Below are 144,179 nucleotides of genomic sequence, written 5' to 3' on the forward strand. Positions count from 1 at the left end.
GAGATCATATGAGGGGAGATGTACCAAAGTAAAGGGAAACAAAAAAGCAATAGAGCTGGGCAGCAATTTGGATAATGAATGCCAGAGTGTGACAGGAAGGGACAGAACTGCACCAGCACACAAAGCTGGAGATTGCAAAAATGGTTAAAAAAAAAGAGTTTAAGGCCAAAAAATCTGAATGCATGCACTATTTATAACAAAAGGATTGAATTGTCAGCACAGGTAAAGAGAAATATGTATGACCTGATAGACATTACAGCGATGCAATTAAAAAGTGACAAAGGCTGGGACCTGAATGATGAAGTGTATTTGACATATCAGAATGACATGAAGCTAGGAAAAGGTGGTGGGGTAGCTCTGTTAATTAAGGATGACATTAGTTCAGAACTGAGAGATGACCTTAGCTTGAAAGAATAAGATGTAGAATCAATTTGGGTCTGGAAGTAGTTTATAAACCCCTCACAGTAGTGTAGTGGTTCTAATGGCGACTCAGTGGAGACTTTGATTGCTTTATTCAGATGTACACAGGGAGAGCACCAACAGTCACAAAGTGGAGAAAGGGGCTCTGTCAAATGCATTCCACACAATAATAGTTATATGTGTGAACCACAGGAGGATATGGCCCCAGGCATGTACATAGGAGATCATGCTCTTAGTCATGTACACAAATTCACAGGCTTCCTGAATAACAGTGTGCATCCTATTAATTCCTCCCTCAGAATATCCTACATATCCATCAATGTTTCCACAATCAACTAACATTCATTCTAAGAACATTTTTCCTCTATTCCCAAGTTCTGCTTTGTTCTGCTTTATCTAACTCTATTAAAGCTATCTAGTATCAACAATATATCTATATACAAAATTACAGCTACACGAAGCTGTCCTTTACTAAACCCAGCATCATTCCAAGTAACAATCCACCCTTTTGGCCCGAGGCAAACCATTTGGCCTAAGGCTGCCAAACCTTGAATCTTCTGGCTGTGGATATGTCCCAGGAATCCACTGGAGTCCACAGATGTCAGATTCTCTAGCTCTATGCCTCTAATGACCCTGCATTGATCCTATTAGTCACAGCTAGGCCTGAGCAAATGCTAACAAACACCATCCTTCCTTTCTGTCCTATTATGCTGAGCTGTTCACATATACTATAGTGAGATTTCACACTGGCTACTTCCATTCTGCACCTCTGCTCTCCGCCAGTGCTGCTTCTTTCTTTGGATGGTGCAAGTGAGGCAAACCTTGGATAACGAAGGATATTGTGAGATTAGTCAAAAAGAAAAGGGAAGCATTCATAAGGGCTAGAAGGCTGGGAACGGATGAAGCCTGTGGAGAATATAAAGAAAGTAGGAAGAAACTTAAGCAAGGAATCAGTAGGGCTAAAAGGGGTCATGAAAAGTCATTGGCAACCAGGATTAAGGAAAATCCTAAGGCCTTTTATACATATGTAAAAAGCAAGAGGGTAGCCAGGGAAAGGGTAGGCCCACTCAGGGACAGAGATGGGAATCTGTGTGTGGAGCCAGAAGAAATGGGAGAGATACTAAAGGATTACTTCTCATCAGTATTCACCAAAGAGGACTTAGCAGTCGATTTGTCTAGGGAAGAGTGTGTGGATAGCCTGGATCATGTTGAGATCAAAAAAGAGGTGTTAGGCATCTTGAAGAATATTAATGTGGATTTGTCCCCAGGGCCAAATGGGATCTACCCCAGAGTACTGAGGGAGGCAAGGCAGGAGATTGCTGGGGACTTGACAGAAATCTTTGTATCCTCACTGGCTATGGGTGAGGTCCCAGAGGACTGGACAATGGCCAATGTTGTTCCATTGTTTAAGAAGGGTAGTAGGGATAATCCATGAAATTACGGGCCGGTGAGCCTTACGTCAGTGGTAGGGAAATTATTGGAGAAGATTCTTCGTGGCAGGATTTACTACCATTTGGAAGCAAATGGGCATATTAGTGAGAGGCAGCATGGTTTTGTGAAGGGGAGATTGTGTCGCACTAACTTGATCGAGTTTTTCGAGGAAGTGACAAAGATGATCGATGATGGAAAGGCAGTGGATGTTATCTACATGGATTTCAGTAAGGCCTTTGACAAGGTCCCTCATGGCAGACTGGTACAGAAGGTAAAGTCACACTGGATCAGAGGTGAGCTGCTAAGATGAATACAGAATTGGCTTAGTCATAGAAGACAGAGGGTAGCAGTGGAAGGGTGTTTTTCTGAATGGAGAGCTGTGACTAGTGGTGTTCCATAGGGATCAGTGCTGGGACCTTTGCTGTTTAAAGTATACGTAAATGATTTGGAGGAAAATATAACTGGGCTAATTAGTAAGTTTGCAGACGAAACTAAGGTTGGAGGAGTTGCAGAGAGTGAAGAGGATTGTCAAAGGATACAACGGGATATAGATCAGTTGGAGACTTGGGTGGAGAAATGGCAGATGGAGTTTAATCCAGACAAATGCGAGGTAAAGCATTTTGGAAGGTCTAATACAGGTAGGAATTATACAGTAAATGGCAGAACCCTTAAGTGCATCAACGGGCAGAGGGATCTGGGTGTACTGGTCCAAAGGTCACTGAAAGTGGCAACGCAAGTGGATAAGGTAGTCAGGAAGGCATAAGGCATGCTTGCCTTCATCGGCAGGGCTATTGAGTATAAAAGCTGGGCAGTCATGCTGCAGCTGCATAGAATCTTGGTTAGGCTACACTTGGAATATTGTGTGCAATTCTGGTCACCACATTACCAGAAGGATATGGAGGCATTGGAGAGGGTGCAGAGGAGGTTTACCAGGATGCTGCCTGGTCTGGAGGTTATTAGCTATGAGGAGAGGTTGGAGAAACTCGGATTGTTCTCACTAGAGCAACGGAAATTGAGGGGCAACTTGATAGAAGTTTACAAAATTATGAGTGGCATGGACAGAGTAACTAGTCAGAAGCTTTTTCCCAGGGTGGAAGAGTCAATTACTAGGGAACATAGATTTAAGGTGAGAGGAGAAAACTTTAGAGGAGATGTGCGGGGCAAGTTTTTTACGTAGAGGGTGGTGAGTGTCTGGAATTAGCTGCCAGAGGAGGTGGTGGAAGCAGGTACAATAGTGGTGTTTAAGAGGCAGCTTGACAAATACATGAATAGGATAGGAATAGAGGGATACGGACCCCGGAAGTGCAAAATGTTTTAGTTGACGAGCAATATGATCGGCGCAGGCTTGGAGGGCTGAAGGGCCTGTTCCTGTGCTGTACTTTTCTTTGTTCTTTGTTCACACCATATCTGGTCTTTTCCCTTAACTGCTCTTCTCTGTTCCCTTCCTTGACTTCCTCCTCTGCGGTATCTTTAAGTAATTCAACTATGTTGACTTCCTCTGGTCCTATGGTGGCCACTGCCACCTGACATATGGGTGACTCTGGCACCACTCATCCTGCTGCTTCATTGGCCATTCTATTACCAATTTGAAGGGGATCCCTTCCCTTCTGATGGGTTTTCACCTTAATTAGCACTGCTGGTTGAGGTAGTTTTGCTGCTTCCACCAGCACCTGCACTATTGCTTCATGCTGTACCGCTCCTCCGCTTGAGGTGATGTAGTTTCTTTTACTCCAGACTGTCATATAGTCCTGTTCCACTCCCAAGGCATATCTACTGTCCGTATTGACTATCTTCCCCATGGCTAGTTTCAGCACTTCTGAGAGGGCTACCAATTCGCTACTTAAGCTGACATGTCTCCTGGGAGTTTTCCTTGCAATATGGTTTCTCCTACTGCATTCACAATTGCCCATCTGGTATGCAGACTCCCATCCAATTATTGTCTAGACCGATCAACAAACAATGTCATTTCTTCTCCTTCCGATTCCTCCCCCTTTAATACACTAGCGAAATCTGTTTCTAATTCTGTTGCACAGCTGTATTCTTCTCTTTCCATTAACATACCTTCTGCTGAACTATCTCTTCTGTCTTTTATTACCAAGATGGATTTATCCCCAGATAACAAGATGGTCACTCGTCTGCTATCCAATACAGTTTTCAATTTTCCTGTATTGAGCAATTCCACTATGGTGTGCCTGTTAAGCTATATGATTTCCCTGTCACAACTATTGTTTCGCTAACCTTAACTGCCTTTGTGGCACACTCCATGGCTACAATACATGTGGGTATTCCACTTGTCATTGCGGATTCCTTGGTAGAAAAGAATGCTACAGGTCTCATCCTATCCCCATGTTCCTGGGCTAAGACTATTCTATAGTAACCACGTTCATTATTTACAAACAGATGGAATAGCCCCAATGCCAGGGCCTGCACCAAGGCTTGCTTCAGATCCCTGTAAGGTATCTCCTGCTCCTCTCCCATTCTACTGGGGCACCTGGTGGATGTTCCCCTTTAACCAGCCTCTGGACAGGTTCTGCCTTCTCAGCAAATCTCTCCATGAAGTTCCTACAAAAATTAAACAATCCCATTATTTTCCTCACTCCCCTAACAACCATGGGTCTTGGCATTTCTTCAATGGCCCTTTAACGGTCATTGGGTATACTATGTTGTCCCTGGATGATATTATACCCCTGGTACTGTACTTGTCTTTTCCCTACTTGGACTTCCTTGGGACTAGCTTTCAGTCCTGCCTCACTTAGGGCTTGTAGTATAGTTAGTAGAGCTCGTACATGACCATCGTTAGTTTTGGAGGTTATTAACAGGTCATCCACATATTGGACTCCTCCTATCACCTGGTTCATATCTCGGTGGAATGTGGCCGGTTGATTGTGGAATTTCTGTGGTAGCCAACTCCATGTATATAGTTTCTGCTCTACTGTAAAGAAAATTTGTTCTGTGACTCCGATGTCAGTGGTATGGACCAAAAGTCATTGGCTATATCTAATACCATAAAGATACTATGTTCTGGTGATAACTCATTAAAGATGGTCACTGGGCTAGCTACTATGGGATACTCCCTAGGTGTTACTTCATGCAGGGCTATGTAGTCTATTCTCAAACAGTATGACCCATTTGGCTTCCTAACCAGCGATAGTGGTGAGTTCATGGTGGGCTGGGTCTCCCTCGCCATCTGTCATTCTTCTAGCTCTTTCACTATTTTTACCACCATTTTTTGTGCTTGCCTTTTTATGGGCCATTGTTTACATGGGTGTGCTCTGGTCCAGGAATGTGGAGAGGTTCCATTGCCATCTCCCTGCAATCCTGTTTATGCTTGGCCCAGATGCCACTAGCCTATTGGCACAATAGTTTCCATGGTCTGTGCTGTTCCCATGGATCTTTTCTAGTTACCCCTGGTGCAACTACAGCTGCACTTTTCATCTCCTTAGGTTTGGGGGTTTGCAAGATTATCCTGCCCACCCACCGCTCCCCCCCGCCCCCCCCACCACCACCCCCTTTGGGCCTGTGATAGTTCCTAATTGCCTTCATAAATCCATCCCTAAGATAGTGCCTTCATGTTGTTACATACCCAAATGTGAGTCAGGATCATTACTCCAGCCCCTTCAAGTAATACTGGCTCACACCTTTTAAAATCTAAACCCATTATTGAGACCTACAGTTAGTGTAACCTTTTTCTTTGTTTCCTTTGTGTTTCCATTGGTGCCAGTTTAACTGGTCACGGGGAAGCAGAGGGGGAGAGTTGAGCTGTCCACGTTATATGGTGGAGAGTCTTCTCCTCCATACTGTGCTGCCTCCTCTGCTAAACCATCCAGCCTATGTCTTCATTCCCCATCTCCATCCATCCTGTCCCTTTGTGCTGAAAGGGCTGCTACCTAATCTTTTTCCTGGACTTATCGACCCAGTCTTTTATTTGTCTACATAATTCCACATGTAAGTTTCTAAGTATCACTACTCCCTTGCTCTCTTTACCTTTCCTCTATGCTACCCACCATGTTTCCTGGGCTTGCGGAGACGCGTTCAGGTCCCAACCATCTCTCCACATCCTTTCTATTTGATTTTTATATTTATCTGCTATGTATCTCGTTATGAAGCCCCCCAAGCCCCAAATCCGGGTCTAAAGTCATTTTCTCTGATATGAGTTTCTCTGTCATGGTGTCCTCTGAATCAAAGCCCAGTGCTTGTAATTCTATCACTGTCCTCAAACTTCTCTTAAGCCTGGCGCGGCCGCGGCCACCTGCATGGCATTCTCTCCCAGTGCCTGTAATGCTATCGGCATGATCCTCATGCCCGTTTCAAGCCTGGAACAGCATCTGCTGCCTACACGGTGTTTACCATCCGACGTTACTGGCAACCCACCACTTCTGAGTTCTTTGGACAGTTGCTTGCTTTCTCATTGGCATGCAAGCAAGATACATAGTATACTTACTTGGGCGTCCAATGTCGGATCTAATACAGGTATCTTGACACCTACGCCGGTACAATAGTGGTTCTAACAGAGACTCAGTGGAGACTTCCGATGGTTCGATGATCACTTTATTCAAGTGTACGCAGGGAGAGCATCCACAGTCACAAAATGGAGGAAGGGACTCTGCCGAATGCATTCCAAACTATAACAGTTATACATGCGAACCACAGGAGGTCATGCTCCCAGTCATGTACACAGAAGATCAGGCTCTGATTCATGTACATGCATAACAGTGTGCATCCTATTAATTCCTCCTTCCCAACATCCTGTGTAACCATAAATATTTCCCTCTCTCAACTGACATTCATTGTAAGAACATCTTTTACTTCACTTCCCAGTTTCTGCTTTGTTCTGCTTTATCTAACTCTATTAAAGCTATCGAGTATCAACACTGTATATATTAAATTACTGCTGTACTAAGCTGTCCTTTACCAAACCAACAATAGTTACACTGAAAGTCAGAGCTTACAGGAAGAAAGGTACAACAATCATCATGGGTGACTTTAGCCTACATATAGGTTGGCCAAATCACATTGGCAAAGATAGCCTGGAAAATGAATTCACAGAGTGTTTTGGGGACAATTTCTTAGAGTAGAATGTTCTAGAGCCAACCAGGGAGCAGATATCCTAGACCTGGTAATGTGCAATGATTAATCAATAACCTCATAGTAAAGGAACATCTAGATGATGGCAATCACAACATGATAGAATTTCACGTTCAATTTGAAAGGGAGAAGTGTGGATACATGATTAATATTTTAAAACTAAATAAAAGTAAATTTTGACGGTATGAAGACACAACTGGCTAAGGTGAACTGGAAAACTAAGGTAACAGGTAGGTCAGTAGGGTTGCAGTGTCTGACTTTTAAAGAGATATGTAATAACTTTCAGCAAAGATTTATCCCAGTGAGAAAAAAGGCTCTTTGAGAAAGATGCATCATCCATGGCTAAATAAGGAAGTAAAGGATAGTATCAAATTGAAAGAAACAATGTACAAATCTGAAAATATTAGTGGTAGGTCAGAGGATTGGACAGATTTTAAGAACAAGCAAAGAATGACTAAAAATATAATTAAAAGGCCAAAAGCAGAATATAATATATAACTAAAGCTGGTGTTGGTCTCTAGAGAGTGAGTCTGGGAAATTGATAATGGAAAACAAAAAAATGGTAGACGTGTTGAACAGGTATTTGTCTTCACAGTGGAAGACTTAGAAAACTTCCCAAAGATACTTGATAATCAAGAGTTGGGAGGGATAAACTTAAAACAGTCACAATCACCAGGGAAATTGCGCTGGGAAAGCTATTAGCACTAAAGGCTGACAAGTCCCCAGGTCCAGATGGCCTGAATCCTTAGATCTTAAAAGAAGTCGTGGCACAAATAGTAAACATATTGGTTATATTCTTCCAAAACTGTTAGATTCTGGAATGGTTCCAGTGGATTTGAAAATAGCTAATGCAACACCTTTATTCAAGAAAGGAGGGAGGCAGAAAGCAGGAAACTATAGGCCAGTTAGCCTAACACCTAAACAGGGGAAGTGCTAGAATCCAATCCATTATTAAGGAGGTTGTAGCAGGATACTTGGAAATTCACAACATGCTCAGACAGAGCTAACATGGCTTTCTGAAATGGAAATTGTGTTTAACGAATCTATTAGACTTTTGTGACAAAGTAACATTCAAGGTGGACAAAGGGGAACCAGTAGATCTGGAATACATGATTTTCCAAAATGCATTTGATAAGATGCCACATCAAAGGTTACTACTACACAAGATAAGATCACATGGTGTAGTGGGTAGCATATTAGAATGGATAAAAGATTGGTTAGCTAACAGGAAGCAGAGAGTAGGGGTAAATGGGTCTTTTTTTCAGATTGGCAAGATGTAACTAGCGGAGTGCTACAGGGATCTGTGTTGGTTCTCAACTTTTTACAATCTATATTATTGACTTGGACAAAGGGACCAAATATGATAGCTAAATTTGCCAATGACACTAAGATAGGTAGGAAATTAAGTTATCAAGAGGAGGTAGAGTGTCTGCAAATATTGTCTGTCTTCACAGCAGAAGACACAAAATATATACCAGAAATAGAGGGTAATCAAGGGGCTAATAAGAGTGAGGAAATTAAGGTAATTAATACCAGCAGAGAAAAAGTATTGGAGAAAGTTAAAGGATTCAAATCTGACAAATCCCCAGGACCTGATGGCCTACATCCAAGAATTCTAAAAGAGAAAGTTGCAGAGATAGTGGATGTGCTGGCTATGATATTCCAAAATTCCTTAGATTCAGAAATGGTCCCAGCAGATGTGAAGTTAGCAATTGTAACACCATTAATCAAAAAAGTAGGCAGAGAGAACTACAAGCCAGTTAGCCTGACATCAGTCATTGGAAAAGTGTTGGAATCTATTGTAAAGGAAGTCTTAACAATGCACTTAGAAGAGCATGGTATGATTATAACAAGTCAACATGGTTTAATGAAAGGGAAATACTGTTTGAAAAATTTATTAGGGTTTTTTGAGGATATAATTAGTAGAGTAAATAAAGGGACAGTAGGTGTAGTATACTGGGATTTCCAAATGTCAATCAAGAAGGTGCCACACAAAAAGTTAATGCACATGATAAAAGCTCATGGAGTTAGAGGTGAAATATTCGCATGGATAGAGGATTGGTTAATGGAACAGGAACCAGAAAGTAAAGATAAATGGGGCTTTTTCAAGTTGGCAGGCTGTGACTAATGGAGTGCCAGAAGGATCAGTGCTGGGTCCACAGTTATTTACAATCTAGACTTAGATGAAGAGACAGAGAATAATGTATTTGAGTTTACAGGTGATACAAAGCTAGATGGGAATACAATCTGTGAGGAGGAAACAAAGAGGCTGCAAAGAGAAATGACAGGTTAAGTGAGTGGGCAACAAGGGGGCTGACACAGTATAATGTGGGGAAATGAGGATTTAATCACTTTGGCCATAAGAATATAAAATAATTTAGTTTTAAAGGCATAAATCTAGTTGATGTTCAGAGAGACTTGGTTGTACTTGTACAAGGAACACAAAAGGTTAGCATGCAGGTACAGCAAGCAATTAGGAAGACAAATGGCATTTTGGCCTTATTGGAAGTAGTTTAGGGTACACAAATTAAGAAGTCTTGCTACAATTGTACTGGGCTTTGGTGAGGGCCCATCTGGAATACTGTGTGCAATTTTGGTCTCCAGATTTAGGAAAGGATATATTTGCACTGGAGGCAGTACAGTGAAGCTTCACTAGATTGCTTCCTTGGATGAGGGGGTTGCCCTTTGATGTGAGGCTGAGTAAATTAGGCTCATGTTCTCTGGAATTTGGAAGAATGAAAGGTGATCTCATTGAAACATTCAAGATTATGAAGGGACTTGACAGTGTGGACACTGAAATGTTGTTTCCCCTGACTAGGGAATCTAGAACAAGGAGGCACAGTTTCAGGATAAGGGGCTGATCATGTAGAACTGAGATGAGAAATTCCTTCGCTCAATGGATGTGAATTTTTGGAATTCTCTACCCCAGAGTGTTGTGGATAAACTATCATTGAATATATTTAAGGTTAGGATAGATAGATTCTTGGTCTGGCAGGGAATCGAGGGATATGGTGGGAATGTGGAGTTGAAGCCCAAGATCAGCAATGATCGTATTGAATGACAGAGCAGGCTCAATGGGTGATATGGTCTACCACTCCTCCTATTTCGTATGTTCTTATGTAATGTGCCTTGGTATATTTTCCTTTATGCAAGTCACTGTATGTATACAAAACTTATAGGAAAAAATATGAAATTTACAACCTCAAAGACAACATCTACAACACACACAAGAGATGAAACATGGATACAATCAAACTGAGCACAACTGTTTTAATTTTGGGGGCTACCTAAGTGCAAGAAATGCATTCAACTGCTGAAAATATACATTTTGGCTTCACGTGAAAGTGATAGATACACAAATGTAATTATCCATGCTGTTTAGTAACAAGATAACAAGTGCCTGCTGTGCCTAGTTATGTTGTTAGTCTCGTGCTGTTTTATGATGTACAGTTTAAGGAGGAAGTGAACCACAACATTCTTAATTTGCTATGTGAACAATTTACTGATGTTCTCTGCATGATCCAACTGTGACCCCTACAGGTCTTTGACAGCAATGTGTTAACTGGAACTGGAGATGCACTGCCCATTTTATTGAGTTTCCGTTGCAGTTAGTATATAATATATCTATGTTAGTTGTGTACAATGAGATTCAATCGATGCTGTTTGCGGTTCATTACTTGACTGTCAAGTACACAATGGTGGACCGCGTCCCTTCTTTGCGTTACCCTGCCTTGAAATAAATAAGTAGATGTTTTCAACATGGGCTGTTAAATTGGGTTTTCAAAGAAAGTTGAAATGAATGCCATTAGTAACAAATGTACGGTGACAGAATAATAGTGATGTATACTGGCAGAAACAGTCTATTATTCACTGTCATTACTGTCGCACTGAACTCCTTATTAATATTCCCTTCACAGTTTGGAAAGGATGCAAGAAATCACTCAAGAAATGGTCTTAAATTGTCATTCAGGATGCTTATTCGGTTCATTTTATTTTGTTACAGGGAGCCTAATGATGTTGCTGGCATTCGTGCCAGAAAAATGTGGAGCCATTGCCTTTTAAAGACAGTGAATTCACTGCACATGGATGAAGATCTCAGACATTTTGCTGCCAATAAAGTTGTATAACTGACCTTGTTGGGTTATGGTTGGCAAAGAGGAGGAGAGTTGGCACATATTCTGCATAGGGAAATTGTTGAAGAAATTGACTGTTTATACTCCCACTTACCCCTCTCTTCTCCTTGAAACATAAGTAGCATACAAATCTAGTGGCCTAATAAAAGCTGTCTTTAAATTTCTCTCCATGAGCAAATTTATTTATTTTTTTCATTGTCTTTGGCTTCCTGCTGGCTGCCATTTTCCTCCCACGCAACCAATTCTCACGATGGTACTTTAAAATAATGTACACCACATGCTACCATAGAGTGCATCCCCCCTATGTTCTACCTACTGTCACTCTGAGCGCCATAGCATCTGCTACACTTGAATCCAGGCATCCATTTACAATGTAATGAATCTGATTAGACAGACAAACATGTATCAAACAGTTCCCGTTCTTAAAAAATATATTTATCAAAGTCCTTTCTCGGTGCAGGAGTGCCTCAGTCTTTTTGTCTTTATGACTGCTTAACAGTGTCTCGTGGACCAACTAAAAAAAACATTAGAGCTGTGTTGCCATTAATGTTCATGTGTCTCAAGCTGCTGATGCGAGGTGTTGAGAATTTATCCACCCATGAGACAACTGTATTAAGAATAGACTTTAACAAACATGTTGGCCCACTGATTTGCAGAAATTAGTGAGTACGAAGCTGTGGAATACAAATCTTCCTTGGATCGTGCTAGTGCATTTTGCCTAGCGTATCTCATGCTTCTGCTGCACAGATGGAGCTTTCCTGAGTTTTCAGCTGCCCCCTTATTTACATAGTGCTGGTATGATTCCAGTGCATCCTGTACTGGGAGCACAGAGATTCAAGATTTCTTAGGCATGACCCAGAAACATGCCATTACAGCATTTTAAAGTCTTACCTGTGCTTCCCATTAGCAGAAAATATTTAAATTAGGCTTTCTCTGGTAAGTATTATACTAATATGAAACTGGGGTTGCGAAGCCCAAGGGGCATGGAAGACAGCCTACGCCAGACCATTTATTTCAAATGCTGGGGTCCAACAGTGAAGGTTGTCAAAAAAAAGCGAAGAAGTAAACATTCAACCCAGAATAAGAAGCAATGATGCAATACCAGGAAACCAAAAACAGTAAAAGAAAAAGGACGAATCACATAAAAACTCAGTCCAAGTAGTTTTGACACTATCCCTAGTTACTGTGAACATTCCACAACACATTTGATTTCCTGAGGAAGCAAGGATGTACCCTCAAATGCATGTGTTGTCTAGCAGCGTAAAGACTCCTGCACATTCCTTGCACTCCCTCCCCCCACCCCTCCTGCCACCATTTGACAAGAAAAACTGTGACGGGCACAAATTGATTTCACTGATTCAGTGACCGACTTTCCCTTCCCTCTGTATCTGGTATGCACCTGGTCTTCTTGGCCCTGAAGAACAAGTGGGACTGACTTCCCTCAGCAAAATGGGCAGGGCTTGCATGGAAGGTATGATCTTTGGGCAGAAGTCCTGTTCTACAGATGCACACTTCTATTTGCGAAGTGAAAAAGCTGCTCTTAAAATTTAAACTGGGGAAAAGATAAAAAAAAACAAAAAGGATCAAAATCCTTTTTGATGCAAGAAGTTGATTTTATAGAGGGGAATGGAATTTCTGTTTCGCACTCTGGTGCTTTTTGGGTAAATCGTTGGCAGGCAAAATTGGCCCCAAAAACCTGCCACTCCCAGAGGCTTGAGAGTGGCTAGCGGGACAGCAGAGGGTGTTTCAATTAGTTCGGGGGAGAGTAGAGGAACACTTATTCATCAACTATATTTGAGTTGGAAGTATTCATGGCTGACATTGGATAGTTTTTTTTTTAGCTGAGATTCTGAACCTCAACACTTCAAATTGAATTTAATGGGCACGAAGAATTCCCCCAATGTTTTAAAAATGTGTGTTAAATAAATACAAATATATAAAAAGGGAATGTTCCAAACTATTGCAGTTAAACCTCTTCATTCAGTATTCTCATGAACTCTTCCCTCTGGTAATGGAATAAAGGTGTTATTAGTGTCATTGTGGGGTAGCTGAGTGATAGCCCAAAAGTTATGCCAGTGAGTACTTTGTGCCTATGATTGCCTACATAGTGGATTGCTGTGGGCTAAATGAAGTCCTGGGTCTTGAATGCATTTATAGTTCCCTGTGAGTATGGTGTTTAACACGGGTATGCTATGAATTTCATAGTCATAATCTGGGGTTCGTCTGAATTCTGCTGGGTTTCAGTCTATAATAACAGCACTGTAGTTTGAAATGTAGCCTGAGACCTTCTCAAAAGGTGTACATTATTGAGGGGAACCTTAAACCTGATCTTATTCCAGGGAGCACTGTCTTTTCATCTGTTTCCACCATTGGCAATGAGGAACAAATTTTTAACTGCTGCATTTCCCCCTTAATTTTTTTATTCTTTCACTGGATGTGGATGTCGCTGGCTAGGCCAGCATTTTTATTGCCCATCTCTAATTGTCGTTGGGAAGGTGGTGGTGAGCTGTTGCCTTGATCCACTGCAGTTCAATGGTGTATGTACACCCACAGTGCTGTTAGGAAGGGAGTTCTAGGATTTTGACCCAACAACATTGAAGGAATGGCGATATAGTTCCAAGTCAGGATGGTGTGTGGCTTGGAGGAGAATTTGCAGGTAGTGGTGTTTCTATGCATCAATTGCCCTTGTCCTTCTAGGTGGTAGAGGTTGCAGGTTTGGAAGGTGCTGCCTAAGGAGTCTTGGTGAGTTTCTGCAGTGCATCTTGTAAATGGTAAACACTGCTGCTACTGTGCATTGATGGTGGAGGGAGTGGATTTTGGAGGTGGTGGATGGGATGCCAATCAAGCGGGCTGCTTTGTCCTGGATGATGTTGAGCTTCTTGAGTATTGTTGGAGCTGCACTCATCCAGGCAATTGGAGAGTATTCCATCACACTCCTGACTTGTGCCATGTAGATGGTATACAGGCTTTGGGAGTCAGGTGGTGAGTTATTCTCCACAGAATTACCAGCCTTTGACCTGCTCTTGCAGCTACAGTGTTTATATGGTTAGTCCAGTTCAGTTTCTGGTCAATGGCAACCACCAGTATGTTGATAGTAGGGGATTCAGCGATGGAAGTGCCATTGAATGTCAAGGGGAGACAGTTGGATTCTCTCTCGTTGAAGATGATCATTGCCTGTCAATTGTGTGACATGAATGTCACTTGCCACTTAAAGCACAAGCCTGAATGTTGTCCAGGCCTTGCTGCATACGGGCACAGATTGCTTCAGTATCTGAGAAGTCATGAATGATGCTGAACATTGGGCAACCATCAGTCAACATCCCTACTTCTGACCTTATGATGAAGGGAAGGTCATTGATGAAGCAGCTGAAGATGGTTGGGCCTAGGACACTATCCTGAGGAACTCCTGCAGTGATGACATGGGACTGAGATGATTGACCTCCAACAACCACAATCATCCTCCTTCATGCTAAGTGCATCTCTAACCATTGGAGAGTCTTCCCCCTGATTCCCATTGACTCCAGTTTTGCTTGGGGTCCTTAATGCCACACTCAGTCAAATGCTGCCTTGATGTCAAAGCCAATCACTCTCACATCATCTCTGGAATTCAGCACTTTGTCCATGTTTGGACTAAGGCTATAATGAGGTCAAGAGCTGAATTGCCTTGGTGGAACCAAAACTGAGCGTCAGTTGAGTAAGTGCCTCTTGATAGTACTGTCAATGACCCCTTCCATCACTTTTCTGATGCTATTATTACCTTGTTTCCCTTCATCATCCTCTGACCCCTGTTGTTGTGCTAGATCTTCAAGAAGTAAAGACATAGAATAAATAAGCAGAACTTCCTTGAGATATGGAAGTTTTAGATTGTGTACTACTTTACAGGGGTGCCATAATGACTGACTGTCCAGTTGTCCACTTACCAACCTGCAGCCTGTACTGTCCAAACAATTTTAGTGTCATCCACTCAATCAGAGTGCCTTCTCAACAGCCCTATTGTCTTCTCTTCGCAGAAGGTGTTCCCAGATGTCAGGACCCCTGCTTTTCACAGCATTGTGCATAAATTTATCCTGTAACAAGATTTACTACTTCAAATGAAATAAAACTTTTGAGGGATGTTGTCAAGATGATATCAGAGGACTGATATTGTAGATCAGTCAATACTGCCCTGTTAGAGTGAGCAAAATATTTTTAGGGTTGTGTGTGCAAATAATTGCTGTTAGAGTAACTGGTAACACATGTTGTAAGGTATCGCCAGTGAACCTCTGAGCCATATTGCCGTGTGAAGGGTGACTTGTGCAGTTTAGAGGATGACCAATGTGCCAGTAGACATGGTGCCCAAAAAGGAGAAAGGAAAATGGCTGGCTGGTTTGTTAACTTGCCTGCTCTTATTAGGTCATTGAACTTCATCCAGCACTGGCCCACATAATATGGGGTGATTGTAGTGGCACTCAGTGCCGCTGTTGTCTCTCCCCCAAATGGCATGGGAAATACATGTCTGAAATTTCCACCTATGGGCACCCAGCATTCATTACCTCAGTTGCTGTTTCTCCCAGGAGTGTATGAAGGTCAGCTTCGTTAACATTGTGGTAGCTTCTTTTCTGCTTTCTTCAAATGCCACGGTCCCGTCTTTGGACACCTCTTTCTATTCCTTCATTTGACAATATGGCCACAGGAGAGGTGCCGGTGGAGTGGAGGACAGCCAATGTGGTACCGTTATTCAAGAAGGGAGGAAGGGATAAACCAGGGAATTACAGGCCAGTCAGTCGAACCTCAGTGTTGGGGAAACTATTGGAAGCAATTCTGAGGGACAGAACTAATCTATACTTGGAGAGACAGGGATTAATCAAGGATAGTCAGCATGGTTTTGTTAAGGGGAGGTCATGTCTGACCAATTTGATTGAATTTTTCAAAGAGGTGATCAGGTGTGTAGATGAGGGCAATGCATTTGATGTAGTCTACATGGACTTCAGCAAGGCTTTTTTAAGGTCCCGCATGGGAGACTGATATCGAAGGTAAGAGCCCATGGGATCCAAAGCAATTAGGCAAATTGGATCCAGAATTGACTGAGTGGCAGGGAGCAGAGGGTGATAGTCGAGGGGTGTTTTTGCAACTGGATGCCTGTGTCCAGTGGGATTCCACAGGGATTGATGTTGGGCCCCTTGCTGTTTGTGGTATATATAAACAATTTAGACTTGAATGTAGGAGGGTTGTTCAGTAAGTTCGCGGATGACACGAAAATTGTTGGGGTGGTAAATTGTGAGGAGGGTAGCCTTAGATCACAGGAGGATGTAGATGGGCTGGTCAGATGGGCTGATCAGTGGCAAATGGAATTTAATCCGGATAAGTGTGAGGTGATGAACTTGGGCAGGACAAACAAGGCATGGGAATACACAATGAATAGTAGGACACTGTGAAGTACCGAGGAGCAGCAGGACGTTGGTGTTCATGTCCACCAGTCCCTTAAGGTAGCAGGACAGGTAGATAAGATGGTTAAGAAGGCATAAGGGATACTTGCCATTTTTAGCCAGGGCATAGAATATAAGAGCAGGGAAGTTATGCTGGAACTGTATAAAACTCCAGTTAGGCCACAGCTAGAGTATTGCATGCAGTTCTGGAATCTGCATTATAGGAAGGATGTGATTGCACTAGGGAGAGCACAGAGGAGATTTACCAGGATGTTGCCTGGGCTGGAGAGTTTTAGTTATGAGGAGAGATTGGATAGACTGGGGTTATTTTCCCTGGAGTAGAGGAGATTGAGGGGGGACATGATTGAGGTTTGTAAAATTATGAGGGGCCTAGATAGAGTAGACAGGAAGGAACTTTTCCCCTTGGTGGAGGGATCAATAACCAGGGGAAATAGATTTAAGATAAGGGGCAGGAGGTTTAGAGGGGATGTGAGGAAGAATTTTCTCACCCAGAGGGTGGTGGGAATCTGGAACTCACTGCCTGAAAGGGTGGTAGAGGCAGAAACCCTCATAACATTAAAGAAGTATTTGGATGTGCACTTGTGATGCCATGGCATACAAGGCTATGGGCCTAGTGTTGGAAAATGGGATTAGAATAGTTAGGTACTTGTTTGACCGGTGCAGACTCGATGGGCCAAAGGGCCTTTTTCAGTGCTCTAGACCTCTATGACTATGACTAACATGCTTTTAAGACATTCTTCGAAAGTGTCCAAGAATATTAATAAGTCAGCTATTGTAACTACCTGACAGTTTATTCAGGCTTTTGAACCATTTAATACATATGCTCTGCTCCCACTGCCTGCTGCTGCACATTTTTATTCTATTCTATTTAAAAGCTACAACTTACAATTTCCACACCCCAGCCACAGTACCAGCCCACGACTTTCATGTCACATCGAAGTTATGCTCAGCCAATGTCAACAGATATTTAAATGAGTTGCCCGTTTGATTAAAGGCAGGGTCAGTGATGGAGTGGATTGGTGGATGAAGTCTTGCTTCAGAAGCATGACATCTTGTTTCGCAGGGAGGGAAATCTGCATGAGTGATGCTTGGATGGCTCCATTTGAGCAGTCCAGAATCAGTGTTGTGGAAATGATTCATAGCACAGTGTGACTGAAATAAGAGAGAATAATTAAATGATAATAGAATAGGGAGAAACGAGCTATAACATAACTTTTTGAAAACAGAATCAATATGTGCTTCCATAGAAAGTTCCAGATGTGCTGCACTGCCCGTCATGCAGGCTGGCCCCCTGCACCAGATAACTCATTGTGCTTGGACTGGGGAGCTTGTGTGTGCCTGTTTCGGGGGGAATTCTGCAAATTGATGCTCTGCTGCCCTGAGCAGTTGAAAACTAATTTTTAGCAAGTAAAATGAGGAGAAATGTGGGAAATCAGCATCAGTGTTTCAAAGGAGGTTACATCAAAATGAATCATATTATCAGTTGTGCTTGCCTTCATCATGATTAAACTGATGAGTGCTTCTTCTAGAGTACCTCCCTCCCTTGGCTGAAGTAGGTTTGGCAAACACTTGATTGGAGACATTATTCCTTTAACTCATTTTTGTTTCAATAGCTTGAAATTCAATTCTTTTGAACATGAGAAAAGTATTTGAGAGTCAAAGTCCAAAAAGGTAATAAAATAGTGACAGAGAAATATCTCATGAATTGCATTTTTGAAATTAATTTCACACAAAATAATTGCCAGGCTTTTATGCTTTGGGTTTGGGAGGGGCTGGAGGAAAATTAGCCAAGGCTCCTGCTCTTGATCATCATCCAGTGATATAAATGTGTGCACAATTTGGCGCCTTAGCACTAAGTTCGATTGTGGTGCCCTTCTAGTCAAATAGCCTACTGATGCACATATTTCAGTCTCAAATGTGATTAAAGCCTTGGTGAATTTCAGGAGGTGACCAGCATCTTTAAAACCATAACCCAGCACAACAGCAATGTTAAAGATTGCTGGAGTGTTCAATTTCAGTAGCCCATTACCTCTTTCATATCTCTTCAGAAAACACTCCATTGAAACTGTGCAGATAACTGATTACAACATCAATCCAAAATTGTTCCTTGCATGAAATCTATTCATTGTGAATTTGAATCAGATTGATGTAAACAGTATTATGTGAATCCTGCCTGCTGTTTATCTGCCGGATGTGCTAACACATACGTCAGATTTGTCACTGTGAATGCAGAATGCCAACAGAGCTGGGTATAAATCTCCAGAAGCCTACTGAACATTTGACACCAAGGTTACTGACAATGGCGTGTGCTGCTTCACAGCAAGTGCACCTCCCATTAAAAGGAGCATATTATATTATAATCCTGATGAATAGGGAAGCAACTGAGTTTAGTTACAATGAGCAGGATTGGGCATGTAATCAGCTATGAAAGGAGATATGCAAAGTCCTGGAAGCACAAAGCAGATCTGGATGATTTCAGGGACATGGATAGTCATGGTTTTGTGTTAGTTTTAAGTCAGCAAATAGCAGGGACCATTCAATGTGATGGTTTTATAACTCTAGCCTTCATAATGTATGATTTTCATGGTTATTGATCTTAAACTGTAAAGCTATTGTAAAGGATTAGTTCCACTGAGGGAGGGGAAATTGCCCAGTATATGTTGAGGCTTGTTCTAATAGCTCATCAAAGCATAATGAACATTAAGGACATAATTTTCTGTTTCCCTTTGTGATAATTCATTGATGGTAACTTTCAACACACCACCCTGCTCTCATGCCCACATGTCCATCCTTAGCCTGCTGCAATGTTCCAGTGAAGCTCAACGCAAACTGGAGGAACAGCACCTCATCTTCTGACTATGCACTTTACAGTCCTCTGGACTGAATATTGAGTTCAACAACTTTAGATCATGAACTCTCTCCTCCATCCCCACCCCATTTCCGATCCCCCTTTTTCCAATAATTTATATATATTTTTCTTTTCCCACCTATTTCCATTATTTTTAAATGTATTTCCATCCATTGTTTTATCTCTACCTTTTAGCCTGTTTTGATCCCTTCCACCGACCCCACCCCCACTAGGGCTCTCTGTACCTTGCTTATCCTGCTTTCTACCCTTAATGTCACCATTAGCACATTTCTTAGCTAATATCATCACCGTCAACACCTCCTTGTCCTTTTGTCTATGACATCTTTTGGCAATCTCCACCTATAACTGGCCCTCTATCCAGCTCTACCTGTACCACCCACCACCCCCTCCCCCCTCCACTTAAACCAGCTTATATTTCACCTCTTTTCTATTTTTCCTTAGTTCTGTTGAAGACTGATACAGACTCGAAACATTAACTGTATTCCTCTCCGCAGATGCTGAGTTTTTCCAGGTGTTTTTGTTTTGCATTTCCAGCATCCGCAGTTCTTTTCTTTTATTAACTGATGGTAACTTGGTTGAGATCAAAGTTACCTCCTGACTGAAGGAGTAAAAGTGGACTACCTAAGTTATTGCAAGGATTTGTTTCTACAGACTGAAAATTATTCAAAAAATATTTATCAAGTTGATAAGAAAAGCCCATTTCAAAGAAAAAACTTAACAAATACAAGTCAGACTTCCGAGAGTTCACTTTCAAGATCCCTTGTGGGCAAAATTGAACAGCAGCTGAAAATGGGCCTGTAATGTGTGATTACCCGACATTACCATTCATTGCGATGCAGGTACTGCGCCAATCTTGTTCTGCCTGCTTAATGAGATGATTGCAGCATGCAGCCAGTGCTAACTGCACTGAGGAATGGCTGCAGGCTTCAACAGGGAGACCAAACTCATTAGAAGCTAGCATCAATGCAAGCCTGCATTACCTAAAACTAGCTTGCATCTTTAAAATGGGAGGTGTAATGTGGCTGGAGCAAATGCTGGAAGTCCTTGAACAAATCACTCTGCTGTGGAAAAAGACTGAATATTGGCACAGCATGAGAGAAAGAGTGCTTCAAAGTTGTTGGATACTGCACTGAAGACCTTGGGGGAGAAAATGCAATGAAGGAGGGAAGTGTTGTACCCAAGAGGACCAGGAGGCTCTCCAAACAAATGCACAGATATCAGTGGGATCAGTTAGCTTGTGGTGGTCAATGATTGGAGTCAAACCCCAAGAACCTGGATACAGTGCCATAAAAAAATTAAAAGCCTCACACAAGGGTCCAAGGTCAGTGAATTCATCTTCAAATGCCATACCCCAGCAACTATAGCACTGGACTCAGACACTGATCAATGCACCACATCTCACTTACAATCTCTATCAATCAGGACTCTTACACTAACCTAATATTAATTTGCTGCACCCCACCCTATACACCAAGCACAGCTACTAGCCTCAAACCCACAGCTTACAGTTTGCACATACACTGCCAGTCATTCAACCATGAAAACCACGCCATCCAAAAATGTTGCAACATACCCACGGACATACTTCCCTCTTTCTTGCAGGACAAGATGTTGCAGAACTGGAGGCAGCAGGAGCTAACTGGCAGGAAGCAGAGGCTCCTGGATGTCCTTACCCCCATGGAGAAGATGGCATTTGCCCTCATTGATGTGGACATTGCTGAGGCGGTGGACAGCAGTGGGGCTGGAACCATAGAAGATCATGTAATCTTCATACCCAATCCTCATGTCTTGCATTCTCTTTAATCCTTGTATTTAAAAGCTGGAGATGGTGTAAGTATACATCTCTTTTTCCTCCTCCCCTCAACAGAACTACATGAAAAATGTCACTTGGCCAGGCAGTGGTGGAAGAGCAAGAAGGCAGTGAAGATGAAGAAATGCCATCACTCGATTTAAAATTCATAGACACCAGCTCAGATACTGACACTGCATGTAATATAAAGGATTGCATAGCATCTGGCATCTGAACATGGTAAGACGCTGAGCATTAATGTCCTGAAGACAGGCCCGGGGTCAAGAGTTACACAGATGTCAACTTACCAGAGGGTGAGGTTGCACATGAGTTCTGTTGCAGAGGACATTGATGAACACTTCAATGGGGCAGCCTCCAGAGGAAGGTTAATGGGTATGTACAATTAAATGCTATGGTACTTTAGTAGGCCTGCCAGAGTGCTTGTGTGCAATATCAAGGGGAGTCAGCACCAACTTGGCACATGGCTTTGTGCAGAGCTTGGAACCCATCCTACCCAACATGGAAGTGGTGGTCAACACCAGAAGCACGCTTGTGGACCAAAGCATGGTGCAGTGGCATATGGCCAAAGCCCCAACCTTCACTGCAGCACAAGCAGAAGCCAATATCTGGGTGCTACAGTGAAAGTTCAGACATCTCTTATTCAAGGTTAGTTTTGGGCAGCAGCAGCAGTCTGGGCTATGGGCTGGCAGCCAACAGCCCTGCAAGCTCAGACTGTGACCATCACAGCTGTGGATAGTAGTGTTTAAAGGGCTTTGCAGGGTTTCACAGCAGCATCCCAACAGATTACTAGGATTGCTGGGGTGTCAAACCACAGAAGTGCCAGTGGCTCCATGGAGCATGAACTTGCTGTCCTCTTTCACGATAACACCATTCATCCTCCCACTGTGCCAGTGCACTTGCCATTGGCTGTCAGCCCATAGCCCAGACTGCTGCTGCCCATACCAAAATGGTGCAGTCCTTCTCGGCCCAGAGCTGCTCAAGGTTGTTCTGCACTGAAAGTCAGCAGCCTTTCACCAGTCATGTTTGCAGCCATTAGGGTAACACTGTGCAGAAGCACTGAAATAGGCAAAGGTACATGGAAGACAGGCAATAGGTGAATGCAAAAGTGTGATTAAATTTCTGTCTGTATGCAATAGGCATGTTTTCATTTATAACTTTGGTTTGGAATATTTATTTTGTGTTGAATTTTATTGTCGCATTGCGGTCAATTGAACCCAGTGATAGTTATTAACAGCGAGAAGATAAAATATGCAACTCTTGATGAATGGGAAATGAGGATTGCATTTACTTTCTTCACAGGCAAATGAGTTGTTCATGAACAGCCTAGCAATGCGGTCTTCTCTCTGCTCTAGGTTTGCTGTTCTAGTTACAGCAGGTGGCAAATGTCAGTGATGATATCCTTAATGAAGCATAGACATCACACACTCTGTTCCTTACTGAAGTTCAGCTAAGTGGGTTGCTCCTTGAACACCTTGGATGGTTATGATCTCCTGTTGGGAGCCTTTTTCCCCTCCTCCTCCTCACTCTTACAGCAGCTTGTCCTTATCTTATTGGCCTTGGTTCAATCACCAAGGCATGCTGTATTCTAAGAGGAGTGCCTACTGCTGCACACAACTCTTGGGGCAACTGGTTTGGGCAGAAGCCTTGAAGTCAGGGCAAACCCTTTCAGGACCTCTCACACCACTTCATGTAAATGTTAGTAACATTAAAGAACATTTTAGAAACCACCAAACATTTGTACAAGGAAATCAATATCCAATGGAAATCAATCAGCAACTAAGCTGTAAATAGTTGATGATCCCTTTAGTTAGCACTGGTGGGAGTCTTTCCTACTGCTGAACATGTGTTCATCTGTGCAAGGTTAAGATGGGGCATTAACTCAAGCATTGATCTCCAAAATGGCAGTGCTGACATCAAATCACATTGCACACTGATTTACGCCATGACCTGCCTGTTCTGTGTAATTCCAGTGGATGTTCACTGCACATACACTAACACTCTCACCCATGTGGCTTTCGGTATTACTCACATAGCAGATGGCATTTTGACTGCTAAGGGCATTTGTGGTACGCAAAACGTGGGCTCTACAGGTCCATATTTTACATTGCATGTCATTTTGGGTGTCTTAATGCTTTGATTATGATATCCCAAAAGTGAACGGAACATACCATATCACCAAGCCTGCAGAAGAAATATAAGGGGCAGAATTTATTGCTCGCCGGGCAGGGGCATGTCTGACCCGAATGAATGTAAAATGACACGCGATGACACCACGCGAGCATCCCGATGTCATTGCATACTCACGCAATATTTCACTCAGCGGGCATGTGCAGGAGTCAGAGCCACGCCCGCCATTAATTAAGAGGCCAGTTAAGACCCTTGACAACCCAACTGACGGCAATTTAATGTTGTCCATGCAATTTTTCGCTCATCGCACGGGCAAAACAGATGGATAGGCAATCCACAATTTTCAAAACCTCATCCACGAACAGGATAGAAAGGGTCAGCAGCATTGCCAATGTGAGTAGTGAGGAGCTTTGGTGTTATCTTGCTGCTGGTGACTTACCGGTACTGAGCAGCTTAATCTTTAATGGTGGTTTCATTCTTAACATTTCCACACGTCATTTCAGGACTCATTGGTGTCTTCCAAGCCCCCTGAGGGTTTGAACCGTGTGGACCCTTCCAGGTATCAGACAGCCTTCCCTTACCCTGATAATGGGGATTATGGTCTCCGCTGGAGGTACCTCCTCTGAGGAGGAACCGAAGGGCAGAGGGAGAGGAGGCCAGATGTCCCAATGCAGCTTCCAGGGGCGGGACCTGTGGGAGGAGAGGCACAGCACAAGGGGTGCAGGAGCAGCAGGAGGTCCAAGGAAGGAGCAGCAAAAAACGGCACTATCCTGCTGCCAGGGTTAACAGGCAGCGATGCAGCTATCTCAATATGTTCGATGTGCAATTCTGAAGGAGGCTCCACCTCTCAATGGAGAGCATGATCTCTATCTGTCAGATGATCAGGCCTGAGATCAGCTCTGACAGTGTGGGTGAACACCCCATGCCAGTGGCTCTGAAGGTCACAGTGGCCCTCAACTTCTATGCATCCAACTCTTTCCAGGGCTCAGTGGGGGATCTGTGTGGAGTCTCCCATTCAGCTGTCCACAGATGTGTTAAGTTAGTGACAGAAGTTCAGTTCAGGTGAGTATTGACTTTCATTCATTTCCGTATGGACAAGGCCAGCCAGGCTGAGCAAGCCAGGGACTTTGCAGTGATTGCTGGGTTCCCTCACATCCAGAGTGCCATCAACTGTACACATGTGGCCAAGGTGCCAGCGGGTCAGCTGGGTGCCCTCGCTAACAGGAAGGGATTCCACTTCATGAACATGCAGATAGCGTGTGATCACAGGATGCAGATTCTGCAAGTCTGTGCAAGGTACTCGGGCAGCTCTCACAATGCGTACATCCTGAGACACTCCCAGGCTCTTCAGTGCTCCAGCCTGACTGGATGGATGGCTGCTGCGTGACAAGGCTCCCATTGAAAAGGTGGCTCATGATGCCTCTTCGTCACCCAAGAACCGAGGCCGAGCAGCGTTACAACAGGAGATATGCCTCCACAAAGGCAGTGGGAGAGAGAACCATAGGTCTTCTCAAGATGCTCCCTGATATCTTGACCATTCAGTGGGTGCACTGCAATACACAGAGTGAGTGTCACTGATCATGGTTGCATGCTGCGCTCTCCACAATATGGTACTGGCAAGGGGGAACCCTCTGGAAGAGGAGGATGTTGATGCAGCTGCACAAGCCCCAGATGATGGGTCCAGTAGTGAGTCAGAAGAGGAGCACGGTGAGGAGAATGCTGAGGGCATGAAGCCAGACCTCGGTAATCTTCAGGGATGTTTTGATCCAATGCTGCTTCAACTATGCTGACAAATAAAGACTACCACCTCATGCCAGGGCTGCTGCTTCCATCCTGGATTGCAGAAATGACCCTTTCTGTGGCCCCCAAGATACACTCAGTGCCTGTGCAATAAAGTTTAGAGACACCCATGTCCAGCATTACATAATGGCCTACCCTGCACCTACAAAAAAATGAAGTATACTCTGGCCAATAACACAAAAGCTAATGTAATTTAACGTTGGAACTCACATTGTATTGAACAGAACAATATCTGGTTTTGGTGATCACGCCATTAAAGAAAAGAAAAACAAAATGAGGGAGCAAAGGACCATCTGTGATCAGTCCCTCTTGTGCTTTAGGTGCTTTGAACTCGTGTTTACGGGTGCTATGTCTAGATGCTCCCCCCTCACTGACACTGGCTTTGGAGACAGCCTGCTGACCCTGCTGTCTTGTTGGCCTTGATGACCATGGCAGTCGTCCTCTGGCCAGTAGAATCTGTGATGGCCCCACCTGGAGCGAATGGCCAGTGCCTCGGCTGGCACTCCCCAGTCGCCACAGCCTCATCAGATACAATGGTCACAGGCGGAGGGGCAGAGGAGCTGCTGCCATCACCCAGAGCACCCTCAAAGGAGCCCGCAGAGACAACAAGCAGCTCGAGCACCAATGTAAGGTCGCTGTGGAACTCCCTGTTTGCTATTGATGGATGGGCACTTAGCTGGGATACTGGGTGCCCCATCCATCTCACACACAGACACTGGCCATCTGAGGTCCATGCCTGTGTGAGGGCTTACAGGTCCAAGCACAACCCCTCTCTATGAGAGTGGCCATTCTCTCCTCCTCATGTAGGAGGCATTGCACTTGGCCATGAGGGTCAATGCAGTGCTCATGCTTCACAGGGACTCCTTCACAACGGAGACCATGGCATGCATACCCTCTTGGATCTCCGCCAGATCCTCCAGCAAAACCCACTGGACATCCAGCATCTGCTGCCTAATGGACGACACCAGAGGCTCAACAGCCTTTGACTGGGCATCAGTCCAGCAATCCTCAGACTGCCGGTGCCCTGGGCACTCTCTGCCTCCACCTGCACCTCAAGCAAGTGTGAAGTACCCTTACCAATGTGCGCCGAGATACTAGCCACTGAACTAATGCCCAACAAGGTGCTGGTATCTGCACTGGTGCCTGTTTCAGAGAGTGGGTGCAACGCAGGTGCTTGGGGAGCATGGTGGGCTTCCGGTGTCAGCAGTAGCTCCTGGAGGTGCTGCGCTTTCTTGCTTGATGGCAGACCTAAGGAAGAAGAAGGACATGCCATTAGTTGCATTGTCACTGTCCATGCCAGTCGCCCTGTTGAGACAATGGAAATGTGCATCATGGTGCCATCGTCTTTCAATGACCAATGAGGAATCTAGTCTGGAGGCTCCCATCAATAACGAGACTGCACAAGAATGTTTGAACAATCCGAAACTCTCACCTCAGTGCACTGTACTCTTACTTTTGTTTGACACTCCAGCCTCACCGCGGCTGGTTGACCGAGGTGCATGGTGCCTTACGAGCTCCAAGGCCTCCTGCTTGTGCCAGAAGTGAACAAGGAGGTGTGGGGGTCCTCCGCCAGTCCGCGACTTCTCAATATTGTTACGGGATGTCTTCTCCTGAAAGGACAGAGGAGCATTGATTAGTCCACTCTCTACCTGCAGCACCACTGCAGCCTGACCAACCCCAGCTGAGGAGCATCTTGCAGGGGACATCCGAGTTGTGGCCCTCGAGGTGCAAGGCACTCAGTCAAACAAGCCAGGGCTCAGCCCCTTGGCCAGCCCCAGTGTGATTGACAGTTGGCACTCAAACTCTAACACCCCTGATCTCCACAGGGGGACGACCAGCCCAAAGCAGTTCAACACAATGCCCAAGCCAACACGATACTCACCCTTCCTGAGCACAGGAGGTCATTGAAGCGCTTCCGGCACTGAGCCCAGGTGCACCACACCACGTCATGGCTGTTCACACAGGCTGCCACCTCCTCGCATGCCCTCTTTGTGAGGTGTGGTGGCCTCCTCCTCCCATCTCTGGGGAGAAGGGTGTCCTTTCTGGCAGCCACCTACTTCAGGAGGATGGCGAGGCACTGGGAAAAACTTGGGTGGGGGGGGAGAAAGAGTGCCCAGCCAACCTCATCTCCCAGCCTGTTCTCTGCATTCTCGTTTGCAGCCATGTCGCAGCTGCAACTCTGATGCCAGCAGCCGCCCTGGGGCTGCCTGTGCCATTTTTGAACTGGCCGCCGGATTGCCATAGGACCCAGCAGACAAGTGGCCCCCGCCCCTTCTTGGAGGTTCTCCAGCTGGTGTTAACACTGGGCGGGCCTTATATGGCCGGCCAGCGCAAAATCGCGGTCTGGCCCCGATTGTGGGCGGCAGTCAGCTTCCCAACCACTCCCACCCACCCCTGTCAAGCCCGTCTGATGAGGGCAAAATTCTGCCCAGGGAAAAAAGTCAAATTAACTAGTTGTGTTGAAATAGCTCTGGACAGGTGTTAAAATTAAAGTAAGCCAAGTGTGAGGATGTGACCTCAAAACAAATCTCAACAAGCGAAAAATAAATGGTGCTCTCCTCTCTTTAAATGTGCCCCACCCCTTTATCAGCACCTCCCTCAGAATATGCCAATGTCAGACGGTTCCACAGATTCTAGTGAATCATATTTTAATAATTAAGTTCCTGTCATTCACTATACACAGATATCAAATGCACGTTAACTAGGTTAACTTGATAATATCTGGGCATAAAAGTTATCACTGCATATTTTAACAGTGTTGTAACGTCTGCCACCTTTCTTTTACAACATTCCATAAATTTCAGAAGAAATAGAAAGGTATTGGAGTCACCCTAATGAAAGAGTCCTTAGGTAAAACTTGGTACTAAGTTGTAAGTTTCAACTTATTTGGTACATACTTTCAAATGTGATTCATCTATTTTCAAGAAATGATTGACTCCTTGAAAGGAAAACAATCAAAAAGAAGTTAAAGAAAGAGGATAATTCCTATTATCCATCTTGCTAATAATCAACAGATTTGAATCCAGATAACTGATTCAGCCAGACACAGCAAGTTGAATATAGCTTATCAATCGTCACTCTTTTGGTTCTGCTGATCTGCAACTAACTACCAACCTTCTGCTAGCTGAAGATCTTTGAAACATCTTGAGAGCAGTCTAGTAAGCTTGAGGAGTCAGCCACAAGTTCCACTGTCATGTACCTGTCAGTTTTATTCAGAGACTGACCAGGCAAGGTTCCTCTCCACAGTCCCCATTCACATGGTGATATACCTCCATCCAGTTTAACATACTGAAAGAAAACAAAAATTAATGTGGAAGTTAACTCAAATTATTGTATATCGCATAAAGAACAAGATTTTTTTTAACGAATACCTTGGAAATATTTTTAAGGTTGTTATATACTTTTTTAAAGAATTCTTGCTGTGAGCCACTATAGCTTTTAATTGCATTCAGTTGCACAACAAATGAGTAAACATAGTATAAATAGTGCAAAACTGCTCACTTTTTATGGATTTTCAAAAGATTCTCTGGTGCAAGCATAAAATTTATTGGCAGAAGTTTACCTGTAACACCACCAATGTTTAGAAAATAAGGTTCCTGGAAACTACCCTGCTCCCCTCAGGACACAGGCTAACAGGTGTTAATCCATCTGAAGCACAGGCTGTAATTATTAACCCACATGCCACTGGTTTAATTTCATTGCCAAAGCAGAAGGTACAACTATTAATCAAGCAATTCACTTCAGGAGGGAAGGCAACATTGTTGAAACAGACGGTGTTAAAGGTCATGGCATAAGACCGAGTGATGTGTTACTTCAGTAAAAGGAAAACAACATCCAATAGCTACAGCAAAATGATATCTAATGGTCTATTGATTGGCTTCCTGCAATATATTTTAACCAATATTGTCAACTCATCACCAACTTCCATTAGATTTAAACATCGTTTCTTAAACCAAATGTTTGACTTGAAAATTATTAAACATGAAAATTTAATTCTGCTCTCAGCATTGAATTCATTTATCAGATAGTTTCTGAGAAAAGAATTTGTGCTGGTGTGGCAGTAAACCACTTCAATGCTTTCCCATCGCGTGATGTGTACTCCAGCAACCCAAGTTCAACAGGGAAGAATTGGGTGGAGATGGGGTAAGTGTGCAGTATGCATAGAATGGGCAGCCGCTCAGTTTGTTGGAACTGAAGGCAAAGTAGAGATGGAGCATGTCATTAGGGAAAAAATGAGTTTGTTATGGAGGTGTCTTGAGAATGGGCAAGTTAATTTGGACCTTGAGTTTCCTCTAATTTATTTCACAATTTTCTTTCTCCTTTTAAGTTTTTTGAACCCTGCCTCTTGTGTCCAGCTGTGTTCACTGAAAGGAAAGAGTGCCTTCAATGACTTAATTTCACAACCAATGAAGTAATTATTAGTTACTGTTGTAAAGTAAGGGAAAGCATCCCATTATCACATCACATGCTCCCACAAACTTTGATAAAATAAATGGTCAGATAATCTATATAAGTGGTGTTGGTTGAAGAATGAGTATTGCCCAGGACACTAGGAGAGCTCCCCTTCTTTTCTTCAAATAGTGCCATGGGATCTTTTAGGTCCACCTGAAAGAGCAGATGGGATTGAGTATCTGATCAGATAAAAAAAATGCCTTCAACAGTGCAGGCATTCCATAATATTGCACTGAAGTATCAGCCCAGACTTTGTGCTCAAGTGCCTAGAATGTATCTTGGATCCATGACCTTCTGGCTTGAGGCAAGAGTGCTAGTGAGTCAAAACTGCCACTTTGATAGTGTATTTTGGTTACAGACTGCAACTATCTGAAGCAGATAAGCTGTAAACTCAGATCCAATTAGAACATTTTCTATCACCATGATGAAATTGAATGATAAACTGATAAACCTGTAATTAGGGATGGGTGTGTTAAATAATTTTAAAACCTAAATGTAAATTTTAATTTGGATCAGTTTCAAGAACAGCTGTTGTGCCTTTGAGAATTTAGTGTTGTACTGCCATATTTGACTTCTGCATTAGGATTACTTCTTTTTCATTCATTTCTTTATTTTCCCTCCATTCTCAGAATAGCAATCAATAGCAGAAGCCAAGTTGTTGTGTAAGGGTGGTCACATTAACTAGACTGTGCCTTTAATTTTCCAGTTCAATTCTGAAGTCTGGAAATTTGAGGCTTATGTGTGGGGTCGGTCCTATTCCCTGAGGGCCTGTGTTGCCTAATATGAAGTGCTTATCCTATTTCTTGAGAGTATTTGGCTTCTCAATGGCATTATGTAGGTTTATTGATCCCTTTGAATTACCCTTGTACAAAGTGATGAGATTAAATGTGTTGACATTTTTGGCGCAGTGCGTGCATTACTGGTATAAAAATAAGTTTGCTTTGCATTGTCTCAGCAATTGAGTGAGCCTGTCAATCCCACATAAACAACAGAGTTTTGCTAGAGGTCATTCCCAACTCTTAAGTGAAAAAGGAGTAAAGTTCAGCTATCTTTAGGATGGCTTTCTTCACAGTTTTGTTAGAACTGGGGTACAAATTGTCAGCATCATTTTGGCTGTAGCATCGGTATTAACTTGTGTGGCATTACCTTGCTGTATTGTCATTAATAGTTGCCCTAGTTTTACAGCATCCAAGACCTACTTTAAGAATTGGTTCTCAGCAGCATCAGCCCAGTGTACAAGCCAGCAGTTCAGATTTTGGCTGAAAGGATAGGAAAGGCCAGATGGAAATGCACAAATCTGTGAAGTAGTTCTTTTGTACAGCTGGTACTTTGGAATTCATTCCACATTATAAAATGCTATCACCTTGCTGCTCCACTTTCAGGCGGCTGACACCATGTCAACCACCTACTTCAGGTCTCACCCCCACCTCTTCATTTTGTCGCCATAAGGTGGCAATTGGGAACTGGGTTGCCTATTTGCTGTGCATCATTGCCACGCATTTACCTTGGGTGCCAATCATGCTGCACACATAGGTGTGAATGCCTTAACATCAAATGCAATACACCAGATTCATTTGTTTTAAGGAGCCAGCAGCAATGTCTCAAAAACCCCACAAGTTGTCCCTGCAACAAAGTAGTTCAGGTAACATCTATTGCCAAGTACAGCCAGCAACAGGAGAACAGATGCTGGCCATTGACTATGCTGAAGCAATGGAAAAAAACCCCAAAACAGTAGATGCCACAGCACAGGGAACCTTCAGGAAATAGTACAGAATGACCTGTTAGAACAGTTCTGCAATTTTAAAGTGCCACAACTAGGCAGATTCAGGCATCCATTACATGTAAACCCAAGGACAGCTCCGCAGGGGTGAGACAATGAATGCCATAAGACCATCAGATATGTCGTTGAATAAGTGACCAACTTGCTGAAGATGATTCCAGCACCTGGAGAGATTTGGAGGTTCCCTTCATTATGTATCAGCTAGGATCTCCAAAATGGTCAGGGTGTGCTGCACTCTGTACAACATTTCAGCGTAGCAGTGAGGTTTGGGCCTGTAGGGAGAACAAGGCACTGAGTCTTTTGGGATAATTCTGAGATGAAGAAGGAAAATTGGAAGGAGGAGGGGAAGGGGGCAGGAGGTAATGTGGGTAATGCATAAGCAGCACACAATTTCTGCTCAGGTTGCACTCATTATTTTGAAGTTCACCTATTCCATCAGGCACCATCAACCTCATACAAACCGACATTCAGACCTTCCCTTCCCCCTGCCTGCACCCCATGCCACTAACATAATACAGTCCTACAAACAACCAAGTATCCTTTTCACAGCCCTCCTATTGCTCATTATCAATTCATGTCTTGCCATTCATCATCACGCAACTGAAAAAGCTAACTTGCCAGCCAGCAATCAAAAATGAGTGTTACTTGAAAGTGGGAAAAAAAATCATATTTGTGTGACTCACATATAAAACAGAAACTTAACAATCTAACTAAGTGTAACTCATTAATGTGCATGCCCTTGTGTGACTACAATTTTTCCTCTTTCTTTTCTTAACACTTCTTTCAGATGCAATGTTATGGCACAGCCAATGGTAAATGCTGAGTTGCTCATACCCCAAAGGGAAACTTAAAATAATTGCCACAACTGTTTTGCAATTTGTATAAATTTTGAGATGTGTGCCTTGAATTCAGTAGTAAGGAGAAAGACTAGTAAGAAGAAAACCATATTATAGGTTTCTTACAAAACAAAATTAAACTTTTATTAATGGAAGAAATGATTGTAAACATATACATAGATCTACAAATTACTACTACGATAACTTCTAAATCCCCTAGCTAATCTAACTCCCAGTTACACTTTTGTTAAGACACACAGATTTTAAAAGACCCAGGCAAAGAAACATGATACCCTGAACAGTCCAATTCAAAGCGAGTTTTCTTAACTTCAGTACTTTGTAGATAGCAGCTTGACGCATAGGTGCTGAAAGCTTTTCATACTTGTTAGTTCTTAGAATGCTTACCATTACACACAGCCTTCACTCCTTTATACATATTATCCCCTTTGAATGAAAATTCCCATTGTTTCACTATGTCTTTGGACTTTACATTTCTAATAATAAAAATATCTCATAGTACCAAGTTTACCAGTAATCTTTGGGGAAAGTAAACACAATTTTTCTTAACTTCTCCTGGCTAGGTGTAATATTTCATTCCCTCTCTTTGAATCCAAGCTGGTCTGCTTTATTTAAAATGTAAATGTTCCCTTTACCTCTTATATTCTACAACTTCCCCCATGTTTACCTACTTAACATTTCAAACTTAGCATATCTTCTGACACATCAAAGCCTTCAGACGAGCTACCTTTAATTCAATTAAGTCACACACAGACACACACAGACATAGACCCATAGACACAAACCCCACTTTTACCCTATTTTACAATAAATTCCAATCACATTATGAGAATTATTACATCTTCCTGATATGCAACCCTCTGGCTTTAGTGGAAGTGGAGTCAGGCAGCTCAAATTCCTGCTCTGACTGCTGAGATGCTCTTTGCTGATGTCCTCTGGGTGTTGGAGCCAATAAAGACAGAGTCACAATCACAGAATTGTTACAGCACAAAAGGAGGCCATTCGGGGCATTGTGTCTGCATCAGGTCTCTGAATGAACAATTCGCCTAGTGCCATTCCCCTACCTTCTCCCTGTAACAATGTGCATTCTTCCTTTTCAGATAATAACCTTAATCCCCTTTTGAATGTTCAATTGCCTCCAGAACACCCATAGGCTGTGCATTCCAGGCCCTAACCACAGGCTGCATGAAAAATTTTTCCTCATGTCACTTTTGCTTCTCTTACTTTGAATCTGTGCCTTCTCCTTCTCAATCCTTTCATGATTGGGAACAGTTTTTCCCTATGTACTCTGTCTAGACCCCTCATGATTTTGAATACTTCATTCAGACCTCCTCTCACCCTTCTTTTCTCCAAGGAAAACGGTCCTAATTTCTCAAATCTATCTTCATAATTGATAGTCCTCCTCGCTGGAACTATTCATGTGAATCTTTTCTGCATTCTCTCCATTGCCTTCATATCCTTCCTGAAGTGCAGTACCCAGAACTGGATGCAATACTCCAGATGAGGCTGAACTAATGTCTTATACAAGTTCAACATAACCTGCTTGCTTTTGTATCCTGTACCTCTATTCATAAAACTTAGGATACTGCATGCTTTATTAACCATTCTCTCAACCTGTCCTGCCATAATCAATGACTTATGTACATATATACCCAGATCCCTCTGCTCCTGGACTCCTCTTATATTTGTACCCTTTATTTTATATTGTGTTGCCATGTTCTTCCTGCCAAAATGAATCACTTCACATTTCTCTGCATTGAACTTCATCTGCTATGTCTGCCCATTCCACCAACTTGTCTATGTTCTTTTGAAGTTCTCCGCTACCCTCCTCACAGTGCACAATGCTTCCAAGTTTTGTATCATCTGCAGCATTTGAAATTGTGTCCTGTACACATCGGCCTAGGTCATTAATATATATCAGGAAAAGCAAGGGTCCCAACACTGACCCCTAGAGAACTCCACGACAAACCTTCCCCCCAGCCAGAAAAACATCCATTAACTACTGCTGTCTGGTTCCTGTTTTTCAGCCAATCTCCCGTCCATGTTGCTACTGTCCCTTTTATTCCATGAGCCCTAACTTTGCTCAGAAGTTTGTGGTATAGCATTGTATCAAATGCCTTTTGGAAGTCCAAGTACACCACATCAACAGCATTCCCCTCATCAGCCCTCTCTGTTCCCCCTTCAAAAAACTCCAACAAGCCAGTTAAACATTTTTTTTCCTTAAGAAATCAATGCTGACTTTCCTTAATTAACCCACATATGCCCATATGAGAATGAAATTTTGTTTCTAGAAGTTTCCCCAACATTGAAGTTAAGACGGATCTATGGTTGCTGGGCTTATCTTTACACCCTTTTTTGAACAAGGGTGTAACATCTGCAATTCTCCAGTCCTCTGGCTCCACTCCTGAGTCTAAGAAAGACCATTAAATTATGGCCAGTGCCTACACAATTTCCACTTTCGCTTCCCTCATATCCTTGCCTTATCAAACTTAAGTATAGACAGCCTATCCAATACCTTCTCCTGATCAATTTTAAACACTTCCATGGTCTGAATGAGGTGAGTATCAATAGTGGGTAGACAGATGGAGATGTGAGTAAAAACATACACAGAGGGAAGGGTGTACCTGCAAGGTAAGTTGATGTGAGAGGTGGTCTGCTGCAGTAGTCCTGAGAAGGCAGTTGGGGTGATATGTACATCAGAATGTAGGTGAGTATACCATTGTGTTTCCTTGCCTTACTTAGGTCATTGAACCGTTTCCTACATTGTGCACAGGCATCTGCACCACATTCCTTCTGTTGGCCTCCTCTGCTAACTCCAACCATGCCTTCTTGGTTTCTCCAGCCAGGTTCTCCCTCCCCTCACTAGGGAATAGTGCATTGCTTCAGGTCCTCACAGTCCCCAACAGTGCCTCCAGGAAGGTGTCACTGAACTGAGACATAACCTTTGACCTTCTTAGTTCCATTCTCCCACTTCCTTTCCTTTGGATCCCAACTCCTTCAAATTTCATGTTTGAATGTTTCCTATAAATACTGGGGTTAAATTCACACTTGCTGTCACTAGTTGGTTGGGAAATCCAGAAGTGACATGATAATAATTCAGTTGCTGGGCTATAAAGACACTGTCAGACGTGCTATACCAACTTCAGAGTTTTCCGTATTTTGCTGGACCCCACTCTGCTCCCAACGCACCCTGAATTTATAATCCAGTCCACACTTATAAGTTTAGTCAGTTGAGGGGTAAATGCTGGTCAAAACACCAGGAGAACTCTCCTGCTCTTCTTCAAATAGTGCCATGGGATTTAATGCATCACCTGAGAGGCCTTGGTGTAAAATCTACTCTGAAAGACAGCATTTCCTCCATTGCTGCACTCCCTCATTACCGCACTAAAGTGGCAGCCTAGATTATGTGTTCATGTCTGTTGTGGGAATCCACAGACTTTTGACCAGAGGCAAGAGTGCAACAACTGCTATTTCAGTGCAGCTTTCTGTGTTTTACTACTTTCCAGAACATATTGGATTGGGCTGTTCCCTTTCACAGTTTGCAACATAATCTATTTTACCATTCTGAGTGTGTAACACCAGTTTCCTCTCATGTTCATACTCAATATCACCTATAAACCAAAAGCCTTTGAGCAGCAGCACAAACAGGGGTGGATTTTTGTGTTACCACTTTCATCGGATGGGAAGCAGATGGGGCAAGCCTGCCACGCACCCGCTAAAAGGAAGCGCTCTGAGGCCTAACCGAGTCTCGTGGTCAAGCCTCATGACCATCCCATTGGCAAGCTGTAAATGAGAGTCCACCTGTGATTGACAAGCTGCTTCAAAAATCCAGGAGCTTCATTGTGTGGCACAACTGGTGGAACAATTCTCAAAAATGTTAGACTGATAAATTCCAAGGACAAAGGGATAGAATTACACCCATCGGTACTTCAAAACGCATTGGGATTCCTATACTATTCATGGTACGCCAATTTGCATGGGTTAATGAGGTGCCTTTTCCCTACCGTGGCTCAGTTAGAACATGGTAGATCTGTACAGGCTGAATGCCCTCCTTCTGTTGTAACAATTCTACAGCTCTATTCTACAATCTCTGGTATGCCATGTCGACTTGAGTTACCTTGGGCCCCAATAGTCAGATCCAGGCCAGAAAAATGTCCTGCACCCAGATGAAACAGTTGATTATTTATTAAAATTAAAAAAAGACAAGTCAGCCTACTTGGCTGAAGAAGTTGTGGTCAGGGTTGGAGAAAGGCCTGGGCAAGCTGGCAGGTGCCACATTCTCCAGGTGCATAGGGGAGGCAAGTGCTTAAGACTCTCCAACAGTAGAAACAATACCCGTCTGCTCCATGCAAATTAGTGTCCGCCCCACTACCTCCATGAACACTGTCAGGGTCAGTGTTGGAGGGAATCAATGCGCTCAATCCAGTTGTGAGTCGTGACCAGCTGGGATTATGTTCTTCAGTCTTTCAGGATTGTGGACCTTCGGCCCAGTTTAGATTTTAGAACTTCTTGAGCAGTCCAGTTAAAAATTGAACAGTCAGTCTGAAGATGGAGAAGAGGCAAACCTGAATGTCACAGGTAGTGTTGCAGGTGTCGAAGAATGGCTGTACTGTGGTGATACATCTGCATAAGCGTTGTTTGTGTTGTTGATATAGGGATCTGCTGATCTTCTGGACTATGACTTGTAAGGCTTTATTTACAATGCAACTGGCACCTGTAAATACCTGAACTTCAGGGGAATATGAATTTCCAGCCCAGGTATCCATGCAGATGGAGCTGCCTTTTATAAACCCATTTCATTCTTGAATTGCTAGGAGCGGTCAATTGAACCAACCATCAAAGGCTAATGAAGCAATGTGTACCATTTTATTTCTACAAAACCCTCCCCCTCACAATGGGGAAATTCTGACTTTGATGATTGCATCAAGGATTTCTGTTTGGTGATGGTGAGTTATGGATGTTCTTTTTCTTGTATGAGAGACTCATAACTCATAAGCACTGCAGGTGCAGCATTGCAAGGTAATGTCTAATGGTATTTCATAGTGAATGCCTGGAATCTGCTGTTACAAGTGAAAGATTCTATTTGTTCAAGAGGGCACGCAGTTCATGGATAAGCATGTGCTTGAATAAATTCAAGTGCACAGGCAGCTGTTTCTGATCGTTCAAAGGAACAATGTATTATTTTTGATGTTTGCATGTTTTAACTCTGCAGCTGATTTGTCTGTTCCATATGTCCATTTGGCATTTCACTCATCATTCAGGAGCCTTGTGATGGTGAATATAATATCTGGCATGTGATTACAAGGTACCAATCCCTATACTGCTATGGATTGCATGAGTCGGGAAGGAAGGTGATTACCAGCTTGAACTGGGTCAGAGAGGGAATAAGAGTGCCTGTTGAATTATCAGGGAACAGAGAGAAGAGTGCCATAATGAACTGGGGTGGGGCTGAATCAGCAGTGTGTGTCTCAAGGACAAGGTGGGGATTTGGATCAGTACAGATAATGAAGAGAAATTGTCTTAATGCGGATCCCTGTAGGACAAATTGGCACCTTATCAAAAACATAAAATTCCAAATATATTATGGTGGACTGGGTTATCTTCATCCGCAACTCTAGCAAATTCCCTCAAGAATTTTAGTTAAATTGAAAAGACTTGAGGCAGAATTTTCCGTGCCCACTGGCATTGGGCATGTTTGGCAGTGTGAGCAGACAATAGATCAAGAAGGCTAAAGATCAGATTTGCGACGTTGTGAAGCCAGTTTGCAATCTGCCTATCGATAATGGGCTGCATTTCCCGCTGTTGGTTGTCAGGAATCTCATTGCAATACATCTACATATCATTATAAGGCCTGCCCGTAGGAATCATCTCTCCACGTTGGATTGTCCACCCATGTTGGCGGGACAACACGCTGACATGTTTCACAACAGCATATATAAGCCGTGCACTTGGCAGGCTGCACTTTGAGGGGAACTCAGAGGTGAGTGCACAACAACGTTGTTCAGCGCTCGCGAGGGTTCCCTGTTGGGCTTCAACAGTGGGGTGAGTTAGGAGGGTGCAAGGGCTGCACTGCGGCTCAGGCAAGTTGGGGGGGCAGGGACTGTACTGCGGTTGAAGCGAGCTGGTGGAGGCAAGGGCTGCTCTGTGGTTGAGGTGAGTTGGGGGGCAAGGGCTGCACTGCGGTTGAGATGAGTTGGGGGGGCAGGGACTGCACTGTAGTTGATTGTAGAGCACAAGCATATGTGGGGTGGGGTAGAGGGAAGTGGCCACACATCAGAGAAACCTTGGATGAAGTGACAATTCCTCCACAGCTGAGACAGTTCAGGTGCAGCCACATTGACATATTTGGGGTCTGGCCACCAGCTTATCCGCCCACTCGAGCAACGCAGAGGCATGAAAGTGCCACCAAGTGTTCCAGAGTTTTTCACCCCTCAGGCACAGACAGCAAAGTAAGGAGCGTTTTAGTGGACTGCAGAACAGTTGGACGACTGGGCATGTTGTACAATCTCCTTGCTAAAGTTGCCCATGGAGCAGTCACTGGTGCAGGCGCTCATAGCCCCTTGCAATGTCATCATCCCAGGTTAGACCAGCCTCCCTCATGGTTCAAGCTAACAGTGCAGCCTTGCAGTACGGGTTAGGAGATTGCCTACGCCTGAGCTGAGGGCACAGCATGCAGTCCACTGGGCAAAGCTGCTGCCAATTGGTCAGGTGGAGCGGGGCGGAGGAACATGGAGTTTTGAGCAGCCATGCAGGCACTAAACTCTGGCCATCCATGTGGTGGCCAGCACTTTCTGGGATGCATTAAGGGGCCTTCACACTTAACCAAGTGAAGCTCTTAGAACACTCAAGCTAACCCACGTGTCTCTCTCTTTCATCCTACAGGGGCAGTACTTCAGGAGCGTGGAGCCTGGTGATCTAGCTGTGTGCCTCCTGGCATACAGAGAGTGGAGATGGCAGAGAAGAGAGCAACTGAGACTCCTGGCTGCACAGAGGGAAGAGCAGCACCCTCAGGAAGAAGGGGCAACTGGAGTTCCCACACATGCTGCTGAAGAGCCACAGCAAGCTGTTGCTGGTCGGTGCCTAGCCAGACCCAAGGGCTATAGATGCCACCTTTTATTCCTACTGATGACCGAGAACCAGTGTCATCAAAGGCTGCACATGTCTGGGGAACTGGTCGGTCACATCTGCCAGCTACTGCAGGATTTGGCACAATGGAAACATGGAGGGCATCCATAGCACATGGCTGTGAAAGTGACCATGGTGCTCAATTTTGCACCGGCGGCTCCTTTCAGGGCTCCACAGGTGACCTCTGTGGGATATCACAAGCCTCCACCCACAAACGTATCCACGAGGCCACGGATGCCATCTTCACAAGGGCACACAACTTTGTATATTTGGCACAGGACTAGGAAAGCCAGAATGCAAGAGCGATTGGATTTGCCCAGATGTTGGGTTGTCCACAGGCACAGGGTGCGATTGACTGCAGTCACGTTGCGCTCAGATCTCCATCATAACATGCGGTCAACTATGTCAACCACAAGGGATTTCATTCGCTGAATGTGCAGCTGGTGTGCGACCACCACGAATCCATCCTGCAGTCTGCACATGGTTTCCAGGGAGTGTCCACAAATCCTACATTCTCAGTCGATTCCAGATCCCTGAAGTCTTCCAGGATCCACAGAGTCTGTAGGGATGGCTTCTAGGTGACAAGGGCTACCCACACCTTGGTGGAGCAAATCATTGGGATGCTGAAAATGAGGTTCCAGTACCTGGACTGGTCTGGTGGAGCTCTGCAATATAGTCCACAGAGGGTGTCATGCATTGTCTTAATCTGCTGCGCCCTTTGCAATCTGGTGCTACAATGGTGTGAGGAACTGGCTGAGGAGGAGAAGGAGGAGCTGCACATCTCCTCCAATGAGGAGGATGTCAACAGGGATGAGGGTGAGGAGGTCCTCGAAGGTGATGATTAAGGCGATGAGGCCATCACACTGGCCAGACAAGGCAGTTGCATTTGGGAGGCGCTCATAGCTGCTAGATTTGTGGAGGATGATGATGACATGCGGCACCATAGATCCCCACATTGCATCTGTGAACGTTTGACACCAGTCAGGCTGATGGCAGCGCAAATACCCTCTGTGATAAGGCTCTTGTCAGGAAGGTGCGGTGGAGGCCCTAATAGTCACACAATTCCAGGAGGATGACGATGACGTGTAGTGAGGAAACTCCATAGGTCTGCACATAGCCTCTGAGAATCTCTGACCCCTGTCTGGCCACTGGCGGCTCACTTGTGCTCTGTGATCAGGGTCATATCATAGAGACGCAGCCATGAAACTTTAAATGCATCTGATCTTTTGTCACCCGTCAGCACCTGACCCCTTCAGGAGCACAGTGTCACTGGTTACAGATGCTGAACAGATGGGGGCCTGTCCCACCTTAAAGGTGCTGAGAGCACACAGAGAGAATGACGGAACTCTGTGATGACTGCCCACTACATTCTGACAGCAATGACAAGCAACATCGAGGTGCCGGCATCAGTAATGTCTCCAGGGTGTGTGAGGCCAGACCATCACTTTGGTCTGAAGGCTGCACAGGGAAGAGGCCCTGGACTGAGACACCTGCCTTTATCTTGTGCAGGAACCAAGGTTTCACATCTGAGTGACATGCTCATCATTACACAGAGCCATAGGCAAGAAGACATTCTTGGGAGTTTATTGAAAATAGTGAACAGTATGTACAAGTGATTAAGATCCGTGCCCAGGCTGTGCAACTAATTCTTCTTAACTTTCCTAACCCTGCCACTACGTCTTGGTGCTCCCTGGACATCCACAGTGGGCGTCAGCATGCTGACTGCTACGCCCCATCTGTGATGACTTTGATGGGCTTCCTCTAGAGGGCTGAGACCTGGAGGGCCCCAGCCTACTTTTGGGGTCCTGCTGCATGGCAGTGGCACTGTCCTCAGCCTGTTGAGCTGGAGCTGTTGGGGTCGCAGGAAAAGGGGATTCGGACAGGCCAGATATACTCGGAGTCATCTGAGTGGATGATCCTGGGGCGTTCACCTGCTGATTCTCCTCTCTATGAATGCTTCAGGGCCCCTGGCTGACTCCTCGAGGAGCAGAGGTAACTGAATTGAGATTGAGCTGCCCCACACTCCTCTTGCATACACACTGTTGAAGGCCAATTATGGCATCAGCGATGGCTTTCATCCCACACAGCAGGACAAGAGCAATGTCCTGGACCAAGGTCTCCAGGGTGGCAGCCTTTCTACCAATGTTGACCTTGGTGCATTGGCATGCTGGCGCTATCACCTCAGAATGAAGGGTGCTGCACTCCTGCATCATGTCTTACAATCTGAGGAGTGCGGCGGACATCCCTTCCTGATGTTCCTGAGCTTGCCTTTGCAGCTCCAGCAACTGAGGTAAGACCGAGTCCAGAGGCTCCTCATCTGACTCAGACTCAGCAGAGTACTGGCCTCAAGCAGTCCTCCATGTAGCAGAGACCAGAGAAGTCCCTGCCTCTGCCTGCTGTGGATCAGACAGTGTGATGTGCTCACCAGATTGTGATCTCAAAGCTCCTCTAGAGCTAGGTCCCACTTGAGATGTGTGTCTTTGCGCTGGTGGAGGGTGTGGGTGAGCGCTGTGACGGATCTTCACTGAAGCTGCTTTCAGGGGTTTCCTTGTGTTTGAGTTGAGGACCTGGGCCATGGACCCCCTTGGCTGTTTCCCAGATGTGCCTGTGAAAGCAAGGAGAGATAATTATTGCATGTCAGGGGACTGCGAAACAGGACATATCACTCAGCATGTGGTCTGATGGATGTTGCACTGCTGGATCCTCACTTGGTCGAGCAGCACTGACCTCACCATCAGTACAGTCAATATCCTCACCGGCCAGCTGGATGGCTCTATTTTCAAAGTCAGTGAGGACCTTGATTTCAGGCATTCCTCATCCAGTCTGCTACCTCTCCCACTTGTTGTGTGTCAGCTTGTCCTGCGTGAATAGGGATGGAGAGAGTGTAAGCAGGATTCCTGCCAGGCCAGATGCTAAGTTTGCTTGGCATGTATGGCTGGTGAATGGTCCCATAGACGGGCTGAGGGCAATGAAGGTGTGTGTAAGAGAATGAATGGTGATGTCCCTTGAAATGGCAGTGATTGAGGTCCCTTTGGATGTGTGGTGGCCTTGTGAGTGTGTGAGTTGAGAGTGATGAGAAGAGTGACTTACCCTGGCTGAATGGAGGAGATCATCCTTTTTTGGCAGGGCATTGGCACTGTCTACTGCTGTCACCTCCTCCCATGCTGGATTAGTGGTGTTGCTGCCCCTCCTGTGGCCAGAGTGCAGTAGAGGACATCACGGCGGCCTCCACTGCATCCAAAAGGCGCTTGAGGGACAGGTTGTTAAACCTGGAGTCTTTCGGGGCCACGTCTTCTGTGCAGCAGCCCTGGGCTGGAAACACTGGGAGGTTTGCGCATGGCTGTACTTTAAATATGGTGCCCAGTGTGATGAAGGAGGTGATTGCATGGTGGGTAATTGAGAGCCTGCCCCCATAGAAACGGCATGTTTCCTGGGAATGCATAATTAATGTGGCGGGACTAGGACGATACAATGTGAGAAGCCACCATTGTAGCCAGCGGGTAAAACGTCATTTTTCCCACCTGCTATTACACTTAGTGCAAATCTGGGATGATTCTGCCCTTGGCCTTCTTTTCCAGAATCATGTCAAGAGTTATCTGGATTGGTAGCTATGTAAAATATCTCTAATGATCCCTTCTAGTCACTTGCCTATAATTGAAGTTAAGCCAATTTCCCAGTTCTAACTTGTTGCTTATTTTTTATATATTGATACAACGTTGTCCTCCCTCTGATCCATGGACCAATTCCTGACTGTAACGAGCCTTTAAATATATATTCAAGGGGTTCACTTAGCACAGCTCCAATGTTGTTGAACTTTAGTGTTAACTATACATTTTATTAATGGAACCAAGGATGGTCTACTGGAGTGATTGCTTATGCACAGAAGGCATTTAAAACCTTTGTCCTGATAAATCGTATTATTTTCTGATTCCGAACATAACTTAAAAAGAGTGATTATTGCTACTGTTGTCATCCACTACAACCTTCTCCAAAGACCTTTTTCCCACTGATGGAATCATATCTTCAAGCACTATGTTTTCTATTAACATTTAGAAGGATGTTGCATTATTTGGACACTTGGGAACTGACCTTTTGTTTTAAAAGGTTCATAAGATCACATTGGATTGTGACTAAGCATGCCTTTTCCAAAACATTACATGACCAGCATGGCAATTGTGAAGGAAAGCTGTTTTCTTATTTGAACTGCAATAACTTTAACTGATGGAACAATTTTACTGGCAAAGGCTTGGTGATTTACAGGAAATCACCTGATGGAGGAGCTTTATGTTTTGAACTTGTTGTTTTGAGCTCAAGTGGGAATGAACTGAGAAGGGGAAAAGCTGCCCAGCTCGCACATTCCTTTTCTTACTTGAAATACAGTGTGGTCATCAGTATCCAGGTAGGAATCCTCATCTCAGTGGAACTTGTCTGTTTTTGGAAACCTGAGAGGCTGAGATGAGAAGAGCTGATCCAGCTCTACTTTCCTCCATGTTGAAGCTCTATTGGCGAGAACCTCCAGACATTTACTGGGTCTAATGACACTTACTCGCATGAGGGAGCACCAGATCAACACAGTCAAAACCCTGTGAAATTTATCCTTTTTATGAGTTTTTCTTCAGCTGCGCATCTCTTTAGTGACCCTCTTTGTTTGTCTCTATGTGTGTGTGTGTGTGCTGCATAGTTTTAAAAGGGATAGATAGTTACACCTGCAGATTACAAATTGTGTCTTAACCAGTTCTTGCAACTAGTCTTAAAAAATAAATTTTATTTTATAATAAATCAATCTGAGTTTATTGAAATAAATCTGGTTAAAGTCTCTTTATTCTGGGTCTAACAGTAGCAAAGGTAAATAATTGGCCATTTTGGTAAATTAGTTAAACGTTTACACTAATGGTCCAACCTGTGGTGTAGCGGGACTAGATAAACTGGATTCCTCCCATCCCGGTCATAACACCACTCTGACTGCAGCTTGTGTTCCCTTTAGTTGAACTTGATACCTACCCCTGTTCTCTTGAATTATTTTCTTTAAATGTATAAAATTAATTTGACTTTGGTCCGATTTAGTCTTGCACATGACCAGTTGGTCACTTTGGCTTCTAGTTTTTTTGACCATAAAAACTTTGTTTTCTTGCACCAATTGTCATTCACCCATTACCCTTGTGCTCGCTGACCCACACTAGCTCGGTTTTAAAATTCTCATCCTCATTTTCGAATCCCTCCACGGTCTGATCCCTCCCTAGCTCTGTAACCTCCTCCAATCCTCCAAGTTTTTTGCACTCCTTTAATTCTGGCCCACCAATTTTAATTTCTCCATCATCAGTGCCTGTACTTTCAGCTGCCTAGGCCCTAAGTTCAAGATTTCCCTTCCTAAAGATGGAATCCTGGCTGCTTTCTCTAATCTTACTTTAAATTGAAGTGGGATTAAAACTGGCGTACTACCCAATTCCATGTGTTTCCCACCTGGTAGGTTTAGTTAAGTTACACTCAATGCCTTTTATTGAATACAAATGTGACACTGCTTACAACTACATTTCTCTCACAAACCTCAATTTTTCCAGTGTCAAAAGCTGTTGATGCGTGTAGAGCAAAAATAGGTAGACAAAGTTGAAAAATTCTTTGTATAGCACATGATACCACACTCAGAGGAGGAGAATGTACTCAGCTGTACAGCATCATTTCTGTATGAATATTTATGTTTGCTTTGAAGGTCTCAGTAAAGTCTTGGCAATTTGCAGTTTTCATTTTGCTGTATTTGGTTTGACATTTCAGTCACATGAATTAACCTTGGAATATTTGTTCAGAAAATAGACATTCTTGTGAAGGATTGATTGGCGATTATGTATAAATTCAATTCTTGCAGCAGGAATCGCAGCTCATTAAAACTTTAGGGGAAAGAAAGCTGTGTCCTTGAGTGAGGAATCATGCGTGAAACAAAATTTTATAATAAAACAAATAATGGGACTATCTGTTCTGATATTTGCTAAACCTCCCTGAAAGATGGGTCAGGGCTTCAAAAGACATCTTGTTTCCCATTTGAAAAGAAACTTTTGATGCCAAATCTTTCAAAACTTCAAAAGGTGCAGAATGTTAATAGGGAGCGACGCTACATATGCCACCTTGTATTGCATATATTACTCAAACTTAGATGGGATTCATATCCAATAATAGATATTGAAGATTTTACAATGAGTTTGGATGTTAATGTTATGAATGGGATATGAATTTAATGTGTTCACCCACCAATGACCAAGAAATAATTGTATCTTCAAAATAGGCTGCTGGTTTGAGCAGAAATGCATAAGAGAAGAAATAAACGAGGAATTGTTTCAATCCGTGTCAGTGAAGCTGCAATAGTTGTTATGGTCAGTGAGGATTCATTTATAAAATATTGGCAGTTTGTTTAATTCAGAAATATAGGTTTCCTTTGCAAAGTCTGTTGTTATCAGGATGAGTTTAAATTATCCAAGGCTCAGGTTGAATGGCTAGCACCATTTTTTTAGGTGCTACCTGGCCTCCTAACAATCAAAAGTGGGGTCCCAAATGCACGTGTGCATTTTCATCAGGAAGTGCACCAGTTGCCATCTGAATAAAGGCATTAGCGCACCCACCTGATGACTGCCAGCAGCATGCAGAGCCAGCAGATTCTGATGTCAGTGTATAAGACTGATTTGATGACAGTGCTGCAATTGTGGAAACCCATACTTCAATCAACACCCTGACTCAATCTTGTATCGCTGTGAATACAATGTTAAAAGAAATGAACAATCCCAGTGGTGCCCTTGCCACTCCCAACTCCCACCCGCATCAGCACCATTTAAAGGGATCATGAGGGACTTGCATGTTAGGTGGTGGATTATCTCTTCTTGCTGCTGTTGAAATTGGATCTATTTTTGGAGCTTTGCTATACTTTGCTAAAGTTTGAATAGTCTTCAGGGAATGGTTTGGCCGGCACTGAAGTAATTATTAATCATTTAAAAGCCTGTGCTGAAACAAATTGCTTCTAGGCATGGGTGGCTTGGTAAGGTTTTCTCTGGGAATTGAGCTGGGAGAATCTTTCATTCTGCAGTAGTCCTCTGTGCCTCCTAACCCTCCATAGCAAGTCAAAGTCTGGCTACTGTGCGACAAGGGTTTTCCACTCACAACATGCCTCATGTCTTCAGTCTGGAACCCACACATATGCAGCAGGCCAACAATGAGAGCCATGCTGCCACAAAGTGACATTACAGAGCATGCCATCAGCATCCTCAAGTAATACCTCTGGAGGAACTAAACCGCACTCAGCTGAGTAGATATCCAAATTTGCAATAGAACGCTGCTTGCAGCACAACCTTGTCAATATGAGGAAACAACCTTTTCCACCTCTTGTCAGGTGAAAAGCTCAGGGCAAGAAGAAAGAGGAAAAGGAGCAGGAAGTGAAAGAAGGGCAAGTACAACAGTAAGTGGAGGTACACAAATAGGAAGGGAGGCTACATGTAGACTGCCTTTTTCCATTCATTCTTTATGTGATCAAATAATTCATGAATAATACCAGTAACTCCACCAGCAGTGTATCACTCCTTATCTTTTCTCCATCACTGACCATCACATTGTCCCTTTCCACAACACAAAAATAAAAATCACTCGAAAAATAAACTGCCCAATTCAAATTTATAAATCATGACATTATTGTACAAAAATAAACAAATTACCTGTGTGCCTTGGTGCTTGTCTTCTGTGTGCCTTTCCCTGTCTGTATGTTCCTATTCAGTGCTACAGCATGGGTAATGGAAGGCTACTGAACTGCAGTTGAGGAAACAGCAGATGGACCTACTGAACGACTTTTGCATATTGCAAGATTCCCTCAGATCCCAATTTGTACCACTGAAAGGTTTTTGGGGAAGAACAGAAAGAATTCCGCATATCTCTGGCTGCAATGAAGAATCAATTATCGAAAAGCACAACAACACTTAATTCTCCAGAAAGCAGCTAACAAATATTTTTTAAAAAATGGAAGAACTGAAGAACCAGCTACATGGAAGCCAAGAAGCCTTAAAAATAGAGACTCCTGAGTTTTCAAAGGTGCTGACAGATGAGGAAATGGTGAAAGGCTCAACCACTGAGTTCATTCAAGTTGACCTCATACCTGATCCTAGTCTGGCCAATAGGGAAGTTGAAGAGGAAGCCAAGGTTAAAGTCAGCGCTGCCAAGAAGAAAACTCATCAAAAGGAGATATGTAGGAAGAGAAAGTGAAATTATTGACAAGGCACCATTTTTTTTTTTGCACAACAGGCAGCTGATCATTCCGTGTTGAATTTAGCCTTGCCTAACGTCCTGATTTTCAGAACCTGCCTTAAGGTTGCCCTTCATTTTCCTGAACTTGGAGGAGAGGGACAGCAGGAGTGCATACGATTGGTCTCAAAAGAGGATGAAAACATTCCCATTGGAGTCTACACCACAGGTTGAAAGAACTCCTCTTGCTTTGGAAGTACCTGCTGATCCCATTGAGCCTGAGAGAGTTGAAGAGGCAAACTTACAGGTTCCCACTAGGGAGCCTAGTGGACAGATAACTCCTGACAGGGAGGCCTCAGATAAACCATCCAGTCGTAGAACTACGACGGTCGACATGTTTGAAAAAGCGCCTGAGAGCCTGAATTTGTAAATAATTCATTTTTGTAAGTAATTGATATATGGTAAAATGTACTTTCAAGTAAAGGAGGGGGGGAATGTGGTAATCTGAGGTGTAATACACCTTTAAGAAAATATGAGCAGCTTGACCACGTGGACTGTACAATCCAATAGCTGTGTAGCGCGGGCTACTATGTTTATGTTAGTCTGGAGCAGGGTCTGGTTGGAGAAGCACACATTATATTAGTGCTCTGTTGTTTGTGTAAATAAATAGCATGTGCTTCATTTCATCCTGCACTCTGCGTCTGCAGGATATTGTAATCGACTCGCCTGCCAGTAGATAAGTGTGCAACTGGTTCGCGAGCAAAGCGACCCCACAGTAGAACATAACAGATACAAGCCCAGTTTGTCCAACCTTACCTCCATGCTCAGCTCTTCCTCAAAATATCACAGCCTAGATTCATTTTTCACTAATCTCCTGCAGCTTCTTGCAGCCACAATGCACCTCCACTTTAAAAGGTACAGTCTGCTTATAAGTTGTATTAGCCACTCGAAATATTAGACCCTCTGTTGATATGCGCAACCAATGAACAGTACACATAGCCTTACTGCAATCAGCAATCATACAAAGCAGCGGGCAGCACAAATTTACTATGCTCCCTGCAGTGCAATAATTGCACATTAATAGTGCACATGATCCATTTTTGGGATTCACCAGTTCACCCCTTATATGTCCTGTTCAACTCAGAATTTTTCAATTATCAATGTCTGCAAAGTTTGCCTGCAGAGAAACCCAAACCTTAAGAACTTGTATCAATTTAGGAAAGCAACTGGATTAAATTATCTGCCTGATTTGCAGCATGCAATGGAGGTTTGTTGGGTTTAACATGAAGACAGTGATGTCCAAAATGCAGCTTTACAAATGAATTAGGATAATTCTGTTTCAGTGTATTCCTGATCCTTCTTTCAACTGAATGTTAATATTACATAGTTTACATGCTGGTATCTTTCAGTTGCCTTTCTGCTCAAATCAGTTGTTTTGGGCATGTTGTGATCTCATTAAAAACCCACATAGATATTGTGTAAATACATCAATTTCTTGGCCACAATTACTAGCAAGTTATCTTAGAAAGCTACTTTTAAAAGAGTTGAAGGAATTCACCATAAAGGTACTATGTATTTAAGATTTGAAGTCAAAGTTACATGTTTGTTTGTCATCTGCCATGATTCCTTCAGTCCCAAATAAAAGATCTGGGGGAGGATTTTCCCCTCGTTGGGTGGGCATGGCCTCGCCAGGGGTGCTTGAGCAACAGTCCGCTGCCCGCAATAAGGCCCTGACCATGATTTAACACTGGCTGGCCAATTAATGGCCAGCCAGCATGAAACGTGTATTGAAAGCCTCAGCGCTGCCAGGATGGGGGCAGTAGGAGCGCGAGCGCTGAAGTGTGCACACGGGCGGGGGTGCACTCATTGAAAGTTATTTGAAGGCACAGAGCCGCCTCAGGGAGCTGAAGGATTTAAAAATTAAAAATAAAGATTGGAAAAATAGGAGAAATATCTCCTCGCATGGGGCTCAGTCACATAAAGAGAGACATGTGAAAAAAGAGTTTATAATGCTTTAATTGTTTATTTATTCACTGTTAGAAACCTCATCCCACCCATGGATGAGGTTTCGTTAAAGATGCAAAGACCGCACCTGGCTGCCAACTGTAAGGTTGGATGGGCAGTGAAAAATCCAAATTAATTGATTGATTGATGAGCTTAATAGCCCTTCTAATTGCCGGTGGGCGTGCTGCCATCTCTCATGCGTGCCTGCCAACTAAAATATTGCAATGACATTGTGTGTTATTTCATGCTCGGGCATGTCAGGTGTGTGCCTGAGCTGAAAATCCTGCTCCTGGTGACATTGCTCCATTATAAGGTCAGAAGTAGGAGGGGCTGTTCACTAATGAATGCACAATATTCAATTCCATTCTCAATTCCTCAGGCGGTGAAGCAGTCTTTACTTACATACAACAAGACCCGAACAATATCAAGGCTTAAGCTGATGTGGCAAGTAACGTTTGCACCGTAAAAGTGTCAGAAAATGATTACCTCTGAGAGTCTAGCCATCTTTCCTTAACAGTCAGTGACATGACCATCCTTCAGTTCCAGTTATCAATTTCCTGGTGGGGGTGGGGGGGGGGGCTCTATTGACCAGAAACTGAACTGGACCAGCCTTAGAAATACTGTGGTTACAAGAGCAGGTCAGCAGCTGGATATTCTACAGCAATCAACTCACCTCCTGACTCCCCAAAGCCTGTACACCTTCTCCAAGACACACAAATTAGTCATTTACGGAACACTTTCCACTTGCCTGGACGGATGCAACTCCAAAAACGCTCAAGAAGTTCGACACTATCCTCCACGAAGCTGATCACTTTATCAGCACACCATCCACCAACTTAAATATTCACTCCTTCCACCACTGGTGCACCATGATTGCCATATATGCCACCTGCAGGATGCATGGCAGCAACTCACCAAGGCTCCTTCAACTGCATCTCCCAAGCCCATGACCTCCATCCACCAGCTAGAAGGACAAGAGCAACAGGCACTTGGAAACACCACCACCTGAAAGTTTCCCTGCATCCTGATTTGGAAATATATCGCTGTTCTTTCATCATTACCAGGTCAAAATTCTGGAACTCCTTAATAGCACTGTGGGAGTATCTTTACCACATGGCCTGCAGCAATTCAAGAATGTGGCTCACCACCAATGTCTCAAAGGCCAATTAGGGATGGACAATAAATGTTGGCCTTGTTGGCAATTCCCATAGCCCATGAATTAATACATGAAAAATTCTAAAAATTATTGCTAATGTCCTCATCTGCAATTGGCCGGCAGGTGGAACTGCTGTGATGGATCTTTTTAACTTTTCTTCCCCTAGCTATTTCTATTACATAGTTAATCGGGAAATCTGGCAGCTGCTCAAACTTGCCTGCTAAGGGAAACATAAGTACAAATCTTGCTTCTGATTAATTTTACTTGAGTCTAAATTATTCAAACCTCGTATCATGTTAGTGCAGCCCCTGTTGCAATCAACTTAAATTTGTTCTAAACTGCAATTATGAATGCTCACTTAATTTTGCTATCCAGTATGCTACAGTGTTTTTGAATAGTCTATGTTTTTCTAAACACAGTGGGGCTATGGGTTGGTGATAGGGGAAACATTAGGGTCCGGTGCCAAAGTTAGGCAACATTGAGATTTTGAACTGAAAGCAATATTGATACAATGGAGGAGCCAATTTATTTTACTCAAATCGTAAATGTAAAAGCTTCATCGATCCTATGGAGAATAAATTCAAGGAGTTTTTATATGGAAAACTCAATGAGTTGTTCATGCACCAGGAAACATACAAAACTATAATAAAATGTTGAGTCAATTATGTAATTTCTGCAGAAAAAGTCGTGGGTAAGCACCACAAATTAACACTGGAAATGAAAATTACTTGTTGTGGAATTTGGGGCAATTGTCACATGAGCAGGATTAACAAGTAAAATCATGGAGCTCTTGACATGTCAGTGGGATCAACATGATTAGTCATTAATGTCGACTATAAGAAAGGGAAACTGAAGTTAGAATCAACACTGTAAAGTTTATTATTTAGATACTACAATATTTGTGTGGATTAATCCAATAAATAACTTGTTAATGGAGCTTGCTTTAAACAAGATAACATGACCTGAACTGTCAGGTAAAAACATTTGATAGGCTGGAAGCAGTGTGCCATTTATGAAGTATGAGAACATGGCAGGTTTAAACTGTTCTTCTACTGGCCTTTTAAGTCAAACTCTGCTGAAATACTTGTTTCTGTAACATGGCTGGAGATGGCGATACAGAGTCAGAGGCCCTCCAAGTGATGTACACAATTCTTCAGTCACTTCCCTCATGACCTGTGTGGCAGCCCATGATGGAAAGGACATTGCTCAGGCATGGTGTATGCATGCCAGAAGCTTCCCAAATAGCCAATATCAAACAGCTTTTGCACATGATTTGATGCACATATGGCATAACTGGATCACGCATGTCCATTGAATGCATTCACTTGTCACTCAAAGCTGAACATGCATTCAACTGCAAGAGGAACATTCTGCTGGTGCTATTTAAGGGCCTGCCATAGAACTTTCAGCTGAAGAGATCTTTAGTAACTTCCACCAAACAAAACTGTAACCGAATACGACTGTAAAAAGGATTTTTAAAAATTCTTTCATGGGTTATGGGCGTCGCCAGCGAGGCCAGAATTTGTTTCCTATCCCTAATTGCCCTTGAAATGAATGGCTTACAGAATGCCCTGAGGGCAGTTAAGAGTCAACCACATCATTGTGGGTCTGGAATCACATGCAGCCCAGACCAGTTAAGGACAGCAGACTCACTTCCCTAAAGGACATTGGTGAACCAGATGGGTTTTTATAACAATGGATGATAATTTCATGGTCACCATTACTGAAACTAGCTTAATATTCCAGATTTTATCAATCAAATTTAAATTCCACCAACTGCCATAGCGGGATTTGACCCTATGTCCTCCAGGGCATTGGCCTGGATCACTGGATTATTAGTTCAGTAGCCTTACCACTACACCGCTGTCTTCCCTTATGACCACAAAAAGCCCTGTAGGAAATTTCCTAGAATTAATGAAATGATCACCAAAATAACTTAACTATATTTGAAAATACCAATATGGTAAAGCTAGAAGAGTGTATACCTAGGCTTAGATTTTTGCTCTGGAGACAGTGCACAGAAACGGGAGAATTCCCAGCTCTGCGAACATGATCTTTAAAAATGGCTGCGTAGACATCAGATGTTCAGCCTGGGGGTTGGGTGCGCTGGATTAAAAGTCGGAGCCGGCAATTTGGGAAGAAGTGAGAAGGATGGCAGGTGTGGGGCTGGGTGGAAGGCCTGCCTCAGGCCTAATAAAAGATTAAAACATGAAACATCCCTCACCCCTCATAACCCCTCATGCCCTCTATGCCAACCTATGCACCTCCACCCACCCTATGACCCTTTATAGATCTATGTGTCAACTCATCTCACTCATCTTCGGGAAGAGCAGTTGGAGGGATGGATCTGTGGGAGGTACACAAGGGAAGCAACATACCATCCTGGAGTCATGTCTACAGCCACAGAAAAGCCAGTCTGTTCCCCTAAATAACATAGAGAGAGAATAAATACAGCCCGGGGGGCACGGCCTAGATCACTCAGGTTCAGGAAGAGCACGCCGGAGAGACGAGCCTGTCAGCTGCTCGGAACCAGCCCGTGCTGAGTTCAAAAGGAAATTGAGAAAACAAATTATGACATCACAGGAAAAAAGCAATTTGATTGGTTGGGGAAGAAGCTAGCTCTTTGGTGAGTATCTACTAAGTGTTTAAGGTTTATTCTATTCCTAAAGTTTAAAATAAAGTAGGAACTGTACTTTTAGTAAGGTTTATTAAGTAGGGCCAAGTAACATAAAGTTAACAGAAGTAAACCAAAGTAAAATAAAGTAAACGTAAAATAAATAAATTGAAGCCATGGCAGGCCAGCTTGGTCTTGCGGGTGCATGTCCTGTGATATGTGGGAAGTTGTGGATGCTCCCGATGTCCTGGACGACCATGTGCAGGAAGTATCACCAACTGCAGAACCCTGAGCTTCCAGTTTCAGAACTCGAGCGATGGCTGGCATCACTGTGGCACACCCGTGAGGCTGAAAGCTATGTGAATAGCATGCTTAGAGAGGTGGTCACACTGCATCTTAGGAGCCTGGAGGTAGAAAGAGAATGGGTGACCGACAGGTGTTCCAAGACAGCTAGGCAGTTAATACAGAAATCCCTTGGGGTCCCTCTCACAAATCGGTTTCCCATTTTGGAAGCTCAGAGGAGTGCAGTGAGAGCCAAGTTTGTGTTACCACAGGTGGCTCAACTGTACTGGAGAGAGAAAGGAAGTGCTATAGTGATAGGGGATTCGTTAGGTAGGGGAACAGACTGGCTTTTCTGTGGCTGTAGACATGACTCCAGGATGGTATGTTGCCTCCCTTGTGCCAGGGTCAAGGATGTCATGGAGTGGCTGCAGGACACTCTTTTGGGGGAGGGTGATCAGCCAGAGGTCATGGTCCATGTTGGTACCAATGGCTTGGACAGGAAAGGGGATGAGATTCTGAGAGCAAACTTTAGGGAGCTAGGAAGGAGATTGAAAAGCAGGGCCCTCAAAAGCAGCAATTTCAGGATTACTCCCAGTCTCATGTGCAAGTGAGTATAGAAATAGAAGAATTGAGCAATTAAGCACGTGGCTGGAAAGCTGGTGTAGGAGGGAAGGCATCAGATTTTTGGGGCATTGGGACTGGTTCTCGGAAAGGTGGGACCTGTACAAGCTGGATGGCTTACACCTGAACAGGACTGGAATGAATACCCTTGCACGGAGATTTGCTAGTGCTGTCGGGGGTGGGTTTAAATTAAATTGGCAGAGGGATGGAAACCTGAGGGCAAAGTCAGAGAATGGGAGATGGGGAATTAGTGAGTAACTCTGCAAGATAGAATAAGCACAGGTTAAAAACTGTACACAGGAATTTGGCAGTGTTAAAAAGTATATATGCAAATGCAAGTAGTATAGCAAATAAAACCGATGAGCTGAGGGCACAGATAGACACATGGCAGTATGATATCATCGCTATAACGGAAACTTGGCTTAAGGAGGGGAAAAAATGGCAGCTCAACATCCCTGGATGGAGAGTTTTCAGACAGGATAGGGATGGAGGTATAAAAAAATGTGTGTGTAGCATTATTGGTTAAAGAATCAATTACAGCTGTGAGGAGGGGATGATATACTAAATAAGGCATCAAATGAGGCCATATGGGTTGAGTTCAGAAATGAAAAAGGGATAGTCACACTGCCAGGAGTGTACTATAGACCCCCAAATAGTGGAAGAGAGTTAGAAGAGCAAATATGTAGACAGATTTCTGAGTGTAAAAACAATAGGGCAGTAATAGTTGGGGACTTCAACTACCCAATATCAATTGGGATACAAACAGTGTGAAGGGCACAGTGGGCGCAAAATTCTTGAACTGCATTCAAGAGAACTTTTTTAGCCAGCATGTAACAAGCCCAACGAGAGGGGGTGCAATTCTAGATTTAGTCTTAGGAAATGAAGCTGGGCAAGTGGATGAAGTAGCAGTGGGGTCCATTTTGGAGATAGTGACCTTAATATAGTTAGATTCAGCATGATTATGAAAAACCACAAAGACAGAACAGGAGTGAAAATTCTAAATTGGGGAAGACAATTATTATGAAGCACAGAGGTGAGCTGTGAATTGGATACAGCTGTTAGAAGGGAAAACAATGTCAAATCAGTGGAAGGCATTCAAAAGCGAGATTCTATGGGCACAGTATAGACATGTCCCCACAGAAAAAGGGCTGTACTACCAGATCTAGAGCCCCCTGGTCATCCAGAAGAATACAGGCCAAGATAAAACAGAAAAAGAAAGCTTATGACAGTCCAAAAGACTTAATACTGTAGAAAGCCTGGAGGAGCATAGAAAGTACAGGGGTGAAGTAAAAATGGAAATTAGGAAAGCAAAGAGAGAAAATGAAAAAATTATTGGCTGGTAAAATCAAAGAAAACCCAAATATGTTTTACCTGTACATTAAGAGCAAGAGAATAACTAAGGAAAGAGTAGGGCCTATCAGTGATGAGCATGGTAACTTGTGCATTGATGCTGAAGATGTGGGCAGGTTTCTCAATGAGTTTGTCTCCATCTTCACTAAGGAAAGGGATAATGCAGGCATTCTAGTTAATGTGGAGGAGTGTGAAACATTAGATGCAATAAGCATAGTGAGAGAAGAAGTACTAGAGCGACTGACATCCTTGAAGGTGGATAAGTCACCAAGGCCACTGGATTGTATCCCAGGCTATTAAAGGAAGCCAGGGAGGAAAAAGCAGATGCCCTAAGGATCATTTTCCAATCCTCACTAAATACAGGTGCAGTACCAGAGGATTGGAGGTCAGCAAATGTTGTAACCCGGGATTCACTCTCACCAGCTCACCTCTATGCTTTGTAAAACATTATTTAAAATGGGTGCAGACCATTTGTAAACTATTATTTAATATTGTAAGCCATTATTTAAAATGGGTGCAAGGATTAGTTCAGAAAATGATTGACTGGTCAGTCTGACTTCAGTGGTGGGCAAATTCTTGGAATCAATTCAGAGAGACAGGGTAAACTGTCACTTAGAAAGGCATGAATTGATCAGGGACAGTCAGCCTGTTTTGTTAGGGGAAGATCATATCTTACTAACTTCATAGAATTTTTTGAGGTAGTAACAAGGAAGATTGATGAGGGTGGTGCAGTGGATGTTGTCTACATAGATTTTAGTAAGGCATTTGACAAGGTCCCACATTGCAGACTTGTCAGAAAAGTGAGATCCCATGGGATACAGGGGAAGGTTGGATCCAAAATTGACTCAGTGACAGGAAACAAAAAATAATAGTCAATGGATGTTATTGCAAATGAGAAACAGTTTCCAGTGGTGTTCCACAGGGCTCCATGTTGGTGCCCTTGCCGTTTGTTGTATATATTAATAATTTGGACACAAATGTGGGAGGTACGATTGGGGAATTTGCAAATGACACAAAAATTGGCCATGTAGTTGATAGTAAAGAGGATAACTGTTGTCTCCAGCATTGTATCAATGGTTTGGCTGAGTAGGGAGAAAAGCAGCAAATGGAATTCAATACAGAAAAGTGTGAGGTAATGCATTTGGGGAGGGCAAATAAAGAAAGGAAATACTCAATAAATGGGAGGATATTGAGAAAGGTTGAGGAAGTGAGAGATCTTGGAGTGCATGTCCACAGGTCCCTGAAGGTGGTAGGACAGGTGGATAAGATGGTAAAGAAAGCATAGGGAATGTTTTGCTTTATTGGATAAGGTATCGAATACAAAAGCAGGGATATAATGATGGAACTGTATAAAATGCTGGTTAGGCAACAACTGGAATTTTGAGTGCAGTGCTGGGCACCACATTACAGGAAGGACATACTTGCTCAGGAGAGAGTACAGAGGAGACTTACAAGAATGCCGCTAGGGCTTGAAAATTGCAGCTGTGAGGAAAGATTGGAAAGGCTAGGATTGTTTTCCTTAGGACAGGGGTTGAGGGGTGACCTAACTGAGGTGTACAAAATTATGAGGGGCCTAGATAGGGTAAACAGGAACAACTTGTTTCCCCTAACTGAGGGGTCGATTACCAGGGGGCATAGGTTTAAGGTGATTGGTAGAAAGATTAGAGGGGACGTGAGGAAAAATTTTTTCATGCAGAGGGAAGTGGGCGTTTGGAATTCACTGCATAAATTGGCGGTTGAGGCTGAAAAGCTCAATTCATTTGAAAGGTACTTGGATCTGCATCTGAAGCATTGTAACCTGCAAGGCTACAGGTCAGGACTGGAAAGTGGGGTTAAAATGAGCAGCGTGTTCCTTTTTCATCTTTTCCTGGCCAACGCAGACATATTGGGCTGAATAGCCTCTTTCTGTGCCATTAACTTTCTATGGTTCTATGGTTCATGCCAACCCATTCCCCACCCCCACTCCCACCCTTTGCCCTTACACCTACCATGCCAATTAATCCATTATCCACCACAGGCAGACCTCAAGATCCATGCAGAGTTGAGATAAAATAAAAGTAAAATTCTAAGTGCCTATTGCAGGCCTCACTATATTGAAAAAAACACTCTCATTCATAAAAACTAATTTATTACATTTACATTCCTTCAACTAAATAAAGCCTTTCAACAGCAAACATTTCACTCAAGGCACAATTCCTGATAACAACAACTAACAGAATTCATAGTCCCACACCACTTGTAGCTGTCAATCAAATTGTGACATGGCAGGCACCCTACTGTGATAACGGTTGGTTGTGAAATCAGTCTTGCAGCACTAATCCATTATGGAAGTCCTCAGGTTTACATCAACAGGCAAACTGAAATAACAAATAATCATTTTAGTAACACTCTGGACATTTTTTAAAAAGATTTAAAGGCAGGTATTTTAAATGCCTTGACCACTTGACAACTCCCTTTGATGGGTGCTTTTGACAGTAGATTTTGACACATCTGTTGACTGTTCCAGTGACCTTGACAGTAATGAGTTTATGCGCCTTTTACACATATTTTCCTGGGAGCAGGCACAAAGGATTACTTTACCTTTCTAAATGAATCCACTAAGTTCAGACCTGATTTACCTGGTCTAAACTGCAAACTTCAGGTTTCAAATTCTAGCCTACAAAATCCCACTTCATTGGAGTGGATTCATTTGGAGAGTTAAGATACCCCATCACCAGCTGGTGGTTTAAATGACTAGCTGCCTCCATAAACTGAAAACATGCCCATCCTTATTCTAGCACCAGTGGAATGGGGGTGTTCTGGGCCAGGCCTTAAGATTTTCGGCCACTTCCACCTTTTTCGCCATGACAGGGAGGCTCTGAAGAAAATCTGGGCCCCAGAGTTGATAAAATTTCCTAATGTGAGTGATAGCTGCAAGCCCATATCTTTAATTAACCTAGGTTTTAAATTTTGACAAATGTGTTGATCAAAAAGACAGAAGAAGTATTCAGAAAATTAATTATGAAGATCAAGTTGGCTTCATCAAGATTTGAAAGTCCATAGACAACATGGGTAACAACATAAGGAGCAGCCTGGGCTTGTTATTAATGTATTTACCAAGAAAAGGTTTTGCTGTGCGGGCAGCAATTGCATTTCGAATATAATAAAAGCGTCATTACATTGTGGAAGCTTTTATGGATACGGGGAAAAGCTGAGCCTACAATTACTATTTAACATTATTGTTACTATTTAATATAATTTATAATGCTAACATAAGCTAACTTCTGCAAATGAGTTAACAGAGAATCTTTATGCTGTGTTCACGGTTTTGTGTTAATATTAGGAAGGTGACTTATTAAAAACTTGGCAACGATTGTTTTTTCCCCAGTTTGTGACCTTTTGGATTACGAATATTGTGTAAAGTTGTTTGCTTAAAACTCAAAGTAAGGTCAAAAGGTAATGCTTTAATGTAATGTAACTGGTGATTACTGTTTGTTTAGAATATCATTGAATAAGTAGAAATTCAGCAGTTTGTAATCACCCTTACATAATGTTGCTTGGTGAAACCGGGGACAGATGGAGCAAGTGCTGAAGCAAGCAGATCTAGGAGGAGATTGGCCAAACTTGCTGTCGGAACCTTCCCGCTTTAGGGAGTATTGCCGGGGGTGAAAATGAGCCAGTCATGGACTGTTGCTTTCAGAGAAAGGAGCCAAACATGGACCATTGCTATCAGAGAAAGGAGCCAATCAGAAAGTGTGTATATGGCAGGGCAGGAAGCAGAAGCCTATTTGAACACGGTGTTCATTAAGCTCGAGGCCATCCCTGCAGCCTGACAAGAAAGCGGGGTAACCTGGCCAGCTCTCTGAACAGAGAACGGACAAGGACGGATCGACCACCTGATCCTGTCTGTTTCTCGGGAAAACCAAGCAACTAAATCACGGGATGAGTATTCACTGGTATAAGTATTATTGAACTATCTGCAACAGAAATCAAATAATAAAGTGCAGTTGTTTTGGGCAAAGTCTCAAGTTTTGGGTCATTGATAGCCAGAGTAAACCTCCGAAATCAGATGGTAGGAATAACCTATGGCTGCATGTGGGGCAGAAGGAACAATGTTTCAAACATTGCACTCCAATATCTAAAATTTTAGAGCTGGGCAGTATAGTGAGGAATTAGTTTGTCTACATGTAAAATAAATACAGTGAAATTGTAGAGGAGTGTGAATCTTAATGAAATTGGAAGGTTATCAAACAGACGGGAAGCATCCTTGCTGAACCAGGGGTACATAGAGTCTTAAAAAAAATATGAGCTCCAAGTTACAATTTATGCAATGTCAGGCCTTTTTCACCAGTTGTCGCTGTCCACAGTTTGAAATGTTTTGGGTCCATAATTAGACAAAAAAGTAAAGCAAAAGTTCTCATCAGTTTGGGGTAAAGGTTTTACCTAAGTTGGTCTTTCATTACTTAAGGTTCCTGAAGAATGTAGGAATGCATGCCACAGGAAGTAACTCCCTCCGTTGCTATGCTGTAGAGCAAAGAAGAGGCAAACACATGCAGCAAGGCTCTAGATGGTTCTTTCACCACTCCCCACCCTCCCTTCATCCCCTTTAAATTTTCTGGGAACATGAAAGACAACTTGATAATTCATCAAAATTGCAGAAATGTTCAATTGCTTGTTACGATCCTTTTGACAAACATGGGAACAGGAGGAGGTAATTCAACCCTTTGAACTATTAAACTACATCATGGTTGATCTGTATCTTAACTCCATCTACCCAGTTTGATTCCATCACTCTAATCCCCTGACCTAACAAAAATCTGTCAACTTCAGTTTGTGTTCAATTGAGCTAGCTTCAGCAGATTTTTGGGAGTGGAAGTTGCCCACATTTTCACCACCCTTTGTGTGAAGGCAACACTCCTGAAGAGCCTGGCTTGAATTTTCAGGTGATGCCCCCTTGTTCTGGACTTGACCACTAGAAGAAATAATTTCTCTTTAAGTAGCCTATCAAATCCTGTCATCATCTTAAACATCTCACTTAGATCTTCCCTTAACCTTCTATTCTCAAGGGAATACAAAGCTGTACACTGCAACCATTACTCAGAACTTACAACTTTTAGCCTGGTATCATTCTGACTATGTATCATCCTGATTAAATTGATTACCGTTGATTAAATGGTAAGGGAAATCTTGACAAGGAGAACAATGGGGTTCAATCTGACATTGCCTGTTTTACACTATCACCAAAAATTAAAATGGCCCTCGGTGATTTATTTGTTAGATCGGAGGACAGTACTTCATTGGACAGAGTCACCACAATAAATGGGAAATCTTTTTACAATGGATGATTTAATCTTTTGCATCCCAAGCTGAGACCTGAAATTACAAGGACCACCTTATAATGTTTTACAGTTAACAGTGTTTGGTTATCAAATGAAACTGCTGGACCCAAGAGAAGCCCCGACCCCATTTCCTCCCATTAAGAAAAACATTAAAAATATCACCATCAGGTCTCCACTCTGCTCCTATTTTCTTATCCAGTGCCGGAACTCCGCATTTCTGGCCCAGAATTCCAAACCAGGCCTCTTCAGAATTGCAGAGCGTACCTTCTTCCTAGGGCAGGATTGTCGGGGAAGCCAAGCCACACCCCCTTTTTACAGTACTAGCTGCTGTATTTTAGTAAGTCTTCTCATTCACCAACGCACTGAAAAACTTTGGGATGTTTAAATAGCTAGTGTTAGTGAATGAATGTGAGTGAGGTAGGTGGGAAGGGTGCCAGCTTGGTAGGGTGCTGGGTGGGGTAGAGTGGTAGGTGACAGGATGTATAGGGCAGTGAGGTAGGGTCAGGGGGGAGTTGGAGGGTCAAGGGGGAGTCGGAGGGTTGGATGTATTTGGAGAGTCTGGAGGAGTAGTTGGAGGGTCTGGAGAGGGAGTCAGAGGTTTGAGTAAGGAGTCGGAGGGTTGGGGGGGAGAGTTGAGGTGTCAGTTGTATAGCTTCCCATGAGATAGACATATTTGTTTTTGGTCTAACATTTCCTAGGTAACGATCCAGGTAAGTGAGTCAGAAACCTAATTCAGATTTGGAGACTTTTTCAGAGGGTTCCAGATACATGGGAATTGCCCATCAGAAGTCCAAACCTCTCGGGCAATTCCTGTGTAGCCAGTGCACCGGGATTTCCAAGGGATCCACATGGGCCTCTTTTGGGGTACATCCAATCTCAAAGCATCTGGAGAACAAAAGTTTGGGGCCATCAAACCAAAACTTGACTTCCCTGAAAAACAGGGGTAAAACTATGCAAATGGCATAAAGTGCAAGGGATTGAGCAGCATCACAGATGCATACAATTTGAGCCATTTCTCCTGAGTTATTCAGTGCTCAGGCTTCCCTTGAAAAATGTACTTCAAATCACAAACTTCCAAAATTGATCCACTTTATTTTAAATACTTTTATATGTGGCTTAGAGGATTGTGACTGAGCTAATGCTGTTGAAATCTGTTGACAGAGAGTGATGGAATAAGTTTAGAGACAAGCTTCTAAAAATAAATGGTCATCAATGGATGTGGGATTGAGGAGAATTATTACCAAACCTAAATTTAAAGGCAAGAAAAAATAGAAACAGTGTTGAAACAGCATAGAGCTGATATAAATTGTATACCTGCATGCATATCAAACACAGAAAGAAAATCCCTCAAAACCAAAAGCCTCCCGAAAAATATACCTACATTCAAACAGATGAAAATACAATACAAAGCCTAATGTATTAGGGAACAGGAGCACAAAAAAGATCTTAAATGACACTGGCAGTGGTGAGGTATGAGAACATACAGAGATATTTAATATGTTTTGTATTGTATGCTGTATCATTTGAGAATTCTGTTTTATACAGGGGATGAAATTAAATTACAGTGGTAGAGATGGCAATGAGCTAAAATTTATTGCAAGTTAGAGTTTCAGTTGCATTAGCCTGGATATTGAAAACCGGCTTTATAGGGCTGTAATACAAAATCTCATTCCATTTGTTACATAAACTGAACTGCCAGGGCTTTCCTCTGGATATCACAGTGGCTGCTCAATTGTGTTACTGCCTTATAACTTGCTCCTACCTATCCATTATTTTCTATGGCCTGAGATTGCACTCTGCAATTAAAAGCATAAGCCATAGATGTGAAATTCCTTTCCAGTATTTAAACCAAGGCATAGCTTATTAAAAGCAAACATTAACTATAAATGGTTATTTGTAATGGATGAAAACCTCCATTAAAATAGCAAGAACAAGATCACATTAGGCATTCTGAGTTTACTGTTGTACAGCATAACGTTCAGGCTTTGGCAGTAAATAGGGTCAAAATATTTGGTTTTAGGTGATATCTGTTACAATTGAAAATCTTCTGTGACTGTTAACGTGTGTGACTTTCTGTTTATTGGACAGACGGAAAAAAATAGATATATCTGTAAAACTCTCACGTCTAGCATATGTCCAACACAATCCAGGCATCATACTTCAAATTGTTTTTCTCTGTGATAAGATGCAACAAGCTTATATTAAAAAAAAACTCCGCCATTGATCTGGAATCTGAAATTCACAAGCAGTTACAATTGTCCTTTGAATGACAACAATAATTTACCATCATCTACAATTGCTTGGATTTGTTTATTTAACACAGTTCCCTTGAAGGGGCAGACAAAGTTAACTGCTAAACAGCACAAGTGAGCTATGGCCTTTTGGATCCAGTAACCTTGGGTTTGTTGGGCTAAAGGATCTGGGGTGTCCGAATTGGTCCAGAGACAGGGAGCATCAGGAGATCATTGTTAGAATAAACACATGCTGTTTATTTATAAACTGAACTCTGTAGCTATATTTGTGTGCTCACAACATAAAACTGTCTTCACTCATGAGTGACTAACTCAAGACTCTGCAAAAAGAGATAGCCTGTGCTACTCTGCTATTGGATATTAAGATCATGTGACCTTATATTACACTACTGTCTTAAAGGTGTATTACACATCAGGTTACTACATCTCCCCCCCTTCACAGAAAAATATATTTTACAATTTTTCCATGTATCAAGTTATTTACACAGATCAATTGTTTACAAAGTCAGCCTCTCTAGGGGTTTCCTTATGTATGTAGAATATCTCAGCTCCACAGCTTCTGAACCTTGCTTTGCAGTCTCCCTTACTGAAGTCGTCTGAGTTTCAGGTACTACAGCAGGTGCCTGTATTTTTATTTCTTGACTCTTTCAGTTATAGTCGGTCCTTCAAATACATTTGTACTTGTCTGAGTTCTTTCAACAAGTAATGTTGATTCAGTCTCAAGCATTGGTGGAATTACTTCTGGATATTTTGTTTCTCCTCTATGTGATCCACTTCTCTCATTATTCGATCTCTGACTTTCACGTGGTAGGTTTTTCACAAATACCTTATCTCCTGCATTAAATGTTCTGTCCCAACTGTGACAATCATGTCCCATTTTCTGATTCCCCTGCCTTCCTTCTACCTCCGCCCCCCCCCCCCCCCCCCCCCCCACCACCAAGTTTGGCATGATTAGGCTTGGTCTCGATAGAGACGGCACTTCATCAACAATTCTGCAGTTGTGACAGCTGTTGTTGAATGAGGGGTGGTTCGATAATGGAAACGAAAACATCCTAATTTAGTTGGTATCGAATTCCCAGTAAATAAGGAATAATTTATTCATACCAGATTTGAGCGCCTGAACTGTTCTCTCGCCAAGTCCGTTGGAAGGAGGGTGGTATGGAGATGTCTTCATATGAATAATACCATTGAGGCTTGTAAATCGGTTAAATTTAGCATTTGGGAATACTGTTACATTATCTGATAATAACACTTCAGGTAATCCACTTATAGCGGAACTTTGTCTTGGCTTGTCTATGTCACTGAAGATTTGGATGACCACGCTTCGTATATGTCCATCCACTTTGAATGGATGTTTATGATAAGTAGAAACATTGTTCCCATAAAATGTCCCACATTATCAATGTGTACTCATACCCATGGCCTTCCTGGCTACTCCCAGGGGTGTAAAGAAGCTGTTGCAGCTAACTTTTGCATTTGTTGACACTGCATACAACTTCTCACTAAGTTTTATATTTCTCTACCCATTCCCAGCTGCCACATATAACTACGTACAATTGCCTTAATTTTGGAAATTCCAGAATGTGCACTGTGAAGTTCAAAAAACAACGGCTTTCGTCCTTTTGGAGGAACGATCACCCAAGCTCCCACAATAAAATACCCTCTTGGCTGGTTATCTCGTATCTTCTCTGGAAATACAGTTTCATTTCATCAGACCCTTGTGTTTGTGACCAACCATAAAGAACTTGATTCCTCACTTTGGATAAGACTGTTCCAATCTTTAATTTGTTTAGCACATATTGGTGATGAGTCCAGGAAGTTCAGCAACAAAATGAATTCCTGAGGAATTGGAGCATCCTCATCTTTTACTTGCAAGGGTAAAGGACAGAGTGCATCTGCATTTACAATTTGACTTCCAGGCCTTTGAATAAAAGTATACTCATATGCTGCTGAGATCAATGCCCATCTTTGTACTATTGCTGATGCTATAGGAGGTATAGCCTTGTCTTCACAGAAAAGTCCTAATATGGCCTGTGGTCCATAATGATAGTGAAATGACAACCATGTACAAAATTATGAAACTTTTTAACACCAAAAATGATTGCTAGGCCTTCTTTTTCAATTTACAAGCACTTTTTCTCTGCAATACTGAGTGTTCTTGACACATATCCTATAGGTCGTTCTGATCCATTATACATTCGATGGGAAAGCACTGCTCCCACTCCATAAGGTGAAACATCGCACATTAATATCAACTCTTTCTTTGGGTCAAAATGTATGAGCAGTGTAGCAACTTTTTCACTTTTATGAAAGTTTCAGTTCAGATGTATTCCTTGGCGCTGGGGCTTTTTTAATGGCTTTCACTTTTTCTTCAACTGGATGTAGGCCTTGTGAATCTACCTTGCAACCTGGGTAAGTTAATTCTTTTGCCCGGAATGTGCATTTTTCCTTCTTCAATCTCACTCCAACTTGTGCAAAACGTTTCAGAACTCCTTCCAAGTTCATCAAATGTTCCTTTTCAATGAGTCCAGTCACAAGAATGTCATCCAAATAAACTACCACATGGGACAATCCCTGTAGTAAATTTTCCATGGTTCTTTGGAATATGCCGCAAACAGAAGATACATCAAATGCTAAATGATAATATTGATACAATCACTTGTGTGTATTTATGGTGACAAACTTCCAGGATGCCTTCTCTAATTCCAGTTGCTGGTAGGCATGACTCATGCCTAACTTCGTGTGGGCCTTTCCACCTGCCAGTCTAGCATATAAATATTCTATTTTAGGTACAGGATGTCTATCCAATTTTGTCACTTTGTTAACTGGTAACTTGTGGTCCCCACATATTCCAATGCATCGGTCAGATTTGAGAACAGGTACAACTGGAGCTGCCCACTCTGAAAATTGTACTGGTTTTATCACTCCCAACTTCTCTAATCTGTCAGTTTGGCATCTACCTTATCCCACATTGCATAAGGTACTGGTCTGGCCTTCATGAGTCTTGCTATTGCCTCTGGACCTACATGAATTTTTGCTTGTAGCCTCTCAGTTTTTCCAAGGCATATATTTGTAATAGCTGTGATAACCCATTAGTGCTCAGTTGGAAGATTTCAGTTCATTCCAATTTAATTTCTTTCAGCCAGTTTCATTGGAGAAGACTAGGCCCCTCGTCTGCTACTGCCATCAAGAGTAATCTCTCTGCTTGATCTCTGTAGTGTACTGTGATTTTACATACACCCTTGACTGTGTAAGTTTTTAATTTTTCATCAGTTTCTTCTAAATTCAGCTCACGTTTTCCATGATTCAGATATTTGAAAGTATGCTCACCAATCGCCGTAGCAGCTGGACCAGTATCCATTTCCAATCTGATAGGCTTCTCAATCACACTCAAGGTTACATAGTTAGGCTCCATTCTTCCTACCTTTAAATTATATAGTGAATAGATTTCACCATCTATTACTTCAGGCTTTTCAACACTGTTTATGTCATGGGGCTTTTGTCTGGAAGTCTGCCTAATTCTGCCTTTACAATGTCTCATGAGATGTCCATTACGATAACAGAAGAAACGTTCTTAAACTGGGACTCTGTCCATGGTTTTCTGCTTCCACCTCTGTCACCAATATGCCATGTTTTTGCTGCTGAGTTATCCCTCTTAATTTGTCTGCTAGCGGTGGCTGCTTCTCGCGTTGAAACAAAGCTCTGCACTTTCAAGCTCTTTTTGGTTGAGGCTTCACGCCCAACTTGGAGGACGGTGTCATTTTACGTCCCTCGAATTGCTTCTAAGACTCGCACTGCACCTTCCATTGCCAGTGCAATTTCTAATGCCTTCTGAAAATCTAGATTTGTTTCAGCAAGTAATCTCTTGTGAATTGCATTTTTGTTTATGCAGCACCAAACAATCTCTAAGTGTATCATTGATAGATGTACCAAACTCGCAATATTCAGTTAATTACTTCAGACTTGCAACATAACAAGCGACTGTCACTCCTGCAGCTCTAATTCTGGAGTTAAATTTAAACCATTGCATCATCAACAACGTCATGGGCTGATAATGATTCTTTATGAGGTTCAGTAAATCATCAAAACTTTTTGTGTCTGGGGCACTGGGGGCCAACAGATTCCTGTACGTCTTACTCCCACACGTGGACAGAAGGATCGCACGCCTCTTCTCCACCCCCGCAATGTCCTTCGCCTGGAACATAGTGAGACCAGTCATGCAAGGTCGGATCGAACAGCTCCACTCTTCCAAATTGAGACACACTCTAAGGGGATCACTTCGATGCTCAGAAGGAAACTTTCTTTTACTTAAGACTACCGTGTGAGGTACTGCTCGATTTCGGCTCCTCTGAGTTCCTTCATTCCTTCTTGCTTTTTACCTCATTTTTTCCGTGATTCTTCATGCCTTTACTCTCATTGCCAGTTTGTTGGATCCAGTGCCCTTGGGTTTGTTGGGCTAAAGGAACTGGGTTACATGCTTTTGCTGGGGTGACCGAGTTGGTACAGAGACGGAGAACATCAGGAGATCGTTGTTAGAATAAACACATGCTGTTAATTTACAAACTAAAGTCTGTAGCTATACTTGGTGTTCACAACATAAAACTCTGTCTTCATTCATCACTGACTAACTCAAAACTCTGCATAGAGAGCTAACCTGCGCTACTCTGCTATTGGGTATTAAGATCATGTGACTTTACATTACAATACTTGTCTTAAAGCTATATCACATATCAGGTTACTACAGGACCCATCAGGGATACCACATGGAAATTTGCTGTTGTATTTTAAGCCAGTATTATATCAGATTGGAGATTTACAGCTGATGGTGTTTGACAGCGTTGCATGACAGAGTGGTTGGTGTACACCTTTTGTAAATAAAGATTTAAGCAAAGGAAAACCAAGGTGTCCCAGACTAATGAAGAATAACTCCATATATAATTATTAGTAATTAATAATACCCCCAGTGTCCACAAATGCACGCCAGTGCCTGTTGTGTCCATTGATAGCGTAAGGTCTCAAGGGGACCCATCGACACTGCATGGTCCTTCACTTGGGCCTCCCTGGGTATGAATGAAGCCGTGGAAGAGAGGCAGGCAGCCAGAGCAAGAACCCCTCAGGCTGCATTCAACCTAGACCTGGAAATGGCTATCTGAGCTTGGCTAGGCCAAGGGACAGACCACTGAGGAGGTCCTCTGATTTTCCCACTGCCCTCCAAAGATCAGCAACGTGGATCAGAAGTAGAGACAAAAATTTCAATCCATATATAGCATTTTATTTTGCACAACTAGATTCTCCTTTGGATGTTGATATTCAAATTACATAATAACCCAGAGCTGCTAGTTAGTTTTCTCAGAAAACCAAGAATGTCTCCATTATTCTTTGTTATAATTCAATATTCAGTACTTACTGTGATTGGCTTTACATAAATACATTTAAAAATGTCAAATAATTCTGATGGTATTATACTGACAATATGCGGCAAACTGCAAGGGGAAGTGGTGGTGTAGTGCTATTGCCACTGGACAAGTAATCCAGAGTAATGCTCTGGGGATCAGGGTTTGAGTCCCACCATGGCAAGTGATCGAAAATCTGGAATTAAGAGTCTAATGATGACCATGAAGCTGCTGCTGATTGTCGTAAAAACCCATCTGGTTCACGAGTGTCCTTTAGGAAGGTAAATCTTCCATTATTACCTAGTCTGGCCTGGCCTACATGTGCCTCCAGATTTACCAGAAATGTGGTTGACTCTTAAATAGCCACACAGTTGTATAATACTGCTGGAAAGTCAAAAAGGAATGAAACCGGATGGACATCGACCAAGGCACTGGGAGCAAGGGCAAACTCAGCCCTGTCCTCCTTATTAATACTTGGGGGTAGTGCCAAAATTGGGAGAGCTGTCTCACAGACACGTCAAGCGACAGCCAGACATAGTCATACTCATGGAATCATACCGTAGAGATAATGTCCCAGAAATCACCATCACCATCCCTAGGTATGTCCTGTCCTAGTGGCAGGACAGACCAGCAGAGGTGGCAGCACAGTCGGGACCGAGTTGCCCTGGGAGTCCTCAACATTGATTCCAGACCCCATGAAGTCTCATGGCATCAGGTCAAACGCAGGCAAGGAAACTCCTGCTGATGACCACATACAATTCCTCCTCAGCTGAATGAATCAGTGCTCCTCCATGTTGAACACAACTTGGAGGAAGTACTGAGGGTGGCAAGGAAGCAGAATGTACTCTGGGTGGGGAACTCCAATGTCCATCACCAAGAGTGGCTCAATAGCACTGCTATTGACCAAGCTGGCCGAATCCTATAGGACACAGCTGCCAAACTGGGTCTGAGGCAGGTGGTGAGGGAACCAACAAGAAGGAACAGCATTCTTGACCTCATCCTCAACAACCTGCCTGCTGCAGATGCATCTGTTCATGACAGTATCAGTAAGAGCGACCACCACACAATTGCTGTGGAGAACAAGTCCAATCTTCATATTCAGAATTCCTTCCATCATGTTGTGTGGCACTGCCAACGTGCTAAATGGGATAGATTTTGAACAGATCTAGCAATTCAAGGCCGGGCAACCATGTGGCGCTATTTGCCATCAGCAGCAGCAGAATTGTAATTATCCACAATCTGTAACCTCATGGCCCAGCATATCCCCCACTCTACCATTACCATCAAGCCATGGGATCAAGCCTGGTTCAATGAAGAGTGCAGGAGGGCATGCCAGGAGCAGCACCAGGCATACCAAAAAATAATTTATCATCCTGATGAAGCTAAAACACAGGACTTCTTGTGTGCCAAACAGATTAAACAACAAGTGATAGATAGAGCTAAAAAAACCCACAACTAAAGGATCAGATATAAGCTCTGCAGTCCTGCCACATCCAGTCATGAATGGTGGTGGACAATTAAACAACTTACTGGAGGAGGCTCCACAAAAACCCCCATCATCAGTGCAAAAGTGCAACAATTTTCAGCCAGAAATGCCGAATGGATGATCCATCTTGGCCTCCTCATGTGGTCCCCAGCATCACAGATGCCAGTCTTCAGCCAATTTGATTCACTCCACGTGATATCAAGAAATGGATACTGCAAATGCTATGGGCCCTGACAATATTCCGGCAATAGTACTGAAGACTTGTGTTCCAGATCTTGCTGTGCTCCTAGCCAAGCTGTTTCAGTACAGTTACAACACTGGCATCTACCCAGCAATGTGGAAAATTGTCCAGATATTACCTGTATGCAAGAAGCAGGACAAATCCAACCCGGCCAATTACCGCCCCATCAATCTACTCTCAATCATCAGTAAAGTAAAGGACGAGGTCATCAACAGTGCTATCAAGGGCATTTGCCTAGTAATAACCTGCTCACTGATGCCAAGTTTGGGTTCCACCAGGGCCACTCAGCTCCTGATCTCATTACAGCCTTGGTTCAAACATGGAAAAAGAGCTGAATTCCAGAGGTGAGATGAGCGTGACTGCCCTTAACAACATGGCAACATTTGCCCGAGTGTGGCATCAAGGAGCCCTAGCAAAACTGGAGTCAATAGGAACCAGGTGGAAAACTCTTCGCTGGTTGGAGTCATATCAGCACAAAGGAAGATGGTTGTGGTTGTTGGAGGTGAGTCATCTCTGTTCCAGGACATCACAGCAGGAGTTCCTCAGGGAAGTGTCCTTGGCCCAACCATCTTCAGCTGCTTCATCAATGACCTTCCTTCCATAAGGTCAGAAGTGGGAGGTTCGCTGGTGATTGCATAATGTTCAGCACCATTTGTGACTCCTCGGATACTGAAGCAGCCCATGTCCAAATGCAGCAAGACCTGGACAATATCCAGGCTTGAGCTGACAAGTGGCAAGTAACATACATGCCACAGAAGTGCAAGGCAATGACCATCTCCAATAAGAGAGAATCTAACTTGACATTCAATGGCATTACCATTGTTGAATCATCCACTATCAACATCCGGAGGGTTCCCATTGACCCAAGGCCTCCTTAAAGTGTGCCTTCCAAATCCATGGCCACCATCTAGAAGGACAAGGGCAGCAGGTATATGGGAACACCTCCACCTGGATTTCCCCTCCAAGCCACTTACCATCCTGACTTGGAAATATGTCATCGTTCCCTCACTGTCGGTGTGTCAAAATCCTGGATCTCCTTCCCTAACAGCTGTTGGTGTACTTACACCGCATGGACTGCAGCAATTCAAGGAGGCAGCTCACCACCACCTTCTCAAGGGCATTTGGGGATGGGCAATAAATGTTGACCTAGCCAGCAATGCCCACTTGCCATGAGTGAATTAAAAAAATATTAGATGAGATTCCGCGATTGGACATCATTCGCTAAATAATCCACAGAGAGCTAAAAATTATGCTGACAGCCAATTTAAAATTGTCAGTTGGGCTCGCAGTGTGTCACATTTGTGTGGACTAGAAGCTACATATATTCATACACAGGGCCAACATGTACACGCATTGTGCCCGTATCAGCTAAGCAAAATAATTGATAGCCATTTACTGGTTTATTCCTCAGAGCAATACTTCAACCAATCAGTGTCAAACTGCCTGGTTTAAATTTCAAACAATGCTTGGCAGTTTATTGTCAGTTGCCATTCTCCATGCATTCTCCGTGGTATTACCTTTACCAATCAGATTCCATGTGCCAACCAATCAGCACTCTCTTCTCATACATTATAAATGTATTACTTCCCCTGACAGTGATATTCTTGCAATTGTCCTGATGAGTGCAAGATGAAAAGCTTTGACAAAATGTCTTTTTTCGGCCATTATAAAGGACTAATTGGATGGGATGGAAAGCACCTTCTGGACATTGTATGCCCTGTTGCCATGCTTAACCATTGGGTTTAGTCGAGACTTTTCATTGCACATCACTCAACAGACATTTTGTGTTATGGAGACCCCTAAGTATGAGCAAACAGGTGAAAGGAAACCTTCTACATGAAAGATAGATAGGTGAGAGACCATTGGAAGCTAAGATTTGGGCAGGATGCAAAATAACTAATTATTAAAGCACATAAACAGAACATGTTGGTAATACAGAATTGGTCAGTCAGTGTCTGCAGGATGATAAACTAATAGTTTGGTTTAAACCTGTGTACAGAAATAAAATGTAAGGTTTAGAGTCAGTTCAATGGATGGCCTAATTGAGCTGGTTGAAGTAAGGAGGAATAGAAAACATAAGCATAAATTTCTGTTAGGTTATGTTCATTTTATCATGGTGGTCTGGATGAAATTGGCTGAAGCAGTACAAAAGATTCAAGACTTTTAAGCTAAAGTTACATTAAGCATAAATTGAGCTTTTATGTTTCAGATTTTGCTGGTTTAAAAATAATTTTACCAGAACCCGGCCCACACCCACAGAACTGGCCATGCCCCAAGATCAAAATAATGAAGATAGTTAGACCTCAGGAGGAACATCTTTCAGCAGAGAGTTATTGAGCTTTGAAACTGCTGCCAGCATGTGCCTTGAATGCTGATTCATTGCAAACATTCAACAGATAACTGGATGAGTTCTGAGTGTGGGTGAAGTAACTGCATATAGAAGCTGTATGGGGACTGGGAGCTTTCAATCTGTGGTCCTAGGAACTTGTTACGCTGCCTTGGAGCCTGAGAGGGGTTTTCTAATTTATTTCCTGAATTTGCCTCATTTTCCCCTTAAATTCCTTTTCCCTCTGCCAGAAGATTAGGTGGCTGCTGGGATATGAGGAGTGGTAGAAATCAGATTGACAGTGTAAAGAGGTCACAATGACACTTTAGGGCAGGCTTGATAGACCAATTGGTCTTTCCATGCTTCTTTTTCATTTTTATACAATTGGATAAAATTTAGCAGCGTTTAGCAAGTTGGTAGCATTCTCACCTCTGAGTCAAAGGATTGTGGGTTCAAGTCCTACTCCAGGACTACAGTGCAGCACTGGGGGAATGCTGTACTGTCAGAGGTGCCATCTCTTGGATGAACTGTTAAACTGAGACTCCATCTGCCTGCTCAGGTTGGCATAAAAGATCCCATTATATTCATTCAAAGAAGATCAGGGGAGTTTTCCCTGGTGTCCTGGCCAATATTTCTCCCTCAATCAACATCACAAAAACGGATTACCTGGTCATCAGCTTGTGGGAGTTTGTTGTGCACAAATTAGCTGCCATGCATTCTAAATTAGACGAGTGACTACACTTCAAAAAATACTTCACGGGCTGTAAAGCACTTTGAGAAACCTGATGGTCATGAAAGACACAATATAAATGCAAGTCTTTTTTTTAGCATTTCGTTCGAGTTGTGAGTCATAATTCTAACAGAAAATGATTTTTAAACTCCTTTTGTATTGCAACTCAATTAAAGAAAGCATCACTAAGTAAAACTGGTGAAATTTGTGCTCATACAAAATAGTGGTTTATATCATATTTGATTTTTTTCTGCTAAAATTACTGAATGATGCCCAGTATTAATGATTGTTACATTTTTTAAATTGCACTGTGAATACGGTGGGATCAGATAGACATCGCAGTCAATGCTAATAATGTAGATCCAAAGACCTGGATACAGTGCCGCAAAATGTTCAATGACTTCACACAAGTGGTCACTTAACCGAGAACACTCTCCATAAGGCATGATTCAAACCCCTGTTTCACCTCATTTCTCTTTCACGCACTTGACACACTTACAAGCCTCACACCCATACCTCACAGACTGCCAGCTATTCAACTATAGTAGCCATATCATCCAAACATGCTGTACCAAACTCACTGGTGCACTTCTCTATCTCTTGCAAGACAAGGTGGCCCACACCAAGAGGCAGCTCCCTCATCGCTCGCCCCCATGAGGAGATGGCATTAACAATTATTAGAACAGCCATGATTGAAGCCGTGACCAGTTCTTATCTAGTCCACCTTCTCACATCCCACTTCCTCCTCAACACAAAATCTCTTCTGATTTAAAAGCTGCAGATAGTGTAACCGCACATCTCTTGCTCCCTCCCACCTCCCACCACCAACCCCTTCACTTGACCCAATTCTACCTTTATGCCTTTCTCCTTTTAGATAACAAGAACTGCCACTTGGACAATAACTGGTGCAGGAGTCTGAAGTGGAGGAGGAGCAAGTGACTGATGAAAAATAAACACTGTCACTTGATTTGACATTCACAGCCACAAGCTCAGATACTGACACTGTGCAAACTTTAGAGGGTCGCATAAAGGCTGAATCTAGCTGTGCTGAGTTACAGGCACAGGAAGGCTGCAGCTCAGGCAGAGGAAAAGGATAAGGTGGGTGTCAGTTTCCCAGAGGTCATGGTCACACAGGTTCTGCTGCAGGGAATTCAGAAGCCAGTGATGCCCACATCCCGTGAAAGAATGAAGGAAAGGATTTTGATAGATGGCAAAGAGAAAAAGGGTGATGGGCACAATCACAGAGATGTTTGGTACATTGGCAGGTCTGTCTGTCACCCTGCTGTCACTGTCAAGGAGCATGGAGGAATCCAATTCCAGTTTGGCACAGGGCCTTGTCCAGAGTTTGGAGCCCATCCTTTTCAGTGTGCAAGTTGTCACCAACCCCATGACTCTACCACATGCAGTGCCTGATGGCTGAAGTCTCAGCTTCCACTGAGGCACAAGCAGAAGCCAGCCAATGACCGGGTGCTGTCATGGGATGTCATCAGATAGGAACATAGGATTAGGAGGAATTGGCCATTTGGCCCTTCAAGCCTGCTTCACCATTTGATAAGATCATGGCTAATTTGGCTGTCATCTCCACTTTCCTGGCTGCGCCTCATAACCCTTGACTCCCTTGTCTTTCAGAAATCTATCCACCTCAGCCTTGGATAAATTCAATGACACAACCTGCACCGCTTTCCGGGGAAGAGAGTCCACAGACTAACAATCCTCTGAAAGAATAATATTCTCCTCATCTCCATCTTAAAAGGGATGGATAATAAGTGATAATCTGTAACGTTGCTGCTAGTTGATACAATTTTTAATTCGGCTATGGTTAGAAATTGAACTAAAAGGTTCTGCGAAATGTTGCCAAATTTACTGTTTAAAATTGATTTTCTTTCATTGTTGTTGCAGTTTCCATCTTTTCTTCCAGCAAGTACGACTCCAAGCATCGTTTTCTCAAACAGTGAAAATCCAAACACCGCCACTCACCCAACCAGCACTCCAACAACCAACACTCTTAACTCAACACCCAACACCAAAACCCTTAGCACAACCAATCTATTCACTTGTTCTTAAATTGTGTCCCCAAGTTCTAATCTCCCCCACAAGAGGAAACACCCTCCCATATCCACCCTATCAAGTCCCCTCAGGATCTCTGATGCTTCAATAAGTTTCTTATATGTTCACCCCTCATTCTTCTAAACTCCAGTAGGCATTGGCCTAACCTGCTCAACCTTTCTTCATAAGGTAAGCCCTTCATCCCAGGAATGAGTCAAGTGAACCTTCTCTGAACTGTTTCTAGTGCAGTTATATTCTTTTTCAAATAAGAAGGCCAAAACTGTATGCCGTATACTAGGTGTGATCTCATCAATTACAGCCGCAGTAAAACTTCCCTCCATTTATATTCCATTCCCCTTGCAATAAACACCAACATTCTGTTTGCCCTCCTAATCGCTTGCTATACCTGCACACTAACCTTTTGTGACTCGTGTACCAGGCCATCCAAATCACTCTGTGCCACTGAGCCCTGCAATATTTCTCCATTTAAACAGTATTCTGCTTTTCTATTCTACCTGCCAGAAGTGGATAAGTTCACATTTTCCCATTTTACACTCCATCTGTTCAGCTCAAGCTGAAGTCATGTAATCATAGCTTGTTGCCAGACAGGCTCAGACTGCTGCCATCATGGCTGTAGATACCAGTGCCCAAAGGCATTTTCAAGGTCTCAATCTGTAAGGCGGAATTTGCAAGGTCACCAGGGCTGAGTTTGTTGTTGTCATTTCTGGTGCCTAAGTCAATGCCAAGTGGTCTGTCCGATTTAAATAAGTCCGTCCTTATACACCTCTTAGCACTTTATACTACTGAGTGGCTTGCTCGGCCATTTCGAAGGGCGTTTAAGAGTCAACCACATTGCTGTGGGTCTGGAGTCACGTGTAGGCCAGACCAGGTAAGGACGACAGAATGCCTTCCCTAAAGGACATTAGTGAACCAGATGGGTTTTTACAACAATTGACAATGGTTCCAATGTCATCATTAGACTTTTAGTTCCAGATTTTTTTTTTTATATTGAATTAAAATTCTACCATCTGAGTCCTCAGAGCATTTCCCTGGGTCTTTGTGTTACTAGTTCAGTGATATTACCACTACACCACTGCCTCCCTAAAACTTACTGTGTTTTGAGTTTTGCAAGCATAAGCTGGTTGGGTACGGTCTGTAGCTTGCCTGTTGCAAACAGCAGAATGGACAAGTTATTTCATACGATTCAACAGTCTTTGGGACATTTGGCCTACATACCTGGCATCACACTGACAGTGAAATGATCTACTGCAAGCCTACCTTTACTGGTCAATAGACGTGTTGGGAATCTTATAGTTCCATGTGCCTTAAGATTGGCCTTATTGGTAACCTCATAAATAGAGCCCAAGCCATTTGCTTACCATGCAAGCTTAATGCTGAAATAGGGTGCATCAAAGACACCCTGCGGGATAATGGCTAGCCTGATCAGATCATTTCGCGTTATATATCATGAAAACTCACGAATGGGCCTAAGGCCCTCACTTACGGCCCTGAAAACTGCCCAGTCTACCTCTGATTACCCTGGAAGGGCAAGGTATCTCAAAAATTTGAGCAACAGGTGAAGCTAGCTGTTTCACGCTGCTACTGTGCAGTAGCAACACGAGTGGTATTTGCCACTAACAGGATACTACCATCAAGCCAAAAAGACATTCTGCCTATCACACGAGTAATGTGGCATATGAATTTCAATGCCAGCATTATGCTAGGTATGTATGTTTCATTTGGTAATCTGTTGTTGTGGTACAGCAATTAGACTTCTGCTTTATTTGTTCATTGTTATCATTTTGAAACAGGTTTGCACAGTCCTGATTTCTCCTTCATTTTACCATGCTTATTAGTTTACATTGTCATCAGGATGACAAGAAGATAATAGAAGTAACTTCATCGCTCATGTTTTTCCTATTTTATAGCTAGCCTGATACAAATTAAGATTCATGTTTTCTTAAGGAATGATTTACTGATCCATTGAGAGGAAACAGTTGACTTGTTCATAAATTCATAGTAAACTCTATTTCCTAGCAGTCTCAAATATAAACAAAAGAGATAAATAAATGTTGGTGTTAGAAATGTGGAAGAATCCCCAAGGCTCACTTTAAAATAATTTACGTATCTCGGTTTAATCTTTGCATTTAAAAGAGAACTGTAACTGGTCTGCCGTCATATTTGTAGTCATTTGCTGAAAGCTCTGCCTCATTGGGAATGGGAATGTTTCCAAATCCTTATACCCATTCTCTTCCATAGCTCTTCAGTAAACAAGACTCTCTGTTTGAAATAGTCTTGAAGAATAAGGCAGAGCTAATGGGGGACCATTTGCAAATGATGGTGAAAATGCATCTTAGCAAGAGGGACTCGTTCAATGGGAAAACATTTGTATCCAATGGGCTTCAGAAATCCTTTCTAACTGGACTGGTTGGGCTCCAATCATCAATTTTAGGTAACAAGGTAACAACAGAGTTCTCTAAAATTTCTAAAGCTTAGGATTGGACGTATCCATACAGGTACAATCAGCCAGCTACTCAATTTCAGGTTTAAATAATCTAGGTTCGCCTTTGCTAGCTATCAGTGATTTAATATAAAGCATTTTAAGAGAAAAGGGGGGATTGGAAAAAATAACCAGGAACAGTCAATGCCAGAGAAAGCCTTTTCTTGACATGAGGAATTGAGATTGAGGAGAGTTCAGACAGTCTACCCAGAATGGGGTTCTCATCAAGGGACTATCCGGAAAAGAACAGGATTTATCAACAACTCAAGTTAGGAAGCGAAATTCGTGACTAAAACCGTAATTTGCTGTTGTTTCCTCACCCTCATTGTTGATGTTGATACTCTTGACCATTCCTTACTCCTCCACTGCTTCTTTTCTGTTGCCTGTTCCAGGGCATTGGTCTCCCATGGTCAAATTCCTACCTCTTCCAACACTGTCATCATATCTCTTCAAAAGAGTTATCCTCCCATTCTCATGTGGCGACCCTTTGTTATGTCACAAGGGTCAAATCTTGGTCCTCCTCTGTATGATACTCCTGTGTAACATTACTCACAGGGTCAGGATCAATATTTACCATAGGCCAGTAACAACCAACTCTAGGACACCATCTGTGTCACTTACGCCAGAGCTGTTGCTGTACCTGCTACCCAACTAAAAACAAGTGCCCGTGAGTCAAAATATCTCTCAACTGTCAAAATTGAAGCCATTGCTACTCATTAACATCTGTATGACTCTGGCAGCAATTCCATCAACCACCACCAGCTGCTCACTCAGCTGAAGTGACTGGTATTCAGATCTGAGATTTAAACCCAATCTGATTCATTCCCAGGGTATGCTCACCAGTGCTCCAACCTCCACTTTCCACACCACCTCACCAGTTCTGCTGAAACCAACATACAAGCTGTCATCATCTCAACATTTCAGTTCTGTTATGCTCTTTCTCACAGACCTTCCCATCTTTGTCATCCCCCATTCACAGACTTCAGCTAATTCTGAGCTTTGCAGCCCGGGTTCTGTACCACATATTGTCCCCTGTGTCTTCCTCATTCCCTCGGGTCACATCCATTAGAAAAACTATTTCAAGACCCATCATTTTGAAATTCATTGACCCTAGAAACAGAGTTTGACCTGGTGCTATTTGTTCCTAATCTTCTCTGACATCTTTAAAAATCATGACACTAGTGTCCAGAATTCTTTTCTGAAGCTTCTTCCCCTCATTATTTGTTATAAAAAACGTTCTAAAGATATACTATTTAGACTATGCCTTCACTCTCCCCTCCCCCACCTTTCTTTTCATACCGTATCTCCCTTCTTCCTTGTTATGTTCTCTGCCTCATCCTTTCACATGAAGACTGTTTAGTTAACTGTAAGCCATCCAATATGGTGGGACAGCCCAGACTGTCAGCTAAAGTAAAAAAAAACCTGGATAGGTGAGTTCACGACCTTGATAGCACTTGTAAAAGAAAATTCTGAACTAGAAAGAGAAAGGGTTACTGAGTAGTTTCCATATAAAGAATTAAAAATTGGGGATAAAAAAGAAGCTATTATTCATTGGGATAATAGAAAGAAAATTGAGATGGTAAAAAAAAACGGGCTGCCGATTCATTATTGGCTGTTTTCTGCCTAGCAATAGAAGTTAAAAATACCCTTATCCTTACAGGGAAGGATAGCATAACTAATTTTATTAAGGCATGTAACATTGCCTCTGTTCAATACTTAGATTTTCACATACAGGTAGATTACTCGTATACATTTAACACTAATCTTGGGTGTATAGATGTGTGGAGGGTAAAATAAATGTTCAAAATTGCAATATCAAGGCTTCAGAAATGTGAAATAGCATAGGGACATAAATAGGGAAATTTGTAATGTAATTGATAAAAGCAAGCACAGGCCTACGATGCAGATAATTTGAGATTGAAGAAAATCAAATAAATGTTTAACAGCATAGACCCAAAGAAAAGTGTATGGGTTGCTTGTGTTTCATCGGAGCAGAAAATTAATAATCTTCACAAATGAAGGCCAGGAACCTGGTTAAAACACAGTTCCCATGTCTTCCCGAAATCATGTATGTATGAGGAATGAATCCGCTGAAATTGCGGTTTGTGTTGTCACCATTGGAAATGCAGAGACAAATTGTTGAGGAATTCCAATTAGTGGTGTACTTAAGATCTACTCACCATGTTACAATTTAAAATTTAGTTCCATGTTTAAATGCAGAATCATTAAAATTAATATAGGAGGAATCTGCTAATTCACCAAGAGACATTGATTGTACACAGTTCAACAATCATCAGAGAGGCCCAGAAGCTCCAAATTGACATTACTGGTACTAGAATATTTTCTGTGCAGCTTTATTATTTCTACTCACTGTTATTCCTTCTTGTTAATGTTCCCTAGCTTTCTCCCTGTTGAGCTGAAGACACAGTCAAGAGGTCATGAGTTCAACTCCCACTCCAGAGATTTGCGCATATAAGGCAGAGCAGCATTCCTACTGAGGGAGTGCTGCACTGTCAGAGCTGCATCTTTCAGGTGAAATATTGAACCGAGACCCCATCTCCCCACTCAGTTAGAAGTAATAGATTCCACAGTCCTATTTACAGAAGAAAAGAGCAATTTTCCCACATTTATCCCTCAACCAACATCTTTGGTGGAATTTCTGGAGCCTACCAGAGTGAGCATGATGGTGGAGGGGAGGCAGGTGGTAGGGAGGTTGGGCACAGGAGAATCGGGGAGTACCCACAACAGATTCCTGGTGTGAAAAAACTGTCTCCAATTAAGTTGGGGGTGGGAATAGCCCATTAGCTGGCAGCAGGATATCAGTTAGGCTCCTTAATGAGCCACCTGACACCAATTATTCCCGAGCCAAGTGGAATTCATTGGCGGCCTAGAGATTTAATTGAATTCGCACAGCTCTCTTTTGTCTCCTAAAGGCCGCCCATGAAATCCTGTGGAGTTTGCCTGCAACCTCGTAGCAGGGGAGATCTCTCATTCACCGGCACTCAGTGTCCAATCGAGGGACCCAGCTTCGGGAAGGGGGCACTGCTCAAAGCTAACCCTGTCCTTGCCTCCGACCTCCCTCCTCCCTCCATCTCTGGTGATCCCATCCCTGTGACCCACATCCTGCCCTATTCACATGTGTCCTGGGATCCAGCTTTGACCCTCGGATTACCTGGGATCATTAACTGGGGTTCTAACTCCTGTGGGAGGCTAGCCACTTGCCAGTTAAGTACTTGATAGGCATTTAATTTTGTCCTGCCTCCCCCATGGAACTGATGTGGGGTTCCCACCAATTCTCCAACAGGTGGGGGAACCCCATCAGGGGAACAAAATCCCAACTCTTAACACAGCTGACCTGGTCTCTTGTTTCACGCAGTTTGTTTGACTTTGCTGTGCATATATTGGCTATGCTTTTCCCACATTACAACAGTGACTATGCTTCAAAAGTACTTTGTTTGCTTCAAAATGCTTTGGGATATCTTAAGTTTGTGAAAGATGTGACATAAATATAAATCTTCCGTTATTTTAAAATTGTGCGGCTACTCTCTGCAAGAGTGTTGACAGTGTCAGCAACATTTCAATTGTAGGCAGCATTGCAGCCAAAATCAAATGCAGCACAATGCAGCAGCAACACTGATAGCAGCCACAAGTGTGCCTGCTAGCTGATTCTCCTTCCTTCAGTTTAGTGAAATTGAGGTCAATTGTAGCAACTCATTATCTCTCCCAGTTAATCCTGGAGCACAATGCTTCTGGTTCTGGCTTTATTAAAACAGTGTTGTAAACCAGAGAAGTCCAGCGCACATAGTTTCACACATCGTTTTGTCATAAACCAGGAGCCAGCAGAGACGCAGTCTTGTTCCAGAGTGAGGGAGCTATCAGTTGATGCAGGTCATGAATCCCTGTAGCAAGTGCAAGTAGCAGTTGGCCATAAAGAAAAATATTCCTGTTGTTAGTCTTGGATTGACTCCTGGCTGGCGTAGGAATCATTAATCAGTGGATGTTTAAGCATGACAGTCTTCTTTGTCCTAATCTTTATTCATCACGAACAGCCAAGAATGTTGGGTTTTATTCATGAATTGTTGAGTGCCAACTGGCTCATTTGAAAATGGAACTTTGCCATTTCCCCTCCCCGTCTACTTTTTGGAATTCAGTGAGGCAACAGAACAGGATTTTCCAAAAACCTTTGAAGCTGGGAACTAAGTTATCTCCATTTGGAGCTTATAACTTGCATTGAACTTTATTTATTAATGGGGGAGAATGGAAGTCTTTACTAAGATATGAGGGAAAAAAATGACAGAAAAAGAATGGTGCACATATGTCACAATGTCTAGGAATGCAATATACTGAGTAGACCGTAACATTGGGAAAATGGAAAAGGAATAACATTGAGGATGGCATGGTGTGGCCTTGTGATTCCCTTTTGTATCATTCAGGACCATTAGTTGAGGAACAAGATATTTCTCAAGCAGAGCAGGATTAACTGGGCCTTATTGCCTTGCTTTACCTTGGAGATAGAACCTGAGTACGATGAGATAAGTGGCAACATGGACCTCACTAAAAATATCTTACATCAGTAACTGCAGTTGACTTATTAAGTATGCCATCATTTCTTATGCCTCATATATAATGTTGCTTTCTCAATTTGTCTCTATAAAGTGCATCTTGAGATACCCCATGTATGAATTCCTAGTCAATTTTTCAACACAACTTAGCTTACAACACATTTAGAAAATTTGTGGCAGTTGGGTTCATTATTTGCAAAAGTTAGAACTGAGAAGCAAAGTTAAATGGAAAACACTGGAATAAAATTAATTAGTGTTATATCATGTGAAATGGCAAGTGACACTTTGACCAGAAGCTTTCTTAAAATAATTGTCTACACATTGTGGCTGAAGTAAATTATAAGAGCTTTGAAAATGGATATGAAAAATGTCTTTTCAAAGTACATCATAAATGTGGTGGATAACATATTTTGTACAAAATGTGCATCTTAGGATCAGTAAAGCTGTTAATTACAGGTGTCCTGGAAGCTTTTAGAATTAATGACCAATCCACATTTTGCTGATTTATTAGCTAAGCACATCTCCATGATCTGTGTAGATCAGCAAATTGCTATTAACATTTTTTTTTATATACGAGGTGATGTATCAGCAGTCGGCCTTGCCAATAATTTCATATGAGCACGGAGAAAAGATGAGCATCTTCCGTAACCTGCCAAATGTTTTCATCGACCTCAGCCCTCTGTCATCAGGTGGTTTCTATTCAGCAAAAAGAAGTGGCTGTAAACAACTGACAATATCATTGATTGCAACGTAGGTGAAAGTCTATGTAAGTCTTCGTAATGATGATTTTATAACCGCACCACAGGGATCAATAGGTTGTGGGAAGTGATTTACAATGTAGTAATCCAGCTTTGATTCCTTTCTCCACTAATTATGGTGGAAAACATGGAGCAGAGTGTAAAATATGAGGTACTGTTAAGAAACAAACATCAACAGACAAAGCATGTGTACTGTTCCAAGAATTTCTGTCTCTTCGAAAAAGTGGGAAGAATCATTACTTATTTGCTATAGACTTAAAGATTAGTTTGTAATTTCAGAGTATTTTCAGAGACTGAAGTGAATTGTTTGGAGAGTTTTTTTCTGACCAAGAGTATGTCTGCTGCAGGATATATCGGGTGCTCATATCACAGTGCAATACTAGAAGGGAAAAGTGACCTGGGAGCACAGAAGGATAAGTGATGCTTGATTCACAGCAGGTACTAACACAGCATGTGGGTGTATTGCAGCAAAGTCAGCTATTGAGGCATGGCAGGGAGTACTGGAGGAAGAACAAAAAATATTTACAAAGATAATACCAGGACTGAGAGAATATACTGATCAAGAATGGCTGAACAGGCTGCACTCTTTTCATTAGAACTATCACTCGGCCACAATCAGGGGGTCTTTTGCTTTTAAGATTTGAAGTGGTTTGATATGGCAGGCATAGAGAAGCTGTTTCCATGTGGGGAGACCAAAACATAAAGATTGGATAGTCACCAATAAATCCAATAGGAATTTCTTAACCCAAAGAACTTTACCCAAAAAAAGTCTTCACCCAAAGAACGGTAAGAATGTAGAACTTGCCAACCCAAGGAATGATTGAGGCGAATTGCATATATGTGTTGAAAGGGGAGCTCAATTATCACATGAGGGAGGAAGAAATTGAAGGATCTGCTGATAGGATTCAATGAAGAGGGTTGGGAGGAGGTACCTTTTGGAGTATAAACACAGGTATAGACCAGTTGAACTGAATGAACTGTTCCTGTGTTGGAGACTCAATGTAATTCTGTAGAATTCATGAGGGGGCTCAGGTTTATCAGGGAGACTATAATTGAAGCATGCCATCTGGACCACTAAGCCCTGCAGGATGAGTTAACCATTTGTCATGGATTACCTTTGAGTGTAAAGATCATCCTGCCCTCAATTTTCCTGGCCCATAAGGTACCTCACAATTAAAATTGGTGAGTTTTGTTCATGGGCAGTGGTATTGCATGGTTGAATATTGGACTCTATATGCTACTCAGATCACCTTCTAACATTTTGTAGGCGAGGAAAGTGACTTTGTATAACGTACATCTGAAATAACTTCTATTTGAAAGTGCTCCGCAAACCCCTATAGTCACGTAACAGGTGGAATCTCAACATATGGACTAACTGATCCTTCATCAACTTCACCCTCCATACTCCCCACGCTCCCACCTCAACACTGCGATGATTTTCTCCTGTATCTAGACTGGTGCTTGCAACAAGTGGGGAATGGTGATAGTTGGTGTTGAAAGGAGAGATGTTTTTTTTCAGGCCAGCCATGTTTGTCTTGATCCCTGGTGATGAGATTGAATATATAAGCACACTTATTAATTTGAATACTCCATTGTCATTCCGTTAACCATTAAAGTTATTTGTGTAAATCGGTGTGTTTCAACAAATGAATGTAACATCTGATGTAAATCATCAACTGTATCATTAACCTGGTAAGTAGCAGTAGCTCTCTGTACCCCTCAAATCACATTTCCAGGTTCCACCTTCTGAATACATCAAGCATAGATTTGCTGAAATGGACCCACTTGATATTTTTTATTAATAAGAATATGCTCAATACTGAGATGGCAGAAACAGTGATATCTACTTGTTAATCATTCTCCAGTAATCCTGGTGTTTTACCTACCCAGTCCCAATCTGACTAATTCTGTAAATCCTATTGAGTCTTGTTGTTCTCATTAAACAGAAAAAATTTAATGCAGGCATAGAAAGTAGCCTTGGTGAATTATTTCAGCCTTTATTTGGGTAGCAATGGCAATAACAGCAGCACTTGTATAAGGGCAGTGCGAGTGTGACCACGGTGACACTTGAGCAGGGGACAAGAGGACAGAGGAGATCCTAGGAGTATCATGTGAAGTGTACATAGTGGCAACATAGACTGGGAGGAGGAAAGCAAATGGGGTTATGTTTCATTCATCCTGGTTCATGCAGCCTCCTTTTGAAGTATCTGGTTCTGGTCTAGAACTATTTTGGGTTGGTCTCACACATTTTCTGCTCCATGATGTCCCATTAATGCATTTGCCTGTGTTCTGCATTCTTAGTAAGCAGCAATATTCCAGCAGTTAGCTTTTTGCAGTACATTTTTTCTACAACTCAAGATTCCAAGCTCCACATATTTCACACGAGTGCATTATATTGAAGTTTAACCTTTCAGCACAGCAGCAGTGGGGATTCAGAATAGGTTCCAGAAAATCCAAGGGGCATTTAATCTCTGTGTAAGTCTGAGGGCTGCCCACTTGGCCCTCAACTGTTGATCCCATTGGTGTATCCAGGTTCAGGGAGTGGGTTTCTGATTCACTGGTGAGAACCTGCACCAAGATAGTTGACTCCCATTATGAGGACAAGAGAGGTTTCTGGGTGGATCAGCAGATGTGGTTGCAACCAGAGACTCATGGAGTTGATGACAGCCTGTCCTGTAAAGGTGCTTTGGAAGGGCCTTCTGATACAGGGGATAATATTGGGATGGATAGGGGCACCATGCCAAACATATCCATTAGAAATGTACAACAGAGGCTGGGACCTGGCATATATGGGAATGTGCTAGAATGCCCTTGCATTTTCAGTATCCTTCATGGCAACAATGTACTTTGCATAATCCCATGTGAGTTCTCATTTGTGCCTCTTACAGTTTTGCTGATATGTTTCTGTGTCAGTACAGAGCTGTTGCATATATTTTAGCAACTATTACATTCAATAGTGTTACCCATGGTGTGATGATATTTATGCCCTGCTTTGTACTTGTCTTTAATTTACCCACCTTCATTCTGATTGTCAGCCTGGTTACCTGAGCAGTTGACACAATTTTCATTATTTGACCAAACTTGTCCTATCTGGAGGATGTCTTTCCCATCAAAAATCACCTCCTTGTGTTCCTTTATTAAAGTGGTTACTAATTAGTGCATGGTTAGTTGCTCAGTAAATCTTGTTTGATGGAGCTTAGTGTTCAATGCTTCTGCAGAAAATCTGCATTCACGACTGAATTGATTAACTTTTTTGACATTTATATAGCTTGGCCAACTATTTCAGGTTTTTTAAAGGACTCCTGATTCCAATACACAATGATTGACTACTATTAAAAGTGTATTGTCACATTCCTGTGATCTCATTGCAGTGAGAAAACTCTGCCAGCAAAACATTTTCATTCCATGTGGAAAGCTTAGGCTTTTGCAATCCAATGAAATTTTAAACTGAGCACAGTAAATGAGCAATTTGAGTATCAAAGGAACCCTGTTGTTACTTTGTATTCATCAGATTTATTGAGATTTGGTTGGAATAACTGACGTAGAATTGCACATCACAGCAAAATCCAGAAAGACTTTTAACTATGTTAGAATCACTGTCAAACATTTGTCATTCCTCGTTATACTGTCAGTTGTGTATATTATAAGTTCTGTTTTCTCCTTGATAAATAGGAATAATGAATTTGGTGGAGGTAGTGAAAAGACAATGATGGTAATGTGAAGGAATGCAGCTATAAATATCAGAAAATCCAACTGTAAATGCAGAGTAATAAGATTAAAAAAGAGTGATTCTCCTATGAAATAGGGATTACAAATTAAAAGCAAAGCTCATCTGCTGGACAAGGGTTCAGAAGTTTATAAACATACCGGGGCATAATTTTGTGCTCAAGGACACCAACATCTTGTGGCATTGGATATGGTATATCCTCTAACACAAGGCAGTTTCTGAAATAACAAGAACTAGCCTCTACATCACCTCAGCAAGGTATTGATAAATTGTAAGATGTGACAATCTAACAATGGATAACCTTAAGGATGCCCCTAAATCACCAGTCAACTGCTTCAATGTCTTATTAATCACATTGTTAAGGTTCAAAAGTAATCACATTGTTAAAGTTTTATGCCAATTACATTGTTAAACAGATGATGGGTATTTGTACACCTATAAATGGGGATAGCTGGGACACTGGTGTGTTGGAACAGTGTTGACTGTGAATTAAGTCAGTAAACTCTATCCAGCAAACAAAGCTGCTGTGTCTTAGTTTTAACTTCACCAACCGGTGTGCATCCAGTTAAGAAACTGAATCATGGGAACTGAGTGTAGCAAGAAAGTGACCACCATTTTCACCTCTTAATATCCTGTTTGCTCTAAGGATATTGACTAAAATGAAGGATGTTGACTAAAACAAAGAATAACATGCAGCGTGTGTGCTCACATGCTTCTTGCTGGTTTTCAGCCCTTTTATGGTATAAAAATTGGAACCACACAGTAGGATTTTCAGATTCATTGGATTTATTCCAGCATCTCTCAAGGTAAATGTATAGTTAGAGTAGTGTAGTGACAATAGTTCTCCACTTAATTGGGATAGGGTTATCTCACTAGACTCTGTAGCTTTCTACTCAGATTTAAGGTAAGCACTACTTGAAATATTGATGGATATCTTAAATATCTCTGTAATGTTGTTTAGACTTGGAGTGTCTAATAGAAACAAGATTTTACCTCTTTTTCTAGAATTATCAATGTTGCAATTGACTTACCATCAAATGTGAATTGCATGTTTGGTTCTTTTATAAACTTGATGGAAGCTTAGCTACATGGTAGCATGTTATTGGAAAGCCATTAATGAAGGTTAATGTTGGGTATTTAAGAAACTGTTTTGCGCAGTATATACAGAATTAAGCACTAAATTTTATCCAGGGTTTTAATTATTTATATTAAGAATAATTTCTTTGTGAAACAAATTGCTAACAGAGTTTCGGGGTAGACCACAAATGCAGAACAACTTATGGTACCTCACAAGCTGTTTAAATGCCATTGGATGCATGCACCTTCTAATCTCTAAAACGAATGATGATACCTTACATGCCAAATGGTTAAAGATAAAAGATGCCTAATTCTGAAACAGAATACCATTTATTAAGCTTTAGCTTAATTTTTCATCTCGCTACTCTAGAAATTGCTTATGCCTGGTTTCTGGTTTGCCCCTCTGGATGGTTACAGCTCCACTATGCAATGCTGTGGAGTTGCAATTTTCCTTACACAGAATACTGCAGAATATGATTTCTGCTGCTATTTTGATTCCCCTCCACCATACAGGAAGGGAAGAATTATTGAATGAGAAAAAAGACCAAGATTCATCTAGTTTGCCTTCCACCAACCTCATAGTCATATAAAATTACAATAATGATTATTGACTTCTTTTTGCATTTGTTCATGGGATCTGGGCATCATTGGTAAGATACATTAATTGCCCATACCTAATTCCTCTTGAGAAGGTGGCAGTGAGCCACTGCGGTCCAGTCCACAGTGGTGTAGGTCTAACCACAGTGCTACTCATTAGGGAGTCCCAGGATTTTGATACAGTGAAGGAGTGACAATATATTTTCAGATCAAGATGATGTGTGATTTGGAGGGAAACTTTCAGGCAGTGGCTTTCCCATGTGTGCTGCCCATGTCCTTCTAAGTGGTAGAGGTCACGGGTTTAAAAGGTGCTGTCAAAGGAGCCTTGATGGATTGCTACATTGCATCTTGTTGGTGGTACACACTGCAGTCACTGTGCACCGTTGGTGGGGGAAGTGAATTGTGTAAAGTGGTGGATGGGGTGCTAATTGAGCAATCTACTTTGTCCTCGATGGGTTGAGATTCTTGAGCATTGTTGAAACTGCGCTCATCCAAGGAAGTGGAGAGTATTCCATCACAGTCCTGACCTGTGCATTGTAGATAGTGGACAGGCTTCGGGGACTGAGAAGGTGAGTTACTCACCATGGAATTCCCAGCCTCTTATTTGTTTTGTAACCACAATATTTATATGTCTAGACCAGTTAGGCTTCTAGTCAATGGTAAGCCCCCAGGATAATGATGATGGGGGATGCCATTCTTTAGTCCGAGCCTGAATATTGTCCAGGTCTTGCTGCGTGCAGGCATTGACAGCTTCAGTATCTGGAAAAGTTGTGAATGGGACAAAAAGATGTTCAATCATCCACTTCTGACCTTATAATAGAGAGAAAGTCATTGGTGAAACAACTGAAGACGGTTGTGCCGAAGACGATACCCTGAGGAACACCTGCAGTGATGGCCTAGGGCTGAGATATTGGGCTCAAAACACCACAATCATCCTCCTCTGTGGTAGGTATGACTCCAGCCATGGAGAGCTTTCCCCTGATTCCCATTGACTTTAGTTTTGCTCCAGCTCCTTGTTGCCACATGCAGTCAAATGATGCCTTGATGCAGTTAAAGGTAATGGCTCTCACTTTAAATCAGAAATTCAGCTCTTTCAACCATGTTTGGACCAAGGTATTTGAAGTCTGGAGCCAAGTGGCCCTGGCAGAATCCAAACTGAATATTGATGAGCTGCTTATTGCTGATTAAGTGCCACTGATACCTTCCATCATTTTGCTGATAATTGAGAATAGATTGGTGGGGTGGTAATTGGCAGGATTGGATTTGCTCTGATTTTTTGTTGAATGGACATACCTGGGCAATTTTCCACATTGGCAGGTCAATGCCAGAGTTCTAGCTGTACTGCAGCTGTTTGGCTAGGGGTGCAGCTAGCTCTGGAGCACAAGTAGCACAGCCGCCTTGTTGTCAGGCCCATAGCTTTTCCTTTACCCTGTGCCTTCAGACATTTATTGATCCTGTTATAATTGAAGTTTATACGATTATGATGTTTTGGAACTGTTTCTTTAAATTTGAGTCAGTAAAGCATCTTATGTGTCCTGTCCTGAATTCTGCCTGACAGCAGATTGTTAGAGATCAAAGAAAGACTTAGATTGTTTTACTGAGAAGAAGGTACAAGGTATTTACACTTGGAGACAATGACAACAACCTCTGGGAGGTTTGGGGTCTCCTCAGTGTAAACTCAAAGTCCTGAAAGGTGTTGTAGGTATCAGGTTGTAAATAGTTGTGCTGTGAACTGTCCATTTATATTGAAGATGAAAGGGAGTTGGGATCAAAGATAACTCATTAACATTTCTACCTGGATGCAAGGTTAATGTGTTTCACGTTGCCATGGGAAGAGGGCAGAGGAAGCCATTTTCTGGGATCAGGTTACAGGCTTCCCTGCAAATCAATGCGTATCACAGACAGCAGAGGTTTTATATAGTCAGCAGAGAGAAAAGTCTGATTGATTTTGCAAGCTACCACAATGGATGCAGGAGGGATATGGTCACTAGTCGAAGAGATGCTTCATGCAGCCTTCTAAGGATTCTAGGAGATTCCTCCTAGGAACATAAGAGCAGGAGTAGATTATTTGGACCTTCAAGCCTGTTCAACCATTTAATAAAATCATGGCTGATCTGGTTATGGTCTCAGCTCCACTTTCCTGTCTGTCCACGATAACCCCTGACTCACAAAATACTGAATAAATTCAATGACTCAGCCTCCATTACTTTCTGGGGAAGCGAATTCCACAAACCAATGGCCCTTTGGGAGAAAAGGTTATACTCATCTTTTGTCTTAAAAGTGAGACCTCTTTTTAAACTATGTCCCCTTGTTTTAGCTTCCCCCACAAGAGGAAACATCCTCCGGGTATCCACCCTGTCAAATCCCCTCAGGATCTTACATATTTCAATAAGATCACCTCTCATTCTTCTAAATTCCAATGGGCATTGGCCTAACCTGTTTGACCTTTCTTCATAAGACAAGCCTTTCATCTCAGGAATGAGTCCAGTGAACCTTTTCTGAACTAATTCCAAGCAATGATATCCTTTTTTTAAGAAATAAAGAGATGAAGAGATAATAAATAAACTGCACACAGTACTCCAGTTGTGGCCTCACCAAGGCTTTGTACAACCGTAGTAAAACTTCCATACTTTTGTACTTCTTGCAATAAACACCAACATTCCTTTTGCCTTCCTAATCACTTACTGTACCTGAATACTAACTTTGTGATTCATATACTAGGACATCCGGATCCCTCTGTATCACTGAGTTTTGCAATCTTTCTCCATTTAAATAGTATACTGTTTTTCTATTCTTCATATCAAAGTGGACAATTTCACATTTACCTATGTTATACTCCATCTACCAAATTTTTGCCCAATTACTTGAGCTGTCTATTTCCCTTTGCAGGCTCTCTACCTCCTCGTGACAACCTAGTGACTATCTTGGAGTCATCAATAAATTTAACTACCATACATTTGGTACATTTGGGGAAAGAAGAATAATTGGAACAGGCTTTACTGTTAATGGTATATTTAAAGAACTCTCTGAAAACTGAGAAAAGTGCCTAGAGATAGTCACTCGAAGTTACTACATGGGGTTCCAGGAGCCCATTGGAAGCTGGGAACAACTGTGGACTGTTTATTAAAAGGACTCCCGTGGAGAGTGAGATATGTGATAAGTATTAAAGGGGGACATTCCTCCCTGTAGTGTTACAGACAGGGAAGAGACAGGTTTACTGCATTTATTTCCTCTTACCACCTATACATAATCTGCAGCAAACTCTAATTTGGATTAACTCTGAAGGTTAAATTTACTTCACATTCAGAAACCTAGGGGAAAGAGTGCCCACAACGTCCCACCCCAAACACATATACAGCAAAAGGGGGACAGAAAAAAGGAGTTTTACAGTAAAAGAACCACAGAAATGAACATTAGTTCATGTGATTTCCAGGATTCCAAGTCAGAGTCAAAGAACAAGACAAGTACAGCGCAGGAACAGGCCCTTCGGCCGTCCAAGCCTGTGCCAATCATATTGCCTGTCAAACTAAAATATTTTGCACTTCCGGGGTCCGTATCCCTCTATTCCCATCCTATTCATGTATTTGTCAAGCTGCCCCTTAAACATCACTATCGTACCTGCTTCCACCACCTCCTCTGGCAGCGAATTCCAGACACTTACTACCCTCTGTCTAAAAAACTTGCACCGCACATCTCTAAAGTTTTCTCCTCTCACCATAAATCTATGTCCCCTAGTAATTGACTCTTCCACCCTGGGAAAAAGCTTCTGACTAACTACACTGTCCATGCCACTAATAATTTTGTAAACTTCTATCAAGTTGCCCCTCAATCTCCATCGCTGTAGTGAGAACAATCTGAGTTTCTCCAACCTCTCCTCATAGCTAATAACCTCCAGACCAGGCAGCACCCTGGAAACCTCCTCTGCACCCTCTCCAATGCCTCCATATCCTTCTGGTAATCCATGAGGAATTATTTCACATGGGAGTTTGAGTTCAGCTGGCTGAACCAGAGTTGTAGCATTCACTTTTCAGTTGGAACTGACCACACAATGAAGTAAGTACACAGAAACTAAATCAGTTCTGTAGGCAATGATATGGAATCTTCAAGCAGAGACAGGCTTCAAGGTACAGGCTGTTGTTCTTCCTGGAGGGGCCAGCTTCTTGGTGGATCACCAGTTGGATGTTAAAATAGCAGACTGACCAATCCTCAGCTTTCAAAGGCATATAGGGATTTCAAAATGGTTGCTTGAGTCATGTGACCTTCCCTCTCCACAAATGCTTAAAAAGGGATGTTAATCCAGCATTTGGAATTGGCTTTGATTTCAAGACTGATAATGTCCCAGTCATTAGTGGTGGCAAAAGCTACCATCTATGTTGAGGGTCTAGTGTTTGGGAAGCCATTGTCTAGGCAGATCCAATAAATCCAGTAGCAAGGTAAGCTTATCAGATGCAAATGATAACCCTTTTGAAATGGGCTTGGTCAGTCCCAGGTGTGTTATGAGTCTGTTAGTAGCTTTGTAGGCATAATGAGTTCTGATGTGTCAGTCTCCTGGTCTTTTGTGATTACAAGGGGTCTGTACAATGAGGTGTGAGATTCCAGAAGCTGAGCAAAGACATATTTTGTTCTTGTAACTTCTGAGCGTAGCTCCCAGACAAAGGGCCAACTTGTGGAAGCCACCTTTTTTGGTTCAGCATAAAGTCCATTTTTAAAGAAAATAGCTTTAAAAATAAAGTGTTGAACATAATGTTGGAGTTATTCTTGTGTCACAGGAACCCAACACTAGTATATTGTGTAAATTGCCTACAAAAAAAGAAAATAGTGTGTGGTTCCCAGTGCTTTTAGTCATTTGTTACAATAAAATTTATAAAATATGAAATCTTGCCATGTCATTCTTTCAGGTGGTAACCAATGGGAAGTTCAAATCTCATTTCAAAAGTTATCAGGGACTGTAACAATATCATGTAGAATTAATCAAATTGGCCAAAGGCTGGCATCTGTGATGCTCCTGATCTCAGGAGGAGGCTGGGATGGATCATCCATTCTTCATTTCTGGCAGAGAAGGACAGTTGCAAATGCTTCAGCTTTGTCTTTTGCACTGATTTATCCCCATTCTTGAAGTTGTGGATGTTTGTGGTACCACTTCCTCCAGCTAGTTGGTTAATTGTCCAACACCATTCATGATTGGATATGACAAGACTGCAGAGCTTTGATCCAATCCATTGGTTGTGGGATAGCTTAGCTCTGCCTATAGCATGTTGCTTCCAACATCTACCATTCATGTAGCCTGTGTTGTGGCTTCACCAGGTGACACCTCATTTTTAGGTATGTCTGCTTCTGACATGCTCTCCTATACTCCTCATTCAACCAGGATTGGTCCCCTGGCTTGATGATAATGGCAGAGTGAGGGATATGCCTGGCCATGAAGTTGAAAATTGTGGTTGAATACAATTCTGCTGGCTCATAGTGCCTCATGGGTGCCTAGCTTTGAGCTAGTGCTCTGTTCTCTGGTCTCTGATTGGCATGGGGGTATTGCCGCACAACACAATTGTGGATGACCTCAGTGTGAAGATGAGTCTTTCCACAAGGACAACATGTTGGCCATAAGAGGAGGTGGTAGCATTGTGGTATTGTCACTGAACTGGTAGTTTAGAGACCCAGGGTAATGCTCTGGGGACTTGGGTTCAAATCCCACCACAGAAGATAATAAAATTTGAATCCATTAAAAATCTGATGATGACCATGAAACCATTGCTGATTGTTGTAAAAAAAAAATATCTAGTTCAGAGGTAATGTCCTTTAGGGAAGGAAATCTGCCATCCTTACCTACATGTAACTCCAGATCCACAGTAATGAGGTTGACTCTGAATGAGGGCAATAAATGCTGGCCTAAAACCTCTTACTGATACTGTCATGGACAGATGAATGCCATGCAGATTAATTGCAGTAGGCTTTTTCACTTGTTGTTTCTCTCACCACTTGTTGACAGTTATGTCTTTCAGGACTCAGCAGTGGTGCTAGCAAGCCACTCTGGGTGATAGACATTGAATGCCACAACAAGAGTACATTCTGTGCCCGTGCTACCCTCAGTGCTTCTTCCAAGTGATTTTCAACATGGGGGAATACTGATACATCAGCTGAGGGAGGGTGGCAAATAATATTCAGCAGGAAGTTTCTTTGCCCTTGCTTCACTTTATTCCTTGAGACATCATTGGGTCTGGAATCAATGAATGGAACTCCCATGACCATGGCCACTGTTTCCTAACTGCGTACCACTTTGCCATTGTCTCTAGTGAGTCTATTATGCCAGTGCGACAGGTAGTACCTAGGAATGGTGATGGAGGAATCTGGGACATTGTCTATAAGGTATGATTTGGTAAGTATGACTGCATCAGACTGTTGCTTGACTAGTCTGTGGGGCAGCTCTCCCAATTTTGATACAAGTTCCCAGGTGTTAGTAAGGAGGACTTTGCCTTTGTCAATTCTGGTGCCATCAACTTCATCACTGACACTAGCATTGCATTGCAGATTTATTGAATAATTACATTTAAATTCCCACCAGCTGCCATGGTGGGATTTGAACTCATGTCTCTAAAGCATTCGTCCAGGCCTCTGGATTACTCATCCAGTAACATCATTACCACGATGCTATCATTGCCTATTCATGGCAAGCCCACCAGTGATAAAAGGATTTTGGGAATTACAGGTCTTTGAAAAAGTTATCCAATCTGTCCCACTCCCCTGTCCTTTTCCCACAGCCCTGCAATTTCCTTTTCTTTTCAAGTATTTATTCAATTTTCTTTTGAAAGTTACTTTTGAATCTTTTTCCTCCACCATTTCAGGCAGTACATCCCAATCAGAACATCATTAAGACTAGAAACTACAGCTGGAGATCGAAGTGAGTACACACATTAGCATTCATGCAATATTCTACTTTCAAGACCAACTTTTTGCATCTTTAAAATAAGCAAGATGGTGCTTGTGTTAAATATTTAACACAAGCATTAACTTGCTTATTTGAAACAAACCAACATTCCTGCCAAATTAGCAGACAAAGAAATGAAATAGGATTGTGTCATACATTTATCTTGAGAACATTGCAAACAGGGTAATTTGTAGATTATAAGAATTTGATCTAGGCAATGTTATTGTAGCAATAAAGTACCCTATTAACTCAACCCCTTATGACTAAGTACACAGTGGAGGCATGTTGGATATAATACATCTCAAGGCAGTGAGCTTAACTGAATAATGCAGTCGGGTGTGTTGGAATATTATTTCTGATTATTCAATAAATATCACATACAATGATTTCCCTTGATGTGTTTGGCTTATCTTCATAAATAGAAAAATTAGATTTTGAAGCTTAAAATAGATCAGTAAACAGCACTAAGGCTCTCTGCTTATTTAAATAATGACATGTTTCATTACTGCACAGACCATACAAGATTTTTTCAATCCAACAAAAAATTGTGTTTTTGTTATCAAGGTTCTGAGTATAAGGATAACATTTTGGTTGCTTTGTATGGACTATTTGCTCAATGATGGGAATAGGTTGTTGGAGAACAAACTATTGTTTAATCCAGGATGTTCTGTGGAGTTTGAGTTCAGGGGATTAGTGCTAAAGTTTAAATCTAGCTAGAGTTTTGTCAGTAGTGTAGACCAGAGGGACACAAAGATGCAAAACCAGAGCTGGAAGACTGCAGGGCATGGACTGTGATATAAGATTAGGGTTGTGGAAATGGGATTGCAGATTTTGAGGGACATGTAAATAAGAATGGGGAATTTGAACAATATGCAATGGGGAAAGGGAAACCAATGGAATTCAGAAAGCATGGGCAAGCTGTACTTAATGGAAGGCAAAAGGTGGGAGGCAGAATTTGGATACATTTTAGTGGTTATGTTAGATGTGTGTTGGGAAGCTGACAAAAAAGCATGTGGGAAAATTTGAGTACGGAGTAATAATAAAGCTTTCAGTAGTCAGTGGGAATCAGCAAGACTGATGGTGGGAAATGTTGTGGATATGGGGGAAAGAAGTTCTACTGATAAACTAAAATATGGATTTGTTACATAGATCTGGAGTGAACTAAAGTAAAATTTTAAAAACTAAACCAAAGCAAACCAAAGATGAAGCAGCACTCGGATTCACCAGCAATAAATTATGTACGTTACATTCAGTGTAAAGCTCAAGGAGGAGAGGAGGTCATCTCAGATCACTTCATTTCAGCAGACTCGGGAGTTAAATTGCAACAAAGCCACCATGTAATTCCATTGAGTTCATGGTGTTCTGCATTCAAAACCATATCAAATGGACATAAAAGTGAAAACATAATGGCAGTGGCATAATGGTATTGTCACTGGACTAGTAATCCAGAAACCCAAGTTTGAATGGCAGATGGTGGAATTTGAATCCAATAAAAATCTGGAATTAAAAGTCTAATTATGACCATGAAACCAATGTTGATTGTAGTAAAAACCCATCTGGTTCACTAATGCTCCTTAGGGAAGGAAATCTGCTGTCTTTACCTGGTCTGGCCTACATATGACTCCAGACCCAAAGCAATATGGTTGACTCTTGAATGTCCTATGAAATGGCTGAGCAAGCATATCAGTTGTATCCAACCGCTCAAGAGTCTCTAAGGAATGAAACCGGGTGGACCACCCTGTATCAACCTAGGTACCGGAAATGACAATGGGAAACTCAGCCCTGTCAACCCTCCACAAGTCCTTGGAGAGCTGTGTCATAGACCAATACCATCCCTGGTATGTCGTGTGCCACCGGCAGGACAGACAAGCAGAGGTGGCGGCATAGTGGTATACAGTCGGCAGGGAGTTGCCCTGAGAGTCTTCAACATTGACTCCGGACACTATGAGGTCTCATGGCACCAGTCAAATGTGAGCAAGGGAACTTCCTACTGATTACTATGTACTGCCCACCCACAGCTGTGAATCAGTCCTCCTCCATGTTTACATCACTTGGAGAAAGCACTGAAGGTGGCAAGGGTGCAGAATGTACTCTGGGTGGGGGCCTTCAATGTCCATCACCAAGAGTGCTTTGGTAGCACCACCACTGACCGAGCTGGTCAAGTCCTAAAGGGCATTGCTGCTAGTCTGGGTCTGCAGCAGGAGGTGAGGGAACCAGCAAGAGGGAAAAACATACTGGAGCTCATCCTCAGCAACCTGCCTACCGCAAATGCATCTGCCCATGAAAGTATCGATAGGAAAGACCACCACACAGTCCTTGTGGAGACCAAGTCCTATCTTCACATTGACAATACCCTCCATCATGTTATGTGTTAAATGGGATAGTTTTTGAACAGATCTAGCAATCCAAGACTGAGCAACAATTAGGCAACGTGGGCCCTCAACAGCAGCAGAATTGTACTCAACTACAATCTATAACTTCATGGCCCAGCATATCCCCCACTCTACCATTACAACCAAGCCAGGGGGTCAACCCCGGTTCAACGAAGAGTGCAGCAGGGCATGCCAGGAATAGCATCAGGCATTCCTAAAAATGAGGTGGCAACCTGGTGAAGCTACAACAAAGGGCTACTTTCATGCCAAACAGCATAAGAAGCAAGTGATAGACAGAGCTAAGCAATCCCACAACCAACGGATCAGATCTAAGCTTTGCAGTCCTGCCCCATCCAGCCGTGAATGGTGGTGGACAATTAAGCAACTCACTGGAAGAGGAGGCTCCACAAATAACGCTATCCTCAGTGATGGGGGAGCCCAGCACATCAATGGAAAAGATAAGGCTGAAACATTTGCAACCAATTTTCAGCCAGAAATGCCAAGTGGATAATCTTCAAGAGGTCCCCAGTATCAGAGATGCCAGTCTCCAGCCAATTCAATTCACTCCACATGATATCAAGAAACAGCTGAAGGCACTAGGTACTGCAAAGGTTATGGGCCCTGGCAATATCCCAGCAATTGTACTGAAGATTTGTGCTCCAGAATTTACCACGTCCCTTCCAAGCTGTTCCATTACAGCTACAACACTGGCATCTACCCAACAATGTGAAAAATTGCCCAAGTATGCCCTGTACACAAAAAGTAGGACAAATCCAATCCAACCCAACCAATTACGACTCTATTAGTCTACTCTCAATCATCAGCAAAGTGATGGAAGGAATCAAAAATAGTGCTATCAAATGGCACTTGCTAAGCATTGACCTGCTCACTGATGCTCAGTTTGGATTCCGGCAGGGCCAATCAGCTTCTGACTTCAGCCTTGGTTCAAACATGGACAAAAGAGCTGAACTCCCAAGGTGAGGTGAGGGCAGCTGCCCGTGACATCAAGGCTTCATTTGACCAAGTGTGGCATCAAGGAGCCCTAGTAAAACTGGAGTCAGCGGGAATAAGGGGGGAAAGCTCTCCACTGGTTGAAGTCATACCTAACACAAAGAAAGATGGTGGTGGTTGTTGGAGGTCAATCGTCTCATTTCCAGGATATCACTGCATGGGTTCTTCAGGGCAGTGTCCATCTTCAGCTGCTTCATCTAAGAACTTCCTTCCATCAAAAGGATAGAAGTGGGGGTGGTTGCTGATGATTGCACAATGTTCAGCAGCGTTTGTGATTCCCCAGATACTGAAGCAGTCCATGCCCAAATACAGCAAGACCTGGACAACATCCAGGCTTGGGTGGACAAGTGGAAAGTAACATTTGTGCCACACAAGTGCCAACAATAATCATCTCCAACATGAGAGAATCTAACCATCACCCCTTGACATTCAATGGCATTACCATTACTGAATCACCCACTATCAATGCCTGGGTGTTACCATTGACCAGAAACTGACTGGACTAGCCATATAAATACTGTGGCTACAAGATCAGGAAAGAAGCTATGAATCCTGCAGCAATTAACTCACCTTCCGACTCCCCAAAGCCTGTCGACCATTTACAAGACATAAGTCAGGAGCGTGATGGAATACTCTCCACTTGCCTGGATGAGTGCAGCTCCAACAACACTCAAGAAGCTTGACACCATCCAGGGCAAAGCAGCCTGCTTGATTAGCACATCTACAAACATTCACTCCCTCCCCACCGACAAACAGTGGCAGCAGAGCGTACCATCTACAAGATGCACTGCAGAAACACACCAAGGCTCCTTAGACAGCACCTTCCAAATCCATGACCACTACGATCTAGAAAGACAAGGGCAGCAGATACATGGGAACACCGCCACCTGGAAGTTCCCCTCCAAGCCACTCACCATTCTGACTTGGAAATATATCGTTGTTCCTTCACTGTTGCTGGGTCAAAATCCTGGAACCCCCTCCCTAACAGCATTGTGAGTGTATTTACACCACATGGACTGCAGCAGTTCAAGAAGGCAGCTCAATGCCACCTTTCCAAGGACAACTGAGAATGGGCAATAAATGCTGGCCCAGCCAGCGAAGCCCACATTTTGAGTGAATTACAAAAGCTCTAAAATCTGTAGTTCCTGTGGTATATTGAAATAAACAAGGATGGGCCTCCCAATGTCATCAGTGACTTGAAAATTTGATCAAATATAAGAGTGAACAGATCAATAATGTACCTGTCATGAATAATAGAGTAGCTGAGCCCTCATAGCATCTCACCAACTTAACAAAATTACCTTCAGGCAGACCATTCCACCTGCTGTGAAGCCATGCAATTAGTCCAACTGGCTTACTCTTATTATGATGTGACAGGTGGTATTTGCTGGACTGACCAAATCCCAAAGGGAAACTTGGTCAAGCTATCACACTGGCTTTGTAATTTGTACTAATTATGAGAAGGTATGAATACTGAAGTCAGGTGTAAAGATAATGCTACCACTTTTTGGAGATTTTAAGTATTAAATTAAAACATTTATTAACAAATGAAAAGAAAACTTAAACAAGCAAGTTACAGTTACACAGTTACTTTAGTCTTATAACATTTCTCAAAAGATTTCTACTTAGCTAGACTCAGATATATACATCCTTTTCCAGGCAACAGTCCCTATAGATTTCTTAAGCTATAGAACATCCAGTAATATTACCACAAGACACCACTGTTGCTATAGGGGAGGTATTTCACAAGCTTCTCTCTCCCTCTCAAGCGGCAATGGAAATCCAAGGCTTATAACAAAACTTTGCTTTCTGGATGAAGCAGACACTTCTCTGAAGCTGCTTTCTTCACAGGACTGCTTGCACAGCACTCTCTTCAAGATCACATGGCCACACACCTCATACAGCTTTCAATCTTTCCTTAAATATATTTCTTCCCTTTCATCTTTATCTATTCTTCCTAACTGTACTTTGGAAGTTACCTTTCCCAGAATCTAAAATCTTTCATGTTGTCTTTACGGCCACTACGTTCGAGAAAAATAAACTGAATAACTTTGCTTTATTTATGGATGATCTTTGCCAGTTGTAAAGCTTCCTTTGAATTCTCTAAAACTCAATAGCTAAAAATTCACTCCTCATTTATCTCCTAGTGAAAATTCCTATTCATGCTGTATCTACTGGTATTCCATCTTGGCTTGTCCATTTCCTTTTCAAAATGCCTGCTTTACACCTGACCCTTTGATGATTTAATCCTGGCAGTCTGACAGTCTTTAATCTTATTAAATTAGTCACCACACACAACATACACACAGCCCCCAGAAGCCATGCCTGCTTCACAGTATCCAACTGTAATATTGGAAAAAAATTACATTCTCTTCACATTTCCGTCCTTAGGCAAAAATGAACCATCATAATTCTAAAGATGGCTTAATTTTCTCAACCCATTTCACCTTATTTACTATACTTATCTATATACACAAAACTATTACACTGCCAGGTACATGCCCTTACATGACAATATACACCAGTTCTTTGTATCAACATAGACTCATAAATGTCTACAGCACAGAAGGAGGCCATTCGGCCCATCATGTCTGCGCTGGTCAACAAAGGTCTGACTACAGTAATCCCATTTTCCAGCATTGAGCCCATAGCCCTGGAAGCTATGGCAACACAAGTGAATATCTAAATACTTCTTAAATGTTATGAGAGTTTCTGACTCAACCACCCTTTCAGGAAATGAGTTCCAGACTCCCACCACCCTCTGAGTGAAAAAAAAATCTCCTCAACTCCCCTCTTAGCCTTCTACCTCTTACCTTAAATCTAAAAGGTCATTTTAGTCCATTTTCCATGTTTCAAATGTTTAATTTCCTTTGAACTTTAATCTCTTGGCAATGCATCTGCAATTACATCCAGCCACAAGTATAATCTGTAAATTAAAATGTTGCAGTAATAAACTGCATTTCAACAGTCTGGCATTCCAGTTTCAAAGTTTTTCCAGAAATTTTAAAGGATTGTGGTTTGTATAAACAATTGTTTCTGAAGAATTGCTTGCAACACAACCCACAAAATGCTGCAACGATAACACCAGACCTAGAATCTCTTTTTCGATGGCGGAGTACTTTTTCTGATGTACATTCAGCTTCCATGCAAAATATTGTACCAGCTTTTCAATTCCTGTTTCATCTTCTTGTAACAACACAGCACCAATACCCAGATCACTTGCATCAATCACCAACTTAAGCTGCTGGACATAGCTAGGTGCTGCCAAAACTGGCACAGTGGTCAACACTGTTTTTAACTTGTGTATTCTCAAATTCAAACTTAGCCAATTTCTGCACCAAATTAGCTTCTTGCAGTCAATCAAACAGTTCTTTCAGATGTTGTAAATGCTCCACCCATGTTTGACTGAAAATTACCAAGTCATCAATATAAACAACACATTTGCTCAGTCCTGCAATTACTTTGTTTGCCAGTCTTTGAAATTTTGCTGGTGCATTCTTCATACCAAATGTCATAACTTTGAACTGATATCTCTTTCGCTCTTTCTGATAAGGGTACTTACCAATGTCCTCGCAGCAAGTCAACCTTTGTGATAAATTCTGATTGATTGTCTCACTTTCTCAATACAATCTTCCAACTAGGATATGCATCTGCTTTTGTCACTGCGTTCACTTTTCAATAGTCCACACACAGTCTTTTTGTTCTGTCTAGTTTCGGTACCATCATGATGGGTGAACTCCAGTTACCGCAACTAGAGTCTGGGCAGAATCATCTGTGCCTACTATTTGGTGGTGTGAGCGAACAATATAGCGACCAGACCAAAAATTGGTTTCACAACATCGTGAAACCACTTTGCAATTGTCCATTCAACTCGTCGATGGCAGGCCGGGTTCCCCACCATTGGACGTCAGGAACCTCTTTGTAATACATCAGCATATCATTATAAGGCTAGCCCACTGGACTCATTCCCCACCCCGCCTCCCCCCTACCCCCAGCTGAATAATCCACAAACGTCAGCGGGTAAATACACCAGTGCAGGACATGTCTTGACAACTACGACGTGTAGAAGTCCAGAATTAATGCCAGGGCCTTGCTCACATCGCAGGCATCCAAGGAGGGTCCATGGCATGCTGGGTGGATTGTCATGAACGTGGCTCTGCTGCGAAGCAGCTCATGGAAGTTGGAAAGTTACCGTCAATGCTCATAACAGATGATGGTCGAGGGGTGGGAGAGGAGGTCTAGGATCGACTGGGAGGGGAAGAGGAGTCGGGGGGGGGGGGGGTGAGGCGGGAAGGGGGGACTGAAGGTGTTGGGGGGCTGAGGTTGAGGGGGGAATGAAGATGTTGGGAGGGTGAGGTTTGGAGGGGAGGGAATGAAGGTGTCAAGGGGGTGATAGAGTACAGGAGGAGGACGGGTTGATGAGGAAGAAGATGGCAACTGGGGTGGAAGGTGTAAGGGAAGGAGTTCAGAGGGAGGAAGGAGTGCAGAAAGGGGAAGGGTTCCAGGGGGAGCAAGGAGTGTGGAGAGGGGAGGGAATCTGGGGGTAGGAAGAAGTGCGGAGAGGGGGAGGGATTTGGGGGGGGAGGAGTACAGAGCGGGGAGGGAGTCTGGGGCAAGGAAGAAGTGTGGAGAGGGGAAGGAGTAGAGGTGAAGGAAGAAGTAAGGGTGGTGGAAGGAGTCAGGAAGGGGGAAGGAGTAAGGCTGGAGGGAGGAGTTGGGAGGGAGAGGACTAAGGGTGGTGGAAGAAGTAAGGGTGTCTGAGGGAATCAGGAATGTGGATGGACCAAGCGGGGGGTGAGGGGGGAGTTTGGGTTGGTGGGAGGACTAAGTTGGGGGGGAGAAAGGGTTCTGAAGGGTAAGGGGTTCTGGAGGGGGGTGCAGGTGCGAAGGTGTCCAGAGAAGGGAAGGATTTTGGAAGGAAAGGTGTCTGAAGAGGGCAAGGGGGGAAGGGGTCCAGGAGGAAGGCATTCTGAGGGTGGGTAAGGGGTCCAGAGTTGGGTATGTCCAGGTGAACGTGCAAAGGAAAGGTCTGATGGGCTCAAGACTGCCTCCTGGGGAGTGACCTGAGGGTGGGCATGGTATGAGGGAATGCTGAGCATGACTGAGGGCAGAGTGAGGCGGTAGGATGGGAGAGTGAGGGTTCGATGGTAGTGGTAGAAGGTGGATGGTGGGGCCTCGGAAGCAGAATGGACCCTGGGGATGGGAAGGAGGAGGTCAGGGAGGTGAATGTGGATGGGGGTGGGATTTTCAGGAAGGAAGGGAACGTGCACATTCACCTGGGCATTCACAAAAGAAAAGGGTTGTGGCTGGTAGGTCACGAATGGGAAGTGGAAGGTGATAACAGGGAAGTCAACTATATTGGGGGAAAGGACATGGATGACTTTGGAAGGGGAAAAGATGGGGGAGCTGACGAATAAATGAATCCAGACCATGCTGTCCAAATCAAAAGTGAAATGAGAATCATGGTGGGAGAGATCAGCTACTGCATGGGAGTGTGATCAATGGGTGGGCGGAGATGCAGATCAACTCAGATGGACAACTGAAAGCGATCCCCAGCAGGCAGCTTTCAAAATATTCAGGACATTGAGGTGAGTGTGACACATGAAGGATCCACATGCATAGGAGAGTGCTTGCACAAGGGTTGAAGGGCCTTACCACACACATGCTTCTCCTTTCAGAATCACTCATTGGCCAGCTGCTCCCTCTGTGGTGACAGAGGGCGAAGTTGAGGAGCTCACAGGCAAAGGGAATGTGGTGGGAGAGGACAGCCTCTGAGGTTCCTGAGTGGGCTGTCCAGCCATTGCTCCTCCTCCCTCCGGGTGTCTGGGAGACCCCAGCCTGACTCCTTGAGAAGGCGCACTTGGAGGGATGTTGAGGTGCCCTGTTTCCCTCTCAAGTTGCCACTGCAGGAACTCACCCATGTCTCCCGCGATGGAGTGCAGGTCTGAACACATCTCTGCATTCTGATGGACCAGGGTCTCCATGGCATCCTCCATCCTCCCCTTGGAGGTTTCCATACGGGCACATGTGGGCACCACTTCATCAGAGAGCAGCTGGACGCACTCCTCTGGCTCGCGTGCCACTCTGTTGAGGGCTTCCAACAGCTCTGCGTGATGTTCCCATGCTTTCTGCTGACTCTCCAGGATGAGTTGGAAGGCCAAACCTAGAGGCTCATCATCTGACTTGGACCTCACAGATGCTTACAGTCCTCCAAGTGCCAGGGAGCTCACATGAACCTGCCTCCTGCTGCTGCTGACGTGTCCGTGCAGTGAGCACCAAATTGTGAATCCGAGCCTGCTCTAGATCCAGGTTCCACTGAGGTGTGTGTCTCTGCACAGATGCAGGGTGTGGGTAAGCACTGTGAGAGGTCTTCCAGGATTCTTATTTCCAGCTCTTTGATGTAGGAGGTGTCCTCTTGGCTGGAGGTGGGGGCCTGGATGGAGGTGAGGGACTGGCTGGCTGAGGGTGTCAGTCACTTGGCAGAGCTCCCCGTAAACAAAAGTAGAGATTATTAGTGCATGGCAGCACAGTCAAAGACAGGAGAGAGAGCACTCACATTTGCATTGAGAGAGAAATGATGTGGTGCAGGATCCTCAGGAGGTTGTTTGCCGCTGACCTCTCTGCCATCGCAGGCATGGTCCATGTCCTCATCAGTCAGCGCAAGGGCACACTCCTCAAAGAGAGTGAGGGGCCTAATGTGTGCCACTCCACCCCCAGTCTGGAACCTCTTCCTGCTGATGTCAGCATCTTCTCCTGCATGAAAACAAATGGAGAGAGTTTGAGCAGGACACATGGCACTGAGTAGAATGTTTGTATGGTTTGTTTCATGAGGACGCTAGCTAAAGAGGGTATGAGACTGATGGAGACGTGAGGGTGTGTATGAGAGTTAGTGGTGTTGTCCCTTGAGGTATGAGATCCCTGTGGATGTCCGATGGGTTTGTGAAAGTGATGAGAAGAGTGAACTACCTTGGAGGAATGGATGAGACCATTCATCCTGTAGCAGCACAGAGTAGCTATCCTCTTTTGCAAGGCATTGGCCAAGACCATCAGACCATAAGACCATAAGACATAGGAGCAGAAATTAGGCCATTTGGCCCATCGAGTCTGCTCTGCCATTCAATCATGGCTGATAGGTTTCTCAACCCCATTCTCCCGCCTTCTCCCCATAACCTTTGATCCCCTTACCAATCAAGAACCTATCTATCTCAGTCTTAAATACATTCAATGACCTGGCCTCCACAGCCTTCTGTGGCAATAAATTCCATAGATTCACCACTCTCTGGCTAAAGAGGTTTCTTCTCATCTCCGTTCTAAAAGGTCTTCCCTTTACTCTGAGGCTGTGCCCTCGGGTCCTAGTCTCTCCTACTAATGGAAACATCTTCCCCAAGTCCACACTATCCAGGCCTTTCAGTATTCTGTAAGTTTCAGTCAGATCCCCCCTCATCCTTCTAAACTCCATCAAGTATAGACCCAGAGCGCTCAACGTTCTTCATATGTTAAGCCTTTCATTCCTGGGATCGTTCTCGTGAACCTCCTCTGGACCCTCTCCAGGGCCAGCACATTCTTCCTGAGATACGGGGCCCAAAATTACTCACAATACTCTAAATGTGGTCTGACCACAGCCTTATAAAGCCTCAGAAGTACATCCCTGCTTTTATATTCCAGTCCTCTCGAAATAAATTCCAATTTTGCATTTGCCTTCCTAACTACCGACTCAAACTGCAAGTTAACCTTAAGAGAATCCTGGACTAGGTCTCCCAAGTCCCTTTGCACTCCAGATTTCTGAATTCTCTCCCCATTTAGAAAATAGTCTATGCCTCTATTCTTCCTACCAAAGTGCATGACCTCGCATATCCCCACGTTGTATTCCATCTGCCACTTCTTTGCCCATTCTCCTAACCTGTCCAAACCCTTCTGCAACTTCCCCGCCTCCTCAATACTACCTGTCCCTCCAGCTATATTTGTATCATCTGCAAACTTAGCCAGGATGCCCTCAGTTCCTTCATCTAGATCATTAATGTATAAAGTGAAAACTTGTGGTCCCAACACTGACCCCTGTGGAATTCCACTAGTCACCAGCCGCCATCCTGAGCAGGACCCCCTTATCCCCACTCTCTGCCTCCTGCCAGACAGCCAATCTTCTATCCATGCTAGTACCTTGCCTCTGACACTATGGACTCATCTTATTGAGCAGCCTCCTGTGTGGCACCTTGTCAAATGCCTTCTGGAAGTCCAAGTAGATAACATCTATTGGCTCTCCTTTGTCTAACCTACTCATTACCTTCTCAAAGAATTCTAACAGATTTGTCAGGCATGACCTCCCCTTGATGAAACCATGCTGACTTTGCCCAATTTTACCATGCACTTCCAAGTATTCTGAAATCTCATCCTTAATAATGGACTCTAAAATCTTACCAACGGCCAAGGTCAGGCTCATCGGCCTGTAATTTCCCGTCTTTGCCTCACTCCCTTCTTAAACAGGGGGGTTACATTAGCAATTTTCCAGTCCTCTGGGACCCTCCCTGATTCCAGTGATTCCTGAAAGATCACCACTAATGCCTCCACTATCTCTTCAGCTATCTCAGTCAGAACTCTGGGGTGTAATCCATCTGGTCCAGGCGATTTATCCACCTTCAGACCCTTCAGTTTTCCTAGCATGTTCTCCTTAGTAATGGCCACCATACTCACCTCTGCCCCCCTACTCTCTTGAACTTTGGGGATATCACTCGTGTCTTCTACTGTGAAGACAGACACAAAGTACCTATTCAGTTCCTCCGCCATTTCTTTTTTCCCCACTACTAATTCCCAGCGTCATTTTCCAGCAGCCCAATGTCCATTTTTGCCTCTCTCTTACCCTTTATATATCTAAAAAAGCTGTTGCAATCTTCTTTTATATTACTGGCTAGTTTAACCTCATATTTAATCTTCTCCCTCCTTATTTCTTTTTTAGTTGTCCTCTGTTGGTCTTTGTAGGCTTCCCAATACCCTGGTTTCCCACTGCTCTTCACCGCATTGTATGCTTTCTCTTTAGCTTTTATGCTGTCCCTGACTTCCCTTGTCAGCCATGGTTGCCTCGTCCTCCCTTTTGTATGCTTCTTCTTCCTAGGGATGAATTTTTGCTGTGTTTCCCAAATTACTCCCAGAAACTCCTGCCTTTGCTGTTCCACTGTCTTTCCTGCTAGGCTCATCTCCCAGTCAATTCTGGCCATCTCCTCCCTCATGCCTTTGTAGTTGCCTTTATTCAACTGTAATACCGTTACATCAGATTCCAGCTTTCTCCTCTCAAATTGCAGGGTAAATTCTATCATATTATGGTCACTTCCTCCTAAGGGTTCCTTCACCTTAAGCTCCCTCATCAAATCTGCCTCATTACACTCCACCGCTGCCACATCCTCCCATGCTGGATTGATGATGCCGCTGCCCCTCCTGAGGCTAGAGCCAATGTAGAGGACATCACATCAGGCCTCCACAGCATCCAAAAGGCACTTGAGGGATGCATCACTAAATGTAGGGGATGCTGTATTTTTGTCTTTCGGTGCCATCTTGTCTTCCGTGCAGTGGCCGTGGGCTAGAAGCAGTGAGAGGTGTGCGTGCAGCTGGAATTTAAATATGGTGCCTGTTATGATGAAGCGGTGAGATGATGATGTGGCGGGCAAATGAGAACCGCCCACCTGGAAAAGGCATGTTTCTCAGGAATGCATAATTAATGCAGTGGGTTTAGGGTGATATGGCGTGAAAAGCCATCATTGCGGCTGGCTGATAAAACATTGTTTTACCTGCCCTCTACTGCACTTAGTGCAAATCTGGGATGATTCCACCCTCTATGATGTCATTCTGAAGCATGTATTCGATTTCCTTTTGCAATTAAGCAAATTTTACTGGATTTAATCTATGAAGATGTTGCCTCATTGCGACTGAATCCCCCACATCTACATCATGCATAGCCAAATTTATTTTCCCTGGCTTATTCCCTCAAATGGCTTTTCCAAATCACTTTGACACTTGTCTGGAAAGTAACCCAGTATCACATTTAAATTTTTAAGAACTCCCTCATTGTCCAATTTAATTAGAGGAAAGTCAATTTCAGGATCCTTCATTTCTACCTCCTCTTCCTTATCTATCACTATTCATACCTCCTTTTGGTTATCTTCCCTGTCAAAGTTCTTTATACACTTATTTACATGACATACCCGCGGGTTCTTTCTTCTATCTAGGGTATTTATTAAATAATTTACTTCACTCAGTCTCTTTTCAATCTGGTAAGGTCCACTAAACCTTGCCTTTAATGGTTCGCCTAACACTGGCAACAAGACTCACACTTCTTCTCCAGCAACAAAACTTATGCCCTCTTATCTGCACGTGTTTTTATCACCTGCTGTGATACCTTTAAATGTTCCTTAGATACCTCACAAGCTCTGTTGAATCTTTCTCTGAATTTTGCCACATAATCCAGGAGAGTAGTTTCTGAACTTTGGCCCATTAGTTACTCCTGAATCAACTTTAGTGGTCCATTACTTCATAACCATAGACTAATTAAAAAAGACAACCCTGTGGATTTGTTCGGGGCATCTCTGCACTCTACCAAGTCCTTGACGTTCCTCCTAAAATGTGTTGCTCAGAAATGGATTCACCTCTGAGGCTTAACCAGTGTTAAGGTTTAGCATAACTTCCTTGCTTGAGTATTCTATACCTTTATTTATAAAAGTTTAGTAACAGCCTTATCCACTTGTCCTGCCACATTCAAAGATTTGTATACATTAATCACAGGTCTTGTTTCTGACACCACCATTAAAATTGTAGCATTTAGTTTATATTGCCTCTCCTTGTTCTTCCTACCATAATGTTTCACTTCAGGTTTCTCTGCATTAAGTTTTGTCTGCCAGGTTTTTGTTCATTTTAAGTCTGTTTATGTCTTCCTGAAGTCTCATGCTATCTTCCTCACTGGCTGCTAAATTTTTGAGTTTTGTATTATCTGCAAAACTTTGAAATTGTACTGTTTATACATATCCAGCTCCAGACATTGAGATATATCAAAAAGAACAGTAATCCTAATGCTGACCCCTGGAAGACACCACTATATACTACCCTCCAGTCTGAAGACAACCAGCACTATTCGCTGTTTCCTGAACCTTAGCAAGCATTGTGACCGCACACCTCTGCTCTTTTAATCCCATGGGCTTCAATTTTGCAAATAAGCCAGTCATTTGGTAGTTTAGCAAACGGCTTTTGTAATTCCAGATGCACAACTGCAGTACCTTCATCTCACACACTTACTATGATTTCAACAAAGAACTCAATCAAGTTTGTCAGACACAATTGCCCTTAACAAATCCATGATGGTGTCATTTATTAATCCATGTCTTTCTAAGTAACAAATAACTTTGTCATGGACTTCTGCCTAGAAAGGTTTCTCAAAACCAATGTTTGGCTTACTGGTTTATAGTTACAGAGTTTCTCCTTCTCACATAGTTTTGAATGGAGTTATAACATTTGCAACCCTGCTGACCTCTGGCACCATTCCCATATCTAAGGAAGATTGAAAAATTTTGCTAGAGCCTCCACTATTTACACCCTTGCACTCTTCATTTACTAGGATACAGCCCATTTACTTTTCTGCTCTGAGCACTGCCAACCTTTTACATACCTTCTCTTCATCCATCAATGTATGATTTGTCACTAAGGTAGAATATTAAAGGGGGGTGCAAGTTCAGAGAGACCTCAGGGTGTTTGTGCATAAGCATGTGGGATCCTAAGCTTTATAATTAGAAGCCTAGAGTATAAAAGCTAGGAGTGTATGCTAAACCTATATGAAGAACTAGTACAGATCCAGCTGGAATAAGTGTGCAGTTCAAGGCACCACACTTTAGGAAGGACAAAAGGCTTTGAAGAGGGTACAAAAGAGATTTAGAAGAATGATTCCAGGGATTACAGTAACATGGAAAGACGAGAGAAGAAGGGGTTTTCTCCTTTGAACAGACAAGGCTAAGGGGAGATTTGATAGAGGTGTTGGAATTCATAAAAAGGTTTAGCTAGAGTAAATAAAGAGGAACTGTTTCCAATAGCTGAAGAGGTGGTTAAAAAGAGGACATAGGTTTAAGGTGGTTAATGATATTTGGAATAAGTTGCTTGGTCGAGTGGTGGATTCAAATTTAATTATGGCCTTCAAAAGGGAATTGGATAAAAATGTGGAAAGCTTGCAGGGATGTGGGAAAGAGCAGGGACATAGGACTAATTGGATTGCTCTTTGAAAAGGCAGGTACAGGTTTGAAGGGCTGAATGGCTTCCTATTCTGCACTATTCTGTGAGTTCTCATGTTCTTACATCTCCCATTTTGCATAATGTCAAGGCAAAAATTACCACGGACCTTAAGTGTGATGTGTTTAAAGTTGCACAAAACTTAACCTAAAATAATAAAAACTGTGTTGTAAACTGTAAAGTTTGGGAATTATTGAATACTATTTATTGAAAAATCAATGTCTATATTAAAATACAATTGCCAGTTTACCACAGTATTAATAATGGCCCGGTCAATTCAGTCCTGTATCAAAACTCTTCCATGACTACCATTAGCCACGATGTTAATCTCAAGGCAGCTGCCGTGCACAGGTTGAGTGGGATTGCATGAAACTGGAGGTCAAGTCAATGACTTGGAATCTACAATTATAATTGAACTGAAGCAATAATCTTTGACTGCTGGGATTTGTGTCCCCAAGCAGCACAGCAGGCCTGGAAAGCACCCGCAAGGTACAATCTCAACTCTATTTCAAGGGACAATGTACAAGTAGAAATTGGAGGATCCAGGAGATCTTTATAATGTTTGCACAAAGAGCAAGGCCAGCACCAAAATTTATCGATGCACTTCTGGAATTACTATTGAGCCTGAGGGACATATTTTTCCTAAAAAATGAGAGAAAGAAACGTAAAGCTCTCACCAAGAAGGTGTGGTTGAGAATAGATAGGAAGGTGAGCAGCATGGGCATTGTGTCCTGATACAGGTAAGGAAGCAAATAATGATTTAACCAGGGGAATACATTTGCTGATTCACCTACATCCTGTGGTATAAGCATCACCACAGGATGTAGAGTCATGCAACAGTGAAAATACTTGCACTTCAGCTGGTCCACTTAGAAAGTTGTTGGATTTTCACCTGATAGTTCATAACTCACAAGTGAGCAGGAGCAGACACTTTTGGCAAGGAGCTGTGGAGAGTTGGTGTTGAGTTCAGAGGGCACAATCCCCTCTAAGCTCTGCTCAGCAGTTCACAATCACTAAATGCTGAGGGTCATCACTGAGAAAGAGACTGCTCGTGGTGCATCAGCAATTTAGTCAGGTACTGATAGACAAGTTATACACATTCTCTACAAAATCAAAGAGGATGGAGGTGTCTAACTTGATCACTCAGGTATTTGTGGAGCAGGAAATTGAGAAAATGTCTGCCATGAGGAAAAAGAGTGGCCACCTCCATAACTCTCCATAGCTTCAAGCATAACTCTCAAACATATATTTGCATGGCATAACCACGATTGTACAGGCTTTGGATATCAACTTGTCTGCCACCTTAAACAAGATGACAGATACACTATCTGTCACCTTACAACACATGACTGAATTTCACCAAGCTGGTCTGAAGCAGAGTGGTTTGAGTGATGTGACACCTTGCCCAGGAGAGGGATAATGGCAAAATGGGATATGGAAGTGGGATCTCCACTCAAAGTGTTTTCACATCACCCATTGCACTGCTACCCTCAAGCCCCATCACTTCATCCCAGCCCCAGCCAGTACCCAACATGTTGCCTCATTTTGTGATAGCTAATATTGGAACAGTGCTTGGCAGGGCTTTCAGACATCTCAAAACCCAGAGATCATGGGCCAAAAGCATCTCAGTAGTTAGATCAGGAAAATGAGCAGCCTGCACAAAGCATGAAATGAACCACATAAGTATAGGAGAAAGCTATTGTAATTCACCAATGATATGCAGATGATTATTAGACAAAATGAAGTTTCCTCTCCTTATAAGTACACACAAAATTTTGTGTTTAGCACTTCCTCGTGTTGCCCATTATTGCATCCTGAGTTTCAACTTGCGTTTTCACTTGTTTTGTAATGAAGTTCAATACATGATGGAGCTCATTGGATGGCTGCATAATGTGTGGATGTGTCATTGAAGGTCTGTTTTTGTGTAGGGAGGAGAGGGAGGGAGTTGGTGTATGTGGTGGGAGCGGGCCAGACAATTTCATTTGTGACGTTTTTCTGTGTGAGTCACCAATAGCTGAATCTTTGCATTCTTAGAGCATCTGGGTAGCAATGTATGTGACTAGTCTAGTGATGGGTGTTCCATCTTCATATTCTTCCTTCTATCCCTCGTCTTCAATCTCTTCCTCATCTGAAGATGGATGATGATCCTTCCCCACCTATATTCCTCTCTGCTGCATGGTATTGTGCAGGGCGTGTTTGTGAGTACTGAAGGAGGTCTCCAGACCTCTCCAGACACCTGAAAACACATCTGTAATCTTCTTGTGGCTGGCTCTGTGAAATAACTGGTGGTTCTGTGGCTATCATTGTAGCACCTCATTGGTGAAGTTCCCTACAGGTGTCATGAGCCAAGTTTGAAGGAGCATACCTTGTTTCCTACAAACCAGAACTTAAATCTACTTCCAGGGACAAAAACATCCAGCATGTTGGGCTGCAGCAGTATGAAGATATCATTGCAACTCCCAGAAAATCTGGTATATATCTGCATATACCACTTCTTGTAATTTTACACCAGCTCCACATTAATGGAAAAAAATCCGCTGCTGCTTATAAACTCCTGGTTGTGCTGTGTTTGCCATATGTGTGCAACTGATGGCACCTTGTACCTGTGGGAATCCAGCCAGAGAGGTGAATCCAAGTGCCCACACATTTTTCCTATTGTCATCACAGAGAAAGTGTATGTAACTCCTAACTCGGGCAACAATTCATCTGTCACCTGCCTTATGCAGTGGACTGCGAGATCCATGCATTTTCTCTCATGATGCCCTGGAAGGAGCCAGTGGTAAAAGAAATGAAGGCTGTGGTGACTTAGAGCCACAGATAATGCATAACTGCAGGATTAGCTTGTCCAGCAACAAGCATCTGGAAGGCTGCAGATGTTTGCAATCACCAGATGTGATGTGGCCTGTTGTGACAATGTTTCAAGCTAAGATAACACAGCTTGAAAATGAACTGTTAACTACAAGTGGTATTTCATAAATTTCAGTTCTGAAATCAATTATATCTGGCTTTACCTACAAGTTTCTTTGTAAGTAAATGTGCTTCCCTGATATAATGCAGAGTAAAAGTGGGCCAAACTCTGAGGACCAAAAGTTTGACATTTGAGACATCACGTCACAAAACATAATTAACATTCACAATACCGTAGGATTGTTATAACAGGTACAGGGTCATTTTTAGAATAGAAAGAGAGATTTTCAGCGTCTCTGACTGGTAAGCCAAAATGCGGTTGTTAAAGATGCCAGGATATATGATGTGATCTCCTATTATACAAGACTTCTGGAGTTTAATATGTCAAGGTTGCACGAACAGTGTTTTTGTGAAAAATATCCTACTTTTAAAGGAATTTAATAATTCAGTAAAACTGTCTTGTAAGTATAATTATAATTATGTATTGTGAGTACATAATATTATGTTGGTCATTGGCTTCATTGTAACTGTCTTAATCACAATGTTTTGCTTTCATTGAAACTATTCAGCATATTTGTGATAATTTCAGTGATGAAACTGAATTGTTGCAAGGTGACATATATAGCAATTAGGACTACCTATCTGTCATTAAAATAATTTTATTTTAATTGATATCATGGTATTTCTAGAAAGGTTAGATTTTGCTTGCAAAGAATGAACTCTAGAAGCCTTTAGAATCTTTAGAATGCTGACTAATTGTCTCCTGGTTGGAGACATCAGATTGTTTCCATGTTACATTCGGGGCAATGCAATTTCAAATGTTAGACTGATGGAATGAGTTTTCATTCATGTCCCACAGTGGCTTGGCTGAACATAACACACCCATGTCACCAGTTCCCACATCAAGGGAGCAGCATTTTTTTTTTCAAGGAAACAGAGATGAGTGGATCAGTCCTTAACACAAAGGGCTGAATTTTCGCTCCTGAATCAGGAGAAAGTGCCCCAAATGGTTGGTTTTCCATTCTGTGGGGGGAGGGGTTGGGTGCTAACTAGAGTCAGGCCTGTCGCCTCTGGAAAGAGTTTGGAGGCAGCCACAAGGGCTGAAGTGGGCTGTTTAAAAGGCTCTTCATCCCATTTGTAAAAAAAAGCAGTAAATCCAAAAACAACCTTCAGTCCCCATACGCTCCCCATGCCCCACTCATGTCAACATGTGCCACCTTTGCTTCCCACTTGTCCATATTGCATATTGTTCCCTTTCTATATGCTTCCTCAACTCTCATTTTCTCCATCCACCACTGCCAATCATCCCAATCCTTATGCAAGGTGGCCCCACATTAGTCAATTTACCACAGGCACACTATTCATTGGATGCACAAATGCCTGACAGACAGTTATAGGTCTGTTGTGCTCCCTTTCAAGAGCACAGAGCTCAAAATAGAAGGGAGAGGAAGAGGCCTGGATTGTGCAGTTGTCATCTGGAGCTGACAAGGTCATGGCTATAAGCAGCATATCAACGAACCTAAGCATTGGAGATGGCAAGATACAGATTTCATTGATGCATTGTGACAACATTAGATGTCTCCGACCTCCATCTCCGAAAAGGCCAGGGGTGGAATCATCCAAGATTTGCACTAAATGCGGTAGCAGGTGGGTAAATCATTGTTTTACTTGCTGACTGCACTGGTGGCTTTTCACGCTGTATCGTCCCAAACCTGCTGCATTGATTATGCATTCCAGGGGAACACACCGTTTCCAAGGCAGGGGGCTCTCATTCGCCCACCACACCATCACCTCCCTGCTTCAGCACGCTGGGCACCATATTTAAAGTTTAGCTGCAATCACACATCTCAGTGCTTCCAACCCACAACTGCTGCAAAGAAGACATGGCCCTGAAAGGCAAAAAGACTGCAGCCCCAGGTTAAATTACACATCCCTGGAACGCCTTTTGGACGCAGTGGAGGTTCGCCGTGATGTCCTTTACCCCCATTCTGGTCATAGGATGGGCAGCAACCTCACTAATCCGGCTTGGGAGGTGATGGCAGTGGTGGTCAGTACCAACATCCTTCGAAAGAGGACAGCCACCCAGTACCGCAAGAGGATGAATGATCTGCTCCGTTCCACCAGGCTAAGTCACTCTTCTCATCACTGTCAACTCATACACTCACAAACCCATCACACATACACAGGGCCCTCATTCAATGCCGGTTCAAGGGACATCATCATCATTCACTCTCACACTTTCATTGTTCCTCATCACCCACACATGCCAGGCATACTTATCATCTGGCCTGGCAGGCGTCCTGCTTGCACTCTCTCCATCTCTATTCATGCAAGGCAAGCTGGCACACAACAAGAGGGAGAGGTTGCAAGCCGGTGGAGGAGTACCTGAAATCAAGGTCCTCACAGACTTTAAAAATAGAGCCATCCAGCTGGCCTTTGAGAATCTGGACCAGTCCTGTGCTGATGGTGAGGTCACTGGTGCCCTACCAAGTGAGGATCTAGCAGTGCAACATCAATCACACAAGCATCCTGTGAGCAATGTGTCCTGTTTCACAGGCCACTGCCATACACTAATTATCTCTCCTTGCTTTTGCAGACACAGCTGGGAAACAGCCGACGGAGTCCACAACCCAGGGCCTCCAATCAAGCCCCGAAGAAACCTCTGAAGAGGAACTGGAGGCACCCTCCATGAAGTCCTGTCACAGCGTTCACCCACACCCTCCACCAGCGCAGAGACACACAACTCGGTGGGACCTAGCTTTTGAGTAGCCTCAGGATCACGGTCTGGTGAGCACATCACACTGTCTGATCCACATCAGATGGAGGCAGGACTTCCCAGGTGTCCGGCACTCAGAGGACTGCTGGAGGCCAGAAATTTCCTGAGTCTGAGTCAGATCATGAGCCTCTGGATTCGGACATGCATAGTTGCTGGAGCTGCGAAGGCAAGCTCGAGAACATAAGGAAGGTATGTCCACTGCACTCCTCAGTTTGCAAGGCACAATGTAGGAGTTCATCCTGTGACCATAATATGATAGAATTTACCTTGCAGTTTGAGAGGAAAAAGCTGGAATCAGATGTAACGGTATTACAGTTGAATAAAGACAACTACAGAGGCATGAGGGAGGAGATGGCCAGAATAGACTGGGAGATGAGCCTAGCAGGAAAGACAGTGGAACAGCAATGACAGGAGTTTTTGGGAGTAATTTGGGAAACACAGCAAAAATTCATCCCTAGGAAGAAGAAGCATACTAAAGGGAGGACGAGGCAACCATGGCTGACAAGGAAAGTCAGGGACAGCATAAAAGCTAAAGAGAAAGCATACAATGCAGCAAAGAGCAGTGGGAAACCAGGGGATTGGGAAGCCTACAAAGACCAACAGAGGACAACTAAAAAAGAAATAAGGAGGGAGAAGATTAAATATGAGGGTAAACTGGCCAGTAATATAAAAGAAGACTGCAAGAGTTTTTTTTAGATATATAAAGGGTAAGAGAGAGGAAAAAGTGGACATTGGGCCGCTGAAAATGACACTGGAGAAGTAGTGGTGGGGAACAAAGAAATGGCGGAGGAACTCAGTAGGTACTTTGCGTCAGTCTTCACAGTGGAAGACACAAGCGACATCCCCAAGATTCAAGAGAGTAGGGGGGCAGAGTTGAGTATGGTGGCCATTACCAAGGAGAAGGTACTATGAAAACTGAAGGGTCTGAAGGTGGATAAATTGCCTGGACCAGATGGATTACACCCCAAAGTTCTGAATGAGGTAGCTGAAGAGATAGTGGAGGCGTTAGTGGTGATCTTTCAGGAATAAGTGGAGTTAGGGAGGATCCCAGAGGACTGGAAAATCACTAAAGTAACCCCCCTGTTTAAGAAGGGAGTGAGGCAAAAACAGAAAATTACAGGCCGACTAGCCTGGCCTCGGCCTTTGGTAAGATTTTAGAGTCCATTATTAAGGATGAGATTTCAGAATACTTGGAAGTGCATGGTAAAATTGGGCAAAGTCAGCATGGTTTCTTAAGAGGAGGTCATGCCTGACAAATCTGTTAGAATTCTTTGAAGAGGTAATGAGTAGGTTAGACAAAGGAGAGCCAATGGATGTTATCTACTTGGACTTCCAGAAGGCATTTGACAAGGTGCCGCACAGAAGGCTACTCAGTAAGATAAGAGCCCATGGTGTTAGAGGCAAGGTGCTAGCATGGATAGAAGATTGGCTGTCTGGCAGGCGGCAGAGAGTGGGGATAAGGGGGTCCTTCTCAGGATGGCGGCCAGTGACTAGTGGAGTTGCGCAGGGGTCAGTGTTGGGACCACAACTTTTCACTTTATACATTAATGATCTAGATGAAGGAACTAAGGGCACCCTGGCTAAGTTTGCAGATGATACAAAGATAGGTGGAGGGACAGGTAGTATTGAGGAGGCAGGGAGGCTGCAGAAGGATTTGGACAGGTTAGGATAATGGGCAAAAAAGTGGCAGATGGAATGCAATGTGGGGAAGTGTGAGGTCATGCACTTTGGTAGGAAGAATAGAGACATAGGCTATTTTCTAAATGGGGAGAGAATTCAGAAATCTGGAGTGTAAAGGGACTTGGGAGTCCTAGTCCAGGATTCTCTTAATGGTAACTTGCAGGTTGAGTCGGTAGTTAGGAAGGCAAATGCAATGTTGGCATTTATTTCGAAAGGACTAGAATATAAAAGCAGGGATGTGCTGCTGAGGCTTTATAAGGCTCTGGTCAGACCATATTTAGAATATTATGAGCACTTTTGGGCCCCGTATCTCAGGAAGGATGTGCTGGCCCTGGAGAGGGTCCAGAGGAGGTTCACAAGAATGATCCCAGGAATGAAAGGCTTAACATATGAGGAACATTTGAGGACTCTGGGTCTATACTCAATGGAGCTTAGAAGGATGAGGGGGGATCTGATTGAAACTTACAGAATACTGAAAGGCCTGGATAGAGTGGACGTGGGGAAGATGTTTCCATTAGTAGGAGAGCCTAGGACCCGAGGGCACAGCCTCAGAGTAAAGGGAAGACCTTTTAAAACGGAGATGAGGAGAAACTTCTTTAGCCAGAAAATGGTGAATCTGTGGAATTCATTGCCACGGAAGGCTGTGGAGGCCAGGTCATGGAGTGTATTTAAGACTGAGATAGATAGGTTCTTGATTGGTAAGGGGATCAAAGGTTATGGGGCGAAGGCGGGAGAATGAGGTTGAGAAAGTTATCAGCCATGATTGAATGGCGGAGCAGACTCGATGGGCCGATTGGCCTAATTTCTGCTCCTATGTCTTATGGTCTTATGGTCATCTGCCTTCAGGCTGAGGTGATAACGCCAGCATGTCAACACACGGAGGTCAACAGGATGGCGGCCTCCATGGAGACCTTAGTCCAGGATGTTGCCCCTGAGCTGCTGTGTGGGCTCAACTCCATCGCTGATGCCAAAGTTGGCCTCCAACAGTATGTATATGAGAGAGGTGCGGGTCAGCACAATCCATCTCCAGTTACCCCATCTCCTCAAGGAGTCAGCCAAGGCCCTTGGACACCCATAGGGAGGAGGATCAGCAGATTACCCCCTGGGGCCATCCACCCAGGTGACTTCGGGAGTGTCCAGCCCATCCAAATCCCCTCTTCCTGTGACCTCAGCAGCTCCAGCTCCACAGCTCGAGGAGGGTGCCACTGCCTCACAGCAGGACCCAGAAAGCAAGCCGAGGCCCTCCAGGTCTCAGCTCTCCAGTGGACGCCCACCAAGGTCACCAAAGACAGGGCTTAGCAGTCATTAGGCTGCCTCCACCTCTGCTGTTGATGGCCAAGGAGCACCAAGACGTAGCGGCAGGGTGAGGAAAGTTAAGAAGATGTCATTGTACTGCCTGGGCATGGGTGTTAATCACTTGTAAATACTATTCACTATTGTCAATAAACTCCCAAGAATGTCTCCCTGCCTCTGGCTCCTTGCTCTGATGAGCAGTGTTCATGTCACTTGGATGTGATGCCTTTCTCCACAACATAAAGGCAGTTGTCTCATTCCAGGGCCTCTTCCTTGTGCTTTGTGCAGCCTTCTGACCAAAGTGATGATCCAGCCTCACATGCCCTGGACACATTACTGATGCCTGCACCTCGATGGTGCTGGTCAATGCTGCCAGAATGTCATGGGCAGATGCCACAGAGTTCTGTCATTCCCTCTGTGTGCTCTCAGCACCTTTAATTTGGGACTGGCCCCCATCTCTTCAGCATCTGTGAGCAGTTACGCTGTGCCCCTGAAGGGGTCAGGTGCTGAAGGCAAACAAAGGATCAGAGTTTCTCAAGTTTCATAGCTGTGTTTCCATGATATGCCCCTGATCACAGAGTGCAAATGAGCTGCCCTTGGCCAGACAGAAGTCAGGCATTCTCAGAGGCTATGTGAAGGTCCCCACTGCATATCTTCATCATCCTCCTGCAATCCAGTGACTATCAGGGCCTTCACTGCGTCTCCATGACAGGAGCCTTATTACAATGGGTATATGCGTTGCCATAAGCCCGACTGGAGTCAAACGTTCCTAGATGTAACATGAGGATCTTGTGGTGTCTCCTCACTGCATATCGTCATTGTCCTCCACAAATCTAGTAGCTATGAGGGCCTCCCAAGTGTGCTTGCCTCATCTGGCCAGTGTGACGGCCTCATCCCCATCAATGTTACCTTTGCGAACCTCCTCATACTCATCCCTGTTGTCCTCCTCCTCATCGGAGTACACATGCAGCTCCTCCATTTCCACCTCAGCCAGCTCCTCGCCCTGTTGCAGCGCCTGGTTATAAAGGGTGCAAAGGACAATGACAATGCGTGACACTCTCTGTGGACCATACTGCAAGGCTCCACCAGACCGGTCTAGGCACCGTAACCTCATTTTCAGCATCCCAATGGTCTGCTCCACCAAGTTGCGAGTTGCAGTATGAGCCTCATTATAACTTCTCTCTGCTACAGTCTGAGGCCACCACACAGGGGTCATCAGCCATGGCCCTTTATCCCCAAGGTGTCATCCCTGCAGCTTCTATGGACCCTGGAAGACTTCAGGGATCTTTGAACCGACCAAGAATGTAGGAGTTGTGGACAATCCCTGGAAACTGTGTGCACACCTGTAGGATGCATTTGTCATGGTCAGACACCAGATGCACATTTAGTGAATGGAATCCCTTGCACTTGACATAGTTGGCCGCGTGTTGTAACTGATCTGAGCACTACATGAGTGCAGTTGATGGCACCCTGCACCTGTGGGAAACCTGAAATCTGGGCAAATCCAATCGTTCTTGCATCCTGGCTTTCCTGATCCTGGGTGAAATGCACAAAGTTGTGTGTCATCTGTGACTTCATGGATGTAATAGTTGGTGGAGGCTTGTGATATCCCACAGAGGCTAACTGTGGAGCCCTGAAAGGAACCACTGGTGTAGAAATTGTGCGCTGCGGTCGCTTTCACAGCCACTGGCAGTGGATGCCCTCCATGGCCTCGTGGCACCAAATCCTGCAGTAGCTGGCAGATGTGAGTGACCAGTTCCCTAGACATGCACAATCTTCGGTGACACTGGCTTTTGTTCATCTGCAAGAATGAAAGGTTTTGCTTATAGATCCTGGATCTAGCTAGTCACCAACCAGCGACAGCTCACTGTGACTCTTTGGTGGCGTGTGTAGGAGCCCCAGCTGCCCTTTCTTCCTGAGGGTGCTGCTCCTCCCTGTGTGCAGCCAGGTGCCTCATTCACTCTCTCCTCCCTTGTCTCCACTCTCTGTAAGCCACGAGGCATACAGATAGGTCACCAGGCTCCAGGATCCTGACGTACTCCTCCTGCAGAATGAAAGAGATTAGCATGGGTATACTAAGAACCTGTCTTGGTTAAGTCTGAAGGCCATTTAATGCACTCTGGAGATTGCTGGCCACCACTTAGTTGGCCAGAGATTAGTGCACTGCATGGCTGCTCAAAATCCCACCCACCTCCACCCGATCAAATTGGACTGCATGCTGTGCTCTCAGATCAGACGCAGGCATTCTCCTAACCTGCACTGCAGAGCTGCACTGTTAGCTTGAGCCATTGGGGAGACTGGTCCAAACTGGGAGGATGACATTACAAGGGGCTGTGAATACGTCCACCAGTGACTGCTCCATGGCCAGCTTTAACGCGGAAATTGTACAACGTGCCTAGTGATCCAAATGTTCTGCAGTCCACTAAAATGTTCATGACTTTGCTGTCTGCCCGAGGGGTGAAAAGCTCTGGAGCACTTGGTGGCACTTTGATGCTTCTGCATTACTTGAGTGAGCAGAGAAGCTAGAGGCCCGACTCCAATCATATCAATGTTGCTGCACCTGAACTGTCTCAGCTGCAGGGGAGTGGTCACTTGATACAAGATTCCCCTAATGTCTGGCCGCTTCCCTCACCCAGCCCCACACCCCCCGCCCCACAACTCACACGTGCTTGAGCACTACCTTCAACCACAGGGCAGCCCTTGTTCCCCCCCAACCTCCAATGCGCCTCAACCGCAGACCAGCCCTTTTCTCCTCCCGCCCCCCCAAGTCACCTCAGCCACAGGGCAGCCCTTGCCCCCCGCGCCCACCCCTCTCAACCCGCCTCAACCACAGGGCAGCCTTTACCCCCTCTCCCCTACCAACCTGCCTCACCCACAAGGCAGCCCTTGCCCCCACCCCCTAACATGCCTGAATCTTGAAGTCCAAAAGGCGACCCAGGTGTATGCTTTGCAACGTTACTGTGTACTCAGCTCCGAGTTTCCTTCAAAGTGCACTCCTCTATATGCTGTTGTGAAATATGTCAGCGTGCAATCACACCGACATGGGCAGATGATCCAGCGGTGGGTGTACGATTCCGGCGGACTAGCCTTATAATGACATGCAGATGTCTACAATGAGGTTCCCAACACCCAATGGCCGGAAACAAAACCCACCATCAGCAGGCAGAGTGGACAATCGCAAACTGGTTTCAGGATGTCATGAAACAGATTTTGGCCTTCTTGCCATATTGTCCACTCACACCACTGAACACGCCCAACATCAGCGGGCACGGAAAATTCCGGCCTAAATTCCATCGACTTGATTTCATCACCAAATGAAATGTAGTGATTTATTTGTGCTGAATTTCAGTGTTTTTACATTCCCATGAATAAATCAAATTTGTCTCTTCTCTCCTCTCCTCAGGACTGTCATTTGAAGAACTGCAGCCTGTGGCCTTCTAAATGATCCTTCCTTACAGGAGATGATTTCCCGCAAGGGTACATCATCACAGGGTACCTGTCTACCAGGCACCAAAGTTTTATGGTCTCAAAGTGCTTCACAAAAGGAGGAGACAAATGGACACTAAACCTTAATGCGAGGGATAGAAGAATTGAGCAAGTACTTGTTCAGGACAATGGGCTTTGAGGAGCTTTTAACTGAAGCAAAGGAGGTAGAGAGGCAGAGGGAATTAAGGAGAGTGTTCCAGAGGGTAAGGCCAAGAGAGTTAATATTGTGCCACAGGAGGTGCAGTAAATGGATGGGGATTTATACACCAAGTCAAAGTCAAAGGGCTATATGAGGTATGGAGACAGACAAATAGAACATTTTAGAAGGTGAACCTAGAAATGATGAAGACACTCGTATGGTTTTGGTTAAAGTTGGAGTAAGGCCAGGATAGAATGTCAGGTAGCAAATACAATTGAGAACCAAGCTGAATACAGAAGGTTCAGAAGGGATGTGAAAAAGCAAACACGAGAAGCAAAGAGGGATTATGAAAAAAGACAGGCAGCTAACATAAAAGGAAACCCCAATGTATTCTATTCAGAGGAGAAAACTCAGTCACTAGAAGGGTTTAAAATAAATAAGGAGGAGATATTGGATAGACCGTCGGAACTTAAAGTTGACAAGGCACTGGGACCGGATGAGATGCATCCAAGAATATTGAAGGAAGTGAGGGTGGAAATTGCAGAGGCACTGGCAGTAATCTTTCAATATTCCCTGGATTTGGGGGAGATGCCAGAGGACTCTAGGAAGTTCTGAGGAATAAAGGGACCTTGGCCTGTGTGTCCATAGATCTCTGAAGGCAGGGGGGCATGTTAGTGAGGTGGTGAAAAAGGCATATGGGACACTTGCCTTTATCAATCGAAGCATAGATTACAAAAGTAGGGAGGTCATGTTGGAGTTGTATAGAACCTTGGTGAGGCCACAGCTGGAGTACTGTGTGCAGTTATGGTTGCTACATTATAGGAAGGATGTGATTGCACTGGAGGGGGTGCAGAGGAGATTCACCAGGATGTTGCCTGGGATGAAACATTTAAGTTATGAAGAGAGGCTGGATAGACTTGGGTTGTTTTCATTGGAGCAGAGAAGACTGAGGGGCGACCTGATCGAGGTGTACAAGATTATGAGGGGCATGGACAGGGTGGATAGGGAGCAGCGGTTCCCCTTAATTGAAGGGTCAGTCACGAGGGGACATAAGTTCAAGGTGAGGGGCAGGTGGTTTAGGGGAGATGTGTGGAAAAACTTTTTTACCCAGAGGGTGGTGACGGTCTGGAATGCACTGCCTAGGAGGGTGTGTAGGCGGATTGCCTCACATCCTTTAAAAAGTACCTGGATGAGCACTTGGCACATCATAACATTTAAGGCTATTGGCCAAATGCTAGTAAATGGGATTAGGTAGGTAGGTCAGGTGTTTCTCACATGTCGGTGCAGACTCAATGGGCCGAAGAGCCTCTTCTGCACTGTGATTCTGTGATTCTGTGTGATTCTGTGACTGGAGAATTGCAAACATTACACCCTTGTACAAAAAAGGTTGTAAAGATCTGCCCTGCAATTATAGACCAGTCAGTTTAACTTCAGTGGTGGGGAAACTTCTAGAAACAATTGTTCAGGATAGAATTAATATTCAGATGTAAAAATGTGGATTGATTCGGGAGAGTCAGCATGAATTTGCTAAAGGAAAATCGTGTCTAACTAACTTGCTAGAGTTTTTTGAAGAGGTAACAGAGATGGTTGATGAGGGCAAGGCACTTGATGTAGTGTATGTGGACTTCCAAAAGGCATTCAATACAGTGCCACACAACAGACTTGTCAGGAAAGCTATAGGTCATGGAATAAAAGGGACAGTAGCAATGTGGATACAAAATTGCTGAATAATAGGAAACAGAGAATAATGGTTAATGGGTATTTTTCAGGCTGGAAGAAGGTTTGTAGTACAGTTCCCCATATTGGGACCTTTGCTTTTCCTGATATATATATAAATGATCTAGATCTTGGTGTGCAGGGGACAATTTCAAAGTTTTCAAATGACACAATACTTGGGAGAATTGTAAACTGTGAGGAGGACAGTGTACAACTTCAAAAGGACATTGACACATTGGTGGAGTGGGCAGTTAGGTGGCAGATGAAGTTCAATGCGGAGAAGTGTGAGGTGATACAGGTTGGTATAAAAAACATGGAGAGACAGTGTAAAATAAAGGATCCAATTCTAAAGGGTGTGGCAGGAGCAGAGAGACCTGATTGTATATGTATATAAGTCATTAATGATGGCAGGACAGGTGGAGAGAGCTGTTTCTAAAGCATATAGTATTCTAGGCTTCATTAATAGTAGCATAGAGCACAAGAGCAGGGAGCTTATGATGAACTTATATAGGACACTGGTTAGACCTCAGCTGGAGTATTGTGTACAGTATTGTGTACCACCACCAGACTATCGGGAGGATGTGAATGCATTGGAGAGAGTGAAGAAGGGGTTTATGAAAATGGGTCCAAAGATAAGACTCTTCAGTCTTAAGGAAAGATTGGAGAAGTTGGGACTTTTATCCTTGGAGAGAAGAAGGCTAAGAGGACACTTGATAGAAGTCTTCAAAATCATGGGCGGGTGTGCGCCCGACCAGATGGAGCGTAAAATAACACGCGATGATATCGGGCAAGCATCCTGACGTCATTGCGCACTTACGCGATATTTTGGTAGGCGGGTGCACACAAGAGTCAGCAGCGTGCCCGCTGACAATTAAGAGGCCTATTAAGCCATTAAAGTTTCAATTAACATGAATTTTTCGCTGCCCGAGGGCGAATTGGTTAGGCGGCCTTTGCATTTTTGAGGAAACGTCATCCGAGGATGGGATGAGGTTTCCGATATTAATGTTTAAAAAATTAAAATGTTTGGCAGATTTTTAATTATCTATATGTCCAGGTGAGTGAGTCCTATGTGGGGACATTTTTTTCAGAATTTCATATTCTTTATTTTTGGATTCAAAATTCTTCAGTTCCCTGAAGCAGCACTCTGCCTCCAGGGAGCTTTGCTTCCACACACCCCCATACCCGCGCTGATGTCATTGTTCAGCCTCCTCCTTCCCCCACCCCAGCAGCGCTGAGCTTTTCAGTACACCGGTAAAATTGTTTTCCTTGTCCCAAGGCTTGTTTGGGTGAAAAAAAGAGTGCTGTGCCTATCCTTCAGAAGGCTGACTCTGTAGTTTTCTGATTCACTTTAGAGCCCCAAGTCTGGCCCATGTTTAACTCTCCAGCAGGTGGGGCAGAGGGGCCATTTTAAAACCAGATAGAGAGCACAGAATCAAGCTGCTAATCACTGAAAGCCACCACCATTGAAACGATTTAGGAATGTTGTCAAAGCATCCCTGAAGAGGTCAAACATCTCCACCAACTCATTGGGCTGGTGCTGGGGGACAGATGGCACACCACCCACTCCCCCCCACCAACCAAAAGCAAAGGCAGCGTGGAGCCGACCCGTTCGGCGCCAGTCCACCTCGCAGCCGTAACATGCTGTGGGCGGGCTTAACAAGGACTAAATTCACTGGAAGGAAGTCCTGCCTACTAGAGCTGCTGGCCAATAAGATTGGCTGGCAGCTCCATCAGCCGCAGCAGTGCCAAGAGCGCGTTTGTGACAGCTGCCAAGGCTGCAAGAGGAGGAGGAAGAAGGCCGTGGATCCCAGAACCAGGTGATTCCAGGGTCTTGGGCAGGGTCAGTTTGGGCAGGTCAGGGAGGGGTGCAGATGGGGGTGTGGCTGGGTGGGTGGGGGAGTTTAAGACTGCGATGGGTAAGAAGGGGGGATTCCATGTTATTAGGCCACCCCAAATCCACAAAGAACAGCCCCCAAAGATAGAACTGCACCTCCCCTTGCGCATTATCAGGGTCAACTGACTTGGTAACCAGCCTAATTGGCCATTGATTGCCTATTTAAATTGCAGGTAGGCTGCCAATTTCGGCGTCCGCCCATACCCCCTTATTACAGGGGTGGGTGGTAAGATGGTGGGGTAGGCACCCACCACCCACCCTATTTTACTTGCCCTCCCGCCGAAAACAGGCATGTAAAATGCAGCCCATCGTGACTGACCAAAATGGGAGAAGGTTAATTTGGGAAGGCATCAAACACAGAGGGACTTCATCGGGCACATGCAGAGGTGAAATCAAGGCAGTGGAGAGAGTGCAAAACCTCCAAACAACTCATCTGACTCTCCAAACAATACCTGCCCACATGTGGCAGAGTCTGCAGATCGCACATTACAGGCCATCTCAGAACCCATCAAACCAGAGTGGAAGCAAGTCATCCTCGATCCCAAGGAACTGCCTAAGAAGAAAATGAGACTGATGGGTGTTAGCTAATTTGAATGTATACAATATTTATTTTATATTTAGTCATTTATTCTATTTTGCAAGTTATTTCAGCTAGGAATGCACAGTACTGCACGTGTACAGTATTTCAACTTGTATTTTTTTTTTCCGGGCAAGAAATGTCTGAAGAAACCTACCTCTAGTTTGAGCATTGATTCCTCTGGGAACCTATGATTCACTTAAAATTGTTTCACTTCAAGACACAATTTTCAGGAACAGAACTGCAAATTTACATAAGGATTTGCTGTACTTCAAAGAAGGGCAATGGAGATATCCCAGTGTCCTGAGCAATATTTATTCCTCAACCAATATCACTAAAAATGGATTATTTGGCCATTATCATATTAGAGTTGAACAAAATGCTCGACATGTTTTCCTCCAATCCGCAACTTATAAAAGTATTTAATTGGCTGTGAGAAACTTTTCAATGCCCAGTGGTCATGAAAAGTGCTATATAAATATGTTTTTTTTATTTTTTTGAAGTTGAGGTAAAGTTTTAAAGTATTCATACGATAGAATCGTTAGTGTGGCCAATTGGATACCTTGACCAAAAAATGTATCTCACTCATTCCATCACTCCATATGTATGTGTCAGCTGGGCCTGCAATTCATTACATCCCTCTTCAGCAGAACTAGGGTACTCAATGTGTCTGGCATTATGGTTGCAGCAGCATTTCAGGTGCCCTTGTATATATTATAAATTCTCCTGAGCTGCTTCTGTCACTTTCATAACATTATTCCTCAGTTTGATTGAATACTTCACAATTTTTCTATTCTGGTCAAATATCTTTGATTAGCATCAATGACCATGGATTTGCAATTTCCATAGTGATTCAGCAAGGGAAAGCCTCTTCATTTTATAGTTTCTCCCAGCAAGCAAGCAATAAATATGGCAATGCTTCATTCCAATCCTTGGGGTATGAACACAGTATATGAGTTAGTATGTTGTGATAGCTCTCTTCCAGCCTATTTTTTTCTGAGGAAGGTTTGAGTAGATTGGAGTTGTTTTATTTGATGTTTTCTTCCTCTTGGGGATGGACTGATGTGTGGGTTGGAAGGTGAGAGACCCCCAGGCCAGCATATTCAGAAGCCACATCCATAAGGACATAAAGGAAAAATCCCAAGCAAAGTAACTGAAGCTTGTACAGCATGGTTGAATAAGTATGTTTGTCTTAAAATTGACAATTATATCTCAAAAATAAACAAGAAAGGTGTTTTTTTCCAGAATTGATAGATTAAGTGAGCACAGTTTCAGCTGCAAATTGCACTGCAATTCCTTTTTGACATAATGTATCTTTTATAGTATTCCTTTGGAAATCTTTAACAGTAGATCGAATGACCTGATACAACATGAGTGTTTTTATTTTATTTTCTCAATCTTACTGTCCTGAAGATATTGTCTTCTTATTTTGATATAGTGCCACACATACCCTGACATCTTGAAGAAATGATTGTTCCAAATAAATGTAAGCTGTGACACCTTATGTAAGAATATTATTTACCATGGGGGCATCACAATGCAATTTTCTACTGCCCTCACCCAGTATCCTCTCACATATGCTTTAAAGCTGGGTTTTCTAGTGATCAGGAACATGATATTCTCTTCCTTAAAATTTGGTCATTTGGACAAATATATCACCACAACAGTAAGCCCAAGTGACGTCAGCTAATTCAATGCAGAGCAGTGAGCAAACCTGAGACATAGCGCCTGAGTTAATACCTATCAGCTACTCAATGATTAAACACACCCTCCAAGCAGTGCTTTAGAATGCGTTGCACAAAAAAGGAATGGCACATGTTATATCCTGCAAAGCATTACTGTAGAAATGTGGTTAGCTAACTAAAATGGTTTAATACCACAAGAGGAATGCCCGAATGTAACTGCTGCTTGTCCCTGGCTACATCCCATCAAGAAAATCGGGACCCGCCCAGCTGAACAATCCTTTGTCAAGTTGCTAACGTGTTGAAACTAATTTACATCGTAGACATTTTACAAAGTGGAGGGATGTCATTTAAAGTTTATGGTTACAATGGTGGTTTTAAGTCTATCAGAAGATGGGTAAATGTACTCTGCATTTACCTGTAATCCTTAGTCAGTGTTTGCTTCAACTTCAAACTGCAATTTCAGCATAATGTCATTTCTTAGACATTTTCAAAGCAGACAAAGTAAATGATGGACACATGCATTCGTAACATTACATTTTGCTGCTGTTCCTTTGAATAAGCATTTCAGTGGTTTGCATTTATTACAATTCTGGTACTGGCTATAAAAAGAGAATACAATATAAATACAGTGGTGTGTGTGTAGGGGTGTGTGCACAGAGGTGTGGGTATGTATGTGTGTGGGGGGGATGGCGGGTGTGGGGGATGTCTGTGTGTTGGGGGGTGTATGTGTACTTTTTCCTCTGATTTCTCTTGTTTCTCCTGTCATCTGGTGTTGCTGCATAACAGCCTTGGGAAGCGAATCTGATCTGAACTTTTCATGGTCATTTGTGAATACTCTCCCATTTGTTAGGGGTGAGGAGAGTAAAGTGGAATAAATTTCCAGATCCAAAGATTCTGAAGTCATATTCTCACAAAATGGAAGGGAAAATTCTATTCCAGGTGATTTGTACTTAGCAATCTTCACCCAGCTAACCTTGTTGTAGAAAATCACTAAAAGAATTTTATGTGTTGTTTCAGCCTCCACCAGCTACTCAATGCTGGGAGTAGCCATTCTGTGAATAAATAACATATGAGTTTATCACCTTGCTCAGAGAGACTCTTGTGGAGATTGTCACTTCCAAATATACAATGTTACTTTGCAGAAGCAATTTTAGTGTGTCTCTTCTTCCCTATTCTGTACACATACATACTCATCCATGTACTCACTCTGATTATTGACTTATTTTGTATTCTGGGGAATTAACCAAAAAGTCTGCCTCTGTAGCTTTTGAAACCCTTAATATTATTGCAAAAGCATAGAAATTGAAATGTGGTGTTCCTACCCGTGTGGCAATTAGATAGGATATCTTGATAAAGCGACTGGAATATCACTTTTACAGAAACAGTGACACATTGATTGTAGGTCCTGCAGTACTCGGCTAAACTGATGATCTGCAATGAGAGGCCATCTACCATTTTTTTTGAATGACTGGTAAATTACTACAGTGTTTGTTCCAGTGTTAAATCATATTTTGTAAGTCACTGATGACAGTGGCAAGCCCATTCATGTTTATTTCCATATGCTCTAAGGATAATGGAGTAGAAATTTGTATTGAGAAGTATTGCATTAGCCATTTGGTATACCACCACTCCCCATGGCTGATGATCAGTTCACTGATGTCAATGGAACTGAATATAATGTGGGATATATAATTGGTGACCCAAGATGAAATTAATTTGTTATGAATGGAGAGAGAGATGGTAGGATAACTTTGCCCCTTTCTCCTCATCTTTTGGTTGACTGCAACAATTTGTGCTTTAGAGGAAGATCCTAATCACTTTTGAGTGTTGTGATTTTCAGTAATAAACACAAAGCAGTAATAAACTTTGGTTAAGCTTAAGTCAGGAAAAAAGATGATGTTTATTCACACAATACCCCAAAATGTAACCACAACAAAATACACTCATTCTTTCATGCACACAGACATACACAAGTAAAGAAGGATTCCAGAGAACAAAGCATGCAGCTATAATATTAACGGAATACAAGAAGTAAATCAGATAGTTAAATTGTCCTTTAAGGTGAAGGCTCTCGTGGTTCTTTGAAGACGGATGGAAGTTGGAAGTCTCTGGATTTTCAGAAAAAGTTTCAGAGTTTATGTAAACGTGAATCATTGCAGATGAAAATGAATTAGTCCACCTCGCATTGCCTGAGTTGATTAGTTGTTCAGCAGGATTCTGTTTGGCTGGAGGAATGGTCCCTTTTGCCCTGATGGTTTTGAGACTGATCTGGGTTCTCCCTGGTGCTTAGAGTAAGTAACGTTGGTTATCTGAAGACAGTTTTGGTCATATGACTCCCCATAATCAATATCTATTTTCCACATAACTTTTTCGAAGTTAGGAGCCATGGCTACACAACAAAAATTTAAGGTTTCTGCACAACTCTCGTTGTTCAGCTTCGAACTTGGAGACATGAGGTCTGGACATGAGTTTTGGATAAATACACAGTCAACAGCAGGTGTAAATTCACAAATTGTTTTGCAATGTGAATGTCTATTCAAGGAAGGGCATCTCCCCTAGGGTCATTTATATTTTTAAGAACTTTCCAGATGCATGTTCAGACATGAGTTAATCATTTGTCTGGAAGTCACAATAGGTCACCTGACCCTTGGTGGCCATCTTGGGCAGCATTGTGACCATATTTTAAGTTAATTTCAAAATGTCCACATTGACTGAAGTCCATATCTGCTGTTTGTGCTCAAAGTAGAATGGCTGCCGTTCAAACATCACATTACCTTGTGATAGTTAGTAATTTCACAAAACATCTGCTATCCCTGCAACCTAGCATCCAGTGCAATGAGCAGAGCAGTTCACTCCTTCACCCAGCACAATTGATTCCTGGGAATTCAGACCACAGCTTGTAACTTGAATACTCAGTATGCATCATCTGATCTCCATATACTGTCCAAGCCCCACTTAACTTCAGTGATACCACAAAAGGTTGCTAGTGTTTCTTTGCTCAAAGTCAATTTTTCTTGGAGTCAGACATTCTCCTTTGTTTCGTTAGCTGAGCATGCAACAATTTATACTGTCCATTCCCATTCTCTTATTCTTTGGTAATATATTCCATAATTTGATTATCATTTCGTTGTAAAGGATTGCCTGACTCCCCTTCCTGTCTTTTAGATTGTCTACTTCTTCTGGCTAAACTGACAAAGGGTTGGGATGGGGGTATTCAATTTAGTGGTTTAAAGTGGTCCGGTGCTGGTTGTTCTGCTTCTGAAAATGATTACATCTGAATGTTCAATTGTATATTGTTAACTGTCCTGATGGGATAATCAGGTAGTTTTGCATTGGACTATCAATCATAATACGACAGTGCCCAGCAAATAAGGAATGTGGACAGTGGATGATTGAAGAGATGGAAGAACAGGTCTGCAACCCACAAATACACTTCGAATAATTTCACAATACAACATTGAAAGTGCATTCCCAAGTCTCACTTAAGAAACAAAGTAAAAAGCTGTGAAGCGGATAGTAAAGTAATGCTTGAGAGCATGTATCTTTCTTAGGAATACGCTCTTAGGGCAGGATTTTCTGAACCCCGTCTGCCTTCAGGATCGTCCAGTCTTGCTGAAAGTCAATGGACTTTGGCTGGCCCGCCACATCCTCCGAGGCGGGTCCTGCCAGGGCGGGGCCAGAAAATCCCAGTCTTCATATCAGTCGATGAACTGTTCTTGAATTAATCTCGACTTCCATCCTTTTTTGGTGGTGTCCTGCAATTTTGACTTTGTCCCTTCATCTATGTTTTGCCATTTAAAAATAAACGTATGAAGAACATTGTTAACTTGCTCTGTTTGGTACAAGCAAGGTGATAATACAGTTAAAATGGTGATGCCTTACTTACTGTCCTGTTGATGGTCTCTGTTGCAGTCACTGTCATTTTGAAAGGGACTCATCGATGTTTCAGTAGACCTCCTTTTTACTGTAAACTAGGGTCATGTGACATATGTAGGATCCTAATTGTCAATTTAGGAGAAAGCTGATTGCTCTTTGTGCAGTACAACAGTCCCACAAGTAATTGGGATGCAAAGACACAGCTAAAGCAAATTTGAAATGAATTGTGTGGATCCAAGTGGAGCAGGACTGTTCCTCTGGCCTTGCAAAATTATCTAGGCCACTGGCATCTTGAAAGCAAGCCCAACCCCACACTCCCTGCCCACACCCACCAACATCCCTTGCACTTACGGTGGGATTTGTTGGCCAAGATTGACCAGCCTTAATCTGCTGAACTGCATAGATGCCTCTTTAGTATCCCGCAGCTTGTCAGCTTAATGTAAATGAGGCTTATGTCTCAAAATCATGGCTGGCTTAGTTATCAGGAAGGGCAGCAGTTGCACACCAGTCATCTGCCCAAATGCTGAAATCAACCCAGTGGTGGGTTGATGGATGCCACCGAGCACATGCTTATTATTAGTTGGGAGCAGGTGGCCTTTCCAGCTCAGAATAGTGCATGGAATGCTGACCGAAATGAGAGCAATGAAATTTAACCAAAATATGAAGAAAAAAGTAAATTAGCTGGTTCAAGGTGTTCAGCAATAATGAGGCAATAATATTTTATCCAGGTGCCTTTAAACATAGCTTTTTTTACCGTCATTCAAAAGCTTCCATGTTTTTTGCACCATTCTCAAGCCAAGATGCTAAAGTGGCTATCTAATCTGAGGCTCATTTCTGAATTGATATAAAACAGTACCTTGAAGGTTGCTGATAGTGCCACAACCTAGCCTTGTTCATTGCTGGACATCCTGGAGAGTTGTATGTTAGACATCTTGGAAGTTAAGGGTTAATAACCAAATTTCTTTGCATGTTTGAGCAACAGGTGTTCCATATATTAACAGAATGGCTTTGGAATGTTGTAAGATGAAAGCCTGGCTTGTATTATGCTTCTAATATCTATGTATCGTATTTAAAGAATGCCTGTGCAAGGGAATAAATGCCAGTAAGGTCATCAGCTGTAACTTGTGGCTTGGGTAATACACTGCTGTGCTAATCACCAATAGTTTATACAACCAGCTCCATTTAGTCTCTTCATGTGAATTCTGGCATGATTACTGAACTTATAGCAGCAGGTCTTCATAGAAACATTGTCAAACACTATTAGGAGTGAAACAGTTTTGTTAAAAAGGTAATGCTGTGCTAAGAAAGCAGTTACAAAAAGAAAATAGTGGACTGGATCCCTGCTCTGACTGAAGGTGCCAACATTGCTAGATTTTCCCTTTGTCATAAATGCTTTAATCACGGAAAATATTTCATCTTCAAGGACTAAGAACATTCTGGAAGGATTTGTATTTTTTTTAAAGACACTGTTCCTTAAAGGGTTAATGCATGGACTCTGGTTGTTGCTGTACCTGGAAAAGACAGTATTTTACAAGAAAAGCTAATTAAGCAGTTTTTAAGAAAGCTGGAAACCTCTTGACCCCAGTGGACTGTTTACAAGAGGGTCACATGATGGTTTATGGCTTTGCAGAGACAATGGGCAGAATTTTGCCCTCGGTGGGCATGCGGGCCCCACTGGCTCGGCGGCGGGCAGACAGCCAACCTCTGCCGCCGAAACAAGGCCTGTGGCCATGTTGAGTGGGCGGGCCAATTAAGGCGGGGCAGAGGGGGGAGGAGGGAATCCCCAGCTGTCAAAGTGCCCTCTTTCGAGCTGGCAAAGAGTGCACTGCTCCCTGAGACAAGTGACAGTGTACAAAACTTTAAAAATAGAAAAATAAAAATATTATTAACATGTTCCCCTCATGTGACAATGTCACATGAGATGGGACGTGTTAATAAATATCACATTACATTTATTAAAGTTTTTAAAAAGGAACATGAAACCTCATCCTGCCGCTGAATGAGGTTTCATGTATTATCAGAAGCCCGCTGGGGCTCTTGGCCTGCCTGCCAGCCTTAAGGTTGGACGGGCAGGGCCTTTAATTACCCTGTCAATGGCCTCAATTGGCCATTGACAAGTTGGTGGGCAGACAGCTGATTTCGCTGTCCGCCCAACTTCCTGATGATTTAAAGGGACCAGAATGATGTCAGGGGCTCCTCCCGACATCATCCCGCATCATTTTCCTGTCGGCGAGCGGGCCCCGCCCTCAAATCGCCAATGGGTAAATTCTGGCCAATGTCTTGAAAACTGTGTTAAAAAGCTGGCAGAAAAAACAAGAAACATCAGCAGCTTTGGAAAAGAAGACAACAGCTCCAGAAGCTCCTGACCCAGTCCAAAGCAAGAAGTGAATGGAAGTTTTTCTGAATTCGCTCTACATTCTGACATCGACTGACTGCAAATTTTCGTCGAAGTCCGCCTTAGAGGTAGTGCAAGAGTCATCGATTGTTTTACAGACCAGTGCTGAGAGACCAAATGTATAACCCAGACAACATTTCAAGGACTCCATCACTCATTCTATTCTCTTGAACTATTACTTTTAACCTTTTGGCAGAATTCTTCTTTTTTTGGTGTGTTGTGTGTGTGTGTGTAAGAGAGAGAGTTTTTAGAAAGAATAATTATCATACTTTCATATTTCATACTGTATATTTATAAGTTGTGCCTTTCTACTTGACAAGTCTGGTTTTATAATAAACTAATAATTTTGTTGTTTATGGAAGAAACTTGGGCATTGAGTGGTCATTCTGAGATTAATAGGTAAATCACATATTTGGCTCTATAGCTAGCTGGAAAAGCATTTAAATATATGTTGTGACCTGTGTAGTAGTGCATCTACAGATAGACAATGCACTCCTCCCATTTCGATTGTAAGACCTGTTTGATTAGATTGAACTTGAATTAACAAATTGGCTGGATTATACAGGCTTGAAGTTGGAGTGGGGAGAGCATGTAAAATTAAGTAGGCACTGCAATTTTATCAGCAGTGGGGATGGTGCCAGGCAGCCCCTCCACCAGTGGGCAATTAAAGCCCCTAAGTGGGCAACTAATGCCACTTAAGGGGCTCATCCTGCCACCACTGGGATACAGTTGGTGAAGGAGCCCACGCCAAGTGCCCAGCAGGGTTTTCTGTGTGGGTTGGTGGCAACCGGTGACTGGGGGTGACCCCTCTTTAATGCCCATCTGTGGGGCCCCCTGCCCAAAGTGTTACTCATTCACAGGCTCCCTTCCCCAAAAGGACTCTCAAACTCTGACCCCCCACCCCCCCTCCACCCCACCAGAGCCTGCCAGTTTGGCAGCTGGCAAGACTCCAAAACACTTACAAAGTCACAATCCAAAGCCTGAGAATGGTACCAGCAGTGGTACTGGAGGCTGGCGGACAGTCAGAGGCTGGCAGCTCTCTGATGGATAACTTCCTCTCCCTGAGGGGCAGAAACACCACTTTCAGTCTATTAATGGCCAATCAGCCATAAAATGGCATCAGGGCAGCCAATGTTCTTGTCAGTGGGCAAGCCCCCCGCAACTTCCCAAATTTTTAGCTGGGAGATGGAGGCAGGCACAACCAGGAAAATCCAGACTATCATATGGCAAATCTGAATTTAGATTCTTCCCACCAGGTCAATACATAGAAACCAGGAGCAGATGCCTGGCTGGATTTTATTTTTTAGCTGTGGTCATTTGTACTGCCCCTATTGATGACCTGACTGAAGTTGTCTACCTCAGCCTAGTCTGCTGGATTAATCTAAGAGTCTTCCGTGTTTGTATGGCTCTCTGCTCTGTATTTCATCAAGGGAATTGTGCACAGAGATATTTTAGTAGTTTGAATCCAATTTAAAAATTCAATTTATCGAGCCAGCAGACCTCGCCGATGGATTGCTTGCCTCTTCCAAAGGGTAGGAGAAAGGAGATGTCTTTCACCAGGATACCACAGTGAAAGTTGGTCTAATCAGAAAGCATCTCTCTCTCACATCACTGGTCAATCGTTCATCTTTGTGCTGCCAGAAGGTCATAAATATGGAGTTTGGCAAAGTTCTAACCAACAGTTACCGAAATGTTATCCAGTTTCCGCAGAGTGGATATAGCCTGGTAGGACTCACTACAATGCTGAGGAAAGATCATTCATATTGCACTCATAAATGAAAAAATATACTGCTGTTTACAACAGGATCAATGCAAATAGATACACCTTGAGGAGTTTATGTCACTTGCTCTTTTCTGTTCTTTTAATAGCATACCCTTATTTTCACAAGAACCCTGTCCCTTTCCCTATCACCTTTAACTGTCAATTCATACCTGCTGCCTTTTTTAAGCAAAACCATTATCTTTGCATGCACGCTTCATTCTCATTTTTTCTATCACATTACTCATATGTGGGTGTCCATAGCTTCATTCAAATGAGCATGCCATCAAAAAGCCCTCAAAATTGCAAAGCTGTAAATTGAAAATTTGGCTGAGTTATTTTGTCATTGCAAAACAGTTGTTGTTTTGAATTTTGCTTCTGAGAGAAATGCATCTCCCATTGGAGTGAGAACTGAGAGCTTCTTTGTTCCCGGTGTAAATTTTAAAACATGCTAAGATTTTGCTTCTTCTTTCTTATCGTGTCCACAGACAGTCTATACATGGCCCAGCCAGAACTGGACGCATTTTTGTGCCTTGTTGTTGAATTCAGCAAGATCTGCAACAGTGCAGGGTTCCTTTAGCAATAGGCATTGCAGGAGATGTTGTATAGCCTGTGGCTCAGTTCCACATTCACAAGTTGTCGGGCTGGTTGTATATCCCCATTTGCTTAATGACACCTTTGAACGACCTACACCAGTCCTAAGTCTGTTAAGGCACTTCCAGGTTGCCCAGTTGCAATTAGCTCCTGGGGGAAGGCTTTCATCAGGTAGAATTTCCATCGCTGGGGATTATTCGAGACTGGTGAGCCGGTCTTTCCACAAGGCGATGCGGGCTTCAGATGGGGGGTTGATTGTAATGGAACAACACTGTTCACAAAGCTCTTCCTTGACTTTAGGTGGCTGGGTGTAGGTGTATGACCATGTAGAGGGTGCATCTCATCTGATGTTTGACGGAGCCGCTCTTTCTTGCTGGCTACCATTCTTCTTATATCGGGGGGAGCGATACGCGCCAGAATATGTAGGCTGTTGGTGTTTGTTGGTTTTAAACAATCTGTGATAAGTCGGCACTTTGCATGCAGAATGGCATCCATCTTCTTAGTATGAGTAGATCTTTCCCATGCAGGGAATAGCAAAGAGCAAGTGCACTGGTTCGCAATGTTTTCAAGCTTGCTCCCCATTTTGTGTTAGTGAGCTTATTCAGGATGTTGTTTCATGCACTCACTTTTGCCTTTGTCTTTTCGATGTGGTTCTTGAAGGTGAGGCATCTGTCAAGGGTGACTCCTAAGTAGGGTGCTCGCAATGCGTCAGTGTTGCTCCACACCAGGTTACTTTAAGCTGGCGTTTGGCTTCACAGTTTCTGAGGTGGAATGCACAAACTTGCGTCTTTGATGGGTTTGCGTGAAGGTGGTTTTCTTCATAGGATGTTAGTCCCTCCAAGGCCTCAGAAAGCGTTTTCTCCACGGTGTTAAAATCAGTGCTTTGGGCAGTGACACAAAAGTCATCAGCATATATAAAATGGGGCGATGACACCTTCTATAGGTTGGTCTATTCGTGCAGATGTTATACAGCAGCGGTGCAAGCATGCTTCCCTGAGGAAGACCATTCTTCTGAATAGGCCATCTGCTGCGATTCCCATCTAGTTCAACACAGAACCGGCGATTCTGAAGCATACTTTCTAACAGCTCTGTTAAGTGCATATCTTTTGTCATCTCTAGGATCTTGCAGAGGAGACGTCTATGGTTCACTGAATCGTATGCTGCTGACAGGTGTACAAAAACAGCACCTGTTACCATCCTTTGCTCAAAACCATCTTCAATATGTTGAGGTTGAGCAGTTGGCTTGTTGTTGATTTGCCGGTGCGGAAACCTGCTTGCTCTGGAATGATCTTCTCATCTACAGTTGGTGCTATCCTATTGACAATCAGGCGTTCAAACAGCTTATTGGTGTGGAAAAGCAGTGAAATTGGCCAAAAACTCTTAGAATCTGAGGGATCTTTTCGGGGCTTTAATAGTGCTATTACATGTGCCTTTTGCCAAATATTAGGTAGCTTGTGCGTTGCCAGACAGTGGTTGAACAATTGTAAGAGCCATTTCTTTGCTTGCTGTCCAAAATGCTTGAAACCCTGGCTTCACTGGACCATTCGCCATGGAAGAGCTGGAAACTGGTATATCTAGTCTAAAACAGGGGAAAGCAATTGGCCTTGACAACATAGCAACGGAGCAGATAAAGATTTTGCTGCTTTGTAACAGTAGCATCTAGGCTGCAAGATTTTGTTCTAGAATATGCCTTTCTAGATTAAGATTAGACCCAGAATAATAACAGGAACATTCCAGGAATAATAGAGAAACTGCCACAAATATTTAATGATTCTATGAGCTGAACTGAAACTTGCAAAAACAGGGTCAAGTGAGATGTTACAGCTTGAAACATATCAAACATGACCCCCTTCCCATCTCCAATCTGACCACTTCCAGGTTTAATGGAGATGGGACAAGGGACAAATAGAAGGCAAGTTGGCCTAATAAATATCTTAATGAGGCTGTCAACTGCTGACTTAACATTCTTTGTAGTTTTAACTATGGCTGTTCAAGATTCCTAGGCAGCTGAAGAGAGGAGAGTGCAGATTTGTGGAGAAGGTAAGTGCTTCCTCTTGGTTCCCAAGTTCTACTTCCATCAGATCAACAACCCCAGCTTCCCCTTCCCACCCCAACTGCTCTTCCAAGTCAAGGATCAGACCCTGCCATTCTCAGAGATTAGATCCCACTCTTACCTTGGATAAAACCCCCTTCCAGGATTGTATCCCTCACCACGTTCCCGCTTCCAGCAGCAGGTGAACTTCCTGGGGCTGCAGCATGTAAAGGAGCACTCCCCTCCCGACTGGTAGCCAAGCCTGTCAAGAAGGCTGATTTTTGGCTAAGGAATCTGTTCAACTAAATTTACACATGCCTGAGGAGTTAAAATTCCACAGCATATGTGAAAACATTTGCTTCCAGTTTCCTCACAGAATATCCGATCCTTGCCTTTGCAACGTGCCTCTGTCAAAATTCAGCCCTATGTCTTTCTTTGCAGCTTTGCTTCAGTGTATCCACTGTCATTTGAGGTATGGACACCAAAATACTTGATGCCATTGCTTAATGAAAATGCATTCTGAATGTGGCTGAGCATCAGAGATTCTTGAGTCAGAAAAAGCGCAAGTTAAATGTTGTTGTAGTTCTCTCAGAGCCCTCCTGTTATTTCACCTTAAACATAGAAGACTGCATCCTTGTGATATTTTCCTCCAACTGCCATCTTTCCACTGTTAAGTCACACTGAGAATTGGGTGCTTTCATGGACCAAATTAGGTGTAGCTTCATGTTTTAGTTAAAAGTAAAAAAAATGGAAATTTGACCCTGGGTCCATCCACCTTCATGGCTCCCACATCTGGTTTTGATGGAGGTGGGACAGGTGGCAGAAAGCCCTGTCTGCTCTCAGGAGCTGAGTTATTCACCAGAATGTCTTAAGAACAGTGGTTGCCTCCATTTTAACAAAAGTTTCATTTTTAACTTCTATAGGCTGGGTTTCCCAGGACATATGGCAGATAAAAGAAGCTGAGAAGTCCCAAATCCATGATGTATTTATTGCACTGCAAATTGGCTGGGAGAAGCAGAAGTACTTCCCTGCGCCACCCAAACACAGCCCCCACCCCCCAACAACCCCCACCCCCCCCCCCCCCCACCATTGCTGCCAAATTTACTTTCCAAACATTCCATGAATGTTGAACAACCACAACCCCTCCACCCTCCAACCGATGCTGTCCAACACCCGCCCTAACCAATGTTCAATTCCCCCCAAGATGTTTGATGACTCTGATTTCTGCAATTTCCAAACTCACACCCCCCGTGATGTTGGACTTGCCTGCCTTCTGCACCCAGCTGCTTTCCAGCCCAACTGACAGGTGACCTTATTGAAAGACGGAGCAGTCTCAATGGGCTGAATGGCCTATGTTTCATGTTTAAAGACAGCAGTGCTCCATCAGTGTCTTCTCAGTGAGAGGACTTTACTGAACTGATCTCAAGATGTCCGCTTACAGAGGCTGCCTCATGGCAGATGTCATCTGGCTATGAAAAGCCAGATGAGACATGTAGAACTGATTGCATTTCAAAGCCAAACATCCCACTTTTCATACGAAAGGAAACAAACTTCCCCTCTTCCTAGCGAACAAAAGGCAAATTTGCATTCATGATCCTGTGTGACTGTGAGTCACCCAAGTTACACGCTATGCACCCACTGCTCTCGTTCATTAACACTGTTGTGGTTCCATTGCTGTTCTTAGGGATAAATGGACCTCTGGGATTGACACTCCAGGATTCAAGGTAGTTCAGTACTCAGTACAGCTGGGGAGAGCCCATCTTCCTGATCAGCCGTTTTCTGTGAAGGAACATCTTTGCTAGTTGTTCATATATGCTTGTGGTTGCGCTGGTATATTTGGTCATTCACTTCCACTTCGTACAATCAAAGTGACAATTTTTTTATGCATATCCCTTGTTTCCATGTGGGGCTGACTCCTGTTGCAGGTTTGTATCCTGACTGGCTCCTCATGTTTTTTCCATGGCTACATATTGCTTCTTCAGGCTTTCTTTTAGGGTCACAACTTCTTTGCATGCCTTTTCTGTCTGCCATTTAGCCTGGCTGAACATCTGGTTGAGTTTTGTCAACTCCCGCTTTGACTTGCCAGCTGTGGAATTGAGGGTTGTTCTTTCCTCCTGGTACTTTGTGTCATCTCTGAAATTTGTTTGTTCAGATCTCAAACAGCTTGGTTAATTGAAGACTTCAAATTATTGCAAGTTCTGAAAGATATATACTCAGCTTGAATCTTGCGCTTCCAATCTTCCAGTTCAGCTTTGATATGAACATTTTGCCGTCAAACTGCTTCATTTACCTTCAGCTTGTGCATTTCATTGCACTAACATGGTCTGCAACCATCTTGTGGTTTATTTGAATATTGTCCCCCTCTCTCTACGATCTTCTGTCTCTCTCTCTTTGGAGCCTTTCGTTTTCCTCCCTTTGGAGTCTTTTGTTGCTCTTTCTCTGGATCTTCTTTGTTGGCATGTTCAGGGTTACCAGTCCAAGTTTAAGACTTGCTTCAGCTGAGATGCATTGCCATTGCATCCCATCTACGAGCTGGAACTCTAGATCTTCTTTCTTGCCATTGCATTGGGATCTCAGAGTAATTTGTCCTCTCGGTATGCATATCATGCCATCATATAGCCTCAAACTTACTTTTGACGGCTTCATTTTTGAATCACCATATTGAGCTACCTCGCTACTGAGCTACAAGTTTCTGAAGGTCATGATGTTGCATGATGCACCAGTGTCTATCAGAAACTTGTTGTTCGCTTGATCATCTCCTTTTGCAGTCATCATTGTAACAGTCACAAACCATTTGTCACTTATAGACTCGACAGAACCAACCTCTTCTATCGTGTATTGTTCTTGATCAGATGCTTCTACTGATATCACTCCAGTGGCCATCTGTATAGGCTTGTTTTGCTTCTTTCTATCCAAGCACTTGTGTGCAAAATAATTTGGCTTCTTTCTGCTTTCCCCATGCTGGGCAATCCTTCTTTTCACTTGCATGATGTTGACCGCATTATTTGAATCCTGCCCTTTGTCCGCGATTGTTCTGCTCTTTCAGCCTGTAATGCCTCTCAGCATAAGGTATCTCCTGGTCTTCTCTGCCATACATGTGCTCTAGCTGATGTTTTACAAGCTCTGCATTTCAACACGTTTGTCACTTTCCTGAGCGTACGTTTCTCCTCTTTAAGTAGACTTGCTCTCACTGAGGGGTCTCTTAGGTCTAAGACTATTCGATCTTTAATCAGATCATCTTTTAGCTGCCCAAATTCACATGATCCTCAAGCTGTGTTACAGCAGTCACATACTGATCTATTGTTTCTGTTTCACCTTGGGCTCTAGTGTTGAATACATAGTATTCGTACATAACATTCACTTGGGGTTCAAAGTGTTCATTTAAGGTTTTCAAAATCTCTGCCATTTGTTTTCTTTGATCATCGTTTAGAGTTAGGGTGGTATACAATTTGTAGTCGTCCCTGCCCAACAGTCTTAGAAATGTGGCTACTCTTATCAACTCCAGTTTGTTAATTAACCCTGTTGCAAGCTTGTAGTTTTGCTATTGCAAGTGGAAAAACTGCCAATTCTTCCACATATCCACCTTTCATTTTGACAGGGGCTGGGAGAAGAAAGTTTACAACAGCCATGTTAACTCACTCAGTACTTTACTTGTAGCCTTGTCCATTTTCAACAGCTTTTAGCAGATGTTAGCATTTCTGTGTGCCTGGATTCTCAGTGTCTTCTCTGCAGTATTTGCAGGATTTCAAATCTCTATTTTAGCTCCACTTCCTGACACCATATTTTGTGTTTAAAGACAGCAGTACTCCGTCAGTGCCTTTCCAGTGAGAGGTCTTTATTGAACTGATCTCAAGATGTCTGCTTACAGAGATTGCCTCAAAGCAGAGGTCACCTGACTATAGAAAGCCAAATGGGACATGTAGAACCGATTGTGTTTCAAACCCAAACAGTCTACTCCTGCTGCTATTCGATCTTGTCATCTTAGGATATCAGGGCATCCCAAAGCACTTTACTGCCAATTAAGTACTTTTGAAATGCAGTCACTGTTATATTGTAGGAAATACAGCAACCAAAACGTGCACAGCAAGCTCCCGCAACCAGCAATTTGAATATGACCAGATAATGTTTTTAGTGATATTGATTGAGGGACACTTATTGGCTAAGATGCTAACTGTATATTAATTGGATGTTAATTGTATTCAGGTGTTGGGTATTAATTGATAATTCACTTGTGCTCATGTATATAGGAA

Source organism: Carcharodon carcharias, chromosome 8 (genome assembly GCF_017639515.1).
Source record: "Carcharodon carcharias isolate sCarCar2 chromosome 8, sCarCar2.pri, whole genome shotgun sequence".
NCBI classification, from domain to species: domain Eukaryota; kingdom Metazoa; phylum Chordata; class Chondrichthyes; order Lamniformes; family Lamnidae; genus Carcharodon; species Carcharodon carcharias.